The sequence below is a fragment of the Gopherus evgoodei genome, chromosome 1 (genome assembly GCF_007399415.2).
Source record: "Gopherus evgoodei ecotype Sinaloan lineage chromosome 1, rGopEvg1_v1.p, whole genome shotgun sequence".
NCBI lineage: Eukaryota > Metazoa > Chordata > Testudines > Testudinidae > Gopherus > Gopherus evgoodei.
The window spans coordinates 49,322,144-49,466,322 of record NC_044322.1 but is presented as its reverse complement, the minus strand read 5'-3'; the positions used below and the strand labels follow the sequence as shown (position 1 = coordinate 49,466,322).

At 41.1% G+C, this 144,179-nt stretch overlaps 1 protein-coding gene and 1 long non-coding RNA gene across 6 annotated transcripts; both read left to right on the top strand.

Moving 5' to 3' along the window:
* Nucleotides 1-30,402: 30,402 nt before the first annotated feature.
* Nucleotides 30,403-78,519, top strand: POSTN (periostin). Of its 5 annotated transcripts, XM_030563768.1 has the most exons (24): nt 30,404-30,622; nt 32,076-32,174; nt 38,963-39,027; nt 40,358-40,515; nt 41,242-41,406; nt 42,554-42,700; nt 45,744-45,885; nt 50,250-50,462; nt 50,713-50,847; nt 51,809-51,957; nt 52,550-52,686; nt 53,872-54,002; nt 57,743-57,873; nt 58,064-58,166; nt 59,185-59,252; nt 60,953-60,998; nt 64,891-64,953; nt 66,406-66,483; nt 69,538-69,627; nt 70,500-70,580; nt 71,199-71,279; nt 73,510-73,596; nt 76,271-76,312; nt 77,277-78,519. In XM_030563768.1, exons 1-24 carry the CDS (start codon nt 30,501-30,503, stop codon nt 77,312-77,314), a joined length of 2,571 nt encoding a protein of 856 aa, XP_030419628.1. In that variant the 5' UTR covers nt 30,404-30,500; the 3' UTR covers nt 77,315-78,519. The 5 variants fall into 5 exon arrangements, with proteins under 5 accessions (XP_030419639.1, XP_030419628.1, XP_030419647.1 ...); XM_030563779.1 differs by lacking the exons at nt 76,271-76,312; nt 77,277-78,519 and adding an exon at nt 74,520-74,587 and having other exon boundaries at nt 30,403-30,622; XM_030563787.1 differs by lacking the exon at nt 64,891-64,953.
* A 43,959-nt stretch (nt 78,520-122,478) lies between these two features.
* LOC115645887 lies at nt 122,479-134,090 on the top strand. Its single transcript, XR_003998859.1, has 3 exons — nt 122,479-122,560; nt 125,861-125,863; nt 134,077-134,090. It is a non-coding gene; the product is annotated as an uncharacterized LOC115645887 (long non-coding RNA).
* Nucleotides 134,091-144,179: the final 10,089 nt, after the last annotated feature.

The window sequence follows — 144,179 nt, the reverse complement described above, 5'->3', positions numbered from 1 at the left end:
CAGCATTATTTAACTTAGCATTTAAGGAGACAATACAGCACTCATTAAAACTCAGTGACTTCAACAGGGATTGGGTCAGGCCCCAAATACACATAAGCATGAAATAGCATAGTTTAAAAACAATATTGTCTCCTAAAATCCTCAGGCTGAGATTAATTTGTTGGTCACTTGCATAGTTGCACTCCTTACCTTTCATTATATTATTACAAACAGTTTGTTAATAATGCAATGATGTGGCAAATAATTTAAATTTGATTGACATTCAGTAGAATTGGCTGCTGGCTGGCTGACAGAAAGCACACGTGTATTAACATTTACTCTATATTCATTCATGTCTCATATTCATTCTAGCAGTTATAATCAATGTTCCAAGATACCAACCTCCCCTCTGTACATTCCTACAGCTTCCTCCTGCTTTATTCCCAAATCTCAGCATACGTTTCCTATATCAAACAGGGACAGATACACTGTTTGAAATATTGGTCCAAGCAAAGTAAAATCATAGAAATGTAGGGCAGAAAGGGACCTCAAATTCATCAAGTCCACACCCCTGTACTGAGGCAGGATCACGTAAACCTAGACCAGTGGCTCTCAAACTTTTGTACTGGTGACCCCTTTCAGACAGCAAGCCTCTGAGTGTGATCCCCCCTTATACATTAAAAACACTTTAAAATCTATTTAACACCATTATAAATGCTGGAGGCAAAGCAGAGTTTGGAGTGGAGGCTGACACCTCCTGACCTGCCATGTAATAACCTCATGACCCCTGACGAGTTCCAACCCCCAGTTGAGAACCCTCAATTTAGACCACCCCTGACATGTATTTGTCCAACCCGTTTTATACCTAATAGTTTAGTGTGGACATAACCTGAGAAAGATTTTCCTAGTATCTAACCTAGGTCTCCCTTGCTGCAGATTAAGCCCATTACTTCTTGTCATACCTTCTGTGGATATGGAGAACAATTGATCAGTCCTCTTTATAACAGCCCAGAACATATTGGAAGATGGTTATCGAGTCCCCCCTCAGTCATCTTTTGTCAAGTGTAAACATGCCCAGTTTTTTAGGCTTTCCTAGGTGATCTGTTTTTTTAAACTTTTTATCATTTTTGTTTCTTTTGTCTGGATACTCTCTCATTTGTCCGCATTTTTCATAAAGAATTATGCCTAGAATTGGACACAGGACACCAGCTGAGGCCTCACCAGTACTGAGCAGAGTGGGACAATTACCTCCCATGTCATATATATGACACTCCTGTTAATATATCCCAGAATGATATTAGATTTTTTGCAACTGCATCAAATTGTTGATTTTCATTCTATTTATGATCCACTGTAACCCCCAGATCCTTATCAGCAGTACTACCCCCACCTATTAGTCATCACTTTGCAGTTGTGCGTCTGATTTGTCCTTCCTAGGTGTAGTACTTTCACTTGTCTTTAGTGAATTTCATCTTGTTGATATAAGACTAATTACCCAGTTTGTCAAGGACATTTTGAAGTCTAACCCTGTCCTCCAATGCATTTGCAACCCTTCCCAGCTTGGTGTCATCCATACATTTTATAATTGTACTATCTCTTCCATTATCCAAATCATTAATGAACATATTGAGTTTTGTTTATTGAATGTAAAAAGTTACACAACATGTGAGTGGAACAACCGTGTGGCATGGACAGTCACACAACCCAATCTAAATCTTTCACTTAGCACACAACTGCCAGGGCACAAAACAGGCCTCATACCTTCCCCAATTTCAAGCTCAGCCAATCAGAAGGCTCCTTATGATTCCAGGTGTGACAACTACATAACCCAGTACAAAGCTGAACCACAACTTCTTGCCTGCTGCTGAGATATCCCTGGCAAGAGAGTCCTAATGAACTACCAAGCAGGTCTGGGATAGGGAAAACTGCAGCATGCAGATCTAGAAGATACAAATCTAAGAGACTGTAAAGATTTTGGAGGTCAGAAAGAGTGTAAAGATGAATTACAGCATGAAATGTGAAACCTCTACAACATTTGTATTTTTCGTTAGAGGAACCCAAAAAATGCAGAGGAATTCAATCAACATTTTAGAAAGGGAGCATTTTTAAATGGTTGCTGTGCATAGGACTGTGCTGCAAATTCATTTGTTCTTGAAGGGATCTGTTGACTGAATTCAATCATTAAAGAGCAAAACAGAAGGATTTTAGTCCTGCAGTATGACAAAACCTTCACCCAGCCTTAACTGTAGGGTCAATACCCTGTCTCCATAAAAACAAGTCCACAATGTTTGCACCATGGAGACACATTGCTGCTGGAATGTCATTTGCATCACTTAAGGGAAACTGTGCTTATTAGAACTCTCAGAGCTCTCTCTCTCTTTTTTTAACACACCCAAGCTATACATAAATATCAGTTAGCTGTAGGGAAAATTTAGTCATGTAATGTAAATTTGGAACAGACTAAGTTCATAATATCTGTCAGTATTAAGAGTGAATTGTATCTTACTGTCTAAGCGTCACTAAGTCAGTTGGACTTCAAGTTATCAGTCATGCAAAATAACCAAACATGGACACTCTCTTACTTGAAAAAGCCAACGTGTGCCATGCAAATGGCAGCAGTATTTGTCCTGGCCAGCATGTGGTCATCACAAATTTTTAAAAAAATAACAGGTGTTAAGTAACAAAATAAATGTTTTTTTCATTCCCTGCTTTAGAAGACAGCTCATAGACTCTAGGACTGGAAGGGACCTCGAGAGGTCATCGAGTCCAGTCCCCTGAAATAAAGAATCCTTCACATTTACACAGAAAATGCTGACTTGTTGGTCATGACCCAAATAAACTTCCCCTCCAGCCCAGAAAAAATGGCACCATTTGTAACCTCGGTATAGTTATGATACCTACTACCTATAGTCACTATTCATGTTTACCATGGCTGCTCAGCAATATATGCCATTCTCTTGTACCATGTGATATAACATGACCCAATGTGCTTAATTGCCTTCCTTTCCTCAGGAACACAAGTAGGGCTTCAATCGGCAATCAGTCATGCATGTGCTTAGCTTTAAGCAAACAAATAGTCCCATTGAAATCAACTGAATTACACACATTCTTGAAGCTAAGCTTGTGCCTACATCTATGCAAGATTAGGGCCTATGTGATTAGTCATCTTTATTGGCATGTTCTTTATCAATAGGCAGTAGATAATGTTTTATTTATTAGGGCCTTCATAAAAAAGGATTGTGGGTGCTTTACATTAAAAAAATGTCATATTCTGCTCTCAGGTAGGCACACTCAGCTCCTAGTTAAATCACTGAGAGTTTCATTCATGCATCTGATGGAAGAATTTTGCCCCAAATAGGAACAAAGCTAGAAATAAAACTAATGCAAATAAAACTAGAAATAAAACTAATGGCAAACTCCTCTTGAAGTAGAAATATTTTTAAAAGGCTGCTTTTGCAGTGTCTCAAATACCTTCAAAAAATCTGAACAGTAGTTGTGAGTCCTGAGTTCCAAAAAGCTCCCCTCATACCCTGGAGTGTGAAGTTCTGCACACAGGCAGCTAGATGTTCAGAGAGATATCTGGGACTCAGGGTAAAATTTTCAAAGCTGCCTATGAACCAGATTTTTAAAGGTATTTAGGGACATAAACATGCAGCTAGGCTCCTGTGGGATTTTCAAAAGTACCTAGGTGCCTTTCCCCAGGCTTTTGAAAATTGCACAGATGCCTATTGACATCCATAGTCCCCTAAACCCCCTTAAAAATCTTGCTCAAAGTGATTTAGGAGCCACAGTAAAAGGTATTTAGGCACCTAACTCCAACTCAAATAAATGGGAATTAGATATCTAAATACATTTTACATCCGGCTTCTAATACATTTTAGGTATCTAAATACATTTTATATTTGGATGCTAAGTCCCATTTTGAAAATCAATTGGCTTTAGGCTCCTAAATCACTTAGGTGTTTTTTGCAAATTTTACCCTTTGTCTATTTTCAGCCTTAAAAGTTATAAAAATCTTCTTAAACTTAATTCTAACCATATGGGCAGATGCTAGGAGGCATTCCCTTTTTACACCCCATATCATCCCACATCAAAGGCATTGATGCCTTTTAACCAAACTGTCACAAAGACATGGGCCACAGCTGTCAGATCAGCATATGATGATTAAGTCAAAGTCTAGCTGTTAATGCAATTTTCTGGCATCTCTAACCATGGTTTATTAGCAATAATTTGATTAAAGTTCAACATATTCAATAGTATTTAAATTGACTTAATGACCAATCAGATTTGTACCACCTCTAGTATATTTTAAATACTACAATGGCATCATCTGCCCGGTAGAAATTATAGGTATACAAAATAATTCAAGCAATCTGATATCAAGTGTTGTGCATGGCTTGAAAAAGTAAAAACTATCCTTTGCACAGAAAATTCAGCCTCTTTCGCAACAGCCTTCCCTCTGAGAGACTCTAAGAATGAGAACATGTAGTGTATTGTTTGGATCACAAGAATTACACCACATTATTCATTAAAAATGAGAGTACTAGGAACAAGAAATTAGGAAACTCTATTGTTCAGTGTCAGAAATGTTAGATGGGTTTTGTGTCCTTCATAGTAATTACTCTGTATCCTTTTTATACTCAAAAGAGGATTATAAATATCTTTAAGCACAAGCCTTTGTATGTGAGATTAGTTTCACAACGCACACTTTAAAACCTGAAGATCATCATTTAAATTTATTTTACACATCTTCCTCAGAACCAGATAAGACCTGATCCTGCAACACTTACACAAGGTATGGTATTTATTTCCATTAGTAATACCCATATTAGGGGAAAGCTTAGTTGCCTGTTAAGGGAACTTTAATTCTCTCTATTGTGGGAGCAATGTAAAGGGGTAGGACTTAGGCAGGACCATGAATATTATCCTTGAAGTGAAAATTTGCTGCTACAAGATAGGCAGCATTGGTTCATTTCAAAAGATTTACCTTGGATGAATAAGAGTTTGTTTTTTAAATGCAAGGTTAAGTTCTGCTGGAACCACAAATAGGTCAAAAGAAAACTTTGTTGGGCTCTCGGTTGTTTACCACAGCTACAGAAAGAAATTATATCTGTTATTTTGACTATATCTGATTGTGAATAAAATCAAAAACAGTGATTAAGCCAAGCAAGTCTTTCAAAAGCCACAGGGTTGCATTACTATGGCAACTCAATCAACCACTGAAAGAGCAATTGTGCTCCAGGCATTTCACATAAAGATTTCATTTTTCCCTCTGAAAGCCAAAACTAATATATTTAAAATGCCTAGCCGCCAAGAAAAAAACTAAACTACAGTTTCTATAAGCTGGCAATTTGCAAAGAAATGGGACCGTAGCTATAATTATGTCTTGTGGTTTGTCACATTATTATACTAGGAATGGTCAGCACATTGGAAAAAAAGACAAGAGTCACGATTTACTATTAAAACAAAGTAAAAGTTACAATAAACCTCTCCTCCTCCCATGGCAAACCACTACACCTAACAATAATTGAAAATAATTTTGGTCATGATAAATTCAATTTACATCAGTCTAACTGAACACGCCCAGCGAAGCTCTGAAACACAATGGGTGCATGTGCTTATGCCATTTGCTAAATTTGCACTGAAGTCAGAGGCATGATTGCAGCACGTGTAGCTAGGTCGAGTGCAAGAGCAATGAAGCCAGGGCAGCATAGATTTCAGTGTGGGCTAGTTGCTCAGGTAGGTGCCCAGGGTCCCGAGAGGACTTATATAGCCCATCCTACACTGGCTTCACTGCTATTGATACTGCACTAGCTAGATTAAAGCTAGCTCGGGTAGGTCTATACATGCCTTAATCTCAAATCCCAAATCTCCAACCATTGCTCTTCTGACAGGGCCTAACCCAGGTCTCTTGCTTACATTCCATTACCCCAAGGGTGGGATTCACAAAGGGGAATGAGGCATTGCAATGCTCATCATTGCAGAACCTTTTAGGTGCCCTGCCAGCTCGTGGAATTCCCAATCCTGACTTAGGTGCTTAAGTTCCCTACACAATGCAGAAGCCTAAGAATGGGATCCACAAAAGCCAGCAAACTGGGCACAGAGACATCTAACTTAACTAATAGGAAATGCCAAGTAGAGGGGCTCCCACTGGCCGTGGTTCGCTGTCCCAGGCTAATGGTGGTGGCAGGAAGCAGCGGCCAGCACATCCCTCGACCTGCGCCACTTCCTGCTGCCCCCATTGGTCTGGGATGGTGAACCGCGGCCAGTGGGAGCTGCGATCGGCCGAACCTGCGGACACTGCAGGTAAACAAACCGGCCCAGCCCAGCAGGGTGCTTACCCTGGCAGGCCGCATGCCAAAGGTTGCCAATCCCTGGCCAAGACTGTGAGAGGGTTCATGGAGGATAGCTTCATCAATGGCTATTAGCCAGAATGGGCAGGGATGGTGTCCCTAGCTATCTTTGCAAGAAGTTGAGAATGGGCAACTAGGGATGGATCACTTGATGATTATCTATTCTGTTCATTCCCTCTGAGGCACCTGGCTCTGGCCACTGTCGGTAGACAGGATACTGGGCTAGATGGACCTTTGATTTGATATGACCTAGTAAGGCCATTCTTATGTTCACCTAACTCTGGGCTGATGTGGGGCTTCTATCTCCACTCGGGATTCACAGCTATGAACCCTCTCCTGGAGTTAGGCATCTAAACCTGGTCAGCTATTTTTCAGGAAAAACTGAAGCAAAGGAGCTGCTGCTACAGTTTATACATTATAGCCCCATGGTTAGGCTACTTACCCAGGATGTAGGCATCCCTGGTTCAATTCCCCACTATGGGAGGTGGGAGTGCAATCTCAAATCTCTGTTCCACATCAGGCAGAGGGGAGAATTGAACCTAGATCTCCCAGGCCTGGGTGACCATCCTAACCATTAGGCTGAAAGTTATAAGGGGAGGACATCACCTTTGCTGGGTGTTTAGATGTGCTCTGAGCTTGTCAACCAAGCTGGGCCCCAAAGGCAAGAAAGGTGAGGGAGCACCTAATTTGTGAATTGCACTGGGGCTTATGTGTGAGCAAGGTGCTGAGCTTCTGTGCCATGTCATGGAAATTTAGACACCTAAGGGATTTAGGCACCTACAAGGTTAGGTGGCAGCTGAGTAGGGGTTTTATGGCATCTGTTGGACTGAAGCACAGAAATTCTCCTTGTAGATGTGTGGACTCACCCCCGCAGCACCTCCTGCTGGTGACTTCAGGGCATTAGCTCGATCTCAGCCCAGAGCGCCCTCTGCAGGCTGGTGATCCACCTGTCCGCTGCTGGCCCCCGTGTCCCTCCCTGGACCCCAGTGCCACTTTAACTGGGTCTCCCCCCTCCCAGGGGAACCCTCACCGCACTATCCCCTCTTTGCCTCAGTTATGGCTACTACCAGTCTCTGTTTAGCCCCCATGCCCTGGGGCAGACTGCAGTGTATCAGCAGATCATCACAGGCAACAAGGGGTTTGGACTGGCTGCCTTTACCCATCCTCCAGCTGCCCCTCTGCAAGCCCAGTACCTACCTAGGAGGCCTAGAACCAGCTCTGCAGCCTGGGGAGTTGCTGGCCTAGGGCTTCCCAGCTCCTAAGGCCTTTCCCCAGCCCTGCCTTCCTCTAGGTCCCCCGGGTGAATTCCCAAGCAGCCAGGCCTGTCTCCCTCTCCAATCAGAGAGAGACTGACTGCTCTTGGCTTCCCTGGCCTTCTTATTAGGCCTTGTGGCTCAGTTTGGGTCGTAGCCCCAGCTGCAGCTACTTCCCCAATCAGCCCACCCTAAAGGCTGCTTTCTCCAGCTCCAGCCCCTTCCCAGGGCTGTTTTTAATCCCTTCAGGGCAGAAGCAGAGGTCCACCCTGCTACAATCCTACTCTGAATGTATACGGAGCCAAGTTTGTTACTATAGAAAGGAACTTGGCCTCTTTAAAGCAAGTCTAGATGGCCTGTGCCAGAGTGGGAATCCAGAACACAGTTTACCTGGCCTCATAGCAGCTTGCCAGAAGCCATGCCACATATCTTCATTAGGTTCAGATGGTAAGGTGTCCACAGGTTCCAGAATTAATGACCTTTCTGGGAAAAAAACCTAAATATCTTTTACACAATTTTTTACCCCAGTCCTTCAATGAGAGCTGCTAAACTGGCCCACACCCATGCAGTGTCGTTGGCATTATGAGACTCTGTAGCTGTGCAGGATCATTGCCAGCTGATCCTATTACCAGATAGGTGCCATGGAAGTTTAAAGGTAGGAGCCTAATTTCATGTTTATAAAGGCGGCCTGATTTTCAGAAGTGCCAGGCACTCACAACTCTCTCGCAAGTCAGGGGAAACTACTCATGGAATAAGAGTTTGCACAATCGAGCCCTAATTTCTAACAGAATGTTACAATGTTTCCGCATTTCCAATCTATGAGTCTGATTCAGGGTGGTGTTGCGAATCTCCTGAAAGGCAAGAAGTGCCCACCGACTTTGATGGGAGTTGAGAATGCTGGACACTTCATAAGAGATTCTCAGCACTTCACAGAATCCAGCCCTGAATTGCTGAGTTCTGGTTTCCAAAGTTGCTGAGCATGGCCATCTCCCATTGGCTTCTGAGGGAGTTGTGCGTACTCAGCACTTCTGAAAAAATCAGGCTTTTAATCTGCATTTGTAATTTAATTTTAGCTCTGAAATGGAATTATATATCACATTAATTTGTTTGAGAGTGATACATAATCTGTCCTGATAATTATGTGATCCTACATTAAGTATTTATTGCAGCAAATGTCACCTGCTCACACAACAAACTCCAGCCTTTATCCAGAATTATCTGTAATTAATCTTGCATTCCACTTCTGCAGTAACCTCTGATATTAACCCATATCACTAACAATCTGAAAAACTATAGAAATTAGAAATACTTTTAGACCTTGTAGGGAGTATTAATTGGTCTATAGTCCAAAATATTTGAATGGTGTCCAGAAAACAGCATTCAAGGAAGGTCTGAGTGACAAAAGTTGACAGAAATAACTTATTGGAATATCATAGTTTTGATTTGTCTGTGACATAGATGCAACCCTTCTGCTAGATGGAGCCAGCAGCAACCAGGGCCAGGTTCAATATCTAGGGGTTCCTCTTCAACAACACAACACAGAACCGCCTTGAGCCCTCACCCAGTAACCTGGGAAAATTAAACACCTGGGTGCCTCTGGGAGGCAATACTTCCCCACTCCCAAGTACGGAGTCTGAGTGTAGAAAAGAAACTTTTAATGAAAGGAGGGAAGTCACCTGACATTAATTAGGGAAAATGCCGCAAGCAGGATTCATAATGATAAAACTGTGAGCAGGACACCCACCCCAGAGTGGGTGGGGCAGTGCCTTCTGCCTCATGTTCTTGGGTTCTGCAACCAAGAGTTCCTTTTCTGTGCCCCCTCTCTGCTCCATCACCATGCCCCACTCACAGTGGTTGTCCTGGGTCCATGAGGACCCAGTGTTCAGAGGAGCATCTGTGTGAGTTCACCTCCCATCCAGGGAAGAAGAGACCTGGCTTGCTCCACCATCTGAGCACTTGCTCTGGCTGGCCGCCCTGCCAGCCGCGGTTCCTCTCCACTGGCTTGTGCCACTACTATCAGTTACCATCTGCTGCCACCTGCATCTTTGCTGTGATCTCTGCAGGTCAGTCTTTAGTGATTGTCAGCTTTTAGCAGGCTGGGTAGAAATGCTGATTTCAGATCTTAATTTGCTCCAATCCCTCAGACAGAGACAAGATCTTTATCAAGCATTCTGAAAACTACAATACTCACCTGGGGAAGTGAGGAAACAGATTGACAGAGCAAGATGGGTATCCAGATCACCTACTACAGGACAGGCCCAACAAGGAAAATAACAGAACACTACTGGCCATCACGTACAGCCTCCAGCTCAAACCTCTCCAGTGCATTATCAACGATCTACAACCTTTCCTGGAAAATAATCCCTCACTCTCACAGACCTTGGGAGACAGGCCAGTCCTCGCATATAGACATCCCCCCAACTTGAAACAAATACTCACCAGCAACTACACACCACACCACAGAAACACCAACACAGGAACCAATCCCTGTAGCAAACCTCATCGCCTACTCTGTCCTCATATCTACTCTAGCGACACCATCAGAGGACGCAATCACATCAGCCACACCAAGAGCTCATTCACCTGCACATCTACTAATGTTAATATGCCATCATCTGCAAGCAATGCCCCTCTGCCATGTACATAGAAGTCCCTACGTAAAAGAATAAATGGACACAAATCGCACATCAGGAATGGTAACATACAAAAGCCAGTAGGTGAACTCTTCAACCTCCCTGGACATTCTATAACAGATTTAAAAGTAACTATTCTTGAACAAAAAAAACTTCAGAAACAGACTTCAAAGAGAAACAGCAGAACTAAAATTCATTTGCAAATTTAACACCATTAATTTGGGCTTGAATAGGAACTGGAAGTGTCAGGCTCATTTCAAAAGCAGCTTTGCCTCTCCTGGAATTGATACCTCCTCATCTATTATTGGGATTGGACTACATCCACCCCGATTGAATTGGCCCTGTCAGCACTGGTTCTCTACTTGTGAGGTAACTCCCTTCTCTTCATGTGTCATTATATAATCCCTGCATCTGTAACTTTCACTCCATGCCTCTGAAGAAGTGAAGTTTTTTACCCACAAAAGCTTATGCCCAATAATGTTAGTCTTTAAGGTGCTACTGGACTCCTTGTTGTTTTTGTGGATACAGACTAACACAGCTACCCCGATACAGATCTCATTTAAGCACTTAAAATAACAAATTTCAGAGCAGCAGCCGTGTTAGTCTATATCCACAAAAATGCCAGGAGTACTTAATGGAGCTTATTTAGCTCTACCTTTGAACAGTAGGGAGGAACAGGTTAAATGAAACTGGGGCCCTGTAGGGAATGTCCACACCACCTGGGTAAGACACCTGTCTCTTCCCCTCTCACTGTCACAGGACTCTGACATTTAAGCCCCTAGCTTAACATGGTCTTTTCACCTGAGGATGACCCCTCATTTTAGCACATTTCTGCTCTCCTTTGTTCATACAATAAAGGCAACAATACTGATAACAACATTTCACTACCCCTACATTCTGTAACCCAACACCAGCCAAAGTTGATCACTTCGAGCAACACAGCTCCATCTGCTGGCTATCTAAGCAGAGTAGGTGTGTTCATGTAAATACGGTTTGCTCCTGAAGTCTCTCCCTTCCCAGCTAATTGTCAGGTGAAAGTTCATTCACACCCTGCTTACATAGACATTAATATGCCCTCATCAAAGGAATTGGGGGGATTCTTAACTGATCTTCCCCAGGGAGTGGGGAGGGGAAAGGATGTCCTTCTTTCCCTTTCCCATGAAGCCAGGAGAGGAGCAAAAGGGCAGAATCATGAAGCAGAAATTGGGGAGAGGGAAAAAGGAATAAAAGCAGCAGAAAAAGGTGCACTATGGTAACGGATAAAGGATGAGGCCCTGCTCAAAGCATTGAAGAACATTAAGACCCTCCAAGGAAGTGAAGTGATATAGTGCAAAAGCCTTGAAGGGACATGACAGACAGTGTCTGTAACAGAGGCAGAGCTGTTTAACTGCAAAGATGTAGGAAGATGCATTAACAGTGCTAAAAGTAGAGCTGGGTGATTTTGGGGGGGAGCAAATAGTTTAGTCACTGAAAAATGCAATTTTGGGTTAACTGTTTGTGAATTCGCATCAAATACAATTCCAAGAGTCTAAAATTTTTCATAGCTTCATTGATTCTAGGGCCAGTCTGATGTTCTGTCAAAACACAGACCACTGAACTTCCCCAAAATTATTCTTAAAGTATAGCTTTTAGAATAACATCCAATCTTCATTTAAAAATTATCATGATGCCAAATCCATCACAAATCTTAGTAAATTGCTCCAGTGTTTAATTATCTTCTGTTAAAAATTTATGCCTTATTTCCAAGTCCGAAGTCATCTAGCTTCAGCTTCCAGACATTGGATCATGTTACACCTTTCTCAGCTAGACTGCAGAGTCCATTATTAAATATTTATTTCCCATGTAGATACCTATGGACTGAAATCAAGTCACTCCTTAACCTTCTCTTTGCTAAGCTAAATAGATTGAACATCTTGGGTCTATCACTCTAAGGCAGGTTTTCTTATCCTTTAATCATTCTCATGGCTTTTCTCTGAACTCTCTCCAATTTATCAACATCCTTCTCAATTGTGGGTACCAGAACAGGACACAGCATTCCAGCAGCAGTCACACCAGTGACAAATATTGAGGTAAAATAACCTCTCTACTCCTACATGAGATTCCTGTATGTATGCATCCCATGATCGCATTTTGTCTTTTGGCCACAGCATCACACTTGGAGTTCATGTTCAGCTGATTAGCTATCACAACCTCCATAATTTTTTCATTTTTTTATCAAATGTTTTGTTGCCAGGGTAAAGTCCCCCAACCTGTAAGTATGTCATACGTTCTATGTTACTAGATGTATATATTTACATTTAGCCATATCAAAACATATATTGTTTGCTTGTGCCCAATCTGCATCAAGAGATCCAGATCACTCTGACTTGTCCTCAACATTATTTACCATTCCCCCAATTTTTGTGTAATTTGCATACTTTATTAGTGATGATTTTATGTTTTCTTCAGGTCATTGATAAAAATGTTAACTAGTTTAAGGCCAAGAACTGATCCCTGCAGGATTCTACTGGAAACAGACCTGCTCAGTGATGATTCCCCATTTACAATTACATTTTGAAACCTATCAGGTAACCATTCTTTAATCCATGTAATGTGTACCATGTTAATTTGATATGATTCTAGATTTTTAATCAAAATGTTGTGTGATACCAAGTCAAATGCCTTACTGATGTATAAGTATATTATTTCAACACTGCATGCATCTGAGGAAGTGAGTATTCACCCACGAAAGCTCATGCTCCAAAACGTCTGTTAGTCTATAAGGTGCCACAGGATTCTTTGCTGCTATTTCAACAGTTATCTTTATCAACCTAATTTGCAATCTCATCAAAAATTATATCAAGTTAGTTTAAATCAAGTCCCATATCAGCTGCTCCATTATATAGCCCAAGATTAATGTCAGGCCTAGAGGCCTATAATTATCCAGGTCATCCCATTTACCCTTTTTAAAACTGGCACAATGTTAGCTTTCTTCCAGTCTTTTGGAACTTTCACAGGACTCCAAGATTTACTGAAAATCAACATTAATGGTCCAGCAAGTTTCTCAGTAACCTTTTACAAAACTCTTTGATGCAAGTTATATAGATCTGTTGAATTAAAGGTGTCTTACTTCTGTTTAGTATCAGAGGGGTAGCTGTGTTAGTCTGGATCTGTAAAAGCAGCAAAGAATCCTGTGGCATCTTATAGACTAACAGACATTTTGGAGTATGAGTTTTCCTGGGTGAATACCCACTTCTGTTTAACATCCTCCAGAGATACTAGTAGAAAGGAAAGAGTTTATCACCACCATGTGGTGAGACTGCATCATCTGTTTGTTGCCAAATAGAGAACAGAAATATTTATTGAGCACTTCTGCATTTTCTCCATTATTATTGATAAATGTTCTATTTCCATCTAGTAATGGATTGTCAGGATGCTTTTTGTTCCTCATATTTTTTTTTTAAACTCTGTTTTTATTGTCCTTAACTCTGCTGGCCATAGATTTCTCCTTGTGCCTGTTGGCTTCCCTTATCAGTTGTCTACAATTCCTAACTTCTGATTTGTTACCAGCAATTTCCCCTTTCTTCCATTTGTGTGCCTGTGTGTGTATAGACAGATATGAATATATTATTTTTTACAGTTGCCTTCACTTCCCCTCTAAACTAGGTTGTTTTTTTAACCAGCACATCCTTCTTCCTCAGTTGTGGGATTGTGACTTTTGGGGCATCTAGTAAAGTGGTTAAATGATTCCCGATTATCATTCACATTTTTCTGATTAAATTCTTCTTCCCAGCTGATTTGGCTCATAATTTTTTTTCAGTTTTGTGAAATTGGCCCTATTATGGCACCAACTATATATATATGTTACTAGTCTGGACTTTATTCTGCTTGCGCGTTGTAAATGTGATCAAGTCATGATCACTTGTACCCAGGATACCATTATTTTTTAGTTCTGTGATTATTTCCTCCTCATCTGTTAGCCTGATCTAATGCTTACTGAAATTAGTGGAAACTTTTCCACTGAAGTTAATGAACATAGAAATCTGGCATCAGTTTATCATAAGAGTTCTCTGATGCATTTAAATCTTGATACCTTAACCAGATACAAGGGTATATATTAGGGAAAAGAATACTTTCACATTTAAAAACTACATATTATTTGTTTGCTTGTTTTTTTAACTTTAGGAAAAAAGATATGGGAGATATAGGCACATAATTTAGACTGCCTAGGGCACTGTCTAATGTCAGGCCAGCCCAGAAATATTCCTGGGAGAAAAAACTTGATTGCTGACTCATACCCCTGCTGCTTCCTGAGCATCACTGTGTTGACTGAATCACTTATTAACTCCTATTGATTGGTTCAATCTACATTTATCACACGGTTACACTGGTACTTACAATGTGCTATATTGACAAAAGAAGTCAATAATATTATAGATTGTCTTTAAAGTACTAATTCTAAGAGATAGAATTACTGCAAGAGCATCACCTACTGTCAGATTAAGAATCAACATTAGTATTTGCTGATGATGCTGATATGTGTCTGTTTTATTCTTCTTAGGTCTATTTTAGCTGAAACAAAGGAAGCCAAGTTTGGGATAGAAGGAAGGATTATTGGTGCTCTGTAGATATATAGATAGATGATAGATAGATAGATATGTGCTGGGTTTTCACATAACATTGTCAGTAAGATGACAGCTCATGTGAAAGGTATACAGAAACCCTAGAGTGGAGAAAACTGTAATTTTGATGCTGTACTCTTTTTGATATTTTGCACTACAAAATAGAGAAGACACTGTCTCACCAGAAAGGATAAATAATGAGTGAATTCTTGTTTTTGTAAATCAGTTTTAATATCAGGCTCCTGCAGAATTCTACAATTAGGAATAATTTATTGGAACATTGGATTACTGTACCTCTTGGTTTAGAATTATAAATATTTAAGAGTATTGTCTACTTAAATCACGGAGTACATTCCACTTAAATAAATAAGGATTATTTTGTAAAAATCAAGGACTATCATATGCATCTTGAGTTTTTAAATATAACTCTTCTCCTATCAAAATAAGACTATGGTAAAATTTTCAAAAGTGGCTGAGTGATTTAGGAGCCATTGACTTTTCAGTGGAGTTCAGCACCTAAGTAATTTAAGCACTTTTGAAAAATATACCCATGGAGCCTCTGGGTTCAACCGAACCTTCAAAACTCTGAGTGTACATCACAGTGCACATTGTAAAACCAGTTATAGACCTCAGACACACAAGTGCAGAAGCTGTTTCTACAAGATTTATGGTTATACATGAATCCATACTGGAGGGAAGAGAGTCTGAATATTCTCAAGATTTTTGTGTCAAATCTCCCATTAAAACATAATATATTCTTGCATCTAACCCGGTCTCAGCTTTATCCCCCTTGAATCCAGCACTTCCATAGAAATATACCCCCCCCCAAGGTATATGTTATACCTCCTGTTACGTGCCTGGATGCTCTGCAAGGACGAGGCCCACACACCACAGGTGAATTAATTGGCTTAATGAAGGTTAAGTGACATACCCGCACGGGAACTTCAGCGTTGCTGCCACTGGCTGGGGAGTCCAACGTCCGAACAGCTCGGTCAGGTTCGAAGTTCAATGCGCAAGCTCTAGCCCTTAGCAATTATAGCATCATGCTAATAGCTGCAAACTAGCCTTATACATATGCAATAAGGGACTTTCCAGCAGCAATGGCCGCCTCTCTGGCATTGGGCCAGGGACTTTCTGCAAACTTTTCTGCAGTTCCTCAAAACACCGGGGCTTCCCACACCGGGCGGTTTTAACTGGTTAAAAGCAGCAGCTGCAAGCAACTTCTGTCCGCTCATAACCTCTCCTTGAGACAGCGCAAGCCCTAGCTCAAACCGTGACAATATCTTCCGGGGTCCCTTACACCTCCTTTCTTATACATGTAACCCTTCTGCCCCTCTGAGTTGGCAGCAACTAGGGCCGGGTTCAGTATCCAGGGGTTCCGTTTCAGTAACACAATGCATAACCGGCTCGAGTCCCCACCCAGTGACCTGGGACACTCACATACCACACCCCCCTGGGCGCCTCTAGGAGGCAATACTTCCCCTCTCGCAAGCACGGAGTCTGAGTGTAGCAAAATCTTTTTAATAAAGGAAGGAATCAATGCGGCATCCCATTCCAGAAACACCACAAACAGGGTTATAACACAAACCATAAACAAAAACCCACTTCCAAGTACGTTTGGCACTGTCCTTTTTCCCCTTAGGGTTTTAAGTCCAATCACCCCAAAGTCCAACAACCCAAAAGTCTCTGGTCAATGCCACCCCAGAGTTCAAGGGTTATCTGTAGAGGTCCCTCCCCCCAGCCTGGGTAGAAAGGGGCACCTTACGTGGTCCGGAGCCAACTGCCCTGCCTCTCCGTGGGTTCTGCTTCCGCCTTCTCCACGAACTGCTCCGCTTTACCAGCTGCTCCACCAGCCGTCCTCAGGAACTGCTCCGTTCCACCAGCTGCTCTGCTCCATGAGCCGCTCTGCAAAACTGCTCAGCTCCACTCGCTCTGTGGGCTATTCCACTCGTCCCACAGCTACTCCGCTCTGCCAGCCGCTCTGCTGCCACCAGCTGTCCCGTGATCCACGCCAGCCGTCCCCACAACTGCTCCACTCTGCTAGCTGCTCTGTTCCACAGTATATCTTCAGGCTCCCCCACTAGTTAGCACAGTACTCAGTGCTCTCAGCTCAGTCATTTCAGCTCTTTTGTGATTTCAACTCTTAGTGATCTCAGGTCTTAGTGGGGGAGCCCCAGTACTAGTGCACTATTAGGCCAAAGTGCATTCAGCTCAGTAACCTGTATCTAGATTCTTGAGGGAATAAAAAAAAATCAACTCTGACATTCCACAGTGGAGAGAGAGAGAGAGGAGGCGGTGTAACTGGTGCTTTTGGCTCCACAAGGCACCTGCACCACCAGGTACAGACACCTGTCCCCAGCCTCTCTCCACTCACTGGATCTTGGAACCCATGTCCCTTGTCTAGCAAGTACCACCCAACTGAGGGTGAGTCATTTGTCACCAAGCAGTCCCACCGCTCAGCAGTCTGGGATAGGGTAGGCGTGCCTATGCAAATACACTCTCTGACATTCTTTCCACCAGATGTCAGGGTAGAGCTTATCCTGACTCTGCTTGCATACAGTTCCATTACCTTCTTCTTTTACAGTTCTTTTATTTTCAGTCTCCTGCTCTATGGTCTGTTAACTCAATCCAGTAAAGCACAAAAGCATCTATGGTACATTAAACACACCAGTAGTCCCATTGAAGCCAAGGGGGCTATTCATGTGCTTAAAGTTACAGACATGCTTAAGTATTAGATCATGGCCTCATGTAATGTTAGTCTTCTGATCGCTTATCAACTTCAGGTCCATCCCATTTTGACATCTAATGTTATCTAGTTATCGAAATATACTCTCTCTCTCTCTCTCTCTCTCTCTCTCTCTCTCTCTCTCTCTCTCTGTCTTCATATTCAGAATATGTTTTATCATAGTTTTAATGTGCATAGCTTATTTACAACACAAGTAATCAAATGGTATCATATGCTTTTTCTTGAAAAAATAGTACTAAATTCAACGCTTGAAAAGAAAACAAGGAAGCAGAAAACATGAGATGTAGAAACCAGTAAGAAAACTGGTGAAGGTTCCACCACTTTAGACTTTTTCAAAACTAGACTAGATTTGAATAAATGTACACCAGTGAACAATTCTGCATTGGCAGGATGATGTTAGGCTGGACTACCTAACAGATGTTAATTCTTTTCCATTGTAATTTGTATTGGAGGGTTTATCTCTGCAACCCCAATAACCCCCTCTGTGGTCCTACATTTCACTCTTCCAAGGACTGACATAAAAGGCAAGACAAGGTGGAGTTGGGGAGGTGAGAAGGGGCAGTGCCATAAGGATGCTGCTACAGCCATTGTGGCTTGCCCCGTAAATAATAGGCAGTACCAGTGTGTCATAACTTTTCTACTCAGATCTGAACCTTAGAGTTCAGAACATGAGAAGCTAGCATGAAACCTCCAAACTTAATTACTAGCTTGGATCTGATATCGCTGCCACTAGCCAGAAAATTCCAGTGTCTGGCTCACTCTGGTCTCCCCAAAACCTTCCCTGGGGGACCCCAAGACTCAGATGCCCTGAGTCTCACCACAAAGGGATATAACCCACTTCCCTTCCCCCTCTTTACCTCCTCCCAGATTTCCCCGCCCTGGGTACTCTAGGATATTCCCTGCTTCAAGTCCTTGAAACACAAGTACCAAGAGATCAAATCTCTCTCTCCTCTCACCCAGAGAGTATGCAAAGTCAGGCTTAGTAAATCTAACACAAAGAGATTTTCCCCCTCCTTTTGTTTCTTAGCATTAACCAGTGAAAAAAACTCAAACAGGTCTTAAAAAGAAAGCTTTATATAAAAAGAAAGAAAAAGACATAAAAATGGTCTCTGTATCAAGGTGACAATATACAGGGTCAATTGCTTAAAAGAAAAAATGAATAAACAGCCTTATCCAAAAAGAATACAATTTAAAACATTCCAGCAACTACACACATGTAAATACAAAAAAAACAATATAAACCTATTATCTTACTATCCTTGTACTTACAACTTGGAAACAGAAGATTAGAAAGCCTGGAGATAGAGAGATCACTCTCAGAGCCGAGAGGGTCACCGAACCAAGACAAAGAACACCCACCCAAAAACTTCCCTCCCTGGACATTTGAAAAATCTTGTTTTCTGATTGGTCCTCTGGTCAGGTGTTTAGTTCCCTTTGTTAACCCTTTACAGGTAAAAGAACATTAACCCTTAGCTATCTGTTTGTGATACAGTGATGCTGTCATAGCAAAGGCTTCCTTCCAGGCTGCCTAAGTTATGTCTGGGGCTTTTTCAGCTCCTAGATCAGCCCAGAATTGGATGGTTTAAAACCACCTTTGTTCTCCTCCCTCTAGGCTGGATCTTCTGTGCTGCATCTCCTAGAAGGACCTCATAGAATCTGGGCTTGTGAATGAATCAATGGAATACCGCAGAGATGTTTTAGGACTGGCCACATTTAATATCTTGATTAATGACCTTGAAGAGGGAGTAAACAGTATTGATGGGATTCAAAAAGGTACTTGAATGCCTACACTCCAGACTTTGGGGTCTAAGTCTGGGTTTAGTAGCCTAACTCCTAGTTTTAGGCGCCACTGCAATTCACAAAACTCCTGCTGAATTCTGTAGGTGCCTAAACTCACTCAGCACCTAAATTTTTAGGGTAAAAGTTCTCTGGGTGCCTACATTCCTGCCTCTGGGTGTGCATAGGGCCAGATTAAGGCAAGGGCTTTAGGGCTGCAGCCCTGGGCCCCGCAAAGGGGGCCCCTCAAAAATAAATCACAGGCAGCAATCTCCGGGATGCTAAAAGGGGTGTTCAGGCAGGCTGCCTGAATGCCGTAGCCCCATGCTGCTCCCAGAAGCGCTGGCAGCTGACGTGTCTCTGCAGTCCCTGGCGAGGGGGCTGGAGGTGGCTCTGCATTCTGCCCCCACCCCCAGAACTGTCCCTACAGCTCCCATTTTCTGGTTCCCAGCCAATGGGAGCTACGTGGGCCATGCTTGCAGGCATGGGCAGTGCATGTAGACCACTGCCACTGTCCCCCAAGGGGCCCGCAGAGACGTTCTAGCAGCCAGCTGCTTCCGGGAGCAGCATGGGGCCAGTGCATGCAGGCAGGCAGCCTGAGCCCTGCTGCGCTGCTGGCCAGGAGCTGCCTGTGGTAAGCTCATCCTGGCCGGAGCCTGCACCTTGCACCCCCTCCTCCACCCCAACCCCCTGTCCCAGATCAGAATCCCTTCCTGCACCAAACTCCCTCCCATATCCCACACCCCCTCCTGAAACCCAATCCCCTGCCCCAGCCCCCTCCTGCAGTAAACGTCCTCCCAGGAAAAGGACTTATATACAGGGACCCCACAAAATCTAATAGCCCCAGGCCCAAAGGAGAGTTAATCCGGCCCTGCTATCTCACTCTAGGCATCCAATTGCCTATCTCCCACCTCAGCCCTCAGTATGATTCACACACTGGGGAACGAAAGACGCCCCTCCACTTATCTCAAGTGCAGGACCCAATGTGATAGGCATGCTCAGAGGCCACTTACTGGATTGGGTCTCATTTAAAATCTGGACAGAGAAGCAGAGGGAGGTGGTAGTGTTTACCTTATAACCTTTATCCCATTGGTTGGATAATTGGGACATGGGAGACCCAGGCTGAATTGTCCACAATGAGGGGGGAAGAGTAATTTGAGCTGTGGGATACTCTGATGTGGGATTCCTTCAGTCTCTGCTTGAGGCTACTCCATTGTGGATAAAAACATAGAGTCATTGGGATAGAAAAAGTGAGCAAGAGAGTGCCTCTGAAGTCTGGTAGTTAGGGTACCCATCTGGAAGGTGAGAGACCCAAGGCCCCCTCCTCCAATAAACTGGATTTCTAACTCATTCTCACAAGAAGTGCCTTAGGTATCTAAGCCATGTGATTTCAGGAGAAAGGTGACCACTTGTGAATCCCTAGTGGAGATAGGTACTTATCTCCAAGAGGGCCAGGGATTAAGACACATCCCCGTTGTTGGCATCTTCTATTAACTATTTTAGGCAGCTCCCTGCCTAGTGTGGTGACTTTTGCAGATCACAGTCTAAGGCGCCTGTCTTTCTCCGATCATTGTATAGGGAGCCTAGTGCCAAAGTCAGGCTTTGTGATTTGCAGTTTTGTTCCTGTGATTTCCAAGATGTCTAAAAATTAGGCATTGCAACACTCAGAATCACAATGCCTAAGCCTCCTTGTGAAAGTAGCCCCACAACAAGAACATATGAAAGAAATATCAAATACCCAATGAGAGCAGAGAAATAACCCAAATTAATAAAGAACAGGAGTATGTTTGGCACCTCAGAGACTAACAAATTTATTTATATATGTATGGATATATATCTCCTTACTATATGTTCCATTCTATGCATCCGAAGGATTGGGCTGTAGCCCATGAAAGCTTATGCTCAAATAAATTTGTTAGTCTCTAAGGTGCCACAAGTACTCCTGTTCTTTTTGTGGATACAGACTAACATGGCTGCTGCTCTGAAACAAATGAATAAGAAACGTGGAGAGAAAATTAGCAGCTGAGATTAATTTCAAGTCAATGCATCCAGAAAAAAAATAAACAGGAACACAGATATACAATAGGCTGTATAAGCAATGACATTGCATTGTGGCAGAGCAGACCAATAGTCTATGGAGCTGATTATGCAGCCACTTTATATGATTAGCTCCCATTGAAATCAACAGTGGCTCCTCAAACAACGGTGCAATGACATAGAAATGTTGTTTTCATGTCTGGGCGTTCCATTGCTAGAGAGGTATTGATGAATCTGAGAAAGTTCAGAGGAGAGCAAAATAAACAAATAGGGGGCTGGGGCAGTTGAATAATGAGGAATGGTTGTAAGATCTATATTTGTGCAGCTAGGCTAGAAGACAGCTAATGAGATTTCTGAGAGCAGTCTGCAAGTATCTGAACATGTATAGACTAAGATGGAAGCAAATTAAGTTTATTTGTGCAGGTGTGGTATAGCTAGGATTAATGGAATGAAATTAATAAACAGGAAAATGTAGGCAGAATGCCAGGAAAGCATCTTGAGGGCCAGATCCATTAGGCTGTGAAAGAAATGCCTTAGGAAAGAAGTAGAGGCCCCGTTGCTCACTGGAACACGTATTGCCAAGAACAATCCTGCGTTGACATAACATGATAGGTTTTCTCCATCTCTAACATCTGTGAGTCTAACTCTCACCCCCACTCCCAGCATCAAAACCTGTAGCAATATTTTCTTGAGTAGTGATCGTACTGGAAATCATAAACTAAACAATGTCAAGATGGGAGACCAATGAAAAACCCCAGTGTTGTTGAAAGATGTGTTGGTAATTTAGTAGGTGGTGTTTTTCTCAATGAATTATTACTGAACCAGTAAACCAACCTTGTGCTAATGGGTGTTGTGCTGGTGAAAAACAGCCTCCTTACAATTTATTGTTATTAAAGGTTTTATGGGATTTTTGCAAGAGTTAGAATATTAACTCTGGAGTCCTAGCCAAATTCCAGTTTGGGCAATGTTCTGCTCACTGAAAACTTCCTCTTTCTTTCAGCTGGTATTCCTCACGTGATTTGTGAAATAAGTAGAGTAATTCAAAGAATAACATGCACTTACCTGGTGGGCTAACTCAGTGGCCCCTGCACACAAGAATTTCTTCAAGATTCCAGGCTTCAGGGCTTCTGTTTTATTTCTTCAAAAATAACATAAGTACAACATATCCATCACATCTTTTCCCCCAACCCAGGGTCTTCTGCAGCAGCCCATCTACACCTGCAGGATTATACTTTGCAGGCCATCTGCCTGAGGCTCATGCATCAGCTAGGATCTTGTTGCCGACACAGGGACAGATATATGTCTGCGTCTCTGTCTAACTAAGGTACTTGCTGGCTTTGATGAGGACCAGGATATCATCCAGCTGTAGGGTGACCAGATGTCCTGATTTTATAGGCACAGTCCCAATTTTGAGGTCCTTTTCTTATATAGGCTCCTATTATCCCCCATCGCCTGTGCCGATTATTCACACTTGCTGTCTGGTCACCCTATCCAGCTGTCACCTGATCCCTGTGAGTCAGCTGATTAGTCACAGGTGTGACTGGGTCCCAGCTCCCCTTTAGGGACCAGCCAACTGTGCCAATGCATCAAAATGTATTAAACATATTTAATTTGGATCTAAACAAGATGCCAAGAAATATGAGTTTAATTGTATTTATATTAACTAGTTCAGATATGGGAGGGGGATAGTTGGCTGATGGTAACAAAGTTGCCATCAGTAGCCTTTGCAAGATATTTCAAAGGAGAGTGCAAGAAACCCTGTGGTGGTGAGTTACGGGACAACCTGTCCCCAGGGAAACCATCCCTCTAACCCCCAGTTGTTAGAGATTAGCTTAATCTTGAAGCCTGAAGGTTCATATTCCTCTCCGCACTCTTGTTTAATTTTTCTTTAGTATTTCTTGTCATGACTCTGGATATTTGTGTTATCCATATAAATGTGCAGTCCCTTTTTGAATCCTCAAAACCCATTGGAGCCTTAGACTTTCTGTGGAAGCCAGGCTCCATTCCTGGGTCTAGGCCTTTCTGTGTGCCTCTGCATTGCTCTCATGGATCACCCTTCCCATGGCAGTACAGCTCTCTCGGCCTGATTCTCCACTGCCTCAAGTAATCATTTTCAGCTGTAGAATGTGAATATAAAGTAGGTGCAAATCATGACTGTGTAAATCTGGTCATGTTCAACACCTACTTTGCACAGATATTCTCTTTTTGGTGGTTTCTTCTTAGAGCCCCATAGGAGACACCTCCAGGAGACATACCCATACTAACTGTGGCTGCATCTCAGGCTCTGAAGCCTAGGGCAGTGGGGTGGGCTTCAAAGCCTGAGCTCCACACTGAGCTTCAACTTCAAAGCACTGTCTATACAGCTATTTTTAGAGGTGTGAGCCCCTCAAGGTTGACAAGGGCTGAGAGGCTTGCAGACATGCCCTAAATGTTTGCTTAGCCAAAAGCTTAAATATTTTAATTCAAGAATTTTTGTGTCAGGGAATAAAATTAAACCTTTGAAGAAATAATTAAACTAATTGTTTTCAGTTAAACATTTTTTATTCAATCAACAAATTATTTAGCATGAACATTCAAAGTGTTTAGGGGAAAATAAATTTTACTGGGTTTTCTCCACTAGAGGTCTCCAGAGAAATACAAGTAGCACTAGTCAGAATTACTACAGATGCATTACAATTTTTATCTTGACACTGTTCAAATGACTTTAAAGACAGAAATCAATCTCTACATTTTGTTAAAAGAATGAATTTAGTGATCTATCCCTGTATTTGTTCTGATACTTTTCTCTTACTATAGATAGGATGTAATCTTCGCAATCATCACTAAAACAAAGGATCTTCATTCCTTATTTATTTTAAAGTATTTTTAATATACTTTTAATTAGATTTTCAGGACCATATACCCTGGGAAGTACAATACTCCAAAACGTAATAAGGCCAAGCAAAATAAACAAAGGGATCAGGCAATAACATTGTTTAAAAAATAAATAATAGATTAAAATAAATATAATGCTAATAATTACAGGTGAATAAACCCAGGATTGGTTAACCAGCATAGTAGTTTGGTTTATAAATTACAAACTGAACATATAATTGTTTCCTTTAGTACTTTGGTACATCTCATTTTTTGTGATATCTAATGGTATGTATATGGGCCCGAGGGTGTAGGTAGGTTATTTATTTTAATCATATAATTCTCTGTATTTTATAGGGCACAATTATTCACCTGGAATTTGATTCATGAAGGCTATTTCCTTTGTTCTTCTTTAGATTCCTGGCCATTTATGTTTTTTAACATAGGTTTGCTAACTAGTAAGATTGCACAACTTCTGTCAGTTTGTTTGATTAATTATAAAATGACAATTTCCAGGATTTACAAAATTTCTTTAGCCATAGAGTCATAGATAATAAGGCCAGAAGGGACCATTGTGGTCATCTAGTTGGACCTCCTGTTTAAAACAGTTCATAGAACTCCCTTAATTAATTTCTGTTTTAACTAGAGCAAATCCTCTAGACAAAAACATCTCATCTTGACTTTAAAATTACCAGTGATGGTGAATCCACAACAACCCTTGGGGCACATCTATACTGCAGTTAAAAACCTGCAGCAGACCCATGTCAGCTGACTCAGGCTCACAGGGTCCAGGACAAGGGCCTGTTTATCTGTGGTGTAGATGTTCGGGCTCAAGCAATAGCCCAGGATCTGGGGCCCTGCAAGCGGGGAGAGTCATAGAACTCAGGCTCCAGTCCAAGCCCAAATTTCTATGCAGCAATTAAACAGCCCCTTAGCCCTGAATGCTGTGAGCCTGAATCAGCTGACACGGGCCAGCCTCTGGTATTTAACTGCAATGCAGACCTACCCTTGGAGACCATGTGTATCTGTAGTCACAGTTTCCTGACAATACTTAATGCAGGCAATGTTTAGCCAATGGCTTATGAACATGATAGGAATACTAGGGTTGGAGGACAAAGATATTCATTCCTTTCAATTATGTTTTCATTTGGCTCACAAAGGCCTCAATCCTGCACACACATACACGTCAATCACAGCCATACTATTTCTGTAATGTTCCTAACTGTTCTCCTAATGTTGCCTGAGGTAAGCTTTGTCAGGAAAGAGTGACTATCTAAAACAAACAAACAAACACATGGATACTCTGCCATGGGATTATTCATGTGCTTACAGTTAAGTGTATGTATAAATCTTTCCGGGATTGCACAAAACCTTTATTAGACATGGCTAAATCCGTGTCTGTCACCATGTCAACAGCTTCCTTGAACAGCGTTTGTGGAAACTCATGCAGCCACACAAAATATGAAATTCAGTATTCCACACTTGACTCCCGTGGAGAGATGAACAGAATGCTGACCTGCATTATTGCGATTTTTACAGGAGTCTAAGATTTTCTCCCAAAACTTTGCATCTGTGTTGCTTTATTTGTAATATAACCGTTGTCCATATTACCTATCCAGCAAATGAACAGTATAATAACATGTCACTAGGGATGCTACAAATTAAGGTTGATTTTCTTCTAAATGAGACTGATTAATCTGACTCAGTTAATATTTATATTTTTCACCAGCATTTGCTGTGCTGTTTTACCACCTCTGAGAGCCCCCTCTGATATTAAAGCAGCTATATATTAAAAGTGAGGCATGTGATATTCATTTTAAATTCTCTTTGGATGCATTTGAAATGGAAATGAGAGTTACTTAACACTCATCTTTACTCTTAACATATGCATGGAAAGCAAAAAAAGTTTTGGGATTGCTGTGATTTAATGCTTAATATGGGATCTGCACTCCCATTGGGACATTTGTGCAGCTCCCATTAGCATCAGTGAGAACTGCAAACAAGCAAGAGATGTTAGAAAGGGATTTCTGCCTGAGTCAAGGCCCAATACTTTCCCTGCAAGCCAGTAGAAAGCCAGCCGTACAAAGTCCATTCAGCTGCAGTTCTATGGGAAGGGGTGGGGGGAGAGAGTCTGTCTAGCCAAAGATTAAGAAGAGCCTGAAAATAGTTGCCCTGTCCAGTATGTTCCTCCTCCAAACCTGGAGGATGTTCCTCTATGTGCATGGAACTCAATGTTTCTTGTTGCAGCATTGACTTCCACCTCATGCTTAGTGAGCCCCACTGAAGTTGCCACAGTATAAGCATAGGAGAGGGAACAAGGAGAAAATGACTTCTAAGTTGGGCCCTGTTACCAAATGGGAGGGGAAGCTGGAGAACAACTCTTATGAGCTTGCTGCAGAGATGGAACTAGATTTGCCTGAAGTCCTTAGTGCCCTTGAACTCGTTAAATCTGCATCTCTTTTAAATCAAGGTTGAATCTCATTTCCATTTACCGTAATATTTAAGGGTTTCGGTTCGTTTTTATTTTCAATGAGACTCGAAAGGTACACATTTGTGTGATCATGATACCTACTGTAGTCTAAAAGTACAGCCTACTGTGGAACAGGCAATGCATAAGAAGTTAAAAACCAAATTCTAAGTGCAAATCCAGCCCAATTCAATAATGAACAAAAGGCACTGGCACTTTATGGCTGTTCTGTGGTAAATTAATTTGGTGAACTCACTTTAGTTCTGAGTCACAAAAACGTCATATGTGGCACTAGTTGGCAATCTTTTTGGAAGTCTAGAAAGCCAAGGCAGGAATGGATATCGAAGAGCCAGGAATTTCTGAATTCTAATTCTGGCTCCGTTGCATAGTTACCTTATGACCTTAGGTAAGTCACTTAACCTTCGTATCTCACAGTTTGCCCATCTGTAAAATCATAGAATTGTAGGACTTAAAGGGACCTTGACAGATCATCTAGTCCATTCCCTTACACTGAGGCAGGATTAAGTATGATCTAGACCATCCCTGACAGGTGGGAGCATGAATATTACTTACCTACACAGGTTCATTAATTAAAGTTTTATATATAGTGGCTCTGGTAGGCACAGCCAGAGTTGTGTATTGCAATGGAGATCGCAACTGTAACTTTTCCCAGAGGCAAGCTGTCTGTAGAGACGAGAGGGTGATAGAAGGTTTCAAAGGCACTGGAGGGAACATGCCAAGAAGTTCCTATATTTTCTATTTTAGAGTTGTACCATATGCTTGCTCCATCACTGTCCCTGGGCCACCAGCTGGTCTGGAAGAGGTGAGTTCATGGCCTTCACTCTTCCGCCTTTGGAGGGACTAGGGATACTGATAGTACTATGACACCTGCAGGTAGGACAAGCATAGGAATTCTATCTGCAATAGAGGAGGGCTCTGTATACTTTCTTCCTGCTCTTTATGTACCTGCACTGTGTCATCCAGAATCTGGTCCTCTGAAGACATAAAGTGCTATATTGGTTCAATGTATTATTATAATCCTGAACTATCTTCTTCTCCTTAGATATGGTCCCTCCTTGTACTTATGCCTGGGGAAAGTCCCACTGTCTCTGCCTTAGCTGTACCTGTTCTGTAGTGAAAGAGAGAGCTTCAGTCCCAGAAATGTCAATTCAACATTTTTCATGAGCACTGCACTCTCCTGCACCACAATTATACACACCTGTTTGTTTAATTTCAAAATGTGATAATTACCTATTTTTATTTCACTTTAACTGCAGTATGGTAGGTCTTATAAACTTAGGGTTAAAACATTTCCCATTTTCATAAATGATGGATTATACATTAAAACTGTAGGCATATATTTGTTTAAAATATTCTAAAAACATTTCTGTGTTGAAATGGAGAAATTTGCACTGATCTGGGGGTCAGGAACTCCTGTATTCCAGTCCAGACCTCTGACACTGACTCACAATGTGCCCTCAATCATGTCACTTCACCTCTGTCCCTCAGTTCCTTCATTTATCAAATAAAATTGACACTTATGAACATAAAAATGGCATACAGGGTAAGACCAATGATCCATCTAGCCCAATATCCTGTCTTCCAACAGTGTTTCAGAGGGAATGGGCAAACAGAACAGGGTGATTATTGAGTGATCTATCTCCTGTCATTGAGTCCCAGCTTCTGGGACACCCAGTGCATGGTATTGTGTCCATGACTATCTTGACTAATAACCGTTGACAGATCTATTAACTTACTTACCTAATTCTTAAATCTGAAGCCCAATAATTTCATTGAGTGACTCCTTGGTTCTTGTGTTATGTGAAGGGGTAAATAATACTTCTCTATTCACTATCTCCACACTATTCATGATTTCATAGACCTCTGTCATACCTCCCCCTGCCCCTTAGTCATCTCTTTTCTAAACTGAACAGTCTCATTCTTAATAGTTTCTCATAATACGAAAGCTGTTTCATACCCCTAATTATTTTTGTTGCCCTTCTCTGTACTTTGTCCAATTCTAATATTTCTTTTTTGTGATGGGGCAACTAGAAGTGCATGCAGTATTGAAGGAGTCATATAGTGGCATTATGATATTTTTCTGTCTTATTATCTATCCCTTTTCTAATGGTTCCTAACATTCTGGTTTTTTTGACTGCCACTGCACATTGAGCAGATGTTTTCAGAGAGCTATCCATGATGAGTGGTAACAGCTAATTTAGACCCCATCATTTTCTATGTATAGTTGGCATTATATTCTCCAATGTGCATTACTTTGCATTTATCAACACTGAATTTCATCTGCCATTTTGTTGCCCAGTCACTCAGTTTTGTGTGATCTCTTTGTAACTCATCCCAGTCACCTTTGGACTTAACTATCTTAAGTAACTTTTTGTATCAACTGGAAACTTTGCTACCTCAATGTTTAACCCCTTTTTTCCAGATCATTTTTTTGTGAATATGTTGAACAGCACTAATTCCAGTACAGATCCTGAGGCACCCTGCTATTTACCTCTCTCCACTGTGAAAACTGGCCATTTATTTCTACCTTTGTTTCCTGTCTTTTAACCACTTACTGATCCATAAGTGGACTTCTCCTCTTATCCCATAACTGCCTACTTTGCTTAAGAACCTTTGGTGAGGGATCGTGTCAAAAGCTTCCTGAAAGTCCAAGTACACTATCTCAGCTGGATCACCCTTGTCCACATGCTTGCTAGCACCCTCAAAGAATCCTAATAGATTGGTATGGCCTGCCCCACCTTCCTCATAGGAGGCTTATGAGGACTACGAAGGCCATTTTTACACTATGGATGCTATAGCACCATAGATATGGGACTGTAACTGTACTACTGTAACCTCATAGTGTAGATGCAGACTAAAGCGATGCAAAGTGCGTATTTCTTCTCATGGTAGGAAGTCCATCTCCCTGAGCAACAGAAGCTAAGTCGATGGAAGCATTCTGCCATTGACCCCACAGTATCTGCACTGGGGGTGGGGGTCAGCATGATAATGGCACTCTAGGGTGTGTGTGGATTTTTCACACCCAGAGCACTGTAGCTATATCAGCCTAAGTTTTAAGTGTAGACCAGGCCTTAATTAATGTCAATGTAAATATAATTATACAATGCTCAATGTAAATACTAAGTATTATTATTATTATTAAATTAATTCACTAGTTAAGCTATCATTAAATGATATTACTAATTAATAAGGGTATTAATATAACTTTTTCTGATCACACAAACGCTATCTCACATTAGTGTTATTGACAAGTATTGATAGTGACATTAATCAGTTTCACTAATAAGATGACAACTCAGGTTACAATAGTGAACACACAAAAACACAGTAGAAAAAGCAAAGTATAGCTCTGTGAGGCAGAGACAGTGTCTCCCTCTGTGTTTGTGCCACACCTAACACAGTGCAACTCTGATCCCATCTGGGGCAGCTGGATGCTTCTGTATTCTAAATATCAAATCACAAATCATGGTCTAAAATTATTTTAACTACTCTGCTGTTTTAAGTGTCAGCTGAACAAAATGATAAACATCTGCTCTTTACAGAATAAAGAAAATTAGTCACAATGGTGGGAGAGGGGGATGACACATGCTTTGCATTTTTGATGAATGGTATTAATTCAACTAATTGAAGCTGACAGTCTGAAGTTGCTGTTCCTGGAAGGGTCTCAGGTTGATACAATGTTCCCTCCCACAACCCTGTAGCATGTATATAAACTGTGAGCTCTTCAAAACTTTTTGCCAGTTCTCTCATTAGACTAGGCAGGAGGAACAGGGGATTAAGGATGAAGATCCTTTTTTTAGCCACCTTCACCATTTTTTTGCTGTCTGCTTTTCATCCAGCAGACTCTTCTGCTCATTATGACAAGATTTTGTCCCATAGTCGAATCAGGGCACGTGAGCAGGGGTAAGTACATGTTTTCTCTTTTATAATACCTTAAGAGGAGTGTTTTAAAGTTCTCTCCCCTACACGAAGCTCAAGATTAAGCATAATATTAAAATGAGATTTGTGCACTGTAAATTCTTATTGAGTGTGAGTCAAATATGTTAGTTCTAAAATGCAAATGTTATAAAATATATTTCCAAATTATTTTTTGTAGAAAAACCATACAAAATAAGATTAAATATTGTTAAACTTTGTGAACTGTTTGAAAGCTAAAAATTATATCTGAAGCTAAGTAAAATACATATGTTTCAGTATCATTGAAAGCAATTATAGTTTACAACAGATATAATGTGTGATCAGAAATGTTTAACATGGCCCATCAAATATTTTACCAGCATTAGTATATATTCCACAACCAGTACTTTTTTTTTTTCTCGTGGTGAGGAGTATGAACTCTACACAGTTCTCTGGTGATTTGTAAATGCACAATTAGAGTATTTCAAAAGTTCAGTTCCCACTTAAGCTTAATAATAATGTTGCACAGTAAGACACTGAAATGCAGTGATTAGAAGTTATTTATTTTAACAAATTGTCTCTGAATAAATATTAAAGAGTCTAAACATATCTGTTTTAAGGTTTTTTAGTAAAATATAGTTTAGCTCTGTGGTTTTTTTTTTTAAATAATCAAAAGGATTTTTGCATCCCTGCTTACAAGATGAACTGGGCTTTGTAAAATAAGAGTTTAATGGTTTCCTCTTTTGAAAAGTGTTATGTTCTAACACTCCAACAGAAAAATTATGTAATATATAAATTAGAGACAAAATGGAAATTTGCTTTTGAGGAAATTTCTCTTTTGCACACAACAACATTACAAAGTTTTCCTTGTTTGAATTTTCTAAATTTTTTTTATATAGCAGTTTACCCTTTGGTCCTGTGTAATTACTAGACTGTTTATTTAGGTGCTCTTGACATTCCAGACAGTGGCAATCCAAATAGCTGATTGAGTTACTGAAGATGGGGTTCCTTACTGGATAAAGAAAAAGTCAGCTTTCTGCCCTTCCCCCTCCCCAGGACATGCAGCCACACAGCTGTGCACAAGATGAACTTTGATGAAAAGAGCTCGGCAATAGTCACAGTTCAGTCCCTAGCGGATGGTAATTCACTTCAGGAAAAAAAACGCAATGCATAATAAAGCTTGATTAGGCACAGCTGGAAGTGACTGTTCCCTGGAGATACAGCGCTGGTCTGGTAGACGGGAATCACCTCTTGCTTCTAGGGAGTGTGGTCTTTCCAAAGAAGTCAGCAGGGTGGTGTCAGGAGCTTGGACAGTGGTTGACTGAAATCACACCTGCTCTGGAAATCAGGACCAGATGTTCGGTTCTGGCTCTTGTCCATTGAATACTATATTCAAAACTATTTTTAATCACACTTTTTCAAATATGTACAATGACTTAATGTTTTTTTTTTCCTCCAGTCCAAATGTCTGTGCTCTTCAGCAAGTTATGGGCACCAAAAAGAAATATTTCAGCACCTGCAGAAACTGGTATCAGGGAACTATCTGTGGGAAGAAAGCGTAAGTGCTGTTTGTTTCCTGACTATCCAATATTTACAGAAATGTTATAATATTATTACAGAACTCTTCTTCTTTAGAGGCGTATTACATACTTGCTTCAAATGCAGATCTCCCATAGCTAGCAATGGCAATTTGGAAAATGACAACACAGTGCAAAGCATTTAAATTCCAAGTGCTTTCCAAATAATCCTCACAACACACATTTAAAGATGATAGAACTGAGACAGAGGGCTGAAGTGACTTGTCCAGTGATACAAAGGGAGCAACTATCCAAGCAGGGGACAGAATTCAGTATTTCGTGGCTCCAGTCTTGTGCCCAGACCACAACTTTATCTATGTACATGGAACAAGAACAGAATATTCCTAAGGATTTGGGGAAGTTATTTTGTCTGTTGTTTACTAAGTCTAAGTGATGTTGGTGTCTTTTTAGTACCTTAGAGAATTTTTTTTCTTTACGTTTATTGTAATCGTGACCTCACATTTCATTATCCCATGATGGTGATGAGAAATTTCACTTGAGGGCCATAGTATCAGAGTCATTAATGACTCCACTTCTGGCCATGCACTATCTTTGGCGCATACTCACCCAAGCACCTAAAAGCCAATGCAGAACTCTTCCTGCACCGCTTTTCTTGGTGCTGCTGCCATAAGTGACTAGTACAGCTGGTTAAATCAGTATCCTTAGAAAAAGCTATTTAATGCATTCTGACATTATAATGCCACTAAACCATCCAATCAGTATTTTACAACATTCCACCTTTTCTTTAGCTGCTGAACTACTATTGGTTGGATAATTTATTCAGCAACTATGGCAAAAATCATTAAATACATTATTTGACTACCAATCTTTGTCAGGCAGATCTAAGATAAAATTTTCAAATGTGCCTAAGTGACTTAGGCAACCCAAGTTCCATTTTTCAAAAGTGATTTGGGCACTTAGGCATCTACATCTTATGAAAGTCCATGGGATGGTCTTCTAATGCCTAGAATACTTTTCAAAATGGGATTCATGCAGTAAGTCACTTAGATGCTGTTGAAAATTTTAGCCATTGCATTAAAAAAAATATCAATAGCAAACACCAAGAACAGGAAGTGACTGACATTTTCCAAGCCATTTAAAGGAACATTGTCACTTTCCTTTACTTCATGGCTATTTTCAAAACCAATTAAACATTAGAATCCATTTTAAGCCTTTGCTTTCAGCTTAAACCAGAATTCCTAGTAAGCCCTCAAAGCCTCAAACATCCATAATTGATTTATTTGGACTTCAGTAAGTACTCACAACCTACACTGTTGCTACTGGACATTGTGCACACATTAAGAGAAGTGTAACCCATCAGAAGCTTAGATATCATGGTGACGGGCATGATATAAATGCCTACACAAAGTTCTTCACATTGTTACAAATTAGATTTGTGAATTCACAGTAGCTCAGCAGAGACCTGAAGCAACCTGATGTACTGTGGTTGCTACTGGTACTGGTCAGTGTTAGAGTTCATGAGACTGTTTTGCATTTCTTGAGCTTCCTGACAGACATCCCATCTTATGACACAACGCTGGAATGGCCCCTGAGGAAAAACGAGTGGAAAGAGATGGAGGAGGAGGATATGGCTTCCAGTTTTTTATTTATCACAAAATATTTTCAGCAGTGTGTCAGCATAGCATAGAATTATGGGCCCAATTGTGTTTTTGATACATTGATCAAGCAAAGTTTACAACATCTAGTCTTGTGGTGCAAATATTCCAATAATTCTGAACTCTAAGGTCAGCTGAGCTATCAGGGCTAAAATCTGGGCCTCACTGAAGTTCAAGGAAAAACTCCCATTGACTTTAATGGGGCTAGAATTTCACCCTAGGCTTTCTGTTATTATAAACTTCATATTTCCTCCAAGAGCCACGGATTAACAGCTGTATTATATTAAAATTATCACAAAGCATACAATGACATTCTCACCAGAATAAGCACAGATGCCTCTTTGAATCTCCAGAAGCTTCTCTGGAATATAATTTAGCATCTATAATTCTAACCCTCCCATTTTGAGTGAGACTGATGTTTTCGCAAGGTTTTTTATTTCTGCAGCTGATTCAGGATCTGTTCTCCCCTTTATGCATTTGATCAGCTCAGTTATGCATAAAATGTGGAGGTTCTGTGGACACAATGTAGTTTAATTTCCAGGATTCAGATTGGTGCTATAGAAGTAGTGTTTGATTATCCTTCCAACATCTAGCTTGGGTTTCCCAGGCACTTTGGTTTGTTTTGTGGTCTTTCTCCCTTCCAGTCTTTCCTTCTCCTCCTGATGACATTTCAATGCAATACATCCATTTTCTTCAGAGCACATGGTGTAAATTGTCCAAGATATTTAGTCACCATTTATGTAAAGCCTGCCTTACCACTGTCTTCTTGGCACAGCACTTTCTTCACTAGTGACACATTAGGGAGAAAGATGCTTCCTGAAAATGCTTTAGATTGAACTTCTTTGGACATTTTCAAAGCTGATTTTGGAACGTTAGCTGCCTCTGCAGACTAACTGCTTCATTTATGTCATGTCTTGCCAATACTCTCTAAGTGAAAGACTGCTGAGTGCTTTAAGATGACATAAAGAATCATTACTCAGCTGAGCCACAGTGGTAGCATGAGTTATTTTTTTGTGGCCGGAGACATCATGATGTGTCAGAAGAAATATTTTGAGGCCATGAAGAGATTTTACAGTACTCAAAATAATAGTCCTTAAGTGTAGTATGGACTCATTGACAGTGAGGTTACACAAAGGTATCGCATACATTCTGAGCTCTGCTTTGGGACTTTTGGGGTTGTGCAAATACTAGAAGAGTAGATTTGAGGAAAACTGGGATTGATTGGATTAAATAATAGGCATACTGGTACCTTTTGTGTGATAACAGTAGAACATCTGGTATAGTTTAGATGGTGCCTAAAGTAATGTAATTATCAACAGGAGATTTTGAACAATGCCAAAAACAGAACTACCACCATTCCTAAACAGATTAATTTGCTTCCTTCTCATTTAAAAAAAAACAATGTTATTTCTTACAGTTATAACAGTTCCCTGGTAACTCCCTTCAGCTTGTATATTCTGATCCAGAAAATGTACAAAAGATACCAAAAGGATCTACATTCTATCATTTCCCATTTCCAACCATATTTACAAATTCCCCAGCTGAACTACTGACCTGAGGACTCTGTAGAAACAGGGGCCCTATGGATCATAGAGGTGTTGTAGTTTTAATAGTATATTATGCCTGCTAACAAGACAGATAATTTGCAAACAAGCCTCAGGGCCGCTCTGAGCTATGCCAGCCACCAACAGCCCCAAGAGGATGCTTGACTACCACAGAGATGCTATGGCCATGCCACCTCTTTCTTGGGAATGCCCCTTATACCTGGGGCTGAGATGGGAGTGGCATAGAGTTGGTTTTCTTTACTTAGGAACACAGCATTACGTCATTATCTGAAGAGTCACTTCTCTTCAGTAACATCACACCATGTGCTGAATTTGCAGAATTACATAGCTGAAAGTTTTTTGGAGTGTGGTATTAGTGTACAGGCAACTTTGCTTTGGATTTTATACAATGCCTTTCTATGGCGGGGGGCGGACGGATGGGGGACTGTGTTCTTTTTTTCCTCTAAATTGTCCTTCATCCTGAAAGGTGTGGGGAGCAAGTGCATCTGACATTGATTTCAATAGAAACTGCACATTCCAGTTACCTCAGGATCAGGCTTATTGACAACCCTCACTCCATCACATCTATCCACATCTACCCATGTCACATACATTTGACACATCAGCTTTCTAGTTCCAATCAACCATGAAGGAACATATGGCTTTGGATACTAAAAGGAAGAACTGGCCAGACTTTAATTACTAGAAGTCCTCAGAGGAAGCATGCTGTATGTTAAAAGGAATATGATAACCCAAAGGTACTAGCATTGTAACTCTTGGCCAGAGAAGCATTTCCTTTGTCCATTGTACTCTTCAGCCAGTTTTCTGTCTCACATAAATTGTACTCATATCAGACTCAGTCTTTTCTCTGCTGAATATGGTGAAGAAGAGTAAACATGCAATGTCTGGTGCTTAGTTCCCCTTTTCCTGTTATCAAAACCTAAATGAGATGTCAAAACACATAGGATATTTTCCTGTTTCCTTTTGGAATATTTTCTCTCTGAAGAAAATATATTTTCTTATAAAAAAGCAATTTCCTGGATGCATGCTAATTGCTGGTTTGTGGCAGAGATTCCTCAAGAGCCAGGTTTTGTCTGACTCTAGCATGGGTGAGCAGGAGGCATGGGAGGAATGGTGCAAGGAGCCCTCTTCCCACTTGTGTGCCTTGTGGAAGAGCCAGGAATCACTACAAAAGTATATCTTTGGGTGCACAGGGTGGGAGGAAGCAGGACAATTGATTCATCTGCTGTGATAGAGCGGGCTTCACTACTGCTGCTTGCTCGGGAGTCAGGGGAAGGCACAATCCTTCTCCAAACGAAATCTAGTCCTACCATGCCAAGTTTGCATGCTCACCCACCTGGTGGAATATGAAGCCCACAATGTATAGTTCTAGGGCATGGGCATAGAGTGAATTGTCATCATCCACAGAGAAGTATATTACAGATTGTTGCACAAAACTTTTTTGAAACTCAGTTAGAATTGTCTTGTGTAAGGTTTCGCCAGCTGAAAAATAAATAGATTCATTTTAAAATCAGATTAAAAAGAGAAAATAGAGGGTCAGACAACCTACATTCATAGCAGAAACAAATCTAACATGGAAGAGAAAATTTTCTGTAATGAAAAGCTCTTTGTTCTTTACCGGCTATCACTTTGCAATAAATTAATAAGCTCAGAGTCTCCATTTAAACTCATGCTTTGTAATGTTGTTTTTATTCCAGTCTGCTTTCATTTTGAAGTTTTATTTTTAAGATTTAAGATTTATTTAATCTTCAAATAGATTTTTATCCCAGAGTTCTGAAAATTCCAATTTGAGCAAGCCATTTAGTTTAGTGTATTTGTTGCTGATACTTTGTCATCTATCAGAGGGGTAGCCGTGTTATTCTGGATATGTAAAAAGCGACAAAGAGTCCTGTGGCACCTTATAGACCAGCAGATATATTGGAGCATAAGCTTTCGTGGGTGAATACTCACTTTGTCAGATGCATGTCACCTCTAACTCATTACAAAAACCTACAAGATCCCACAGAGCTGCCTCTAGGGAGCTTCCAGCTTCAAAACTGAGATCCTTGAGCCACATGCATTAAAAAAAAATCATGTAGAGCTCTGATTGCATGTTTTTCTAGTAATCCCGTCTGCAGTAATTACGTTGAAAAGCAATAACTGCAGAAGAAGGAGTTTAGAGATTTATGTTACTTTTCATGTTTCAGTAAGCCCATATAATTTCCCGGGTTTCTTTGTCCTCCAGCAACCACATTCATCCTTGCCATAACTCCATTGACTTCAGTAGAGTTGTGCTTATTTACAGCAAGGCTGAATTTAGTTAAAAATGTCTATTTTAAGGCTGTTACTTCCTTCAAATCAACAAGGTACAATAAAAAGCAATCCATAATGCTGAATGAAACATTACATAGCACCAACTCACTTCTGAGTACAATTTATACATTCAAAGGTGAGGCGATTTCCTTGAACAACTATCATCAGCACTATTCAATTTCCAGCTCAACTCCATCCTCCTCTTCATGGCTAATCTCTCACTCCTTCACTTCCTCTCTACTAGCTCTTTCCTTCATTGTTGCAATCTGGCTTTCATCCTCTATACTCTAACTAATGAGACTAGGGTGACTAGATGTCTCAATTTTATAGGGACAGTCCTATTTTGCGGGCTTTTTCTTATATAGGCACCTATTACCTCCCACCCCCTGTCCTGACTTTTTACACTTGCTATCTGGTCACCCTGAAGGAGACTGCTCTCACAAAAGTTACCAATGATCTTTCCCTTGTCTTCTCCATATTCCTTGATTTTTCCCCTGCTTTCAACTTAACCAGTCAATCTTTATTGATTCTCTCCTCTATTGGCTTTTACAACACTGTTCTTGAACAGTTTTCCTTTTTACCTTTTGCATTTCTCTTTCAGTGTTGTCCTCAGTGGCTCCACCTCCTCCCACTTTCTGTCAGCATCCCACAGGGCCTATTCCTAACCCGCTGCCTTCATTCCTTCACATTATCCTTGGGTGGTCTTATTTGCTTTCATGACTCTAATTACCATCAATTTACCCTTCACATGTAGACTATTGCCAAAGCTTGGCACTTTTTTTCTTTACATCCACACTGTCAAAGCTTGTCCATGCTTTGATAATCCTCCCCATCCCTTCCAACCTTTATTCTGTTGATCCCTCCTGTAATCTTCTCTTTGGTTTTCCAATCCCTTCTCTCCTAGCCAAAATGTCACCATCAGATTCATTTTCTTCACCTGCTACTGCAATCACATCATTCCTCTTTACGAGTCCCTTCACTAGCTCCACTTTCCCTCTCACATCCATTCCAAGCTCCTTGTCAACCTTCATGACTGCGGATGTGTTGTGTATTTAAAATGCTACGTAGCTACAGAACACAGTACAGTAGAGCCAGTTAATAGGGTCTGATTTGACACCAACAGAAAATAGGCTGCTGAATGTTAAAAAAAAAATAAGATGATTAGGTAACTCTAGCCAAGGAAACTGAATAGAAATAGATAATTTGTAAAAAAAAGTAAAACTGAGATAATTAACTGTAATTGGTGTCATTTTATTTGTACTTTATTCAATCTAGTTTTTATTTTATACCCTACAGAACTGTCTTGTATGAATGTTGCCCTGGCTACATGAAGATGGATGGAATGAGAGGTTGTCCGGCAGGTACAGTCTTAGATGTGCATGATTTTTACATATGGGACCCATTCTAACACAGGAGATTTTTCAGAAGTGGTCTGTAATTTTGGGTGCCCAACCTGAGATATCTAGAGTTTCTCAGAGGGGATGACTGAGGATCTACAACTTCATTTGATGTCCCTGAGTGTGGGCAACACCACTGGAAATCATCCCCACGGTGTTTGATGTTGGACACCGAACACTGAGGCATTCATAATTAGAGGCCACTTTTGAAAATTTAAGCCAAAACCCTTAAAATATGAACCTGCCCACTATGAATAATCCTGGCAAGTCTTGGTCCTGCTGATTTGATGGGTTCCCCAGCAGCAGAAATACCACAGTCCCACTTTGTAAGGAGACGGGATCTGGGGGACCTGTACAGTCAGCTTATATGTTGGGGGTGGGCTCGCTCAGTGGTTTGAGTATTGGCCTGCTAAACCCAGGGCTGTGAGTTCAATCCTTGAAGGAGCCAGTTGGGGATTGGTCCCTTTTTGAGTAGGGGGTTGGACTAGATGACTTCCTGAGGTCCCTTCCAGTTGTGATATTCTATGATTCTTGTGAAGTTCCTTTCTGTATCACTTATGTAGCTGCTTGCAGTGGACCAAGCAGCACTGGGTAGGGGGAGGGATGGTGCAAAACCAGCTACTGGAGGTGAGATGGCACCAGAGTCAGGGGGAGGGATGGGTATTAGGGGTGTATAAGAAGATACCAAGGGCTACTCAGTAGAATTGGCTGGTACAATTTCTAAGGGAATATTTTTTCATGGGAAAATGCTGGTGTCAAAATGAAAACTTTCGCAGGCACTTTTCAATTTTGTCCAGTTTTCCTATAGAAACCAAACAGATTTTCAAAGGGAAAACAACCTGGTTTTCTGCCAGCTCATCTGTCACATGGGATGCCCTAACTCAAGCCAGAGTTTTCAAGACTTCTAGGCTTCTCAATAATCTATCAGATCGGTAGCTGGGACTCCAGACAGCTTGGGGATTTCATTTAGGAAAAATAAAATCAGAATGCCATTTAATTTTTTTCTAAACAAAAGTTTCAGACCCTCCCTCGCCACAACTTGGGGTGGAGAATTCCTTCCCTCTGGATATTTGTTGAGTTATTTTTTCTGGGCACTGTCTGCAATGACGATTTGGCATTTATTGCAAATTCTACTTAACTTGACCCCAAATTATGGAATTTTTAAAGCAATGTTTAGTTAAAGGGGTTTTGTTAAGATGATTCTCTCCTCCAGTTAAAACATTGGTAATAGGCAATGATTTTGAGAGACTGACTTGTCAAAGAATTTACAGTACTCTTGTCTTGTATATTTTAGTTGCTCCTATTGATCATGTTTATGGTACCCTGGGCATTGTGGGAGCAACCTCTACTCAACGGTATTCTGACATGTCAAAGCTGAGAGAAGAGATTGAAGGACGGGGATCATTCACATTCTTTTCACCAAGCAATGAAGCTTGGGAGCTGTTGGACCGAGTAACTATATATCTATATATCTCTATACACACATACACGTATATTAATGTTATGAGTGCTTTCTTTTGTATCTACAGTAGCTGTGTTTTAAACCACATTAGAAACAATGATGATTTTTTTAATATATATCAGAGATAAATATTGAAACTCAATTACTATATTATTCTGAACTAAACTATGCTTAAAGAACACAGGTATTTTACATTAAAAAAAAAAATTCTAGAAACAATGAACACCTGCAAAGGATATCTGTTTGAGCACCATCAAAGGGAAATTGGCTTTATGATTGTTGCTCAGCACCCTGAGTACTTTTGTGATTGGATGCTTTATAAATACAGTTATCATTATTAGTCTTGTCAGCATAGCTTTGGGAATAGTTTTGAAAACTGAAGCAATTCCAATAAGGGAGGGTGACAGACATTTTTGTGCGTAACTGTAGGGTACTTTTCCTAAAACTACAATGTTAACAAAATCCAGTACAGAACCAAAACAAAAAGTTTGAATGCCTTGCTTATGTAATGAGGCCTGCTATCTTTGATACTTAATCAGTCTGAAGAATCCTCTAGACAACTGCCTACCAGTAAGGTATGTAACTGAAGTAATTTACCTAGTCAAATGAAATATACATTCAAAAATATGTTGAAAGCATATTTTGTGGCAAAGAAATCTGTATAACTAGCTGATTGAAATTGTCCAGGAAATGTCTAACTGAATCTTCTTCCTCAGGAAATTCATAGTAATTTAATTGACAATGTAAATATTGAACTATACAATGCCCTCCACAACCATATGGTAAACAAGCGTATGTTGACAAAGGATCTTAAGAATGGCCTGACTCTTGTATCCATGTACAATGATCAGCAGCTGCTTATTAATCATTATCCTAATGGGGTAAGTTTATTTCCATAAGCTTCTTTTATACCGTATTTCATTAACTCTGTTCATTTTTTTAATTTATCTAATGAAGAATCCATAAAGTCATAACAAGATTATCACTTGGCATGTCAGTTATACATCTTACCTTACAAATGCTAGGAATACAGAATAAATTTATCAATTAAAGGACTCTTTCATAGACCGAAGGCTAATTGCTAAGAAACAAGAGCTAATTTTTATTTTAAGAAAGTTGTAAAAACACAGAATGAACTTTCCTCTAAAGAGGTAGCCTTTTGTAGATAGGACAGATTATTATCCTTCTAAATATCAGAAGTTAGATTTATTACACACTTTTTTCATATATTACTAAATACATTTTAATTAGATTTTTATTCCAATTGCAGCATGTGACAGAAATATTTAGTCGTAGAAGAAACGCTTATATTATCTTCCTACATGGGATTTAATTTTTATAAACCAGGATTCCCAAAGTAAAGTCATTAGTATTTATTTTCTTAAATTCATAGAAACTACATGTTAGGTTGGCACTGAAATTAGTGTAAACCAAAAGCAAGAACCATTTTAATCATTCAGGGAAATGGAACGCTAAACAATTGTAATATGGTTGGAAATCAAGATGACCTGCACAAGTTGATCTATTGGTAAATCTAGGTGCGCAGGCACTGACTTTTGGTTTTGCCAGTTTGCGTTCCTCTCGCCCTCTCCTCCTTTGCGAGCGGTGGGCGGGTCATCGGAGGAAAGATGTTGAGCGGGGGTGGAGCCATGGGGCAGAACATGGGCTGGCCCTTAGGGGGAAGAGGCCAAGCAGGGATGGGGCCTGAGGGGGGACAAGGCTGAGTAGTGGCAGGGCCTCAGGATTCAGCAGGGGCAGGGCCTTGGGGCAAAGAGGCCAAGTGGGGGCAGGGCCTCAGGCAGAGCTTGGGCAGAGCAGTGGGTGGGTGGGTGCATGGTCTGGATGCTGGGGCCTACAGAAGATTCCAGCCCTGCAAGTGCTGAGCACCCCCAATTTTTTTTTCAGCGGGTGCTTGAGCTCCAGAACACCCACAGAGTTGGCATCTCTGGCTAGGTGGATGTTCTCCTTAAAAATAAATCATAAGAGATAGCATGCTTAATATTCTGCTGTTCAATTCTTTAAACATAGGTTGTTACTGTTAACTGTGCCAGAATCATCCATGGCAACCAGATTGCTACAAATGGTGTCGTTCATGTCATTGACCGTGTCCTGACCCCTGTTGGAAATACCATTCAAGAATTTCTTGAAGCTGAGGATGATGTCTCATCTCTAAGAGTGAGTGGGGGAAAATAAAATGCTAACAAGCTTCTTTGGCCTTGTAATTTTCCTTTCTTTTTCTGTAGTCTTAGGTGTATGAAAAGATTATTAACACGTTGTTAGGGGAGTGAAATGAACCAAATCAAGGACCAGTCCACCAAATGATACAAGGTAAAAGAGCTATATATTTTTACATAAGTGCCAAGTCCTGCTTTTGTGATAGTCGTGGAATTGACTTCACTAAGCCAGATTCTGGCACCCTTATTTGCAGTGAGTAGTCTTTACTCCTTGAGTCCTGGAGCTATTTGGAGAGTAAGGTATCACTCAATGTGAGTACAGATGACAGAATCTGGCCCTGTCTGATCAGAATTAGATCCAAAATGGGGAAAATAATTAAAAGTAATGGAAGTAATAGAGATATCATCATGGAAGCTTAAGTGATCCAGTTGGTTTCAGAAAGTTGGTCAGAGAGTGATGACAAGGATATTTACTCGCTGGCTTGGGCTGGGGCACCAGGATATTATAGAATCTTTCCAAGCCTCTCCCTCACTCTCTTCCAGAACTGAAAGACTCTCTCATTTGCCTTCCTTTCCTCTGATTTCTCTCATCTTTTTTTCCTTCTGTGGAAGAAAGAGAAAAGTTAGAAGCAGCGGAGAACAGAGAGGGCCCAGCAGGCCCCCCCTTTGTAGCATGAGGAGGTGAGAAAAACTATGGAAGGTGTGTGAAGTCAACCATTGAATAGGGCTGCTTTTCTTATTTCCCGGTCGGTGGAGTCATATACGATGTCGAAATATAATTGTGCGATTATGCTCAAATGACAAAGGGGAGACATCTTAATATTAAAGAGGTTTTTTTTTTACTAAATTGGCTTAGAGATGTTCCCATCTGTTCTCAACGTATTTCAAGTACACTTACACTGTTCTGTAAATAACTATATTAATCTAGATAACTTATTTCAATGTTTTATGTTGTGACACTGGAATTAGTAGGTTCTCTATGAATGGGCTTATTTAGTCTGCAGAAGAGAAGAGTGGGGGGGGGATTTGATAGCTGTTTTCAACTACCTGAAAGAGGGGTTCCAAAGAGGATGGAGCCAGGCTGTTTTCAGTGGTGGCTCATGACAGAACAAAGAGCAATGGTCTCAAGATGCAGTTGGGGGAAGGAGTCTAGGTTGGATATTGGGAAAAAATAATTAATCAGGAGGGTGGTGAAGCACTGGAATGGGTTACCTAGGGAGGTGGTGGAATCTCCATCCTTAGAGTTTTTAAGGCCTGACTTGACAAAGCCCTGGCTGAGATGATTTAGTTGGGGTTGGTCCTGCTTTGAGTAGGGGGTTAAACTAGATGACCCTTTGAGGTCTCTTCCAACTCTAATCTTCTATGACTCGATGAACTCAAAACATGATAATCCCATTGGTCTGATGAGTTCCAACTTAGAGCAGGTTTCCAACAGGGCAAATCAAACATCAAAAATGTTCTGTGGCACCTTATAGACTAACAGACATTATGGAGCATGAGTATTCACCCACGAAAGCTCATGCTCCAAAATGTCTGTTAGTCTATAAGGTGCCACAGGATTCTTTGCTGCTTTTACAGATCCAGACTAACACGGCTACCCTCTGATACTTGACATCAAAAATGTTAGCAGCTCAATTCAGCTATGCCTCCAAAAGTTCTGAAGTAAATCTCGAACTCACTGAAGTCTAATGGCACATCCCCTATCAACTTCAATACAGCAAGGATTTCACCCTGGTGTTTATCTGCACTTGTCTGGATGTAGCCAAACCTTTGTATCTGAACAAATGGAGTGAAAATCTTAGGCTTTCTTAAAAGACTCCTAATTCTTTCTGGTATCAGCTGGACCAAAGCTACCTATAAAATAGCCTCTCAATATATTTTTTTCAGTATACCTATTTATCTGAGCATGGACAAGTATATGGGCAGGGGAAGAACTTAAAATAAGCAAATTAAGAAAACTTTTTTCTTTAATCAGAAAAGGGTTGGCTTAATTATGCTTTTAGGACAGCGATTGAGTTAGTTCATATTTCATTCAGGCTGATTCCCGCATACCTAGTTTCCAGGAAGTAAAGATGAACCCCTAATGAGGTTAGATATTTCAATCTTAGTTCGTATCTACTGTGTTTAGATAACTTTCATCATTATTGTCCATTAGCCAATCTGAACAAAATTGAAGAAATTAAACCATGTAAACATTATGGCTAAATGCATTCTTATGCCTTAGAAAGGGTTAGGAAACTACTACTGTACAACAACACATAATTTACTAGCTGTATTATGAAAGATTTTTCACCTTCTTCAGAAGTATCAGGTCTTGGCTTCTATTCCAAAGGTAAAACAGTGGATTAGATAGACTGCTGGTTTCATATGCTATGGCAAAACCTATGTGCGTATGTTCTTCATTGCAACAAACTTTTTCAGGATTCTTTGTATTCATTTAATCTAAAGGTTTGTGTATAGAATTTCACTTATTCAGCTTTATTTAAATTTACTATTGAGCATTTGCATGTGGTGGATGAATCTAATGAACTACATTCAGAACTACATTCTGATTTGGACTGGAGTAAATCCAATCTATCTCAACTGAAATCAACAGAGTTATGCTACATTTGAATCATTATAAATTGTATCAGAATTGGGCTTTCTTAATATCTGCTAAAATATCAAAGAAACTCAGAAGACTGAGCCAAAATGTTTCCCTAGAACATTTAGTTTTCTACATTTTGTTTCTGTAATTTTACTTATGTAAACAGTCTTTTCTATGAAGAATATTATAATTCATTTCAACATACCACTAAGATATCTGGATACAAATCCTAAAGTGCTAAATCATAATATAGTATCAAGTGCACAGAAACTATGTGCCAAATTCTACCTACAGATTCATATACAACTTCCATTGTTCTCAATGAGCGATGAACGTGAACATTTGAGTGCAGGATTTGACCCTCTGAGATTTCAAAATTAAGGTTTTTGTTTTTCTGCACCCATGAGTTTAATGTATTTGAACAACGCTCTCAGTAAGTAATAAATTTCTTTTCTAGGCTGCTGCCATCACATCTGGTGTATTGGACACACTTGGAAAGCCTGGCCATTACACACTCTTTGCTCCTACTAATGAAGCTTTTGAGAAACTTCCACGAGGAATCTTGGAAAGGATCATGGGTGACAAGGTGGCCTCTGAAGGTACATCAGTGATTTTGTCTATGGGAATACATGAAAATATATCAAACATAATCAAATCAGGAATTAACAATAAAGGGATTATAAAACTATATCCATCTCTCAAAAGAGTGATCAGAAAATTATACTGCCTGTATTTATTTAATGGAAATGGACATCAGCTTTATATTCCGGGGCATCCGAATCTGGGCTTTTGCCTCAAACGCATCTCAGCTATAGTTCTTTCAGGGTATATGTATTCTATAAGCCAAATTCTACAGTGTAAACTTTTCAAGGGATTGTCTTATTTTTCTACAGCCACAGTGAAACTGCAATCCTAATTCAGCCGGCTGGGTGCTACTGTAACACAAAGAAATAAAAAGCATACACAATTTTGTCTGTGAAATGCTATGCACATCTATGTGCTGTGTTAAAAAATAGTAATAATTACCAATAAAATAACCTTCAGTTCATATGAGAAGGGTACTCAAGACAATTTGATTTTAATTACACAAAAAATGTACATTGGTTCCCAATCCCACAGGGATCCAACATGTTGTTTATGGGTAAAATTTTCCAATGCACCTAAGTGACTCTAGAAACCTGCTTCCCATGGACTTTCATGGAGACCTAGCTGAGCCACAGAGGTGCTTTTAAAATGTTTGCCCTACATGCTTTAAACTGGATATTCTTATTCTCATGCAGGCAGAATTGCCATTGAAGTTTATGGAAGCTATGCCTGCAGGCCCTTTACTGACAAGCATCAACTGGAAAATAGAGCAGAATGTACTTGCCAGATCTACAGATGGTGTAAAGTGGTGTAGCTAAATTGACTTACACCAGTGGAGGATAATATATGGAGATATACCTGTCTCATAGAACTGGAAGGGACCCCAAAAAGGTCATCAAGTCCAGCCCTCTGCCTTCATTAGCAGGACTAAGTACTGATTTTGCCCCAGATCCATAAGTGGCCCCCTTGAGAATTGAGCTCACAACCCTGGGTTTAACAGCCTAATGCTCAAACCATTGAGCCACCATCTATTAATGAAGATGTATCTGACCCATCATTTATTAATGAAGAAGAATCATTTAATGATGGCTTTACTGTGTATTTTAAATAATGGGGCAGATGCCAGTTTTCTTGTCCTTCCTATGTCTGTGGTGTGTAAGTGAAGGTCAAGAAGGAAGATTGTCTTCAGTTTGTCTGTGCAACTAAGGTTTCAAGACAATCTAATTTTAATCCTTTAAAAAGATGTTACCAGTCACTGAACCCCAGTCCTTAAGCGGATTGGATGGCTGTTACATCACTTTCCAGCACATTTATCTGCAGTGGTCTGATACTTTGGGATAAGAATCCTTTAACAACCAAGCTGTCAAATGAAAGACTATGCATCTAATGCAATCAACATTGGTTAAATGCATGTATAGCTCATAAAATTTACTTTCCACAGAAAGGAAAAGGAAATCCCATTAGAATCATTATAGTTGTAAGTTACAGCTCACATCTGTCCTTCTCATTAAGAAAGGGCAATTGCTACATACTGTACTGTGGAAGTCAGAGTTTCTGTCGTGTTTTAAACTACCAAAAAAAAAAAAACCACCAAGGGATTCAGAACGAGCATTATGAGCAGGATGTCTGAAAGAAATCTATGGAAACTATGTCGTAAAGACTGAGACTGCAGTTTCTGCATGCACTATGCTGTATATTTAAGGCATTTAAAAGGTGAACTGTGAAGGACACTTTTATGCCTTTTGGTAAGTTCTCCTTTACAAAGATTAAAGATGGTTCAAAGTGTTCTTCCCAAACTAAAAAAAAAAAAAAAAGTGAGGGGGAAGGGAGTTTTGATTCTTCTTTTCTTCTGGAGCATTCCTTGAAGGAGTGGAATCTATGGGATGTTTCCTAACAATTTATTGAAGCGTGTGTGTGTGTGTGTGTGTGTGTGTGAGCACAATCTTTCAAAAACACAGGTTTTCTGCCAACTGTTTGTCAGGAGTAAGATATTAAAGCAGTAAGTTAGTTTATTTATCCAATTCTCCAAGAAGTCCTCCAGCAAAAAAGAAAGAACTCAGGACCTGATGAGCATGAGGGAGGCAGTCTGGGGACTGTAACAGTCACCTTATTCTCAGAACATAAGAACATGAGAATGGCCATACGGGGTCATACCAAAGGCCCATCTAGCCCAGTATCCTATCTTCTGACACTGGACAATTCCAGGTGCCCCAGAGGGGAAGAACAGAACAGGTAATCATCAAGTGATCCATCCCTTATTACCCATTCCCAGCTTCTGGCAAACAGAGGCTAGGGACATCATCCCTGCCCATCCTGGCTAATAGCCATGGATGGACCTATCCTCCATGTATTTATCTAGTTCTTTTTTGAACACTCTTATAGTCTTAGACTTCGCAACATCCTCAGGCAAAGAGTTCCACAGACTGACTGTGCGTTGTGTGAAGAAATATTTTCTTTTGTTTGTTTTAAACCTGCTACTTATTAATTTCATTTGGTGGCCCCTAGTTCTTGTGTTATGAGAAGGAGTAAATAACACTCTCTTATTTACTTTCTCCACAACAGTCATGATTATATAGATCTCTATCATACCCACCCTCAGACATCTCTTCTCCAAGCTGAAATGTCCCAGTCTTATTAATCTCTCCTCCTGTGGAAGCCGTTCCATACCCCTAATCATTTTTGTTGCCCTTTTCTGAACCTTTTCCAATTCCAATATATCTTTTTTGAGATGGGGTGACCACATCTGCACGCAGCATTCAAGATATGGGTGTAGCATGGATTTTTATAGCAGCAATATATTTTCTGTCTTATTATCTATCCCTTTCTTAATGATTCCCAACATTCTCTTCACTTTTTTGACTGCCGCTGCATACTGAGTGGATCAGGGCAGATTTGTTCTGGTCCTGGACCCACATAAATTATAGTAGCCTAAGGATTGCTCTATCTTGTGCTAGCTAGCTATGGTCTCTAAGGGAACAAATGCCAGTTATGAATTGGCAGAGCATCAGCTGACCCTTGTTATGACCCCAACAGAGTTTGTGCACTCTGCTGGGGGTGAGGCATTGGGAATACTCTGTGTCATGTTACACAATCTGCAACCTCCCCTACTCCAGGAGAGTTCTCATTAGGGCCAGATCAAGCAACTTGCCATCATCTGAGTGGCATAAAGTGGCAAACGCTGGTGGGAGGGAATCTGGGCTGATACTCGGAATGTAAAAAAATAACCAAGAAAAGAAAATTTTTTGAAATCTCATAGAACTTCTTTATGCATCCCAAAAAAGTAAAATGTGATTTTTTTTTTAAATTGCTTTTGAGTTCACCTACAAGAATTTCATCTTGTCTTCTGGGCACCACATCCAGAAGACTAGACTCTGAATCTCAGTTCTCCAATATAGTCAAATGTACCAGAACTCCCTCTTGTATATTTGACAACAAAAAACTCTGCTGGGGCTACACACCTGTGAGCTCAATTCTATCCTTCATTGTACAATGAAGGCAGCAGAGTTGCCCTTGGACAGAATATGGCCCACAGTGTTTTCAGTATCTGCAAAAAGTAAAGAACTGAAAGCAACAGACAGTTCTGTAACACCTTCTTTAAATTCCTCCACAAAGTTTAGACCACTCAGATTATCCTCAGCTCCACATGTCTAACAGACTCTCCCCTCTGCCAGCAAGTAACCACATTTCACACTTCCCTCATATTACAGGGAAGAGTAAACATCTGTGTCTACTACCAGCCTCTCCACAGACTGGTTGCAGATGTTTTATGATGGACAACTAATGACACTGGTGTATCTGAAGGGGTAAGGCCACTAGCTGGAACCTCTCACTGGATCACTAGCAGGAGGATATTTCTTGGAGGTGCCCTTTTTCCCATTATAAAAAAACAAAATAAAACAAAACAAAACAAACCCTGTGGGAGCTACTAGAAACAAATAATGAACAGTAATAATAAAAGCTGAGGCTTGGTTCTGAACACCCAATACAGAATATGTTGAGTTCCACTGGCAACCTAATTTTACCCATGGACATTAAACTATATCCTCTGGAGATCTAATTAACAGACTAGGATGTATTTAATGATATTGTGGGAATCACTACAAAAAATTCTTAACCATAATGTGCTATAGTAGTTTATGAGTTCTTATAGAAATAACCCAATTTTCAGTGACCAGAAAAAAGAGTTATCTGTACAGCCATTAAGAGAATATTATATTTTGTATTTTTCAAACTTGGCATGAGAAATTATGGGAAATAAAGGTAGTTATTCAAAGTTATATTGTAACAACACTAATTCAGTCAATGCATTAAACTGTTTTAAGCAATCCTTTTACGATCAAGTGCCTATACATGGACCTGTCTCTTCTTTCCTCCATAGCTCTCATGAAGTTCCATATTTTAAACACTCTTCAATGCTCTGAAGCCATCATGGGTGGAGCAGTCTATGAGACCTTGGAAGGGAGTACAATTGAAGTAGGTTGTGATGGTGAAAGCCTGACTGTAAATGGAGTCAAGATGACAAACCGCAAAGACATTGTGACAAGCAACGGTGTTATCCACCTCATTGACCATGTGCTGATTCCTAACTCTGGTGAGTGACTGATATAGTTTCATGTCTGTATCACAGAGATAAGGACTGTTAGACTTTAAGACATTCTCCACCTGAGAAATCTATACAAGCTTGTTTATTAAAAGGACTTGTGTGCACGCCTTCTCTGTACCTTATCCAATCCCTCTAAACCGTCTTGTACTGAATTGTAATTAGTAAGGAGGGAGGTGGCTGAAACAAGAAAACTAATTAACAGGCTAAAATTAATTATCTTTTCCTTTATCAATTGCAGCCAAGCAAGTTATTGAGCTAGCAGGTGACCAGCAGACCACCTTCACAGACCTTTTGGCACAGCTAGGATTGACTTCTTCTCTAAGGCCAGAGGGACAATACACTCTGCTGGCTCCTCTGAATGGTGCTTTCTCAGGTAGGTAGCCGTGGAGGGGAATATTCCCTCTGAAGTAGCGTCAAAAGCATCTTTTCTGTCATTATGGTTTTCTGAAACAAACTTTTTCCCCAGTCTATGTTCTGAGACTGCAAAGAATTAGCACAACTGAGAATAAGAGATTCTTTGTCCTTTTCAATATACACAGTGGGTAAAATTTACCACTATGCAGAGAGACTGCAGAAGACCTATGTGCCACTTGAGTCTTACTTAAGCCTACACAATTTATTTTATTCAGTATATTGAGACCTCTTTATTTGATGGGAAAAGTAGAGTTAAAATAAGATGCAAAATGTACCTTAATGGTTAGCAGGAGAGCTGGGTGAATAATGCAATTATATATTACAATAAATTCTCTTAAATTCACTTGAGTTGTCATCAGAACCCCCTTTATTTACTGTTCAAGTAGTTTCACACAAGCACATTTTTATTTACCAGGATGTTTGAGCAAAGAGAAGGTGTCACATATGTATGTGCCAATAAATATTTGAATTAATATTTGCACTAGGAGTGGGCACATGGCCCTTCTGAAAGCTCTTTTTGGATTTGGTAGTTATCCAATCAGAGGTAAGAAACAGTTCCATATGACTTAGATATCACAACACAGAGTGGATTACAAATGGTGAATACTCAAAGCAATAATTACAACAAATATTTTACAAGTAATCTAGATGTTAAAACATGCCCATACATAAATCATCTCCCAAATATCTACTAAAGAATTAGAAGTTTGTTTACAGATCCTTTGTAATCATAAAAAGGAGTTAATTTAATTCTGAATAGTGAATAGTTTTCCAATTTTATTAAGTCTAAAATGATTGATCTAAAATGTAAACAATGCAAAAAGAACAAGTATTTTCATGATACTCAAACATAATGTGTGCAGTGAATCTTACCTGAATGAAGGAATCACTAATACATTATTGTCTAAATGATTTGGTAGATGACACTTTGAGGATGGACCTACGCCTTCTTAAACTGATAATGCAAAACCACATTTTGAAAGTGAAAATTGGCCTCAACGAGCTCTATAACGGACAGAAGGTGGAGACCTTGGGAGGAAAACGACTCAGAATCTTTGTATATCGCACAGTAAGTGAATGAGGATTTCCAAATCCTGGGACAGTGACTAATGAAATTTATCCAAAATCTGAAGCTGGAGAAGGATGGAGCTCACTCGAGAAGACAATACTATTGGTGTTATAAGAGAACTCACCACTGAAAGTCAAAATTACCAACAGTTACCACACCACTGTACAGTAGAAAGGTCTTTGATTTTGACATATTATGCAATTAAATTAAATTAAACTTTGGCTGAAATAGATGAATGAGTGGAAAACTAGAAGATGGTTTCACAATTTAGCTTGAGATTAATAATAAAAATTTCTAGTTTCTGAACAGCTAACAATTTTTTCAAATGACACAAGTAATCAAGATTCAAACTATTTACATATTCATTTACCACATCGTTTGCTTCCTTTTGCACATTTTATTTGAAAAAGGAGGAACGAATGACTAGCCAATGAGAAGTTGGAGAAATTCTATTTTTAAATTGTAGAGGCTACAGAGGAGTTCATGTTTCAGGCTGATTACAAAAAATATGCTTCACTAAAGTTGGCAAGCTTGTGGCATGGATGGTGACTTTAATGTCGAGTGGTTTGTCTTGTTTTTTCTTTTATATCAGGCTGTATGTATTGAAAATTCATGCATGGTAAGAGGAAGCAAAGAGGGAAGGAATGGTATTATTCACATTTTCAGACAGATCATCAAACCAGCCGAAAAGTCACTGCGTGAAGTTTTGAAGAATGATAAACGCTTTAGGTAAGCAAAAGGTTTTCACAGCATAAAAATCTCTCTATAGACTGTGGTTATGTCTACACAAGAAATGCTACAGTGGCACAGCACATTCTTGGGTCACTGTAGTCAATCCACCTCTGTGAGAGGTGGTAGTTAGGTCAATGAAAGAATTCTTCCATTGACCTAGTGGTTTCTATACCAGGGCTTAGGTCAGCTTAATTACATCTTTCAGCACATGGCATTTTTCACAGCCCTGAGCAATGTAGTTAAACTGATCTAACTTTATAGTCTAGAGCAGCCCTCAATCAGTATAGAGTAGAGCTGCTCTGAAAAATTAAATTTTGATAAAAAATGGTAGGGGGGGAAATGGATTTCTTTCTCCATTTTCCATGCAGGTATATTTTATAATACCAGAATGGTACAGTGAAGCTATAGGCTCCCATTCTGGGCAGCAGTCTAGCTCTTTCATGCCATTCCAGTGACAATAAGGTCCAGAACCAGACCTCATTCCCTGCTGGTAAGTCCCCCAGCACCAGGGCAGTGTAGGGCTAGTGTAATAGCTTAACATGGCCACGCACGCTCAGGTACTGGCAAGATGTTCAGAGGGGCTGGGACAGTAGGGGAGCAGAGAGGATGTGTCTAGAGTGTTTTCGATAGGACTATTTCTCATAACTAAATGTGGCTACAGCCTGGGACCTTAATTTTTCCTCAAACCCTAATCCCCATTCACAATTTGCCTGTACACAGGGTAGGCTGAGTACATACTCTAGTATCCCATTTAATGAAGTACTACGCCCTTGAACTCACTTATCTTACTATTCTCTCCCTCTTCCCTTTTATCTCCTGCCCTGGGAGCATACAGTCTTCCTCTCCTCTACTTCTCCACTGGATTCTGTGCAATCTCATTTCTGACTGCTCCACTCCATGAACATTGCTTGTATCAAGGTCACCAACATCCTCCTCTTTCTCTACTCCCTTTCTCTTCAGTCTAGCTCTTGACACATTCAGTGACTCACCACCTCTTCCACTCCCCCTCATCCTTGAAATCATTGAGAATAATTGCAGAATAAGATACTACACAGATGCTTAGAAGTGACAGGAACTAATTAAGCAAACTTTTGTGTGCTGATGTTGCCTTCAGAATTCCTTGTGTAAACAAGTCTTTGGAAACTGGACCATAACTTAATGTGTGCTCTTTTTTCTGATTAGCATATTCCTTAATCTGGTGAAAGATGCCGATTTAGATGATGTTCTATCACAACCTGGAGAATGGACTTTGTTTGTCCCAACTAATGAGGCCTTTAAAGGCTTGACGGATGAGGAAAAGGAAATACTGAGAAGTAAGTAGCACAAGAATATTAGAAATTAACTAGGGGTGAAATCCCATTGAAGTCTATGGCAAAGATCCCAATGACTTTAGTGGGGCAGGATTTCACCCTAAGTGTTTAATGTGCCTGCAATCTGCGTGCTTCTAGAATCCACCTAACACCCCCTCCCTGCAAGGAACTCTGTGTATCCCCCCGCAACGGGATCAGAGTTTATAAGATGGCATCCCTCTTTTCCTTTCCTTTCTCTTCCCCTGTCTCCAGCACAGCCATCTCTGCCCTCACCCTGCTACTAGAAAAGTACATCTTCACTGGATCCTAGCTACTTTTGCTACTTATACCACCATACTTTGCATTTATATAACAACTTTCAAACAAGGCTCTGGTAGCATTTAAAGTAGTTTTTTAAACCACACAACTTCCCTTTGAAATAGACAAGGGATATACACTGCTCACTTCAAACACCACTGCAGTCGGGTGCATTGTGGCAGGGTATAAAGACTTTGCCCACTTTGTACTCCCTGGGCAAAGGCCAGAAACAGATCCAGTCCCCTCACTTTACATACTGGAATTCAGCAGTGATACCAGGGTTAATACTTCATTTCCTATGGAAAGTTCCAGAGGATCTTTAATAAGTGAAAAGAGTAAAGATCAGAGCAATAGTGTAAAGCTGTGTCAATCAATTACACCCCATCCTACATCTCCAATCATTCTGTCACTTACTCATCCAATTGCTTCAGTTAAGAGCTACACCATGACTTATTATTATTTGCCTTGAAGGCCCCCCAATACTGGGGCAGCACAATCTAAAGGGGAGGACAGTGACCACCTCACGTGTCTCCTCTGCCCAGCTACCTCCCTGCCCTGTGCCCAGCCTGGGGCCTCTGCGCTCTCTCCTGCTGCGCTTCCCCTCCCCCATACGTTTGGCCATTCTCCCTGCTGGCAACTGGGCCCAGGTGGGGAGTGGGAGGGAGCCTCCTCTCACGCTAGCTGAAACTGGCCTCTCTGGGTTGCTGATTCTGAGAGAGAGCCTGGCTGGGTGGTGGCCTGCCACGCTCCACTCTCTGCTCTCCACCCTGCCTTGGCTGCTGGGGACAGCAGCAGAGCGAGCCAGAGCCCCACCTCCCCCCGTCCCTGGCAGCTGTGCATGGGTGAGAAGCAAAGGGGCTGGATGGGCCACTGCCATATCCAGACTCTCTCTCAGGCATCTGCCACACTGCACAGAGCAGCAATCCAGAGTTGCCATCATGAGAAGCAGTTTGTCCCACCCCTTCAGCTCCCTGCAGGCCAAATAGAAATCTGCGGGAGGGGGCTCTTGACCCCACATACTCCTCCTACGCGTCGCCTATCTCCAAAGGTGAGATGCTGGTTTTGTCTTTTATCATTTTTCTGTGATAACTACTTATGCCAAATGTAAGCGGGGGAATGGTCCTGCTATTGTGGGGAACTTTCCTGGCTTCTGCACTAGCCCAGTGAAGTGGGCTAGTGAAAGGATCTGAGTCCTCACTCCCACTTCCTTTACCCAGAGGCCTCCCTGCCCTTGAGGACTCCCCTTACACTCTCCCGTCTGGAAGAGTCCTCGTAACCCTGACAAGGCTGGGCCCAGGATTCCTGGGGGGCTTGACCCCAAACCCTGCTGTGGTCATCCAGGACAGGGGTTAGGGTGTCCCCACTCCAGGGTACTCTCTCTGCACTGGGCACCTCCCTGACCCACTGCTCATTACATATGATTTAAAGCAATACAGTTTATTGAATTAACAATTAGTTTAAAAAGGAGTAAGGAAAAATGGGAAAGGTTAAAGGAAACACATCACCCTGCTCTGTGGCAGGGAACATCACAAACAGTGTCTCTGGAATGTCAGGGCAGTTCACAGTCTGCTTTTTGTAGGTCCCAGGCCTCTTTCTCAGGCTCTGGCTGTGCTGAAGGGATGGTGTGGGTTGGACACTTGCTCTGGTCATGGCCACCTGCTCTCAGGCTCTAGGTGACAGGACCCTTCTCCCCAGCATTACCCGCACCCCATCAGGGTTACGATCCCCCTCCAAGTCTGGCCTGCAGAGCCTCTTGGCTGAGATATCTCCCTGTGCTTGGCCCACTGCCCAGGGTCCCCCTCGCTCTCCCCAACTGCTCACCATACCCGGCTCCAGACTGCTCCACTCTGTCTCAGCATGGCTGATGCTTCTGCTCTGCCTCCAGCTCCCTGGGCTGCTTCTCTGGCGCCTCTGTCTCTGATTGCTACAGCTCTGCTCCCAGGACAGGTCTGCTCTGCAGGCTGCTTCTGTGACTCTGCTCCCAGCTCTGACCTTTTCTGGCCCCTCTGGCTCCAATTGCTGCAACTTTGCTCCCAGGGCAGGGGGCTGCTTTCTGGGCTGTGCTCTGGCTTTGGGGCTGCAGCGCCCAGCAACTTAGCTTGGGCCCCTGCTCTCTCTTTAGCTTGGCCTCACTCTGTCTGACCCACGCAATTCCAGCTCACACGGAGGATGGAGGACGGGACAGCCCTGGCCTCCTGACTCCTTGATTAGCCTGCCCATCCTGTCAATCAGGCTGACCTGGAGCGTTGGCCTCTACCTATTGCCCTGGGGACTGTCAGTCTCAGGGTTCTGATTTCCCATCTACCCTTCCCCTTTCGGTACTGGGAGCTAGCCAACCAAAACACCCCCACTGCATGTTAGTAAGGGGATAACAGTCCCCTTACATAAACAATCCATTCCATCTTGTGTTTAGCTTTCACACTCTGAGTACATTTGCCAGATATGAAGAAGAGATCTGCGTAAGGGCTTGTCTACATTTAAAATGCTGCAACAGTGCAGCTTCTCCACTTTAGCACTTCAGTGAAGATGCTACCTATTAACGGGAGCAGCTCGCCTGTCAGTTTAGTTAATCCAGCTCCCCAGGAGGCAGTAGCTAGGTGGAAGGGAGAATTTTCCCAGGGTTTAGGTCGATTTAATTGCACTGCTCAGGGGTGTGGATTTTTCACACTCCTGAGTAATACAGTTATACCAACCTAATTTCCTACAGTAGACCAGGCCTAAGCTCAAAAGCTTGTCTCTCACACCAACAGAAGTTGGTGCAATAAAAGATATTAACTCAACTACCTCTCTCTAATATCCTGGAATCAACATTGCTACAGCAATACTGCATATAATAATATAAGTCCATTGTCATTCTCTTTAATTCACTACTTAACTTTTCACCCAGCATTTACTTCTCTTATCTTCTGCCATTATTTTTACTCTGAGAATTCATATAAAGCCTGGATCCCATTGGATTTTTTAAATGGCTTAGCTTTCTGAATTTGTTTCATATACTGCAGAGTGTTCAATATGATCTCATTCTAGCCATAGTGGGCTTGGCACACCATTACATTGTTGTCTGGTAGATGCCGTTTTATGGGATTTAAGTAAGAGGAGATCAGACAGGTATTTAAGGACTGGAGAATTCATAGCTGTGATTTTTCAAAGCAAGTGAATAGGAGCAAGATGCTGAACACTTTTCTGTTTTATTCTATATACGTTCTAATACCACCCTCATCAGTGTATTTTCTTAGTGCCTTCACATTAAGCAATGTGACTAACATTTGGTCACATCTGGTTCATGCTCTCGCTCATCCTCTTCCTAGGGGAAGAATGGTATGTGCTTTTGGATATGCCAAGCTGTGTGTCTGTCTAAGCAGTGATCTTATTCAAGCATCATTCCATGAATCCTTGGTATCTTTACAAACGAACTAAGCAGCACCATTTAATGGCTATTTTTATAGGCGACAAAAACGCTCTCAGGACTATTCTTCTGTATCACCTAACAAAAGGAATTTACATTGGAAGCGGTTTTGAACCTGGTGTGACAAACATTCTCAAAACTATCCAAGGAAGCAAACTGTTCTTGAAAACAGTAAGTACTAAAAGAAAAATATTATGATACTCACTCTAATATGGAATTGGCATATCAGGTCCATATATTAAATAGTGTATATTACAGAAAGATGTGTATTTGAACAGTAATAAACCACCATAGTAAGACTCAACATTTTTTGGAAACATACATGTTCAGTATCTTGAGTTCTCTTTTTGTTGTTTGTTAGGTAAATGACACACTTCTGGTGAATGAAGTGAAATCAAAAGAATCTGATCTCATGGCAACTAATGGTGTTATTCACGTTATAGATAAACTCTTGTATCCAGTAGGTGAGTATTGGCTTAATGCAGGGAATAAATATATAGAAAACCTTTATGTACCTCTTCTAAGCATATGCAAAGACTTAGCAGTACTCTGTGTTTTATGTCTTCTCAAAAAATCACTACTTTTATAATTACACAATGCAGAAAAGCAAATAAGAATCGGTTCTTGGACAACTTTTGCCTGGTGCTGTGGTAGTTTCTTAAGTGTGAGAATACCTGAGGCTCAGTGCTTAATTTGTAATGAAAGAGGTGCCAGGGCTCAGGCAATTAGGTACTAGGGTTCAAGCAAGTTTTTTTACATTCATAACTCATGCAGCAAGTCCAGAGTTGCTGGGGCTATGAACTGCCAAGCCTAGCGGTGCCGGGGCTCAGCTTTGGCAAGCCCTGGCACAAATTAAACACTGCTCAGGCTTATAGTAGGATACAAGATGATACAGACTATGTACCCAACAGGAGAGAGATTTGGATTCCACGTCCATGGTAATCACAATCCCTTCTGATCGCTAAGGACAATGGCAGAAGGAAATAATTTCAGTTAAAGATGTCAGATGTACATGAATACTCTTCACAGGGTTTCTAGTCTTACTAATAGCAAGCTGCCTTTACTGTTATTTAAATTGACTTATTTAATATTGACATACACCTTCACCCCAATATAACACTCTCCTCGGGAGCCAAAAAATCTTACTGTGTTATAGGTGAAACCGCATTATATCAAACTTGCTTTGATCTGCTTGAGTGCGCAGCCTCCCCACCTCCCAGAGCACCACTTTACCACGTTACATCCGAATTTGTGTTATATCAGGTTGCGTTATATCAGGGTAGAGGTATATTTAAATTGACATATTTTTATTCATTATTAGATTTCAGATTGTATCATTTAATTATAAATTCAAATATGAATGCTTATTATGAACCTTAAGAAATGCCTTCAGTTCGGAACACGGCAGCCCTTGGCAGCTGATCAACAGAAGATCTTTACAACTGTTTCCTTTTCCCAAAATATTTGCATTCCTTTTTGCAGATGTACCTGTTGGAAATGATCAGTTGCTCACCATCCTTAATAAGATGATTAAATACATTCAGATTAAGGTACTTTTTTAAATAAAGGTTTGATTGTTTATGCTTTTAGCCATATATATGCAAACAGAAGAATACTTCACCAGTATTTCTTCAATGAACAACACTTTAATCTGACTGATAGAGCCCTTTTTGTCCTAGAACAAGGATCCACTTTCCATAGAGTCATCACATGAGCCATTATATTCACTGTCCAATGAAACTCATAAATACCAGATTAAAAAATATCCTGCCAAGTATCTTTGGTTACAGTACATTTGAACACACTGAAGTCTCAGACACACTCTGGACCAGATTCAGATTCCTGCCGTGGTTATATTCCACTCCTCCAGCAGCATAAACCAGTTCTAAAGCCAGGTGGCTCTAAATCCTCTCTGCAAAAGTGGATTAATGCCTGGGCCCATGCGCTCATGCCCAGGGACCCTTGCCAAGATGGGGGTCCCCACAGGAGCTCCAGAACCTGGGTAGAAGTGAGGGGGTCTCCTCCAGTACTGGAACTATGGCCCCGCCCCCTGCTTCTCCTCTTCCCCCCAGAGCCCCACCCTCTGGCCAGGATAGAAGCCAAAGCTGGGCCATGGTAGGAGCCTCCCAGGGAGCCAGGGCTGCCATGGGGAGTCCCGGACCCTCCACCTGCCTAGACAGGGGCCAGGGTGCCCAAGAGCAGTCCCTGAGCTGTGTTCCCATTCTCCAGGTGGAACCCAGGGACAGGGGCTCTGGTTGGGCATCCTGCCCTCTCCCTGGGACCTGCAGACACACTCTAAAGGGAAAGAAAGCCCTGCCCTGGCTGAGAGACACTGTGAGGAGCCCCGGGAAGGTCACAGGCAGTGAGGATCCAGAGAGGGAGGGCTCCTCTGGCACAGCTCCCATTGCTACTGGCCTGCCAGGCTGCCCCTGCTGGGTCCCTCCTGTTCCTGGTGACAGGTTGCCCCATCTGCTGGCTGAGCTTTGTGCCCAAAGCAGCAGCCACCTGTGGCAACGCTCCTTCTGTCACCTCTGGCCCAAGGCTAGCTGTTTGGGGAGGGGCAATGCCCCCCTGCCACCCTCAAAAACTACCGCCACCTTGTGCCTGCTCAAAGCCACTACACCCATATTAAAAAGTGGACAGGCATGCCCCTCCCATTTTTAAAAGTATGGAGGGGCCATGGCACACCTGGCCTGCCCAGTTCTGGCACCTGGGGACCCCTAGAGTGTAGCAGGGCCAGATGTTCTTTTTGCCCAGGACTCCAGTAAATCTTAATCAGCCTTTGCCTTACTGGGAGAAACCTTGAGTGGCAAAGGAACTGTTGTTGCCTCTGCCACCATACACACCAGCCTCAGCATGAATCAGGGGGCAAAAGGAGCCATGGTCGAGGCACCACTAGAAGGGAGCTGAGAGGTTTGGCCCTTCCACCAAGGCGGGCAAAAATGGGCAGACCATTATGGTGCACTAAGCTGTAGAATTTTTAGAGGGTGTAGCAATTGTCACTCTTGTGTGTCCTCTGCCAACATCCCTCATGGTCTGTACAGCCAGGGGCTAGAGTTTTGCACACCCTCATGTCTCCAATACTACTGAGGCATAGGGTCTGATCCAATGCCTAACGAAATTCAATGTGGATCTTGCACATGAGCTCAGTGGGCTTTGGATCTGGTACATATAGTATTTAATGCATTAAAAAGTGAGTTTTTATTGTAAAAGTCTTTATATGTTTGCTGGATTTGTTCTTTATTTATAGTTTGTTCATGGAAGCCACTTCCAAGAGATCCCCTTGACATTTTTCAGTAAGTTAATTTGGAATATTTCCAGACACATTTGGTGATATTGCTTTTAAAAACTGTTGCCATTGCAGCTTGAAAAGCATCATTCAATTAAAAAGAAAGTCATCACTATGAAATTAGGCCATTCTCATGGTGTATGGATGAAGAGTAGTACAAAGACACAGATTTGCCTTTATCATGATACCCAGTGCAGTATTTTCATATTTCACATTTGTGACGGGGAAGCATCGCTGAAGGAAGCAGTTTAAATTCCTCGGGCTAGAGTGGTGGGAAAAAATGTCCTCGTATAGCTTTCAGCCATAGCCCAGTGTTAGGGGCAGTGCAGAGCAATATTGCTTCAAAAAAGTGGCAGAAGACAGCATTGACCTGTGAGCTCTCTAATGTAGCTATAGCCCAAGGCTCTGGTGCCACAAAGGCTTATGCGTGATAGACTTGGGCACATGCCTACGTCTTTGCAGGACTGGAGCCTAAGGGTTGGTCTACAGTACACGAATCTTAGTTCGAGTTACCTGGCCATCCTCACGGCGGCGAGTCAACTGCCACAGCTCCCCTGTCGATGCTGCTTACTCCTCCTGACGAGGTGGAGTATGGGTGTCAATTCGCGGATCAATTTATCGTGTCTAGATGAGATGCGATAAATTGATCCCCAATAGATCGATTCCTACCTGCTGATCCGGAAGATAGTATAGATGTACCCTAAGACTCTAGCTAGATCTAGAGAACACTGCATTGGGCTTTAGAGAATTCAGAACTGATAAGCTGATGTTGAGATTCAGTTCTCAGAATGACATGAGTCGATGCTGTTTGTTTTTTATCTCCCTATCACCTGTGCTGTCTCCTGAAAAAAAATATAAAATTCAAATTTAAAAAAAAAGTTAGAGAATTGTAGGAGTCTCTGCTTTCCTTTGTTTTCTTCTGTTGCCATGGAGCTGATATTTTCAGGAGATACAAACAAAGGTAAAAGGCATATTTGTGTAGTCCAACAGTATAATCCTCAATTCTAGAACATTACTGGTGCTATACAAACAATAAAACCTATTAATATATTTGGTTGATTTTTCTGTTGAATAGTTTCCTTCTGTGCATAAGATGTATAATGTCACAGCTTAATCACTAGAATTTCGTAGGTTCTTACTCTGGATCTCTAAAAAAGTCCTTTTTTTGCATACAGTACTTCACACTGATTTTACCTGATTCCTTATAGCCACACCAAGTCTGAAAAAGCCATCCTATAAAGAGATCATAAGAAAGGAACAACTTTGTTTGGAAGTTTTTATGTAACTGTGCTTCATGTTCCACTTTCTGTGCTTTCAGCACCTAAATTTAAAGTGAAGCCAAATATTAAAGTGATTGAAGGCAGCCTCTAGCCCATCACCAGAAAAGAGGGTAAAACTGGCTCCTTTTCACCTTGAAATGCATTGACGTAATAGGATTAATTTTGGAACAGAACAAATCCAGGTTTCCACATGTTGCTTGAAAAGCAGAGATAACAACTAGAAGTGGCCAAACTTTTCTGAACAAAAAGATCTTTCTTAAAAGGCCTGTTTTCTAAAGTAATTTTTGTCATGGGAAACAGCTTGCATTTTAATTTAAAAAACAAACAAACAAACAAACAAATTGTGCCATGTTTCAAAGATTTTTTGGGTTATTTTAAGTACCAAAAACGTTATTAGGTTTTCAGTAAATGAAAAAAAAAGACGTTTTCGATAGTGTTTTGTTTAACATTTTTAAAAATGGGACATTGAACAAAAAATGGTAATTAGCACCCATCGGCAGCCAAGCTCCCCTTCTCCCCCCCCCAGCACTTTCTGCCTGCCGGTGGCCCCACTGATCAACTCGCCCCCTCCCTCCCAGTGCCTCCTGCACACCATGGAACATCTGCGGGGAGGGAGAGGAGCGGGGACAGGGAGCACTCTGGGGAAGTGGTAGAAAGAGGTGGGGCAAGGACGGGAAGAGACATGGTGAGCGTGGACGCTTGGGGGAAGGGCGAGCCTGGGTGGAGGGGCAGTCAAGTACCCCCAGGTAGAGAGGAAGTCAGCACTTCTGGATGTTGGGACCAAAGAAAGTGGAATAAAAATCTTGGAAGGAATTTTCAAAAGCATTCAATATTGACCTAACTCTGCTACTATTAAACTCTAAGGTAAAACTCTCATTGAGTTCACTGGAAGCAGAATAAAGCTAACACTGAGCACTCTTGAAAGTCTCATGACTCTCATCCCTACTGGATAAATTCTATGTGTCACGGAGTCTCTGGGTGATACTCTGGAACTGCTCTCCACAAAGCCAGTCAGGACTTTGGGGAGCCTCCTCTCCCTCGGAGCAGACAGTCTTCAGGGCAAGAAGCTTACACGGCTTCACCTCCTGAGTCTCTTCTAGGAGCATTCAGCATATGCCCCTCCGTGTGCTTCCCACAGCGAGTCCACGCAGGCGGGGTCCGGGGGAAGCCACTGGGTCCTGCACCCCCATTTCGCAGTCAGACTTGACTCTTAGCCAGCCAGTAAAACAGAGGTTTATTTAGATGACAGGAACACAGTCCAAAACAGGTCTAGCTGGTACAGACAACAGAACCCCCTTTAGTTAGGTTCGTCTGGGGCCCCAGGGAGGCCCCAGCCCCGTTGGGAGGCCCGAGCGCCATTGGGGCTCCCCTCCATTTCCCAGCCAGCTTCCAAAACTGCCAAACCCACTCCAGCCCCTCCTCTCTGGGCTTTGTCTCTTTCCCGGGCCAGGAGGTCACCTGATCTCTTTGTTTTTCCACACCTTTAGCATCCCCTTGCAGGGTGGGAAGGGCCCAGGCCATAGTTGCCAGGCGACAGAGAGTCGGCCGTAACTGAAGCACCCATACACTATTCAGAGGAAACACTAAAAACAGCCCCACTTCGTCACACTATGAAAGAATAAAAAATCATCAGTCATTTAAATGCTGCCTCATGAACTTGGTACATAAGGCAGAACACAGCTCTGCTGCTTCCTTAGGCACTCAGCACATCACTTAGAAGTCCTCATGTCCCACTGGAATGTTCTGAAGGGAATTTGCAGAAGTCAAACCCAGCAAAGACGGGATTAAATAAATGCTTGTAAAGTTGTTGCTGAGGGGGTTTCTTCCCAACATGGAGGTCATGATCTTGCTTATTCCACAGTTAATGACAATGTGAAATGGTGTGAGTTGGTACTTTCTGATGTACAGGTCAGAACTATTCACCAAAGCAAGATGAAATAACAGTACAAATAGTGAGCATTGACTAGTCACTTCATCCAGCCAACTATCACTGGGTGGCAAATCAGTAATCCTACCTCTGGCTATACCCCAGTGCATGCTTTTTGTTTGCCAGTATTCTGACTCCGCCTATATTCTCACCATTGAGTCTCATTCCTGGTAACGCCAGTTTTGGCTCTCATGGCTTGCCAGCAGCAGCTGCAGCAATCCCCAAAAGACACAAATGCCTGCAACTGCCACTAAAAAAATCTCCCAAAGTTGCCAAAATGTTATTTTTTCTAGCTATGGCAGGAAGTCATAGACAGATCATAGTGCTAGAGGAAGATTTAGTAAAAATAAATACTCTTCCAAAGTCTCTTCAGAGGGTAGGGTGGGCAACCCATCCTGAACTAAGCAAAAAAGTACTGCTTTATGCAACCCTCTATGTGCCACATATTTCGATTGCACTAGTCTGACAAAAAAACAAAGCAGATTAAGGTTAAAAGGAGCAAGGTTTTAAAAATATCATTTTATGAATAATTGTATTGAGATGTGTGATTAAATTCTATTACATTGTGTTACTATGTACTTGTATAATATGCCCGCAATTAAAATGCAAAAATTCCTCTAAATTTAAAGCAGCAACAACTGAGTATAGCTGTTATTGATGCAGTCACTAAAATATATATGTATGTTTGTCAGAAAAACCAGGTAGAAAAATCACGAAAGTAGTTGGTGGTGCAACAATTCGAAAAGTTACTCAAGGTAGGATTTATAAATAGAGTTATATGTTTTGTGATGCACCAGTGTGCTCTAGATTGAGGTTCATTTAGCTAGTTATTTAACTAGCTAAAAGCTAATCTAGGACCCTGTGCATCGCCTCCTATTGCAACATATAGGAGGTCCAGCAAGTCTGGACTTTATTGTTTTAACCACTTGACAATAAACCAACCTGTATGAAAACACAATGTCAGGTTAATCCTGATTAATAATAAAAAAAAAGCCTTCTTATGGAGTCAACTTCTATGGAAGGTCAACTTTTTAAAAAAAGAGGGTGACTATCCATTATAAAAACAACAAGGAGTCCGATGGCACCTTAAAGACTAAAAGATTTATTTGGGCATAAGCTTGTTAGTCGTTAAGGTGACACTGGACTCCTTGTTGTTTTTGTGGATACAGACTAACGCGGCTACCCCTCTGATACCTGTAACAAAGAGAGGAATTGTACAATAAATGTCCGCTAATAAGGTTACAGACTATATCATGCTATTAGCACCGAAAACAGAGTAAGGGGAGGTGCAAAACCACATCTCTCTCTTGGGAACATTCTAATACTCTGTAAAGAACTGATGTTGTGTTTTAAACTTAGTCATACATTACTCAACTGCTGCCTTACAATTGGAGATGAGTCTGAGCCAGACACTCAAACTCTGCCTCCCTTAATCAGAATTTGGGGCCTAGTTCTTTGCTGTTTTAAATAATGCGTAGGTATTGTCGTCAGTATAAAATGGCTTTAAAATACTAACTGATTGGGATGAGGATCTATGGGCACCTCACCCCTTGAGCTGCAAAGACAATAGTCAACAGGTGTTCCTACCACACCAGTCCCTACAGGCTGCTCCATTGGCCTCCACTATGGCTCTGCTTGAGATATGCTACCATTGGCTGCACAGTGGCAGCTGTACAGAGGTCCTACAAGGAGGTAAGATTGATTGAAATGGAACTAACTGGGTATCTGAGTGATTAGCAGGAGACAGTGCCATGAAGAGTGTCAGGTGTCCACCTCCCAAATCTTCACAGAGCTTGTTCCATGCAGAGATCTGGTGGAGAAGCATCTGTAGGGTTCTAAGGAGTGGGGACAATGTCAAAGAGGAGATGTGTCCCAACTTATACCCAGGAAGGCAGATCCTGAGGAGATGATTTTGCCATAGACAGGACATAGACTAGTCAACAAATCTTTAAATTCCTGTTATTCAGCAGGCTGAGGGATATTATAACTCCAACTGGTGTGAGAGAGAAAATGCAAGATTATTCAGTTGTTCTCATGAATGGATACACTTAGCTTTATTTTCTCATATAAATCTCTGGCATTATACAAATGTAATATTATAACAATAAATAATCAGAATGGAATATTATATGTTATGGTTTTTATGTGGAGAATGTTAATGCCTTTTCTACCTTAGCTGTTTTGCATATTATATATGTTTTTTCCAGGCACGAGAGTGATCGAAGGGGAACCAGAATCAAAATTGTTTAGAGAAGGCGAGACAATAACTAAAGTGATTCATGGAGGTGAATAAACTTTCAGTGGCTAGACTTTATTAGCCAAAGTACTTATGGAAGATATATAGTTCCAAGTCAGGTTTTATTTCAGTGAAGAGCCATGTGGATTTTTATGAGTCATCAGATTTGCTTTTATTATTTCATTAAGAAAATATAGTAGCATTTCATTCCTACCTGTTACAGAGTTTTCCTAACTCTTCAACACTGTATCTGATGTTATAATTCCAGCACTTTACATGCTGGGTTGCCATCTGTCTCAATTTAATTGTGTTTGGTAGCTGTTGTCCTGCCTTCTAAAGTGCAGTGGATAGACGTGATAGAAAGTGAACATGTATTGACATAGACGTGAATCTTAGACGTGTAGGACTGGAAAGGACCTCAATAGGTCATCTAGTCCAGTCCCCTGTACTCAAAGCAGAAGTAATAACTAGACTGTTCCTGATGGGTGTTCATCTAACTTGGTCTTAAAAACCTCCAAATGATGGTGATTCCCCAATCTCCCTAGGCAATTTCTTCCAGTGCTAAATTACTCAGACTGTTAGGAAGTTTTTCCTAATGTTCAACCTGACTGCCCTTGCTGCAATTAAAGTCCATTGCTTCTTCTCCTATTGTCAGAGGTTAAGAAGAACAATTTTTCACACTCCTCCTTGTAACAAACTTTTATGTACTTGAAAACTGTTATCATGTACCCCTCAGTCATCTCTTCTCCAGCCAAACAAACTCCATTTTTTAAATCTTTCCTTATAGGTCATGTTTTCTAGACCTTTAACCATTTTTGTTGCTTTCCTCTGGACTTACTCCAATTTGTCCACATCTTTCCCGATGGTGCACAAAACTGTATACAATACTCTAGCTGAGGTCTTATCAGCATGGAATAGAGTAGAAGAATTACTTCTCATGTCTTGCTTACAACATTCTTGCTAATACATCCCAGAATGATGTTGGTTCTTTTTGCAACAGCGTTACACTGTTGACTCATATTTATCCTGAAGTCCACTACAATTCTCAAATCCCTTTCCGCAGTACTCTTTTCTAAGCAGTCATTTCCCATTTTGTATGTGTTCCTTCCTAAGTGGAGTACTGTGCATTTGTCTTTATTGAATTTCATCCTATTTATTTCAGACCATTTCTCCAGTTCACCCAGATTTTATAATCTTATCCTCCAAAGCACCTGCAACCCCTCCCAGCTTGGTATCATCTGCAAACTTTATAAGTATACTCTCTAAGCAATTATCTTAATAATTTATGAAGATATTTAACATAACCAGAACCAGGACTGATCCCTGCGGGACCCCACTCTATATGCCCTTCCATCTTGACTATGAACCACTGATAAATATTCTCTGGGAATGGTTTTCCAACCAGTTATGCACCCACCTTACAGTAGCTCCATCTTGGCTGTATTTCCCTAGTTCTTTTATGGGAAGGTCATGTGAGACAGTATCAAAAGCCTTACTAAAGTTAAGATATACCACATCTTCCCTATCCACAAGGCTTATTACTCCGTCAAAGAAAGCTATTAGGTTGGTTTGACACAACTTGTTCTTGACATATCCATGTACTTGTCACCTTATTATCTTCTAGAGATGTTTTCAAATTGATTGCTTAATTATTTGCTCCATTATCTTTCCAGGGACTAAAGTTAAGCTGACTGGTCTATAATTCCCCAGGTTGTCTTTATTCCCCTTTTTAATAGATTGGCACTATATTCGCCCTCTTCCCGTCCTCCGGAATCTCTCCTGTCCTCCATGATTTTTTGAAGATAATCGCTGAGATCTCCTCAGTCAGTTCCTTGAATACTGTAGGGTGTATTTCATCAGGCCATGCCAACTTGAAGACATCTAGCTTGTCTAAGTAATTTTTAACTTGTTCTTTCCCTATTTTACCCTCAGATCCTACCTCATTTTCACTATGTTTGACATCTGATTGCCACTAATCTTTTTGGTGAAAACTGAAACAAAAAAAGTCATTTAGCACTTCTTCCATTTCCACATTTTCTGTTATTGTTTCCCACCCTCATCATTAAGTAACAGGCCTATCCTGTCCTTGGTCTTCCTCTTGCTTCTAATGTGTTTGTAGAATGTTTTCTTGTTACCCTTTATGTCTCTAGCTAGTTTAATCTAGTTTTGTGCCTTGACCTTTCTAATTTTGTCCTTACATGTTTATGTTGTTTGTTTATATTCATACTTCATAATTAGACCTAATTTCCACTTTTTGTAGGACTTTTTTTTTAAATTTAAGGTAATTGAAAATCTCCTGGTTAAGCTAGGGTCATCTCTTGCCATATTTCCTATCTTTCCTATGCTGTGGGATAGTTTGCTCTTGTGTCCTTACTAATGTCTCTTTGAAAAACAGCCAACTCTCTCAAACTGGTTTCCTCCTTACACTGGCTTCCTGTGGGAGCTTATCTACCATCTGTTTGAGTTTGCTAAAGTCTGTTTTCTTGAAATCCATTATCTTTATGCTGCTGTTTTACCTCCTAACATTCTTTAGAATCATGAATTCTATCATTTCAAGATCACTTTCATCCACTTCCACTTTCCACGTGGACACTGGCATTTCCTCCCACTTCCTCAGGTCCTTGAAGTGTTTCTAACAAATATGATCCTCAACCAAAACTTTGGATATGACCATCCCTGGACTTGAGGGAAGCTTAGGTCCTGATCCAGATCCAAGCACTGAGGCCAGTTCCATATGGCCATTCTTCTTATTATTATTAATTTGTACTGCAGTAGCACTGAGGAGTCCCAATCAAGATCATGATCCCATGGTGCTAGGTGCTGTACAAACACATAGTGAGAAACAGTTTCTGCCTGAAGAGTTTATTATTTAAATAGAAAAGACAAATAAAGGGTAGAAGAGAGGAAATATAGGCACAGAGAGGTAAAGTGACTTGCTGTAGATAAAAAAGCAGGTCATTGTCAAAGCTCTTGAGTCCCAGTCTGGTGCCCTATCTACCAGTTTATTTACTTTCCAATGTGAAAGCAGGATCATCAAAATTTCATATCCAGTATATTCCTGACCACTTTATTAAGATCTTTAATTTTTAAAATATCATTATAGAGCCTATTATTGAAACATACACCAAAATAATCGATGGCCATCCTGTCGAGGTGACTGAAAAAAAAATGACAGAAGAGAGAATTATTCAAGGTAAACTATGTAAAGCACCTTTCTGTTCCCACTGGCTGAAATTTACCTTTCTGCACCAGGTTAATCTGTGCATTTCTGAAGTCCCGCTCTGGCTCTTGTGGTGCACTCTGCAGAAACGTGAATGCCATCCAAAATTCTTAAGCCTTTCCCACTACTCCTAGGGAAGGCCAGCTCCTGGCTGTGGGTTGTACATAGATGTGCACAGAAGTGTCTGCAATATTTTAAACACAAAGTAGAACTATCAAAAGTCAGCATGTTTCTATATCTCAAAAAGAAGTCCCTTCTGCAAACATTTCAGGAATGTATGCCATGGTGGGTTTTTATGATTAATTATTAGTAGTATTAGTATTATTTTTTAGTTTTAAAAAAATAGGCCCATTTTCAAGATAAGAAGATTTCTGAGGAAAACGGATTAAAAAAAATTCACATTGCTGCTATGGAAAGGACAATTTTATCAGTATTTCAAATAAAGAAAAATTTGGGAAGGTGGCAACATCTCCAAGATTAAATTTAAAATTTTAGTACTAACAAGTAATGCCTTACTAGCATTTAAAATAAATCAATACATAATAAATCATTAATTAATAAAAAAATTATAGGCATGGTGGGTAAAATTTTCAAAAGCACTTAAGTGAATTAGGATTCTAATTCCCATTTTGAAAATGGTACTTTGACTCTTAGGAATCTAAGTACCTTGTGAGGGGCTGGGGGAGAGATCTATATAGCATTCTGGGGTCATCTTTAATTATAATTTTGAACATGATGATTCTGTTGAAGACAGAAACATACTAGATGTTTCATAGGAGAAAATACAATAAAATGCAATAGTGTAGTCTTTGTTTCAATGCTGCCCCTTTTAAACTTTGTTTCAGGTCCTGAAATTCAATATACCCGAATGACTGCAGGTGGTAGAGGAGATACAGAGGAAAATTTGAAGAAATTGCTTGAAGAAGGTTAGTATTTTTCTTTTCAAAGAAAAATGTAGGTGCCATGAGGTATTTAATTATTGAAAATTATGCATCTTATAATTTTAATAAACATACATATATAAGGTGGGCCAAAGCCACAATTTCAGAGCTAGAAATTAAACACTGCAAGGTTTAGGAGTGCTCAGATCTGAGGATTTGATTTGATCTATTATAGAGATGTATAGTTCCTTGAAATCTGAACCTCATAGTGGAGGCTTGTTTGGATCTATATAAACATGTGCTTGAAATGCAGTAGAGAACTTTATTTTTCAACATGTCAAGTCCCACATCAAAACAAGAAAAGAAGTCCCAGAAGGAGGTGTGAAAGGCATACTACAAATGACCCATCATTGGTATCTGTCTCAATATGTACTTCATTAGCAATTCATTTTAAGTGAAACTGCTCATGTATACAGTATACTGAGAACTGATCAAAATGATTGCTTTTCTGTCGTGATGATAACCACATGTTTGGCATGGAACTTATTATAATAAATGGATTTTGTAGTTACTCAGCTTGTTCGTTAATGTAATATAATGTAATTTAGAATTCTGAATGTCTTATGTAAATCAACTTTATGCCATAAACATGTATCCTCTCAGAGGTTACCAAGGTGACCAAATTCATTGAAGGGGATGGTCATTTACTTGAAGATGAAGAAATCAAAAGGCTCCTGCAGGGAGGTTAGTGAGTGTGTGACAACTAACCTTTACATAACAGGTTCTGGCGATTGAAACCTCTCTAAGACAATTTGATCTCTTAACATTTTAAAGATTGACCTAGCTGATCTAGTTTAAATACCAAAAAAAAATAAAAATAAAAAAAAAGCCCCTGAACTATAAAATGGCAAACTTTGAACAGCCAATTTTCATACTCTCATTGATCATGAACAAATGGAAGCTTGTTTGTTTTTTAGTCTTTAAAATGTTACCTAATCCAAATCTAGGGGAGCAATGAAGATTTATTCTATTAGTTGCAAACTTTTTTCCAGGAAATCATTAACTCTGAGAAACACTAATGAAATGGAAAGTGCTACAAGAGGACAAATCCATTATGCTTTTCTGTTATCCAGAAATGAATATTCATTGCCCTCAAGTTAACAATCAAAGGCATGTTTAGCATCTCTCTTTAAATACTGACAGGTAATGTGGGTCAAAATATTAACTTATTTCTCTTCAAGTACAGCATTCCTGGTAATGATTCTCTCTCTCTCCCTCTCTCTCTCTTTTCTAACAGTTTTAGCAATATATAACCAGTGGATGTAGAAAAAAAGTAGAAAAATGTGTGCATATGAAATTAATTCTTTATCTATAAATATGGAATGTCTTCTGCTTATTGCATAGATTAGAACAACTACCTGTAATAGCAAAGATGACAGTGAAAAAGAATTCAAGTATTCTGGGGAAATGTAGTATTGACCTGACTAATAAACACGAAAGGCTATTTGTCTGTTTCTTGAGTCATATAGTAAAACTTCTGATTTAGCTGAATTGAATCCATTTCTTCTTGTCATCTTTTCATTAAAGACAAGTTTGGAAGTCAATGAAGTAGGTCACAAACAACCCTGGACCTAATCCTACAGACAAATTCAACTAGGCTCAGATTCTCAAAGGCATTTAGTTGCCTAACTTCCCATTGGAATTAGGCACCTAAATACCTTTGAAGTCTGGGCCTTAGAGATTTGCCTAAGGAAGGATTTAGTAAAGGCTGCAGGATATAGCCCTTAACTCTTTTACAAAGCAAAATCATCACAGTTAACACTCATTGGTCCTCCTTAACTGGTAATCTCAGCAGACAAGCAAGGACTGGTCATGGAGACTGAACTGCTGCATTATCTTTACTCATAAACTTCTCTAGGTTAGGATTTAAGGCACTGGGATTAGGGCAGTGTGGGAAAGCTTACATTACTGCTGAATATAATGTACACATACTAGCAGTAAAGTCTCCAGGGCTACCCATCTTGTACCTTTTATCGGCACTAAATTTAGTTAGAGCTATTTTAAAATTAAGTTGAAAAATTACAAAAGATATAGCAGACAAATTTGAAGCACTGGGCTAAATTCCATTGTCTGCAGTGGGGGTGCAGAAGTCAAAAATGCAGAATTTGCCCCCTATGGGTCTGCAAAGCTCTACTGTTGTGAATTAGACTGTCATGGCACTGTGGATCTCTTCAGTATCCAGCTATTGCCCTAAATTATCAAGATCTGCAATTAAATACAATTAATCTACAAAGATATATGACTCTACAGATTTATATAATGGCGATACATTGAGTATTAGTAATAAATTGGGTAACTCAACATAGTCTCTTGAATTCTTTCCTTCTCCTTGCTATCATAAGGTGGTTAGCAAAAGCCTCTTGCTTTATGTAATGGATCAAATGAGCAGATTATCTGTTTTTCTTCAGTCTTCTCTGTACTTTTCCTTGTTTTAATCCAGTCTTTTACACCACAGTACAGTACTTCTAGCCAAGAAGAGCAGCTACACATGCTGCATTGTGGCTGCTGTAATAATGGTGGTGATGGCTCCCTGCTCCTTCCAACTGCATCAGAGCATTTCTGTTTTACAACAGAGCATTCCCCAAGCACTTGAACAAACCTGAGTCCAGGCACAAATGTATGTCTTGCCTTTGTGCAAAGCAACACACTCTCCAATGGGCTGTTATAAAATTATATATAATCCAGCAGAACTTGCTGCACTTGGCAGTCTTTGCTGAAGAGCCCCAGTTCAGCCCTAAAGAAGGAGACTCCCCAGTATCAGGGCTGAGAAAATTGGCAGGATTGTACGATGCTTATAACATGGCATCCTGCTCACCAGTATGCCCCCAGAATGAAATGTGTCCAGCCCAGGCACCCTTCATATTGAAAAATGCTATCCCAGATTTAACTCATTTGTTTTTAATGCTTATCATAGCTGGAACTGAGTACACCAAGGTTACTAAAGTAATTGAGGGAGAGCCACAGATTATCGAGAGAGAAATCAAGGAAGTCCATCTGGAAGGTTAGTTTGTCTAATAATGCAATAGCACTGAGACCATCTTCATCTGCAGTGATCATCCCTGGTGGGGTTTTATAGTGTCTGTACACATACGTTGTTTAGCTCTGAAACTACAGTTTTAGCTGGAAGAGTTTTGTCAATTTTTTTTTAAAGAATTTGATCGTATGCTGACATTGCAGAGAATCATTTCAAAGTTTGTTTTGAGGCTCATCCTAAATAAATTAATTGTCATGTGTAGTAGGCAAAAAATGTCTACTGCAAAATCTAGGCAAGAATACTGAAAAATGTGCACAATAAACTTACTGCCTTTTCTGTGAGCAGCACTACAGGAAGAGTATGTAAGTTCTCAATAACTTTAGTTTGTTTCCTGTTTCAATGTTCATCCATTATGCTAGGGGTTCTTGACTGCGGGGTCACAGTCCCTGAGGGCGCGGGGGGAAACCTAGACAGGTGTCGGTGGGTTGCGACCATTCTTCCCTTCTCATATTGTTAAATGGGAAGGAGGTTCCAGTTGGGGGTTCTGGAACAATTTGCATAGTGGGGGTGCTGAAAGCCATTGAACTAAACTATAAACCCTGGATATGATGGAAACCACTGCAACCCAGGGGATGCAGCAGCACTCCTAGTTCCAGCACTTGTGGTTACAGTGGGATCTGAGATCCAGTGAGATCCCAGTATTAAAAAGATTGAGAATCACTGGACTAGGCAATGAAATTTCTTAGGGACAAATTCATTCCTGACTTATGCCTGGGCTGAATTTAGATGTTCTAGTTTAACTTGCAGTTACTTGCAAGTTGCTTATCTAACAGGACCCACTTGAGTTAAAATAAAGCAGTGATTTCTTGTGGTATTTGTGTGTGTTCTCTTTGAAATAGCATTTCTAATCATTCAAAATCGGTCACTAAAGTTTATCTATTTCTTAACAGTTCACATTCCAGATATAGGATACATAGAAACAAATAGAGCTTCTGGTGAATGAAGTTTCTCATGTTATCTGAAGTACCAAGAAATTAATTTGTTTCAACTGTATTTTCAACTTATGTTAACTCAATGGATTTTACAAATGTGAAAGAAATGTACATAAATAGTCACATTCTAATTGTTCAAAATGAAGTGCCCAGTATTTGTGTTTACAGGACTCATGATATAACTCTATAGATAAGGGGTGGCTAAACCATGGCTCGCAAGTTGCATGTTTTTACAGTTAAAGAGCGGCTCGCAAAGCTCCCCATACTCGTCCCCCCATTCTCTGCCTACCAAACTTGGGGCTGGAGGAGCTCAGGGCTTCTGCCCAGCAGGGAGAAGGGGCTCAGGGCTTCATCAGAAGCAGGGTTGAAGCCTCAAACCACAGCCGGGAGCCCCAAGCCCCAGCAGGTGCCTCCCGTGGGGCGGGAGTCCCAAGACCCCCCTTCCCTCAGCCCTGAGCACACCTGGAGCCCCGGCAGGCATGTCCCAGCTCTTGACCATCTGAAGATTGTCATCCGCAGCTCAGCGGGTCAGTAAGTCTGGCCACCTCTGGTATAGATACTTACAGGACATATACTGCATAATGGTATGTGATAAACTCTGGGTTTGATCACACACAAAGAAGAAGTGGAGCATTGTGTGTATAACTTCAGTGATAAGTACGACAGGGAAGGTGGATAAGTCTGATCTTCCATGAGTGAGAGAGATGCCCAGTAGCTATGAGCCAAATAGCTAATGTAACTTTGAGCAACCTCAGCTGGGAGGAACCTGATTGTGAAAGGACTTGCAAAATCAAAGTGTTGATGTAAACAAAGTAAAGTGCAAGGCTAGTTAACTGCATGTGTTAGTAAATACCGCCTTAGTTGTCTTATGAATTCTAAGGGGAAAATTCTACACTCAGATCAATTGATCTTGACTCTATTATTTTGGTCTCCCTTACATGTTCAGAACTCTGTTGACATTAACAGGCATTCCAAGCATGTAATATCAGTGGCAAAATATGCTGTGAGGAGTCACAGAAGATCTGTTTTTCTTCCTCTGGAATATTTCTCATATTTATGTTTTCTTGCACTAATCTACAGATGTGGGTCACAACATTTAGCAAATACCTGTAGAGTCACAGATCAAATGGATATTTTGGAAAACACCTACATGTCTATTAATCAAGGGTGCCTCTCCAACATATTACTTGCATCATTCCTATAAGCCTCTCAACTCAAAAGAAGGGAATTCTGGGAATCTGAATTGTATATAGAATGGTGCTGCGACATCACAATACTGACTGTACTGTACATGGTTATTTGGAATTTCCAACTAGCATCTCCGAGATGGTTCACCTTCAAGAACTATAAAAAACAGTACAAGTCTTATGTTTATCTTCTGAGATCAGTAAGTTATAAATTTGCTACCATTTCCAGGAAAAAATAGCTTGTCAGCAGCACAATCCATCCTAACATTAAGGATAGTTCTGTATTTTTAAAGGATGATTTTTGTTACGATTTGTAGAATGAACAAAATGAAAATGTTTTATTATTTTTTCTTAGTACAAGCCTTTGTGTTGCAGGTCATTAATAATCCCAAGCTTATTAAATACTTACAACAGTGTTGACTTCATTTTTTAAGTTATGAGTTTCAAATCAGCTGTTGAATGAACTCTAATTAAAATACTTGTTCATAAATCACTCCTGACTGCAATATTTCTATTTTGTAGATACAGCAGTGAGGAGACCAAAACCACCCAAAAAGGCACAAGGTACAAGAAAGCAAGCATTTTCATATTATACTTTTTCTAAAGATATTTTTAAGACAATAATCCTTTCCTGAGACTAAAATACATTCCAGTAAAAAGAACAGTAGTCATTTTTCACTGTGTTCTTTTACAAGAGTTGGTAATGTTAATTTTTTTTACAACACTAATATGCCAGAAAACTACTCGTAGGGACTATATGCTCTGTATAAACTGGGTTGCACATTTCATTTATTGAAACAAAAGTTGAATATTGAAAAGGTATTAAGCAGTATTTCCACTCTGAATACAGGCTTTATAAAAATGGCATTGTGGGGTTCCATCTCTATTGTGTTCACAAATTTGGTATCAATCCTGGTTGCTTGACAAGGAAGAGATGCTTTTTACTTTGCTAACTGCCAGGTCTGCAACTCAATGTGAGATCTGAAAGTCAAGCTAGATACTTTGTTTCTCATGAATTGGCAGCCGCAGCAAAGATAAGCCAGTAATACCCTTGGTTACACTAGTGGAAGCCCATTGTCTCTAAATGATGATCTCAGCTGGGTTTGTGTAACCTCATTAGTTTCCACTGGAATTGCAGATGGGCATCACTGGAAGACAGTTCGGTTGCATTTGGCCTGCAGCACTGATACGGTGAAGTCATTAAGAATTTTGCTGGTATAAAGAATAAATAATAACTGTGTAAGGGCCTCAGGATTTGTCCCATTAAGACTAGATATGGGATTGAGAGGGGTCTAGATTCCAAGTATTCTCAAAGTGTGGGGGTATTTGGATCTAGGGTTTTAGTGCAGCCTATTATCAAATGAGTGGTAATCCATGAAGTTCAAAGCCAGATCTGTTAACTTCCACTGGGCTATTTGCAGGAGCAAGGAAGGATTTAGGACAAATTAATTTTTTTGGATACTTTACTGACCTATTGACTATCCATTATATTTGCAAATAACTTTCTTCTTTTATGTTTTGCTACTAGGAACACCACGGAGAAGGACAAGGCTAGTTCATCCTTAGAGATTTCCAGTGAGATAGAGTCCATAGAACTAAAAATGAAAAGACTGATCTTTGAGAGGAAAAGAAGTTGTTTTAAAATAAAATCAAAAGGAACGTGTCATTTGCTAATCGAGTATAAACTGAACCATGAGCCCACACAAAGGGTCTGATTGTGTAAACATTCACTACTGGGCTTAGTGCCCACTAGCGTGAGTAGTCTATTAAAGTAAGTGAGACCTCTCTTGGTAGTAAGCCTTATTTAGGATGAATTGCTGGCTGCACGGAAGTCAATAGCAAAACTCCCATTGACTTCCGTGGAGCTGAGATTTCACCCTGTGCCTGGTAATAAGTGTTTACAGGATTGGGCTCAAACTGAGCAGGGAACATTTCAGAATGTAAATTTTATTATTTCTTATAAATGAGAAATATACATGAAATTAGATCATTTCTAGAAATATATAGTTTAGGTGACTTGATGTTGGGTAATCTAGGGAGAGCTCCATAAACCTAGCACTTTTGGTTCAGTAATATCATGCATTTTGATGTCGACTTTTGTCATGTTTTTAATGTCATTATGACATAACAACATTACCTTTTTTAAATTAACAATTATACCATATATTAAATGTATCATTTAGTTCTGCATTACATATTCAAACATTTCCTGGTAATATGGCTAAAGGATGTTCTAAAAAAAATCACAAATAAGTTTACTAAACTTATTTGGTGTAAGATGGTGCTGGCTACATTTTCATCTATTAATAAAAATAATTCCTATTATAAGACTCCTATGGAAAACACAAAACTTAAGATACTAAAGGGAAAACATTTTAAATAAGAATGAGCCCTTGAATCATTAAATTATAAGAGATAAATAAAATGCATGCAAACTGTTACCTCTGCATGAAAACAAGCATAACAATAATTGGGGCTTGATATGAAAGCTTTTATATCAAAACATGCTTTGCTAATGTCTGGTACTAATGTGGATTTGTTTGTAAATTATGTCATTTTTATAACTCTAGTTTTGTACTCATAAAATGTTTAATTCATTTGCCTTTTGCAATATTTTAATGTCAAATGTTGGAATGCAACTATTTGAGAGGAAAGAAAAAATATTTCTTCAAGGTGCCTTAATTCTGCAGAACCAAGGTTGAAGAGGAGTCATTAGATGTGCTATTATTCTTCTGTTTTGAAACAAATACTCATTAAAAAAAGTCGCTGAATTATGCTTCTTTTTCTTTGTAAGCAAACTCTTTTGTGATAGGGCAATTCTAAATATTCTTACAATCCCTAAGATAACTTTTAAATAAACACATGCATTCATAGAAACAGGTAGATTTTTTTCTTTTTCCCACTGAGCATATGGAGTTTATCCTAAACTTAATGTGTAGGGTTTTAGCAGCACAACTCATAGCCCCTTGAAGTCAACAGAAAGTCTCCCACTGAATTCAAGGGGCTATGAATCAGGCCCTAAAACACTCCATAACAGTCCTTTGTCAATTGAGTGATAAGTGACAAGATTAGTTATGTTGTCAGCACCAGATAGACCACTTAGTCTTACTGGACTAATATAGTATCTTTATCTAGGAATTTATATGGTGACTTAATAGGCTGGGTGCCCTTTAAAACTGGGGACCAGATCCTCAGTGGCTGTCAATCAGCATACTCCACTGACTTTATGCCTTGGCAGGAGGTCAGCTTTAAACTGTAGCCAGGGCTGTATATGAGCTCTACTGGTGGAGACTGCCCAAGAAACGGCCAGAATCAGCACATTTCCCCAAAGCTCTCAACTGTATGTTCCACAGTACAACTGGTTCAGCCTCCCTGTCACACTGATCTGCATAGTCCAGTGTGTTTTGCAAGATAGGAGCTCATGGCCTGCAACTTTGAGACCTCTGCTCTTCTGTCTGCCTCCAAGAAGCCGCGAGAGACCTGTGAGGGAAAGAGGGGATCTGGACAGGAGCTTAGAGAAGATTCCAGATAGGGGAGTTGATGAAGAGGGACTGATACCTTTTTCACAAGAGGGGCGGGGGAGAAGGAGCAAAGCTAGACCACGGCTGCCCCCCACTTTCTGCTTCGACGACTCACACCCCAATTTACCTAATTCTTAAAATGGTAACAATTAGTCTTACTTTGGAGATGTGCTTGTTTTTTGTATTTCTTTGTGTCTCACAATTTTTTTGATGCCTTCAAGCAAATACCTTCACTATTCACTAAAGTATGTAGTTTTATTTAATTCAACTTTAGGTAATACATCAACATATGATCGTATGAATTATATTGAGGGGGACTCATTAATCAACATTTTTATTTCCTTAAATGGAGCTAAAATGTGCCATTCATTTTGAATGCTTCGTTTAGTACAGAATGTATATATCCAAATATACTATATACATCCTTTTGTTGGAATTTTTTTTCCAGCTGTCAGAGCAAGATTCTGTCTTCTTCTCAACACTTCTACATTAAGAAAAATAAAACTCTATTTGATCTGTGTGTGCACACATGCACCTACTTGCCCAAAACATTAGCCACTACAACTCACATTTCCAATAACCCTCTACATCTCCTATAACATTTTCACTTATTACAAATGTTGCTGGGGTCTACAGAGGAACTACCTCAGAGACAAAAAGAATGTAGATAAAGATCATTTATACTATCACAACCTTACAGCACTCTGTGGGAGAAGGTATGGGGAATCTTCTTTTCAAGACTCATTCTAAACATGTGGGAGAGAAACAGTTGCAACGGCAAGAGTACTTGAGACTGACAGTAAGTCTATACCTAATATAGCTTGTGAAAGAGTTCACTCATGTGCAACCCACGTCTCCTCCCACCTCCAATTGAAAAACACAAAAAAACAATGCTACTGAAGACCTCATTGTCTCAAGCGGTCAGGCTCAGAACAAAATCTCTGCCACCAGTACTCTACCCATCTCAGCTCTCGGTTCACCCATACCGTGTCATCTATAGAGCAAGGTAACCTGTGAGTATGAGAAAAGGGAACTGGAATTTAGGGGGAACTCTACTGATAGTCATAAGGGAAAAAATGATGTCCTACCAGCCACCAATGAGTCCATTCCCTCAGACGGTCGGTAACTTTGCCTCTGTAGATGAATCAACAAAACAGTTCAGCAGGCATGCCCCAGCCTCAAACTGTAGCAGATAATGGTGCATGAAACAGGTGTCATCATAGTAACATAGCCACAGGAGTCAATGGACAGTGACCTCTGACACGTCAAGCCAGAAGAAACAACTTCTGTGTCAGTCCAAACACAGAAATAAGCAAAAATATAGTTTCAGCTGTACACAGTGTGAAAATGTTTTTAGAGTTGAGATCAGTGTAGGAAAGCTTCAAGAAGTGGTTTCTTCAGAGAAGAATTTGAAAGAAAAGGAGGACAATTGGTACACAGGAATTGTGGGGAAGCATGGAGGATATTCTTCTGAACATATAGAGTCGCATGAAAGAAAACACAAAGCTGAAAATGTGGAAAGAAGAAGGAACTTAGGACTGAAATCAGGTCCTGGAACAGACCTGACAGATCATCAGATACATCCTCCTGCAAGGCTAGGATATAAAGTGTGATTGTTGGCTCACTTAAGTCAGTAGGAAGATGTGTTTTCAGTGAAAGGAAAAAAGGATAATTATACTAAAATAAAATTGTCATGGTTCCTGGGCAAGCTGCAATTTAGGTCCTCTGGGGTACTCTGGCTACCTTTACCCTCTTTAAGTGCACTAACCACACTTAGACTGGGTCTCTGGGCTGCAGCCTTCCTGTTTCCCAACATAATAATGAAACAGGCCCAGATAAATTTGGCACCTGCTAGCCCTCTGAGAGCCTAGGACCAACTAGCTGATTAAAGTGACTCAAAAACAGCATCACAACAATGGTACGCCTCATACAGAGCAGAGGCATAAAACAAAAAAGGCCTATCTGCATATTTTCATTACCTAATATTTCCTTGCAAGCTTTAGTGAGCTTCATTCAGCCCAGTTACCACCATCTTAGGATGAGGCCACAGCAGGCTTTCTGTGTCTTGTTCAATAGGTGTGCCAGCCTTGGTCTGTGGACAACCATTTCTCTCACCCTTCCTGCCTAGGCTAACATGGTTAAGGTGTTAGCAATTAGTATACCTACCCTTAGATCCCAGGTTAGGCCTGAGAAGAGTAAACTTTGACAGTCTACTGGCCCTCATGCTGGGAGAGTGGGGGATGGGAAGAGATTTTCCCCCAGGTCAGATTGGTAGTGGCCATGGGCTTTTACTTTATTTTGACTTCCTCTGCGGCATAGGGCTCAGGACGCTTGCTAGGATCATCTAGGTATTTGTCACTTAATTAATAGGCTATGTCTACACTATGAGATAAGGGTGTGACTCCCCTACTTGTGAAAACATATTTGCACAAGCTCTCATTGAGCTAGCATGGAGGCATGGCTGAGCTGTGCTGAATACAAGCCCTCCTCAAATTGGATGGCATGCACTTGGCCCAGCTCAGCTCCGTTCCTCTGCTGTTACCCATGCTACAATACTACTTCTGTTCTCACTAGCTTAAAGAGAGCTAGCACAAGTGTGTACACACAAGCAGAGGAATCAGAGCCCTACCGTGCAGTGTAGACCTCACCATGCAGAATGATGTGGTGGTCCCCTCTGGCCTTAAAAAATCTATGCTATGAACTTTCCATTTGGGCGTTTTATAAAGACTAACACAATAGCTCATCAAAAATGTTCCATAAGTTATTCTCTATGGACTTTTTTTGAAAGTATTCTATAGTATAATATTATTTTAAAGAGATTAGGCCTCTGGTTTATGAAGAAATACAGTTTGCATTATTTCTTGGATTTTCATTCCATTTCATTGAAATCCCATTTGTGTAATGGGAATTACAGAGACTTTCGCAAGATTGCCAGCATGCCAAAGTATTACTGCAGTTCTTAGGATGACATTATATAGAGTCCTTTCAAAAACTACCTTTTTTTTTTATAAAATGAGACAGCAAACAACGAAAATGTATAGCATCATAATTTAATTAAGATTAGTACGATGTGTGTTATTCTGCTTACAATTTTTTTCAAAGCTGTTTACAGTTAGCACTGGATAATACTCAAAAATATTTAGCAAATGAATTATTCAATAAATGTTGCTATTATTTGCTAGATGATGTCTATGACTAGCTATAAAGCTGGTGAACTACTACAAAATATATTGTCTAATAAATTATCTGATGAAAATGGCAAAAATTCACCATACAAAACATTCACAAAATGTCTTCTATTTCTACTTACCGAAAATATTTAGTTAGATGAAAATGTTTAATAATAAATATTGTAACAATAGCTAGATATTATCATGAGCAGATCTCAAAGTACTTCACATAGGAGACTGGTAATGTTATCCCTATATTCAGATGAGGAAACAGGAACAGAAAGATGAAATTGTTTGCCTAGATCACCGAGCAAGCAAGAGGCAAAACTAGAAGTAGAACTTAAGTCCTATTCCAGTGCTATCCATTAGGCCACTCTATCTCTTTCTCACTTGTGGTGGACATTTGACCAGTACATAATCATTATCATAAAATTTAAACAAAAGTTGCAAATCCTCCAGGGCTGAAGCGCAAAAGGAGTTATTTCAGCTTGTAACTCCCAAATGGAAGTTAGGAGCCGAACTCCTTTTGAGCATTCTTCCCCCAGCTACTTTCCATTCAGAAGGCCAAATTCTGTGTTTGGAACCTGATCCTAAATAGCTTTAAGCACGTGACTAGTTCCACTGAAGTATATGTATTGGGGAGTGGGGAGGCAGGGAGGACTCCATTAATCTGTCCATCCAGCTAGAGATTTCATTCTGGATATGAAAAACTTATTCAATAAAAGTTTCTTTGAAACAAATACACACCTGATCTGCCCTAATCATGGCCTTTTGTCACTGATTTCCTGCATACCCATTTGTAGAGGTTGGCCTAAGTGACTTCCATGATCTCACGGCAAATTAATAATGGAAAGGAAAAAATACTTGATCCTCATTCCTCCACTCCAATCACTAGAGCACCTTGACTCATAAGCTTTCTTCCTTCCTCACATTTTATTTATTTTACTTCAATATTTTCACATAGTTGAAGTGAAATCAAAGTTATAAAGCAGTAGAGTCATAGGGTAATGATAGATTAAATGTTGTATGATAGTAATGGCTCATCACAGAACTGTGGTGTACCCATATGGCCCATCCCAGGGTGGTTAAACACTGGAATAAATTGCCTAGAGAGGTTGTGGAATCTCCATCTGGAGATATTTAAGAGTAGGTTAGATAAATGTCTATCAGGGATGGTCTAGACAGTATTTGGTCCTGCCATGAGGGCAGGGGACTGGACTCGATGACCTTCCAGTCCTAGAGTCTATGAATCCTCACTGGCATATTTAAATAAGCCAGACCCTCCACATACTCTTACAGGCTGAAATTCACCTTGATAAAGGGCTAGCTCTAGACCTATAGATCACTTATACATAAACTAAGTCTGGAAAACTGGTTGAGTACTGGTCAGAAACCCCTTATCTCCTCTCCACACAAACCAACAGTAAAAAGTTTCACTGGAAACTTTCAAAATCTTCTACTGTTTTTTTCAAATTTCTGAAATTTTTTTAAAAGTCAAAATGTTAACGAACTTCTCAATTGTCAAAAAACATGAAAAATGTGGATGAAATTTGTAAAAAAAAGAAAGAGAGAGAGAGTTTTTGGCAAAAAGTTGAATATTTGACAAAAAAATTGGTTGAAATGTCATCTTTTTGAGCATTTTAGGTCTAAATCCGATTTCAATTGTACATAGACCTTGTGCTTCCACTCTTTATATGAGTAAGTTTCGCATACAAGTTCTAAAGGAGAGTAAAAAGCATAATTTGTCATGACAAACATGGACAAAAATGCTGTGGGAGAGCCCATCAAGATGAGATAGTACCGCCAAGGACTCAGTACACTAATTAAACAAACTCAGTGATATGTTCTTTGGTTCATTATACTGAATCCCTACCAGTCTCCTTTACAGCCACATAGTTTATTCCTAATGCTATAAAATACTTCGATATTTCTTTTCTGTTTGCTTTATCTGGCATCCACTAAATACCACAGAGCTGATTTTATGGATCTGTGACTCATTAAACAAAAATAACCTTTACAAAAGAATGTATAACTCCAAAGAAGAGCATCTGCACTCACACTATAATCTATAATTGCCATAAATTCTTGGGCTTTCTTGCGTGGACTTTCCCGAGCAGGTTGAGCTCTCGCTCCTCCCTCACTTCTCTTCCCTCTCCCCCAGAACCTCCTGATGCCTCAAAACATTTGATCCGCGCCAGGCGGTAAGCTCTGGGAGAGGGGGAAGTGGTGATTGGTGGGGCCCACCAGTGGGCAGGAGGTGCTGGGGGGAGGGAGAGGTTCTGGTATGGGGCTCCTCCTCACCCCCCACCTGACTGCTGCTAGCTGTTCACCTCCCCATTCATCTCCTCACCCCTCCCAACTCACCTTCCTGCCCCGCTTCCTCATGAATGTATAGAAGCGCAGGGGCCCCCAGAGTATGGGGCACGGGCAGTTGCCCTGATTCACCATACCCAAGGAATGTGCCTGAGTGATAGGCAGGATCTGATGTTATCCACAGTGAGACATGTGCTTGAGGCAGTGAGGAGAGCTTGGGGGTGAAGGGAAGGTGTGAAGAGCTGAGCAATCTTTTAGCCATGTTGAACTTAAATTGACTGCTAGACATCCACAAGGAGATGTCAGAGAGACCGGCCAAGATTTCAGTCCAAAGAGATAGTTGTTGGATTTCTGTTTGTGGGTGAGATTTACCCAGAGACAAGGTCCTTGTGCCAGATCAGGAGAAGAGAAGGGGACTAAGGATAGAGCCCTGTGGAACCACCACTGAAAGTTGAAGGGGAAAGAGGAAGATCTTCCAAAGGACACTCAGAAGGATTAATTAAAGGGGTAGGAGGAGAACCAGGAGAGCACAGACTCATGGAAGTCAAGGGAAGAGACAATTTCAAGAAGAGCATGATGATGGCTATTACCATGTCAAGGAGAACGAGGATGGAGTATTAGTTCTGAGCTTTGGCTGGGAAGAGATCATTAGACACTTTGGTAAGAGTGGTTTCAGTGGACTGTGAAGGTTAGAACCCAGATTGGGGAGGGTTTAAGATGGAATTAGAGAAGAGGAGTTACAGACAGTAATTGTAGACAGTGTGACCAAGGAGTTTAGAGTTAAAGAGAGAAGGAAGATGAGGAGGTCGTTGGAGAGGTAAGTGGAGTCAAAGGTATTTTTTTATTAATTGAGAAGACTAAAGCCTGTTTGTATTTTGAGGGGAAAGAGTCAGAGGAGAGTGAGAAGTTAAGGAGAAGAATACAGGCGTGGGATGAGAGATGGATGGGATAGGTAGCTGGGGCAAGTGGAGGGGTTAGAGGAGGAGAGGAGATGAGAAATGTAAGCATTTGTGATGAGGAGGAGGAGAGAGTTGTAGGAGGGGAAGGGGAAGGTCACATTATAGTCTGTTAAATTTTCCCATGTAAGAAATTGGAGAGATCCTGTGTGGAGAGAGAATTGGAGGCAGGAAGAATGGAAGGTTTAAGCGTTGAATCAAACGTGGCAAAAAAGCAGCTAGGATTGCACAGTGGATTGAATTAAGATGGAGAAGTACAATTGTTTAACTGGGAAAATGGCAGAACTGAAGGAGGAAGAATGACTTTTAGTGTATGAAGATGGCCTGGTCATGGGATTACATTGAGGGATGCTGCTCCACAACGTGAGAGGAGGAGCAGAGGAAGCAGATTTTGGGGGTAAGCCAGGGCTGGGGGTTGTCAGGGTGGCCCCTGTGATAGGAAAGAGGGACAATAGAACAAAGCATGGAGGAGAATGAAGCATGGAAAGAACCAACAGCCATTTCAATGGAAGAAAGGGCAGGGAGGAGATGTCTGAAAGAAAATAAGAAATCATCAATGCTGATAGATTGGAAGTCATAGAACAGCCAAGTGACAGGGCATGAGATGTGTGGGGGGCAATGCTGGAAGAAAATGGGTGATGATTGGAGAAGAGGAACTCAGCAACAGAGAGATCAGAACTTGGTGAAGACCTAGTCAAGTGAATGGCCATTTTGGTGAGTGGTAGAGATGAACCTGGGCTGCTGGTCAAATAAAGAGGTGAGGCTGAAGAAACATGCAGGTACCATGGACGAGCCAACTTTTCTCCCAGCTCTCTTCACCTGTGCTGAGTACAAGTCTCAGGGCAGCTGAGCCTCTGTATAATGCTATTGCATCATATATAGAAAATTGGTTTGCTATTATGGTATTCCATTGTTTGATTTTGACTTTGATGTATTCTTTATTTAGATTTTAACTATTAATGTTTCTCTGGGCATATGCACAGTTGACAAATGGAAACAATCAGACAAAAGACATTAAAAGAGACTCCCAAAAATGATCTGCCCTAGCTAAATGCAAATTTCACCTCATCACCATCAGTCATGACCAGGACATACCTAGCGGTCACAGTAGGAGTTAGAATTCAGGCCAAGTCTAATACCAGGAGGTCAGAGTCCAAGAGAGGCCAGTGGGCAGATCAAGAATCAGACATCAGGATCAAGCTGTGTCAAGCTTCTAGGAGATTGGGGTCAGGCACCTGATTACACCTGGTTACGGACAGGGATGGAATAGTAAAGTTGAGGACAAACCAGGGTCAGAAGATGGAGTCTAGGGTCTAATGACAAGCAGTGTCTGGAGCAGACAGGCAGGCAGTCTGTGTTGTTGCTCAGACAGCTCCCCTTCATGGCTTCCAGGTTTAAGTACTGGTACTGGCCAATCAGTGGGCTGTGAGGGGCCACCACTCAGGTTCTGCTAGGTGGTACTTCCTGTCAAGGTGAGTTTCATGGGGTCCTCCCATGGGCTTCCAGCCTAAGACCTCCCATAGGAGCACAACCTAAGACTCCCATGGTAATGCAGAGGTATCAGTGGCCCAGAACCCCATGGTCTCAGGTTCCAGCCCTGAGGTTCTTACATCACCCCCACCTTCAGGGTGGTCCTGGTCCAGACTTGCCTGGGTGAGCCTTGTGGAATTCCTCCTGCAGGCCAAGAGCTTGGACATGGGAGGCAGGCTCCCAAGTGTACTCTTTGGAGTCATAACCTTCCCAGTCCACTAGATGTTACAGGCTGCTGCATGTCCATTGAGAATTGAGGATGGCATGCACTTTGTATATCTTGTGACCCTGGATTTCAACTGCTGGTGGTGGTAGTATGGTTTGGTCAAGAAAGGGGTTCTCAGTGTAGGGCTTTAGAAGGGAAACATGGAAAATTGGGTGCTTCTTGAGAGATGAGGGAAGCTGGAGTTTGAAGGTAACCAGGTTAAACTGCTGGCATATTGTGAAGGGTTCCATGAACGGGCGATTCAATTTGCAGGAGGTCGCCTGGGCTAGAGGTATGTGGCAGCAAGCCACATCTTCTGGCCTACCATAACTACTGAAGTTCCTTGAGGCCTTCTTCACCTCTTCTAGTTGGTTCCTGAGCTCTTCTTGAATGAGATGGATCTGTTGGACCCTGTCAGTGGCAGCAGGGCTTGGAGAGGCTGCTGGTAACACAAGGTGGAAATAGAGATGGAACCCATAATTGCCAAAGAAAGGGCTCCAACTCATGGAGGCATGGTCGGCAAAACTCTGAATATGGCAGGAGTGTGAACCAGTTATCTTGATGATTAGTTATGAAGCACCTCAAGTATAGCTCCAATACTTGGTTCACTTGTTCAATCTTCCCATCTGTTTGGGAGTGGTGTGTAGTGCAGGTGGATACATGGATGACCAATAACCTGAATACGTTGCACCAGAAGCAAGAGATGAACTGTGGGCCCTGGTCGGAAGCTATGTGGTCCAGGAGTCTCTGGAACTAGACCATGTTGTGCAGAAAGAGTTGGACAGTAGTGTCAGCAGAAGGCAGTTGGCTGCAGAGGATAAAGTAGGTCATTTTGGTCAGGTGGTCCACAACTGTTAAGACTACAGTGTCAATAAAGTCTAGCCTGATGGTAGACCAAGGCCTAGCCAAAGTCTGCAGGGGTACTAAGGTGCCAAGAGGTGTGGCTCAAGGTGTCTTGCAGGAGTCCATATATGCTTGGACGTCAGCCCACATGCAGCGCCACCAGAGAAAACAGGCAACCATATAGGAGGTCTTTCAGTGGACCGCCAATGGAATGCCATGGCACAGCCACAACCCCTCCAGTAGGGGGCACCCTTGGGTCAATATATGTGCTCAACAATGTATGTTATCCTATCCCACATGGAATAGTGCATCCTAGCCTCCATTGGCATGGGCTGAATCCCTTGGGCAAGTGGGTCACCTTTCAAGACAGACCAGATGAGGGAGAGCAGGTCTCGCTGAATTGTGGCATTGGCAAAGTTACCAGGCTTGGGGAAATCAGGGGGATTGGAATTCAGTTCTTTGCTTCCCCAAGAGTATTCCCCCTTCTTCTATAGTGCACTGCCTTTCCCATTTCACTTTGGTGGGATGTAGGTAATTACATTTGGACCGAGAAAAGAACAATGCCCTTTAACTGCCTCTGGTTCAACGTTTGAGCCTTGGGGAGGTACTTAAGGTTTTAATGGTCGGTGAAGACCTGTATAAGGTGCCAAGCTCTCATCATGTGGTGACACCATTCTTCAAATGCAGTTTTTATGGTGAGCAGCTCTTTGTCCAGTATTTCACAGCTCATCTCTGCAGGATGCAGAATGTGAACTTTTTTTTAAAATCCCTAACTTTTTGTCAGACAGGAAGACAATTTCCTACCCAGTTCTACTTTATAGATTTCCTCTTCTCTGTTGTGATATTGCAGCAGTTATGATTGATTGGCTAATCTTGGCTCTCTCTCTCTCTCTCTCATTTCCATCCAGGACCTGAGGAAAGCCTAATCAAAACTGATTTTTTTTTTCCCATGGAAACATTTTGTGTTTTGACAAATCAACATTTCCCAACAACAAAAAATGTAGTCAAAACATTTCTAACCAGCTCTTCTCTCAAGTAGCCACAACAGGAACAATTCAAGGATTTATAGATCAGAATTAACACCTGAAACTTCATGTGGAAATCAAATGGATCACAAAGGATAGCACATGTATTCTGTGAGAAATACTGCTTAATAGGTGGGTAGCCACATTCCACATATACATTCAATGATTACTTCTGGGGTTTATTTTCTAAGCATTATCTCAGTCTTATCTGGGTTGAGTCTCGTCAGATAGTCCTCTAATTGCTAATCCAATATTTGTTTTCTTACTTAAAAATTTTGACAGCTTTTTTAACAGCTCAGCTTGCAAACTGTGATATGAACTCTGAATTAGGATGATATTGCAGCCATATTGAGTAGACTTAGTAAAACACAGATTTTTAAAAATCATTTTAATTTGAAGTAGGTACAAGATATTAATACAAAAACTACAGAATACGAGTGAGATTTTCAAAGGCACAGCTGGCAATTAAGTCCTAACTCCCATTGATTTTACATGGGAGTTTAGCATCTTTCTGCTATTTGTGCTTTTGAAAGTCTCCCAGTAGAATGTACTATGCAGAATGTATATTTTAGGTGTTGGGACAGGTGAAAAAATGCCTGCTTGTCTGGCTTTAAACTAGGTTCGATGGGGACAGGTGAGCAAAGCCCACAGGTAAGTGGGGAACAAGACCTGGGAGATGGGTTGGAAACAGGAGGGAGCACGGGCTATAATGGCAGAGAGAAAGGAGGGGCAGGGCAAAGCTGGGAGGCAAGATCAAACCAGTATCTTAGATGCCTATATACAAATGCAAGAAGTATGGGTAATAAGCAGGAAGAACTGGAAGTGCTAATAAATAAATACAACTATGACATTGTTGGCATTACTGAAACTTGGTGGGATAATACACACGACTGGAATGTTGGTGTGGATGGGTATAGTTTGCTCAGGAAGAATAGACAGGGGAAAAAAGGAGGAGGTGTTGCCTTATATATTAAAAATGTACACACTTGGACTGAGGTAGAGATGGACATAGGAGATGGGAGTGTTGAGCGTCTCTGGGTTAGGCTAAAAGGGGTAAAAAAACACTGGTGATGTCGTGCTGGGAGTCTACTACAGGCCATCTAATCAGGTGGAAGAGGTGGATGAGGCTTTTTTCAAACAACTAACAAAATCATCCAAAGCCCAAGATTTGGTGGTGATGGGGGACTTCAACTATCCAGATATATGTTGGGAAAATAACACCGCGGGGCACAGACTATCCAATAAGTTCCTGGACTGCATTGCAGACAACTTTTTATTTCAGAAAGTTGAAAAAGCTACTGGGGGGGAAGCTGTTCTAGACTTGATTTTAACAAATAGGGAGGAACTCGTTGAGAATTTGAAAGTAGAAGGAAGCTTGAGTGAAAGTGATCATGAAATCATAGAGTTTATAATTCTAAGGAGGGGTAGAAGGGAGTACAGCAAAATAGAGACAACGGATTTCAGGAAGGCGCATTTTGGTAAGCTCAGAGAGCTGATAGGTAAGGTCCCATGGGAATCAAGACTGAGGAGAAAAACAACTGAGGAGAGTTGGCAGTTTTTCAAAGGGACGCTATTAAGGGCTCAAAAGTAAGTTATTCCAATGGTTAGGAAAGATAGAAAATGTGGCAAAAGACCACCTTGGCTTAACCACGAGATCTTGCGTGACCTACAAAATAAAAAGGCATCATATAAAAAATGGAAACTAGGTCAGATTACAAAGGACGAATATAGGCAAATAACAGGAATGCAAAGGCAAGATTAGAAAGGCAAAGGCACAAAATGAGCTCAAACTAGCTATGGGAATAAAGGGAAACAAGAAGACTTTTTATCAATACATTAGAAGCAAGAGGAAGACCAAGGACAGGGTAGGCCCACTGCTCAGTGAGGAGGGGGAAACAGTAACGAGAGACTTGGAAATGGCAGAGATGCTTAATGACTTCTTTGTTTCGATCTCCACTGAGAAGTCTGAAGGAATGTCTAATATAGTGAATGCTTACAGGAAGAGGGTAGGTTTAGAAGATAAAATAAAAAAAGAGCAAGTAAAAAATCACTTAGAAAAGTTAGATGCCTGCAAGTCACCAGGGCCTGATGAAAAGCATCCTAGAATACTCAAGGAGTTAATAGAGGAGGTATCTGAGCCTCTAGCTATTATCTTTGGGAAATCATGGGAGACGGGGGAGATTCCAGAAGACTGGAAGGGGGCAAATATAGTGCCCATCTATAAAAAGGGAAATAAAAACAACCCAGGAAACTACAGACCAGTTAGTTTAACTTCTGTGCCAGGGAAGATAATGGAGCAGATAATTAAAGAAATAATCTGCAAACACTTGGAAGGTGGTAAGGTGATAGGGAATAGCCAGCATGGATTTGTAAAGAACAAATCGTGTCAAACTAATCTGATAGCATTCTTTGATAGGATAACGAGCCTTGTGGATAAGGGAGAAGCGGTGGATGTGATATACCTAGACTTTAGTAAGGCATTTGATACTGTCTCACATGATATTCTTATAGATAAACTAGGAAAGTACAATTTAGATGGGGCTACTATAAAGTGGGTGCATAACTGGCTGGATAACCGTACTCAGAGAGTAGTTGTTAATGGCTCCCAATCCTGCTGGAAAGGTATAACAAGTGGGGTTCCGCAGGGGTCTATTTTGGGACCAGCTCTGTTCAATATCTTCATCAACGATTTAGATGTTGGCATAGAAAGTACGCTTATTAAGTTTGCGGACGATACCAAACTGAGAGGGATTGCAACTGCTTTGGAGGACAGGGTCAAAATTCAAAACGATCTGGACAAATTGGAGAAATGGTCTGAGGTAAACAGGATGAAGTTCAATAAAGATAAATGTAAAGTGCTCCACTTAGGAAGGAACAATCAGTTTCACACATACAGAATGGGAGGAGACTGTCTAGGAAGGAGTATGGCAGAAAGAGATCTAGGGGTCATAGTGGACCATAAGCTTAATATGAGTCAACAGTGTGATACTGTTGTGAAAAAAGCAAATGTGATTCTGGGATGCATTAACAGGTGTGTTGTAAACAAGACACGAGAAGTCATTCTTCCGCTTTACTCTGCACTGGTTAGGCCTCAACTGGAGTATTGTGTCCAGTTCTGGGCACCGCATTTCAAGAAAGATGTGGAGAAATTGGAGAGGATCCAGAGAAGAGCAACGAGAATGATTAAAGGTCTTGAGAACATGACCTATGAAGGAAGGCTGAAGGAAATGGGTTTGTTTAGTTTGGAAAAGAGAAGACTGAGAGGGGACATGATAGCAGTTTTCAGGTATCTAAAAGGGTGTCATCAGGAGGAGGGAGAAAACTTGTTCACCTTAGCCTCCAATGATAGAACAAGAAGCAATGGGCTTAAACTGCAGCAAGGGAGATTTAGGTTGGACATTAGGAAAAAGTTCCTAACTGTCAGGGTAGTTAAACACTGGAATAGATTGCCTAGGGAAGTTGTGGAATCTCCATCGCTGGAGATATTTAAGAGTAGGTTAGATAAATGTCTATTAGGGATGGTCTAAACAGTATTTGGTCCTGCCATGAGGGCAGGGGACTGGACTCGATGACCTCTCGAGGTCCCTTCCAGTCCTAGAGTCTATGGGCTTGTCTACATCAGAAAGTTGCAGCGCTGGTGAGGGAGTTACAGCGCTGCAACTTTGAAGGTGTACACATCTGCAGGGCACCACCAGCGCTGCAACTCCCTGTTTGCAGCGCTGGCCGTACTCCCGTTTTGTCTCGGGTGTAGAGGATCCAGCGCTGGTGATCCAGCGCTGGTAATCCAATGTAGACAGTTACCAGCGCTTTTCTTGACCTCCGTGGAAGGAGGAAGCCTCTGGTAATCAAGCTGGTTTCCTTTCCCGGTTTGCTCTCTCGGTCCCGGAGCCACCCAGCAAACCGCAGGGAAGGAGACCTGCTTGCTCGGGGTTCCGGGACCGAGAGAGCAAACCGGGAACGCCGCGGTTTGCTCTCTCTGTCCCGGAGCCACCCAGCAAACCGCAGGGAAGGAGACCTGCTTGCTCGGGGTTCCGGGACCGAGAGAGCAAACCGGGAAAGGAAATCAGCTTCGCCGCGGTTTGCTCTCTCGGTCCCGGAACCCCGAGCAAGCAGGTCTCCTTCCCTGCGGTTTGCTGGGTGGCTCCGGGACCGAGAGAGCAAACCGCGGCGTTCCCGGTTTGCTCTCTCGGTCCCGGAACCCCGAGCAAGCAGGTCTCCTTCCCTGCGGTTTGCTGGCTGGCTCCGGGACCGAGACAGCAAACCGCGGCGTTCCCGGTTTGCTCTCTCGGTCCCGGAACCCCGAGCAAGCAGGTCTCCTTCCCTGCGGTTTGCTGGCTGGCTCCGGGACCGAGAGAGCAAACCGCGGCGTTCCCGGTTTGCTCTCTCGGTCCCGGAACCCCGAGCAAGCAGGTCTCCTTCCCTGCGGTTTGCTGGCTGGCTCCGGGACCGAGAGAGCAAACCGCGGCGTTCCCGGTTTGCTCTCTCGGTCCCGGAACCCCGAGCAAGCAGGTCTCCTTCCCTGCGGTTTGCTGGGTGGCTCCTGGACCGAGAGAGCAAACCGCGGCGAAGCTGGTTTCCTTTCCCGGTTTGCTCTCTCGTCCCGGAACCCCCCTTGAAGCCGCCCAACAGCGCTGCAGTGTGGCCACATCTAACACCACTTGCAGCGCTGGTTGCTGTAAGTGTGGCCACTCTGCAGCGCTGGCCCTATACAGCTGTACTAATACAGCTGTAACAACCAGCGCTGCAAAATTTTAGATGTAGACATGGCCTATGACTCTATGAGTCAGGGAAAGAGAATGGCCGGTAAAAAGCTGAGCCAGCAAATCTGATCAGGTAAACAACTGAGTTAGCAAACTAATCTTAGTGCTAGGCAGAAAAAGGGCTTATATAATATATAATGAATAACTTTGTAACAGTTTATTTAAGACGAGCAGCTGAATGTGGGGGCGTGTTTGCATTTAACACTATGCTGTACCCTGTTTCGGTGGACTGATCACACACTGAAGCAGCAAATAAATGACATACTTCATCAGCTCAAGAGTCTGTCTGTGAATCTGTGCATTCTGGGTGGTGGAAAAGAACCAGTCAACACTCCCCACATATTTTTCTACTTATAGGCTGATAGGCAACCAAATTCCATTGAATTTCAATAGTAGTTGGATACCTAATTCCCTTTAGCTCCTTTGAAAATCCTAGCCATAGTTAACACTTCTACAGTTATATTGAAGTAGTATAAGTATGTTATTCTGTAGTATTTTAGGAATTTTAATTATTGCAGTAACAGTAATCCAAAACATTAATTAGACAACAATGTCCCACTACCCTCACCCCTCAGAAAACTGTTAACTATCCTGGGTGTACCTCTTTCCCTTCTTCACTATGTGACATGAGTCAGAGTAATTTTAAATTTAGGGAGGAGGGAGCTGTGCCTTTTCTGTGGAAGAAATTTAACAGATTTTACAACTTGGCAAGAGCTGAATTATCTCTCTGCACAGGTGTTGAAAGCAGTCAGACAGACATATAATCAGGGTATTTATTATTTCTGCAGCTGTGAATCAAAGCATCAGAGGTGTTACAGATAGAAAAATCCTTCAAGATGATCTAGTCCATCTGCCTGCCAATGCAGGATGATTCCCTATTGTACCTCTACTAATTCTTTGGCCAGTCTAGTGAAGTCTTTCCATCCTACTCTGCCTGGACCACTTCCTCAGAGCTTTCTTCCCTTTGCTGGCCAGTAATTCCTGAACGGCATCAATATATGCAAGCATAAATCCATACAGCAAGCTTTCTGGTCAGATAGATGGAAATGCCAGAAAGATGTTTTAAGGATTACTGGGATGGAGAGACTTGTTAAATTCCTTAATGCCCTTACTTATATTCTCCCAAAGCATCCTCATATCTGGGCTTCATCATCATACATGGGTAAGGTTCCCGCCCCTCTGCACAGTTTTCAGTATGTAGGGATGTTTGGAGAGTAGTGGCATCTAGCTGTTTGGTAGAACTGATAGATTTTGATTTGGTTTGTGTCTGACTGAGCTAGATTAGGATCCTCTTTTTTTTTTAAAACAATGCCACATTATCAGTGTATCTGCTTTTGTGACCTTAGTACCAAGATTCCTTCCTCATGCTTCAAAGTAGTAAGTATTATAGTGGAGAGCAGGAAAAAAAACAAAACAAAACAAAAAAACACCCCCCCAAAACAACAACCACCAGACCTTGGAAAGAAAATTATTTTTGTCAAATTCACCTAGTGACACACTCTTGGTGACTGCCTTAGCTTGGGTTTACAAGACGTCATTTAGGAGCAGATACAGTGATGCATTTATGCATTTCTTAATACATTCTCTTGTCACCTATACTGGGAAAAGTCTGTGTAACATAAAGTTGCTAGAGGTGCTCAATAATTTGTCCTTCCAGAGCACTAAGCCCATCCTTAGTGCAGTTATCTTTGAGGCACTTGTGACAGCCCGAACTACATGCCAAAAACAAAAACAAAACAACCACTCACAAAGGGGCATCTGTGATTGCACATGTGATTAATACAATTTATCCACAAACCAGGAAAAGAGATCCATAAATCGCTTGTTACGCATCTTCTGTGTGTCTTTTACTCATCTGTGTGAGCAGATAATGCGCACAAACACAGTTGAACAAGTTCATGAACATTTATATGTACCTGACCTCTACCTCTTGAATATTTAATCCTGAATGTCTAAAATTATAGCCCAACTATAGCAAATGTGATTCACACAAGCCTAAGAGAGTAATCTTCAAATTTGCTGTGCTGTATACACAGAATTCCTCAACCTCTGTACGGGTTGTGTTAGATACTGTGTGCAGGTCTGCCTAATATTTGGAATTGCTGGGCCACCCTAATACTGCAGTCTGCCTCAGGGCCTGAGAGAGAACTGTATGTTTGTAAGCCAGAAAAACCACTTTATTTGCATATGTATTGTGCTGGGTACTTGACTGTCAATCGGAGTGCTATGTTTAACAAAAGACCCTTAATAGTTCCTTGTTTAATATGCAAGCTACTGCCAAGAGAGAACAGAAAAAAAAATGTCTCTCTGGTTCCTTTTAAAACCAAACCCTCTCTGCTTAAAAGCCCCTAGCAGAGAAAAGAAAAATATAATATTTGTACTGGATTCTGGATTCTATCTTTCCCACAACGCTGCACACCATGTCATAACATTTCTTCCCAGATCTGGACCTTAGCGTCCAAAATATGGGTGTTAGCATGAAAACCTCCAAGCTTAGTTACCAGCTTGGACCTGGTAATTGCTGCCACCAGCCAGGAATTATACAGTGCCTAGCTCACTGTGGTCTCCCCAAAACCTTTCCTGGGGGACCCCAAGACTCAGATTCCTTGAGTCTCACAACAAAGGGGAATAAACCATTTCCCTTCCCCCTCCTCCCCTCTAGGTGTTCCCTCCCTGGGTTCCTGGAGAGATATACAGAAGCAAGCTCCGTGAATCTAAACAAAGGGATTCTACCCTCCCTGTTTCAAGTCCTGGAAACACAAGTACCGAGAGAGCTAATCTCTCTTCCCCCTCACCCAGAGGGTATGCAAAGTCAGGCTTAGTAAATCTAACACAAAGAGATTTTCCCCCTGACTTCTTCCTCCCACCAATTCCCTGGTGAGCTGCAGACTCAATTCCCTGGAGTCCCCACTAAAGAAAAGCTCCAACAGGTCTTAAAAAGAAAGCTTTATATAAAAAGAATGAAAAAGGACATAAAATATAGTCTCTGTATTAAGGTGACAATATACAGGATCAATTGCTTAAAGGAAAAAAAAATGAATAAACAGCCTTATCCAAAAAGAATACAATTTAACACATTCCAGAAACTACACACATGTAAATACAAAAGAAAACAATATAAACCTATTGTCTTACTATCCTTGTACTTACAACTTGGAAACAGAAGATTAGAAAGCCAGGAGATAGAAAGATCACTCTCAGAGACGAGAAAAGGAACAGACCCAAGACAAAAAACAAAGAACTCACACCCAAAACTTCCCTCCACCCAGATTTGAAAAAGTCTTGTTTCCTGATTGGTCCTCTGGTCAGGTGTTTTTTGTTACCCCTTTCCAGGTGAAAGAGACATTAACCCTTAGCTATCTGTTTATGACAATGCAGGCCTGCCTAATATTTGGAATTGCTGGGCAACCCTAATACTGCAGTCTGCCTCAGGGCCTGAGAGAGAACTGTATGTTTCTTTCTCCCAAATTCCACCCTTCTTGTCTCGGTCCAGAACAGCAAGATTGAATTTTGTAGGGGTAATTTTAATATTTTAGTTTCATTTTGAAATTTGATAAGGATGCAGATCATCCATCATTGAGGTCTTAGACCTGCTGCTAAGAAACATGATAACATGTGACTAGTTCAGAGTACGGTGGTGTGAATTGCAGTGCACCCTAGCGCACTGTGCTGTAACTCACCTGCTGCGGTAAGGTACTTTTCAACATGAACTAAGGGACTTGTTGACATAGTCCTCTTTAGCCAGCACTACATAATGCAAAGTAAGTACCTTTCTGTTCACGCCAGCAGCATCCACTGTGCAATGTACTAGTGCATGCAACAATCCATGCCCCTGTAGTCTGAAACTGTGGGGCCCTGTAAACAAGCCCTAAGATGTAATATTGACAAACTGCTTCCATCTACCCAGCACCCATAAACAGCAAAGAGGATTGCAACACATAGCTAATCATATAAGATATTTGTCTTTCCCTCTTGCAGTGGTGCAGCTACACACTGGTTCAGAGCAGGCTTTAAAGCAACAATCTAACCCTTTGTGGCTACTGACTAGATTGGCTATATAGAAATAAAAAAAAAAATGAGTTGTAAAATTACCATTCAAAGAATAACAAATGCAGCAGGATGGCAAAATGTACATCTGCTCCTTTATTCAACTGTTCTGAGATTTTTACTTCTGAAATTATATATTATACTAACTTAGTTGCCCCGCTTTAAATGCATTTATAGCTGCAGCACCCACTTTTAACTGCCAGTTTCATCCAAGAATCTTTCATCATTTTCCAGATGTTAATTAGTTAAGCCCCATATGTGTCAGATCGGTCACTAAGCAATATACTGTAATATAGGAGAAATAAAGGTGTTAGTAGGTATGAGATTTTATCAGCTGTTAGTATATTTGATAGCAGACAGTAAGTGACCAAAAGTACTGGGTGAAATCTTGGCCCCAGGGAAGCCAGTGGGAGCTTTGTCATTGGCTTTAATGGGGTTGTGATTTTACCTGAACTGTTTGCTTTTCAGCTTCTCTAGGATCCATTTTAAATCTATTTTTAAAATAAGATTTTTTTTCCTCTCTGCCCAGTCTTTGATACTTGTTTCACTCTTCTCCTAAGCAAAAAGAAAACTTCATTAGATTAGAGTTTGAATCGGAGTTGAACTTTTACATACATGGTATTACAGGAGGGGTGAAGTGTTTGGTATTCCTCAATCCCAACATTTGATTGTTAAAGGCACACATTCTCTTTTCGATGGTAGTTGTACAGCTCAGTTTGATTTGCGATCTAAGGTGAGGGCATGTCTGAACTATCACTGAAATTATGGTGAATTTTCATGAGAATTAAGTCTGGGAGTATCTGAAAATCAGTGACTGGTGCTAAATTGCAATTGGAAAACAGATTATGATATATTACTAAGTGTGTTGCGTATCAAAATTACTAGTGTTCTCTAGCATATATCAAATGTATAGGCATTTAAAACAGGACAGGTCTCCACTGGAGGTATTCTGCTGCTGCAAATATCCTGTTGGCATACTATTATTAGACATTACTGTAATAAAAAAGAGGCCTTAACAAAGATCACCTCCTACAGGTGCAAATACACCAAGTGAGATGTTCCTGGACAATAAGGGCTTATAGTTTTCCATCAAAAAGTTAAAATTTTCCAGCTCTACCCCCATCACTGAAATTTTCCGTAGGGGAAAGAAAAGCCCATTAGCTCTAATTAGATGGTATTGTGCCTCTTAAGGATCAGCTGCTGTGCCACAGCCTAGGAAGGCTGAGCATGCTCTTGTCCTCCAAGCCTGGACAGTGCAGGAGTATGGGAACATGACCCTAGCTTCTTTATGTTTCTTCCCATTCTTTTTGGGGTTGCTATATTCATGAGGTCACTAGCAGGGAAAAATTACTATATTCAGGAGAGCACAGGGACTGTTGTTATGACCATCACTTACATGAGGGTCTTCAGGATCAGTGTAAGAACAAAGACATTTGGGATGTGTTCCATTATTAACAGTAATTGTATACTGTTGGACAGATCATCTCTGGATGTAAATCACTATTGTTCAATTGACTTGAATGGGACTACTCACTGGAATAGTGGCATAACCAATGTTACTCTTTTGGGGGATTAGTAATGGAGAAAAAATTGTCCCAGGTCTCCAACTTTTGACAGCTGCCTTCTAGAATTCTTTTAAACCGGTCAAGGTAATTCACCCTTACAGTTCTGTTTATTTCTGAGTTGTCATTTTCATCACGGCAGACATCCTTGACACCAGGTCTTGGCACTATATCAGCTATATGTTTTTGAATTTTTTTTAAAGGTTAAGATGACAGTGATACTCCAGTACATTTCAGGTGTGTGTCAGATGTGGATCTACTCTGTAATAATTTATGAATGTTGCATGTAATCTGGTTATTGGGCAGTTTACTGTATGTTTGAAATAAATCAGCAGTGTTACTGGGAAAAAGCAGGAAGGCAAACAATGATTCAAGACAAGACGCCCCTCAGTGAACACATTGGGGTTAATACAGAACAATGGGAGAACCACTGGCCCTGGGTAGGTAGACAGACTTGTAAGGTGGCCACTCATACTTTCCCAGAATACCAGATATTCCTGTATTTTGGGAAACAACACAGGCATACCTCTGCTGGCATGACTCCACACTACCAGCGTGACTTCATATGTACCAGTACCAGACAGAGGACAAACCTCTCAAAAAGACGACTGCCAGATTTAATACCAGACAATGGCTTGCCCTCCATCTGAGCTCAACAAACTGATTTTGGAAGTCAGGCTGAAAAGCCTGGGATCTGAGAAGAAAGAGAAATTCAGTTATTGATCAGAAGTAACCCTCTCACTCCCCGCGAAGCAGTTGTTGCTGCAAAGTTGTGCAGACTGACTCCCGGGACCAGCTGGGGTGTTTGAAGCAGCTCAAGCTGCATGGCCCACACAGGGTTTAGACAGGATTGACATGCATACGGACAGTTTGCTATTTTAAAATCCTGTTTTCTCTTCAATCTTGCTTTATTTCTACAATTACATTTAAACAATTTTTTGGTTTAAGAAGGCTGTCTCATCTTTATATTCACCATTGGCCACAGATTCCCAAAGGGAAGAACCGCAGGTGCTGAACCCCATTGGACCTGGGTTGATATACATGTAAGAGTGGGAGAAGCACATGATTCCACCCAAGGAGAGGTAAAGGCAAGAGTCCTGACTCCTGAGGCCCATGCTCAGAGGATACGTGTACACTGCAATAAAAGACCTGCAGCATGGCCAAGGCTGACTCAGGTCTGTTGATGCGGGCCCGGAGCTCTGTGTGGTTATAAAATTGCAGTGTAGATGTTTGGGATCTGTTGGAACCCACTCTCTGAGACCTATCCCTCTCACTGGTTTTCTTATCCCAGGCTCCAGCCTAAGCCCTATTGTCTACATTGCAATTTTATAGTGCCTTGAGCCTGAGTCAACTGACTCAAGCTCTGAGACTTGGTGCTGAGGCTTTTTACTGCTGTCTAGACACACCCTAAAGAGATCAGAGACGGGACAGAGGTAGTCCTGCAACTGTGACATGTTCACAAGGTGATGGGGATTATATCTGTCATTATTTTTGCTAACGCCCTGATAAATTCAGTGCACATTTTATATTTGTTTAGAACTGGAGAGCTGTGGGAAGTAACTGTATGAGCTATTTACCTCAGCTGTAAATATGTCATAATAGGTGTCCTGGCTGAGAATGACCCTTTTAAAGTGAAAAAGATTAGAAATAAGCAGGCAAAGATGGGTTCAGCTCATTTATACGTTCTTCCTCATTTCCTAGCTACTTCTTTCCCAAATGCAGATGCTAATGCAATCACACTGAGCATGTTGTATTCAGACTATGGCCCCAGACAGGCAGGCCAGAAAGAAACCCCTTGCTGTTTTAACTCTTATCTGTGAGGCTATTGCAGTCTGAAACTAGAGTGGGTGTGAGGCTCCTTTAAAGACAGTTCAGCCTTCTCTTCAACAAACATGGAAAACACTTGACTTATCCAGAAGGTATTTCGTGTTTCTAAATCGGGAGACTACATGGTCTCACTGAGCCTTGGTGTTTCTGCTTCATCCAAAAAAGGAAGAATGCAATGAACATCAGCCAGTTGCACAGAGTGTTCACTAGCCAGCTATTTTCATTAGCATCTTTTAAGGTATCCAATGTCAGAATCAATCTTCGGTATTTAGATTTCGCTTCCAGTACACTTAGGCTTACCTCAGTTTTAAACTAGCAGAGATGAAAATGTTTGAAAGAGTGTTCAGAATCTGAAGAGACTTGCATGAGGGGACCCAGAGAATAAGATGTACAGGATTAGTAAACTAAGAGTAAACAGAGTTTCTAAGCAAAACTATTTCATTCAGAATAATCAAAAGCCATTCATCATTTCATCAAAGATCACTCTTTCGTCAAAGAAGGAGGGTCTGTACATGCTGTCCACTTTACACACACAGATGATGAATATCTGCTTCACTCATCTGCATACTTTGTAAGGAGTAGAAGCTGAAAAAGGTATTACTTGTGAACTTATTAAAATGAAAGGATGAATAACGGTCTACATGTATGGAACATGTTATCAAGTGAGACCATGTATACTGCAGGCAAGTAGCATAAAAGAAATCTAGATGTTATTAATGGAAAGAAAGAGAGGACTGAAAGACACTAGCTTATGCCCAGAGTATATTTGTGAAGTAGAAACGGGTATTTTATACATTGATGAAAACAATGAAACTGTGTAGTTGAGGGGAGGAAAAAAACAACAACAATGAAACAATAAAAGTTGAGGTTAAGGTTGTAATGCTCATCCCAATGCAAGAAAGTCATGGACTCATTGGCATCTGCCAGCGAGTTTCAACTGGCCCGACCAATTGAGAGATTCAACTGTACCCCAATTCCCTAATGTTATAACCTGTATCTAAAAGGTGTCATGTAAGATATCAGAAGAAAACTAATAACATACTCATCATTAATATTATCAGGTGGTGCATTTATGGAGGACAAATTCTAAGTTACAACTATATTGGAAAGTATGGTCTAAATTTATTAGTCTATAAGGTGCCACAAGGACTCCCCGTTGTTTATGTTCTTAAAGTGTGTCTGCCAGGTAAGATTGAAGTTACATCACTTTAGACAAAGGAATGTGGTTCTGCAAGGTGCATGGGAATGTTTTACAGAGAAGGTAAACGAAACCATTAAGTTAACAAGGGGAGGAGATAACCACTGAGCATCACGGCATGAGAAGGAGATTGCAGGGGCAGATCATTTTAGCAAACACCAGAGGGGGAAGAAACCTGCATGGAAATTCCTTCACCATCAGATTCCATGTCTCCTTCCTCACAGCTTGAGAGAACTTTACTTTAGTGGGTAACCTTCAGAAGAACCCATTTCAGAGATGGATTGGGCTGCAAAAGAGAGGGCAAAGAACCCCAAGTTATCTTTCACCTAAGAAGACAAAGGAGCCAAGCACTTTGTCTTTGGGGAGAGATCCTGACCAAGGGATGGGTGGATGTCAGCCATATTGAAGGGAAGGGTGGTGAGACTCTTACCTTGAACTGAGACTACAGTTTTGTTAAGTTTTAGTCTCTGGAAAGCATTTTTCCTTTTATTCACTTATAACCATTTCTAACTCTACCCTTTATCCTTAAACTCACTTAAAGTCCTATCTCCTTTTGTTATTAAACTTGTTTTACTTATAATCTAAACCATTCCAGTGCTGTGTGTGAACTGAAGTGACTTTATTCCAGATAAAGTGATAAACTGCATTTGTCTCTTTAGAGGAGCAAACCAACCATATTATTCTTCTGAATGGTCCAGGAAAGGACTGGACATTGCAGAGCACACAGTTTCAGTAAAATTTGGGACTGGGCATGTGTGTGGTGTTGAGGTCAGCTTCCCAAAGTTGGTGGATACCAGAGTATACCCATGTCATAAACAGATAGTTAAGGGTTAATGTCTCTTTTACCTGTAAAGGGTTACAAGTAGGGAACCTGGACCACCTGACCAGAGGACCAATCAGAAGACAAGATACTTTCAAATCTCGGTGGAGGGAAGTCTTTGTTTGTGTGTTTTCTTCGTCTGTTGTTCTCTCTGGATTCTGAGAGGGTAACCAGACGTACCTACAGGCTCTCTAAGTTTCTATTCAAATAGTAAGTAACAGTAGAAGGCGGTTTAGTCTTTTTGATTGTTTTCTTTATTTGTAAATGTGTATTTTGCTAGAATGATTTTAATGTGTATTTGTGCTGGGGGGAAGGCTCCTCTCTAGTGTCTATAAGCTGAAAGACCCTATATATTTACCATCTAAATTACAGAGACAACTTTTACTTTTTTTTTCCCTTTCTTTTTATTAAAAGTTTTTCTCTTGAAGACCTGTTTAATTTTTTCCCCTTGCTGAGTCTCAAAGGAACTGAGTCTGTATTCACCAGGGAATTGGTGGGAGAAGGGAAGGAGGAGTGGGTGAGGAAAGGTGAATTTCCTCTGTGTTTTAGATTCACGGAGCTTAAATCTGTCTATCTCTCCAGGATAGCCCAGGGAGGGAAAGCCTGGGAGGGGGAGAGAAGGGGGGAAAAAAACCTGATTTCTCTGTGTTGTGATTCAAGGAGTTTGAATCACTGTAATCTCCTAGTGTACTCAAGGCGGGAAAGATCTGGGAGGAAGAAAGGAGGGGGAAGGGAAATGGTTTATTTCCTTTTGTTGTGAGACACAAGGAATTTGGGTCTTGGGGTCCCCAGGGAAGGTTTTTGGGGGGACCAGAATGCCCCAAAACACTATATTTTTGGGTGGTGGCAGCTTATCAGATCTAAGCTGGTAATTAAGCTTAGAGGAATTCATGCTGGTACCCCATCTTTAGGACTCTAAAGTTCAGACTTGGGAATTATACCATGACAACCCGGCATGTAACAAGTAGTACCAAAGTGCTGAGCCAGAACTGCTTAATACGCAGACGCTTCAAAATACAGGCCTATTGGGTTGGTCATGCTGTCTGTTAAAATACTCTGTAGACAGCAGTATGGAATTTTATTTTTTATTGCTCTCATTTACATTACTTTATCTTATCTGTTCTGAGAACACAGCTTTTAAAATTTCCCTGGCTTCTGTGAGATTTTGCAATGCATCATGTGGTGTCTGGTTAAATTAACCACAAAACAGGACATTCCTTTAAACCCTCAAGATAGTGATTCATCATATCATGAAAACCACACATCATTTTATGCATTTTATGCAGAGTATGTTATTTAAACATTTACATTTTTAAGGTGAAATGAGGTCAATTAATTTGAATTACAAATTAATTGTTACTATAAACTTCCAGTGCTTTATTTCTAATGGGCAAACTTTGACAAGATCACATGAAGAAACTGAGTGAAAATAAACCCGTAAATGCAATGGTGTATTTCAGGAGCTACATGTGGCCTGTGGGCAAGTTTTATTGAAATGGAGGACTGATAGGGATCTCAAGAGGTCATCCAACCCATCCCTGCTACTGAAGCAAGATTAAGTAATTGTGCAGCCTGAAGCAGTTTCAATCCTATGGTCTGCCACCCTCACACAATTTCTTGTCCTTCAGTGTGACCATGAAGCAAAATCACAGAATCACAGAAACAATAGCTGGGAAAAGCAGGATTGCGCCACACTGTTAATCTGTATTGAGTTCTTTAATCATGCAGGGTGCTGTACAAAACATTTTCCCTGGTCTGAGAAACTTACAGCTTAATTAAACAAAATAGTACTTAAGTGTTTCATAGCCAGTACATTGGTTTGCTACACAGACGTGAATTTCTTTCCAAAATGATTATATGATAGTCAGGTCTCCAAGTGGTATAGATTTGAGCCTGGCTTCTCCACTCTGAGCTGTGCTCAGAAGGAATGGATATAGGGAACCACAAGAAGCCCATCATAACTCCATGATTCAGTGCCATCTTACCTGGGAGAGAACTGGGCATAGTGGAGCTCTGCTCCTTCATGTCTCCTCTTAACCTCATCCCACACAGGCTCCACATCAGATCCATGCCTTCTTCCACTTACCCCGTGAGGGGTAGGGACTGCTAGTACAGCAAGCAACAAGGACATTTCTGCAGAAGAAGAGGTCCCTAACATGGGGAATTTTCCATTGACTATCCCAAACGGCAGCACAAAGTGGTCTTAAAGCAGAGAACTAGTAGTAGTAGTTGTAGCAGCATAATAATAACTCCTAAAGTCCAAGGACCCATTCCACGAGCCACTGTACAAACATAATAAAGATTGTTCCTGCCCCAAAGAGCTTACCATTTAAGTACACATCAAGAGAAAAAAAAAACAAATATTACAGATTTTACTGTCATGGACCACCCTACACAACTTTTTCCTTCCTGCGGGTATACCTGACAAATCATACTTCCATTATGACACCAGAACAATTTTTCCTCCCCTTTTTTCATAGGTCTAAAGAAGCTTACTACTCCTGCCACAGTTCGTTAACTATATGAACCAGATCCTCATCAACCACTCACAGTGTGTTGCAAGTTAATCTTTTAACCCAGTGACACTTACTGAGTGTGGTCACCACAGATACAGGTGAGGTTGCTCTTTGGTCTAGTGCTGGTGAAGGGGCCCTTCCTCTCTTGTTATAGTGTTGAAAGTTCTAAGAGATTAGGAACACCTCCCACATGCATGTCCACAATGTCCAATAACAGAAGGGTATAGTCAGAAGCCTTCCTTTCCTACCCACTAAATGAAGCTGCAATCACTATAGCTGGAATAGGTGGAAGAGCTTTAGGATTGGACCAGTATCTCTCATCCTCCGAGGTGGAAGCATGTGCAGTGAAATGTCTTCTTGTGGTAGAGTGTTTGTTATAAACACATATAGCTGTTGTTATTTATTTATTAGAGATGGCTTCTTGCATTTCAAGGGGAAAGTGGTAAGGCTCCAGATAGTTTTTAGTTTCTGGGAGAGTTCATTCCAGTGTCTCAGACTACCCACAGAGAAAGTTGTGTATCTACTCTTATTGTTGAGAGTTCTGTTGTGCCAGAGGAAAAAAGTTGTTAACCATAGTCTACATTCCAGAATTGTAAATGGTATGTTAGGTACCCTGGACCCAGTCCATGGAGTCCTTTGAAGATAAGCACCAAGACTTTGAACTTGACTCAAAACTCTAAGCCAGTGTAGAGGGTGGAGGCCAGGTATGATGTGCTCACAGAATCCTGTGTGGCTGGAGAGATGAGCTGCAGCATTTTGTACTAGTCAGAGTTTCCAAAGTGCTGAAGGTTTCATGCCCAGATATAGTGCCTTGTTGTAGTCCAGCTGAGAGGTGATAAATGCTTGAGTAGGCCTTCATCTGGCCTTCATCTGTCAGGATGGGATGGAGTCTCCTAGCCACCCAGAGATGGTAGAAAGAATTATTCATGGTCATTGCAATTTTGAGAGCTCAGTGTCAACAAGAACACCAAGAGTACTCCTAGCCTATGGACTGATCTGACCAACTGTGACTGTCAACTTTCAGTCAAAGGAGTCTATACCATGAAAACCCTCAAAATATTTTCCACTGTTCACCAGCATCACCTACATTTTGCTCAGGTTCTGCTTCAGTCAGCTATATTTCATCCGTGAAATGATCTCATCCTAGCACTAGGCCATTTTAATGGTAGTGGCCATATGTGGTGAAGGACAAGCAGAGCTGTGTGTCATCTGCATATTGCAGGCACTTGAGTCCATGTTGTCTAAGCAACATTTACATGCAGCCGTCAGGTGAACTAAAAAGGACTGGAGAAAGAACCCTACAAGAGAGGGAGCTAGTACTGGAGATGCAGTGTCTCATGATGATACCAAACTGGGAGGGATTGCAACTGCTTTGGAGGACAGGATCATAATTCAAAATGATCTGGACAAATTGGAGAAATGGTCTGGGGTAAACCAGATGAAGTTTAATAAAGACAAATGCAAAGTGCTCCACTTAGGAAGGAACAATCAGTTTCACACATACAGAATGGGAAGAGACTGTATAAGAAGGAGTACGGCAGAAAGGGATCTAGGGGTTATAGTGGACCACAAGCTAAATATGAGTCAACAGTGTGATGCTGTTGTAAAAAAAGCAAACGTGCTTCTGGGATGCATTAACAGGTGTGTTGTGAGCAAGACATGAGAAGTCATTCTTCCGCTCTACTCTGCGCTGGTTAGGCCTCAACTGGTGTCCAGTTCTGGGCACTGCATTTCAAGAAAGATGTGGAGAAATTGAAGAGGGTCCAGAGAAGAGCAACAAGAATGATTAAAGGTCTTGAGAACATGACCTATGAAGGAAGGCTGAAAGAATTGGGTTTGTTTAGTTTGGAAATGAGAAGATTAAGAAGGGACATGATAGCAGTTTTCAGGTATCTAAAAAGGGTGTCATCAGGAGGAGGGAGAAAACTTGTTCACCTTAGCCTCTAATGATAGAACAAGAAGCAATGGCCTTAAACTGTAGCAAGGGAGATTTAGGTTGGACATTAGGAAAAAGTTCCTAACTATCAGAGTAATTAAACACTGGAATAAATTGCCTAGGGAGGTTGTGGAATCTCAGTCTCTGGAGATATTTAAGAGTAGGTTAGATAAATGTCTATCAGGGCTGGCCTAGATAGTATTTGGTCCTGCCATGAGAGCAGGGGACTGGACTCGATGACCTCTCGAGGTCCCTTCCAGTCCTAGAGTCTATGAATCTATGAATCTATGAATCACTTGTCTTGGGTGTCCCAACACTAGTCCCTACTAGAAGGACTCAAACCATTTATTTCCCAATTCCACACAGCCCCATCAACAAATGACATTCCTCAAAGGCATGGGAGACTCTTGCAGTGGAGGAATGCTACAAATGTAGGAACATTAAATATCCAAAGTGCATTATCTCATCTTCTAATGTGGTTGAGACCCGAATGCATGATGGTACAAAAACATTACAACTTCCTCTTGACCAAATCAACACAATGAACAACATCTTCCACATGTAGTTCAGCTCCAAATAACTTCTCCCCTCACCACTAGCTGCCTTTCTCCTCAGAAACCTGCCTTCAGGGGCACATTATGAATCCTTTACTGTTACTGGCAAACTATAACTAGCACTATAACTAGCACAATTAGTCCTACTAAAGTCAATTAGTAGGACTCCACCAATGAGAATGAAGGGCTCACAAGCTAGATTTTAACCAGCAGTGATTTAGTTAATAGTGATTTATACCTGGTTTATTTTTCTCTGAATCTTCAGTTCTGCCACAGAAATGGAAATGACTTGGACATAAACTCAATGGGCCTAATTCTCTTGTCAGGTATACTAACTTTATTCTGTTGTTACTTCACTGACCTCAGAGGAGTTTCACCTGATTTTCCCACAATACATGTAGGGAGAGGGGAAATACGACCCTCCATTCTCTTTTCACGTTTAAGGTTATCAATACAACACCTTTACTGTGTTTGCTAATCTGGTGTGTCTCATTAGAAAATTGAGCACCATTTTATCTTTGCATTGCCTTCATTTCAGTACATTTTGGGAAGCAATATCCAAGCTGCCAAACTCTACCCAGGATTCTGGTTATTCCTGAGGTCTGTCATGTCCCTGCTGGGAAAGAGACAGTATCATCCAAGGAATTGCAAAGTGTAGGAGAAATAACTGGGAGTTTTGGGCTTGAAGTAATTAGAGAAACACATGAATAACTGGAAATGTACAACTCTGGTATGCACATGAATGTTTGATCTGAGAACTGTGTCAAAACAAATTCTTTTGGTTTAGGATCTCTAAATTAGTATTTTCCCCAAAATATAAAGTCAGTTAGTTTTTATTCCCTCCCCCAACTAGAAAGAGAAAAATGAATGAAATAAAGACATGACAATATTAAAATCTTACATCAGTGGCTCTCACTGTTTTGTAAAACCATTTAAATGCTGTAGATAAAAGACTAAGAAAAACAACTGAGATTAAATATTGGGTAAGAGACAGGTGGATGAGTGGAACTACTATTACTAGATATAGGTAAATATAGCACACAGTCTCATTATTGAAATACAGTTATTCAGAAAAAAAAAAAACCCTGTCTCTGTCACCTTAGGGCCATCAGCAGGATATCAAAATGTCATTCTTGTATTTACTTTCCATGCTTTAAGACTCTCTTATTCCACCTTTTGAAACTCACAAGTAGAGCTGAAATAATAACAGATACAAACTGTTAAAAAAATTGTTTGGAATCATACATTTTATTTTTGAGCTTTTTTAGTGTTTTTAATTAATAAATTGGAGGTTCAAATTAAGTCATTCAAATAAATAAAACAACATGTTTTGTTTAAAAAAATGTTGAAATGAAGCTTTTGGAAAAAGCAATGTAGGTGTTTGAGTGACACAATTTGGCAAAGTCAACATGAATTTTCAAAATGTTTGGTTGATCCAATTTTTTTTTCAATCAAAAAAGATTCAGCCAAACACATTTTACCCAGGTCTATACACAGGCCTAGAGAGACTAAGGCCTGGTCTACACTACATGTTTAAACCGATTTTAGAAGCATTAAACTGATTTAACGCTGCACCTGTCCACACAACGAGGCCCTTTATATCGATATAAAGGACTCTTTAAACCAGTTTCTGTACTCCTCCCTGACGAGAGGAGTAATGCTGAAATCGGTATTATCATATCGGATTAGGGTTAGTGTGGCTGCAAATAGATGGTATTGGCCTCCGGGCGGTATCCCACAGTGCACCACTGTGACCACTCTGGACAGCAATCTGAACTCGGATGCAGTGGCCAGGTAGACAGGAAAAGCCCCGCGATCTTTCGAATTTCATTTCCTGTTTGCCCAGCATGGAGCTCTGATCAGCACGGGTAGCGATGCAGTCCCAAATCCAAAAAGAGCTCTAGCATGGACCGTACAGGAGATATTGGATCTGACCACTGTATGGGGAAACAAATCTGTTCTATCAGAGCTCCGTTACAGAAGACGAAATGCCAAAGAGTTTGAAAAAAATCTCCAGGCTATGATATAGAGTCCACAGCACAGTGTGCATGACAAGCGTAACGGAAAGCCAAAGAATCAAATGGAAGCTCATGGAGGGAGGGAGGGGGTACTGAGGACTCCAGCTATCCCACAGTCCCCAGCAGTCTCCGAAAAGTATTTGCATTCTTGGCTGAGCTCCCAATGCCTGTAGGGTCAAACACATTGTCCGGCGTGGTTCAGGGTATAGCTAGTTAATTTACCCCCCTCCCCCCTCCATGAAAGAAAAAGGAAAAAAATCGTTTCTTGACTTTTTTCAATGTCACCCTATGTCTACTGCGTGCTGCTGGTAGACGCGATGCTGTGGCAGTGAACAGCTGTATTCTCTCCCCTCCCCTCCCCAGTGGCAGACGGTACAATATGACTGCTATCCGCCATCATCATCAGCCCGTGAGTGCTCCTGGCTGGCCTCAGGTGAGGTCGGCCGGGGGCGCTTGGGTAAAAATAGGAGTGACTCCCGGTCATTCCCAGTCGATGGTACAGAACGGCTGGTAACCATCTTCATCATAGCAACTGGGGGCTGAGCTCTATCAGCCCCCTCTCTTTCATGTGTAAAGAAAAGATTCTGTACTGCCTGGACTATCATAGCAGCGGGATGCTCGGCTCCTCTCCCCCGCACCGTTTAATGTCCTGCCTGGACTATCATAGCAGCTGGAGGCTGCCTCCCCCTCATTTTATCTCACTAACAAGTCCGTGTTTCTTATTCCTGAATTCTTTATTACTTCATCACACACATGGGAGGACACTGCAACGGTAGCCTAGGAGGGTTGGGGGAGTAGGGAAGCACCCCCTAGAATGGCGTGTAGCTCATCATTTCTGCGGGATCTGACACGGAGCGACTGTGCTCTCTGGTACACTGGTTCTCTAGTACACTTGCACCATATTCTTGGCAGGACTGACTCTATTTTAAGATACCATAAAGGAGAGATTGACTTGGGGAGTCATTCCCATTTTTGTCTTTGCTCCCCCGGCCGACCTCAGCCAGGGGCACCTATGACAGCAGCAGACGGTACAGAATGACTGATAACCGTCATCTCATTGCCAATTTACAATGGCATGGCAGACGGTACAAAACAACTGATAACCATCTCTGCTATCTTGCAAAGGCAAATGAATGCTGCTGTGTAGCACTGCAGTACTACCTCTGTTAGCAACATCCAGTAGACATATGGTGACAGTAAAAAAAAAGCTGAACGGGCTCCATGGTTGCCGTGCTATGGCGTCTGCCAGGGCAATCCAGGGAAAAAAGGCTTGAAATGATTGTCTGCCATTGCTTTCACGAAGGAAGGAATGAGTGACAACATTTACCCAGAATCACCCGCGACACTGTTTTTGCACCATCATGCATTCGGGTCTCAACCCAGAATTCCAATGGGCGGGGGAGACTGCGGGAACTATGAGATAGCTACGGGATAGCTACCCACAGTGCAACGCTCCAGAAATCAACCCTAGCCTCGGACCATGGACACACACCACCAAATTAATGTGCTTAGTGTGGCCGCGTACACTCGACTTTATACAATCTGTTTTACAAAACCGGTTTATGTAAAATCGGAATAATCCCATAGTGTAGACATACCCTAACTATGGTTTAAGACATCCAGTAGGCTTTAGTGATTAAGGGGAAAATTCCAACCCCTTCTCTGCAGTCACAAAGGACACCCTGGAATCAGAAAGGGTGCAGTCCTGCTTCACACAGAAGGGGATGGGTTAGGGAAGTGCTGCACAGATGCATAGACACCGTGCATAGCACTGAGCTTCACATGGTACCAGATCTCTGCTGGTGGCTCAGAGGAAGAGGAAGGAGCTGGAGCACTGGAGAGCATGGACTAGTCAAGGATTGGCCCAGGAGCCCTTCAACAAAATTGTAACTAATAATTTAATACTGACACAAGGTGGGCTAGATAGTATCTTTTAGTGGACCAACTTCTTTTGGTGAACGAGACAAACTTTCACACTCAGACAGAGCTCTTCTACAGATCTGGGAAAGGTGCTCAGAGTGTCGCAGCTAAAAACAAGGTGGAACAGATATCCTATGACCAGTGGCATAGCCAGGTTCTAACATCGGGGGAGCAAACACATAAAAAAAGGCACCACCCAACATATCAAATTACTAATTACATGTTTTTAAATTTGTTATACATATTTATTTTGTACTTAAAATAAAAACCTAAGAATTATATTGTTTTACAAGTATGTGTGTTATTTTGCATTTAAAATATAAAAACAGTTTAACAGTATGACATCTATTTACATTGTATATAAAATCAGGAGTGATGTGTAAGTTGTTTGTACCTGTGTATAAGAATGCATCCCTGGGGCAGTGTCTTTGTCCAGCTGAGGGGGCAGTGGAAAGTCCCACCAGTGACTGAGCTGAGTCCATTGCCAGGGGGCACTTTCTCATAGTATGCCCTGAATTAGACTAAGAAATCTACAGAGAACTATCACTGTGCTTCGTTTGACAATAAACCTGGCCATCATGCCTTCATACCTTACTAGACTCTGTGGTCATTGGGGGTTCTCTTCGGGTCTGCTGTGTCAGCTATCTTCGGATAGCTGGGACAGCACACAGAGGGAACACATGCACGCAGCCGAGTGATATCAACATTGAACAGAGCAGAGCACCAAACCGGTAGCATCGACAACACCACCTTGTATTTAATCAACGCTCTGAGTACCTTTTCCAGACCTGGAGAAGAAGAGCTCTGTGTAAGCTCAAAAGCTTGTCTCTCACCAACAGAAGTTGTTCCAATAACAGATATTACCTCACTCACATTCTCTCTCTAATATCCTGGGACCAACATGGCAAACAACAATAAAAATGTAATAGGATATGGAAAATCCCTGTGTGTACTTCAACTTATGCCTCCTCTTATTTCCTTGTCTACTAAATACTTTTGACCGATTTCCATTCCCCTGGCACACAAATTAAACTAAATTGCACTGGTTTATGCACATGGAATTTATCTCTATTTACATCTCCTCTGAATTTGGCTCAGTGATTAAAGGACAGATCTCTTTTTTTTCCCCAAAAAAACATTGCTGGGATCTCCAAATCTTAAAGATGCATCCAGCTGTGAGCCTGAATAAGATTGATAATACCCAGTGTAAACATTTATTTAATTCAAAAATATGATTTTACTTGCCCTTAATTATATCATGTGGAAACTAGAACCTCTTTGGAATTCCATATCCTTGTTCTTTGATGTGCTGTACTACAACAATTTGTTTCAAATTAGTGATTTTGTTCTGTCTTGCAAAGTATCCAAAATATGGAATTGTTTATATAAGAGAAGTTACATCTGTTTTAATAAACAATTAATCTGACCAGATTCATTTCTCCTCCACAAATTGGGATTCACGAGGTCATCATAGAATCACAGGACTGGAAGTGATCTTGAGAGGTCATCTAGTCGAGTTCCCTGCACTCCTGGCAGGACTAAGTATTATTAGAACAACCCTGACAGGTGTTTGTCTAACCTGATCTTAAAAATCTCCAGTAATGGAAATTCCACAGTCTTCCTAGGAAATTTATTTCGGTGCTTAAGTACTCTGACAGTTTGGAAGTATTTCCTGATGTTCAATCTAAACCACCCCTGCTGCTCATCGCTTCTGGTCCCTATCCTCAGAGGTTAAGAACATTTTTTCTCCCTCCTCCTTGAAACAACTTTTTATGTACTTGAAAACTGCTATGTCCCCTCTCAGTCTTCTCTTCTCCACCGAGTTTTTTCAATCTTCCCTCATAGATAACGTTTTCTAGACTTTTAATCATTTTTATTGCTCTTCTCCGGACTTTCTCCAATTTGTCCACATCTTTCCTGAAAAATGGGACCCAGACCTAGACACAATACTCCAGCTGAGGCCTAATCAGAGTGGAGTAGAGCAGAAGAATTACTTTTCATGTCTTGCTTACAACACTCTTGCTAATACATCCCCTAATTATGTTTGCTTTTTTTTTGCAACAGTGTTATACTGTTGATGCATATTTAGCTGGTGATCCACTAAAACCGCCAGATCCCATTCTGAAGTACTCCTTCATAGGCAGTCATTTCCCATTTTGTATGTGTGCACCTGATTGTTCCTTCCTGAGTGGAGTACTTTGCATTTGTCCTTATTGAATTTCATTCTATTTACTTCAGATCATTTCTCCAGTTTGTCCAGATCATTTTGAATTTTAATCCTATTCTCCAAAATACTTGCAACCCCCCCCCAGCTATGTTTGTGTTGGCCCCTCAATTGTAAAAGGGATACTGTAATAATGTGAATGTGTTTGCATGGGTTTTGATGCCTGAAATTGAACCTTAGTATTATTGGAAGACAGTGTGATTATGAAAAATCCTAAATGATGCTCAGTTCTTAAAATATTTCCTTTGCCCATCAATACTTACTCTTATTCAATCACTTTTTCTGAGCTGTGGGATCTGTACAAAACAAGTCCAAATAATCTTAACCACATACTGTATGATAAAAAAGGCCTAATTCTCTTCCCAGACCAGGTTAACACCAGTGTAACTCTCTTGATTTCAATGGAATTATTTCTTATCCACAACACTGTAATTGATAGGAGAATAAAATCCCAGATTTATATAAAGGGACATAGTCTACCTTCAGTTAGACCACAAAAGCCATGTTGTTTTCAGTAAAGTTTATGCAAGAGATGAAACAGAAATCTGGTATAAGTTCCATAACTAATCACAAAGTAATTATCTACCAATATTAAGATATTATAAGCATGCAGAAATAAATAATAATAATAAAACCTGCAGAAAAAGGCTTCAAGTTTTAAACTATTAAAAAATTATTTTGCCAATTTTCTATTTTGATAACTTTCTCAGAATATCTATCACCAATGCAGATGAGGTGTAGAACTTCCTCTGTCAACCAAGATATTTCTCCTACATTTTTCCTAAACTCCCTCCACATCACAACTGCAGTTGACTCACAGGGTTGCAGGTAGGGTTGTCAACCCTCCCAGTTTCACCGGGAATCTCCTGGAATCTGGCTTTATCTCCCAAAGGCTACTGAAGCCAAACTGGGAGATTTTAGTCAACACACGGAGTCCCCTAAGCCGCACCTTCCTCTCCCCCCCCCACACCTAAGGGCACACAGGGACGTGCCAGCCGCTTCTGGGAGCAGCGCAAGGCTAGGGCAGACAGGAAGCCTGCCTTAGCCCCGCTGCACTGCCACCTGGGAGCCATCCAAGATAAGCACCGTCTGGTCATAGCCTGCACCCCACACCCCACCCTCCTGCCACAGCACTGAATCCCCTCCTGGAGCCAGCACCCCAACCCCCCTCCTCACCACAATCTCCTGCCCCAGCTCTGAGCCCCCCCACATCCAATTCCCTCTCAGAGCCTGTACCCCACACCTCCTGCTGCACCCCAACTCCCTGCCCCAACCCTGAGCCCCCTCCTGCACCCAAACTCCCTCCCAGAGCCCGCACCCCACACCCGCTCCTGCATCCCAAACCTCTGACCCAGATTCAGCCTGGCACTCCCTACCACACTCTGAACCCCTTAGCCCCAGCCCAGAGCCCATACCCCCTCCCACACCCCAACTCCCTGCCCCAGCACCAGTAAAAGTGAATAAGGGTGTGGGAGAGCGAGCGATGGAGAGAGGGGAGAAGGTGTGCCCGGAGTGGGGCCTCAGAAAAGGGGCGGGGCCTTAGGGAAGGGGTGAGGCAAGAATATTTGGGTTTGTTTGATTAGACATTTGGCAAACCTAGAGGAAGGTCTTGTTCTTTTAAAAAAAACACTACCTCCCACTTCCTCATCAAGCAATGTTTTTCAAAAGGCCGGGGAGTCTCTAGCAGTCGATAAATGCCATGGCTGTAGCAACACTAAATGTCCAGACATTTTCTATTTTCTGAGACAACTTCATGATGACTCAACCAGTACAATGTTTAACTTCTTCCATGTGTACTCCAGACTCAAATAACTGTCCAGTTTGGCCAATGTACATGGCAGAGGGACAATGCTGGCACATGATGGCATATATCACATTGGTAGAAGTGCTCCTGATGGTGAGAAGTGAGGGACATATGCTTTTTTGTTAAAATATTATGTTTGCTGTTGAAGAAAGAAAATCCAGAATACTTAACGTTGTTGTTTTAGTTAAATAAAACAATTTAAATGTCTGTCTGCTGATGTTCTCCTAATACATCCTGGCTAGAAAATCCTCCAAATATTAATAATTAACCTGTTGAATTGGAGACAGTTCACCTCCCAATGGCTTCATAAATGTCTGTTTCAATTACCTTTGGTTAATGAAATAACCAAACAATCATTCATTTTCTGATATAGCTGTAAAACTCATCTGAAAAGTTTTCAAAATAAATCATTGTTTTAAAATGTATAGTGTGTACCTTCTAAAAATGAAAAGTTCATCTATCTCTGAGTTGTGAACAATATGTATTAAGGTTATAACAACCAACAAGAATGCACTTCCATGTAGAAAAACATGATTAAATAGAGTCTTCCTGTCTAGTGGTTAAAATCATGATTTAAATCAAATGTACCCTGCCCGTTGTGCTCTTGCCCCTGGCCCCTTCATTCCCCAGGGGGATGCACAAATATGTTTGGCGCCGGGCCCATAAAAAGTTAATCCGGCCCTGCACACAGTGACCTAGGGCATAGCAGGCTAGTGTGGGGTAGACTTATATCCTGGCTTGCCACATGCTAAGTCTCCACACAGACAAGACTTGTTGATAATCTATTTTTCTTGCATTAATTTATCCAGAACTACATGCAAACATTTACATGGACTAACCATACAAAGGAGAATTATCAGCTCCTTTTTCCATAACATTTTTATATACAGCCCCATCCCACATCACACCCCCAAAAAAATCAGCCAGGATTTTTGCCACTATATTGTATTGCAGATGGGTATTTTTGAATATATGATTGGACTATTTCATAAGATAATTAATAAAAAATGTAAATAAATCCACGTTTAAAAGTGATTCCTGTGAATTCCCTGTGCATAGCTCTCAGAACTCAATACACAGCTTTTTGTCAATACCTTTTCTTAATGATGCTTTAATAAGTTCTCAGACCATCTGACAGTGCTTGTAGCCAATCCAAACTGCATTATCAATTGATCTCCACTTAAAGTCTAAATTTATTACACTAGACTCAGTGCAGTCCATTTATCACTTTCATTTTGTAACTTGATCAAAGTGAGAAATGAAGTTTCTCTGGCACAACTTGTTTTTCGTAAACCTCTGCTGTTGGCTCTGTCATTCTATTTGCTGAAAAATCTTTTCCCTTAGTGTTTAGTTCATTATTTCACTAGGGAGTTGAACAGATTTGCTGGATGGGAATTACTTACAGCATTGTTGTGTCCCCCGCCTCTCCCTTTTTAAAGTTAGGTATCACATCCATTTTCCTCTATACACTCATTACCCTTCCCCGCAACCCCCATCACCATCGCCTTCGAACTCCCACCTCTGCTACTCCTTACTAGAGATGCTACTGGCAGGTGCTCTCCTTTTCAGATTGTCTTATTATATGAACACATCCTTAGAATTCCATAAACATAGCAAGACACCATTACTGTATCACAGAAAAATTCTCAAAAAAATAAAAATAAAGAAAAAAGTATAAATATGCAGTTATACAAAGGAGAAAGATAGGGAGAAATAAAGGTACATGTTCACATTTCTTATAGATTCATACAGTATGACCATTTTAGAATTGAGCTAAAAGCCAATCTATTTGATTCTATTTCATGATAATATCTTGAGAGGTCTGTTTTCTTATATGTACTCTGATGCCACAGTGAGGGTCATGAATTTCATAGATAAACCAGAAGTACTGTAGAAGTAGTATCCATTTTATAAATTGCAGATGTGATACATTGATCATGCACATTTGACCAGTTCACCTGACCTCTGTGTTTCATTTGCAATTGCAAAGAATGAGAATGAATGCAGGTAAAGTTGAACAAGTGGAACTTGATTAAACCCTATTCACTGCTCAGTCCATATGGTTGAGTTGCTTCCAGCCTGACTCCCACATATGCGTTTTTCTTTCCTGTCGCTACCAGTCCCTGGAGGATAGTGAGGCACTCTGGCTCCCACTTCGATTGATCATAGTACACTTTGAGCCTAATTCAAAAAGCAATGAAGTTAATTGAAAGACTCCCATTGATTTATATGGCCTTTGGTTCAGACTTTAATCCATCTCCCCAGGGACTTATTTTAATACTTCACTCTTGGAATCGTCAAACTGCTGCCAATTTTTGTTTTTTCCAGTCAGCCTGAGAAATGTTTCATTCTTCTCCCCATAAATGTGGAATATCCTCTAAAAGAGAAGACTTGCTAAGCAGCAGGACAGGCAAGATTTGGTCCTGCAGTCACAGTTTTGTATAAGTGAAAATCATTTCTTTTCTCTATTATCTTGTGATCCTGCAGAGTTAGAAAAGGCAACTTTATACCGTTGTGAAAGGAAACATTCCCACGTTCCCAGTGGGACCCAGCACTTACTTCTACCTCTGGAAGGGCCCCAGTTATGGGACTTAATTATGTCATTTTTTAATGCAGAGAAAAATTATTTTAGGTAATTTCTGGAGGGATAACCTCATACTTCAAAACCAGCCTTTGCACATACAATTAGGCAAAATATCAAAGGCAGCTTGTGGTGCCTTTGAAAAGCTGACTCTGGATGTCAAAGCACAGACATAGTACACACACAGTGTGCCATACACTCTACCATAGGACAAAATATTTGATTCTTAACATCTGGCTAAATCTCTGGTTATATTTATCCAAATGTCTTGGATTTACATAATTGGGCTGGAAATTTCACCAAATAAGATTCTTTACAGGATTTATGACACTTTTGCTTCAGACCATATCTGGGAAAACTCCAAATAGAGCCTCTGTAATGGTGCTTTGACATTTCCTGTTTGGGTCAACCCAAAAATCCAGAAGAAGGGGAGAAAAATCTTGTTTGAACATTTCAAAGCCTTATGGGCTCAATTCAAGTCACTGCTAGAAAGAGACAGGTTTAGGGAGAGGTCAATTTTTTATATTCTCCAGCACCCTGATGTGCATTTGGTTTTGTAGCATTTCAGCCTACAGTAGGATAATCATGGCTAAGAGTGAAATGTGTTTCATCTTATGAGTGAAAATGTTCTTCCCTAGATAATGTTCTTCCCTAGATAATGATCAAGTTGACATTGCTTATGTTTTCAAGAAATTTGCTATCTTCAGCTTTATTTTTTATTTAATTTTTTTTTTAAACACTAGGGTTTATTTTATTAGAGGTTAAGTCTAGCTCTGGTGCCACTGTTTATACAAATTATGATAGTTGACTCAGAATTGTACACAATTTGTACCTCACAATTCTGTGGTCTAGAAATTTGGCACCATTCCAATCTCCTTGGCAGTTCCTCAATGAGTTTGATAATTTACCATTGACTAGGATGTGGTCAAGCAAGCACTATACTAACAGTTTCCTTGTTCCATTTAGCACTAGAGAAAGATTTACAGTTTCACACAATGCAGCAAATCATTCAGAGAGCCTAAAGCTTCTCAAACACAAGTCTAGGGTTATAGTGACAGCTGTTGAAGAGGTTGACAAGGCTGGGTGGTGGAAGAGGAAGGCCCCAGTGAAGTGAATTATAAAGGTTGCATCAGCATTAGGATTCTCCCTAAACATCAGTATTTTCTGCTTTGAGAAATGAAGAGGCAAGTGCTATATCCCCCACAGAACTGGCAGGAAGGAATTCTCCTACTAAGTCATGGAATAGTGCCTGCCTACAAAGCAGGGACCAGCCAGTAGATCTGTGCTGTGGTAGATCCACCAGCTGAATCCTTCTCCCAGATCTTTGAGTGGCAGTTACCATGGTTTTGTGCCAGAGTTGAGGTCCCTAAATACTGTCTCCACAATGTGCAGCAGCATAGGTGTTGACTTTTACTTTTCCCCAGGATATGTATACATAAAGCATGACATGTAAAGTTTCTACAGAAAGCTTGTAATTTGTCAACATTCATAACCTTAGTGAGATGCATGTACAGGTAAAATTTACAGACTAATGTAATTATATTGTGAGTATGGGTTACAGACTTGGAGTAAAAATTATTCAGAGGATATGTCTCGGTGATGACCCATTCAGGCAGGAGAGAGGTTCATTCCATCCTGGTTAGTCAGCAATGTAATTTAAGGCTCAATTGTCTAGCCTTGCTCCATCACGACTTTCAATGGAAAATCATCAGAGACAACTGCAAGCAATCCAAACCACTTGGAGGTTAAAAAGGAACATTACAAACAAAGAATAATCCTGACTATGCATAAAAACAAGAGACTGTTTTATTATAACATAGGGTGGGGAAAGGCACTCTACAACTGGATGATTTCACTGGGGAGACATCTTGGGGACCAGGAATATTCATTAAAAATTGGATCCTGGTTCCTGTGAAGCCAGCCAGCTCTGCAACAGATTGAGCTTGGGGGTATTCAGGGAGGCGGGGGATCTACTTCAGTAGATAGAAAAGGTAACTATTAATAAATGTAGACCCAGTTTGCATTTTATGATTTTGTTTTGTAATGTGACCATTTGTTTCCATCACTCTAGTGTTCCTATTTAACTCTCCATTCATTCTTATAATAAAACAAAACCAGGTTTATTTAAGTGCTTACCAGTGCTGTGTTTCTATAACACTGGTGATTTAAGTAAAATTTGTAAACTGAGGAACACTGCTCCTTTTAGGGCAGAGGATACAGGATTTTTGTGAATAGCCTGTGACGGGCTGGATATCACAAGGGGACAATTCAGAAGGACTTGGGAACTGGCTGTTGTTAACCTGCCAGGTGAATACAGCTCTGGCATAGCCCAGAGAAGTGTGCTTGAGTGGATGAAAGCCTGGTGGTGTTAGGGAGCTGACATCCTATCACCATGACCAAGGCTAACTTCCTAGAGGCAGGGGATAACAAGGTGACTCAATCACTGAGAAACATCACAACTGCTTATTGAACACTGATATTCAGTTTACCGGTAATTTGCCTTTTTTTAAGTAATCCTATTTATCTGAGTGTGCAATTGCATGTAACTGAATGCTTAATGGATGCTTGGACATTGACCTGGGTTTCCTTATGCACATGTCTCTGAAACTGGCCTTTAACTTAGGACCCAATCTTTTGATCCTTTAACTTTATAGAGAGCTTAGGTCTCTCAGCACCACAGTCAGGAAGGTAAAAGTTAAGATCTAATTTGTGGTCATACAAAGTCAAAACTTGAGATTAATTCTGGGAACTTTTACCAAACCTAGGAACTGTACTGAACTCATGGGTTTTGATTAGTTGATGAGGGGCTAGTTCTGCAAACTCTTAATCACAGGGACGGTACCTCCCATAAGGATTTATGGAAATATGCTTAGAATGGGTTTTATGCTACATATGCCATGTAACATATCTCTGTAAAGGCTATGATCTACTGAATGTATTAATCCTATTTGTATGCATGTATCATTTTTGTATTTTAAATTATGAATATTATGAATGTTGGCTGTGTACTAGGTTGATTTCTAAATAACCTTAGTAGAGCATTTAGTCAGTTCCTAGAGAAAGGAATGTTGAAATTAAGTACCTAATCAAGAAACACTTAAAGGACAATGGATCTTGGAATGTTCCAATCCACATAGAAAGTCTACTTGAGGACCTTCAAGGTAGCAGGTAAGCAATGGATGCTACCTGTAAAAACTGTGAGTCATGCATGGACATGTGACTTGCCTAGGTGACTCCTAAACTCCATCTTGGAGCTGGACTTTGCACAGGAGTGAGGGGGAGTCTCCACCCCCAAGAGAAAATCTATTTAAACCCCTTGGATACCCCTCCATTTTGTCTTCAGCTGGCTAAAGAGAGAGCCTCTCTACTCCCCAGGATGCTTGAAAGAAACTGGAACAAAGGACAATGTGCAAGGGGCGTGAGTGATTACTGGATCCAGGCTAAAAGGAGGTTGGTCGGTAAAAGGGAGCATTCTGGAACTGGTGAGGCTCTTATCTGTATTCAGTTTGATTAGACATCGTTTTGCGCGTTTTATTTTATTTCGCTTGGTGACTTACTTTGTTCTGTCTGTTACTACTTGGAACCACTTAAATCCTACTTTCTGTATTTAATAAAATCACTTTTTACTTATTAGTTAACTCAGAGTATGTACTAATACCTGGAGGAGCAAACAACTGTGCATATCTCTCTATCAGTGTTATAGAGGGTGAACAATTTATGAATTTACCCTGTATAAGCTTTATACAGGCTAAAATGGATTTATTTGAGTTTAGACCCCATTGGGAATTGGGCATCTGAGTGTTAAAGACAGGAACACTTCCGTTAGCTGCTTTCAGGTAAACCTGCTGCTTTGGGGCAAGTAATTCAGACCCTGGGTCCTTGCTGGAGCAGACAGGAGTGTCTGGCTCAGCAAAACAGGGTGCTGGAATCCTGAGCTGGCAGGGAAAGCAGGGGTAGAAGTAGTCTAAGCACATCAGGTGGCAGCTCCCAAGAGGGTTTCTGTGATCTAACCCATCACAACATGAGAAGATCTTACTTTGGCAAGGAATACCATGTAGGCCAATATATAAATGTGTTGGGTTTATAGCAACTTTTCAGAGATTTTCAAAGTGTCTTGCAAATAGAAAAGTTTAGCCTCAACACCTTGGAGAAGCAGATAACTAGTCAATGTGACTACTCGTATCAGTGTGGACTATCGGGGCTAACGCCCAAGTAAGTTGATTGAGTTCTTTTTGATCAGGAAGATACATAATTTGGCTATGTAGAAGAAGTTCTAGCTATTGATATAAGTTCTCATAGCTTTAAAAGCGAACATCCCCCACCCCTCCCAAAAAAACCTTTGGATTTGGTTCTTTTGCTAATTTTTTCCTCAAGAAAATGTACTATCGCTTGACTTAATTACACCCCTGAGAGAAAACATGCACTTACAGCTAAAGCAGCTACCAAAAACTTTGGAACTCCTTTTTCCTATTTTTCATGATTAACTAATTTTGGGGGCAGTTTTAGTATACATTGTACCTCCAACAACTGCTTTGTCAGCAATAGACAATTTCTTTAACCAAGATAGTATGGCTGCTCGGAGAACGTATGTTTGATATTGCTGCTTTCCTTTTTTTTTCCCAAATATGCATTCCAAGATTTAAAGGGTAATCAAGTTTAGTACAAATGCACACTCTATGCATTTGGTAGCATAAGCTGAGAAGGTCCTCTGCAGTACAGAGAAATAAGTCTTTCAAATAATTTGTGGGACATTAGTTCTCGGGCTCATGAGAAACGCATTTCAGAAAGCTGCAGCTAATCAAACCCAAATGTTTAAAAAAATAAATAAGAATACTGGTTTGCGAAACTCAAGGTTATTCTTAGAGAGAAATGTACAGATCTGAGAGTACTTTAAGCAACTGGCCTCTCTAGATGTTACATTTTGCAAAATAATGCACAGCTATATTATCTATACACATTTGGGAAAAATAGAGAACTCGGTTTTCAACTAGCACTTAACTGATTACTAGATAAAAGGGATGAGGGTGTATTTTGACATGCAAATTAGTGAATGCTTAGCTGTCCAGAACACTCAGACAATTGGACTCCAAACAGTGGGTAACTTGCATGCAAGTTTCTGAACAATCAGGTTTTTACATTTATGTTTTTGTTCCGGAAGAGTGAAAACAGAGTAGAAAGTTGAGAAATAAGTTTAGACAGCAAGGAACAATAATCAGAAGTGAAACAACCAATATCTCTTTCAAAAGAACCTGTTTTTCCCAATCAAGGATGAAAATAAAACTATTGACAAGCTTTCTAAACTGATGAAGGGAATAGAAAACAGGGGTTAATATTAATACTAAAATGATGTAGATGAAAACCTCTAGCAGGCCTTGATCCAGTCAGTATAACTATGTATTGAAACCTACCATAATATATTGGAATGAGTATACAGAGAGTACTGAATAGGGCTGATCTAAACTTCATGGGAAACTTTGACCTGTTTTCAATCCAAATTGGAACAAACATTAGAAATTTCAAGATTTCCCATAGAAAGGAAGTTCTGAAAAATTTTAATTTCAGAAAAATGAAAGTGTTTCCATTTGATTTTTCCAAAATGAAACAGAGGAGTCAGCTTCTGCAGCTTCCTGGACTGCTTCCAGGGAGCCAATGGCAGTCTAGGGAGCCCTCCACCATCACATAATGGGGACCCTAGTTGCCCCAAGAGCCCCATCTTAAGTTGGGACTCCCAGCCTCTTCTGCAGAGTCAGAAGCCTAGACTCTGAGAACCCATGCTGGAACCAGGGCTCCCAGCTTGGTGGCAGAGAGCTGGAAGCCCTGGCCTGGGAGGACAGTTTCAATGGCAGGGCTGCCTTAGGCCTGGTCTACACTGGGTGGTGGTGGGGAAAGAGATCGATCTAAGTTCAGCAACTTCAGCTACATAAATAACATAGCTGAAGCCGTTGTACTTAGATCTACTTACTGCACTGTCTTCACTGTGGTAAGTCGATGGCTGACGCTCTCCCATCGACTTTGCCTGAGCGTCTCTCCCCAGTGGAGTACAGGAGTCGTTGGGAGAGCGCTCAGCGGTTGATTTATTAAATCTAGACTAGATGCAATAAATCGATCCCTGTTGGATCGATCACTGCCCGTCGATCCAGCAGGTAATATAGACAAGCCCTTAGAAACATGGATCCTGAAATCCCAGGCTCCCCGGAAGCCTGACAGGGTAAGCTGGAAGTGAGCCAGGCAGGTTTCTGTCAGAACCTTGTCTATGTTTCAGTGGAAGTTCATTGAAACCAGAACATTTCTGCAAAAAACCATGTCCATTTCAACAAATCAGCCTTTTCTGATGAAAAGCCAATCTGCCAGAAGATTCCCATCCAGCACTGCTGCTTTCCAGTGTAGTATTATGTTGGTTCACTATCAAATAACTTTCTTGAAAGTTTCACATTTCCTAAGTTTGTCTAGATTGCCTTTTGCACCTAGAGCTGGTCAGGAATTGAACTGGAGCCTCCCACAAGAGTGTGCTACTCACTAGGCTTCTGGCTAATCCAGCGTGGTAAATGTCACCCTCTCTTGCTCCCCTTTCCCTGCCGCCCACTCCCTGCAAAAAAAGAGATCTGAGTTCTGTTCCACATTAAAGGAAAAATGTGAAATTTTGATTATTTTGCTAAACAGAAATGTTGTTTTCCCTGTCAGCTTTAGTTGTTAATTAGGTTGCAAAGCATGTGGGGAAGAGACTCAAAACATTTAAAAGGACTCTTCCATTCCCCTCCCGCCCCCCATACACTGCTGTAAAGACTGTATTTAGTTGCATTTGAGTTGTTTTTTTTCTTTATTTCTACTGAGCCTGTGGAAAGGGGGGACAATAATATTAAAGGCAGGACTGATCAAGGTCTCATATACCAGACACTTCTCTAGCACCTTACATCTGAGAATCTTGGAAGTGCTTTTCAAATATTACACTTACAATACACCTGTGAGAAGGGGAAAACTGAATGCAAAGCATAGAGAAATATAAGGCCCAATCCAGTTTCCTCCGAAGTCAAAGAAAAGACTCCTATTGACTTCAGTGGAGTGTGGACTAAGCAAGATGCTTAAGGTCATACAAAAAGTATGTAGAAATCTGTGAAGCCAGGACCCTAACTTCAAATCCTGTGTTATAGTTAGAAGACTCTTTTTATTCTCAGCGTCAAAGATGGTCAAGTCAGAATACGTGAGGATTTTTTTTAAAATAGTATGTGTATAGCTATAGTTGCCATACAAAAAGTATGGTAAAAGACTATGACGATTGCAGAGTCAAGCTCTCAAACATTAGGAAATGCTAGATTTAGGACTGATGTGCATTTCCCCCAGCTTCGTTCTCTGAATCATTTGAAGCAGTTTAGCTGAAACATAGTAATAATAAATTATAGTCATTATAATTCAACTTCAGGCAAACAGCAGCATGGAAAATTTCACATGAAACAGTTAAAGTTTAGTAAGGTTAGGTGTAACGGAAAACACTCTTATAATGGAAAAAGTGTTAAGTAGCTACCAACTCTGCCTGTCACATAACAAAACAAGTTCATATAGGACTTGATTGTGACATCTGTCCATAGCCCATTCTCTGGGGTGGTGCAGAGCCTCACTGTCCCAGGGAGAGAACTTCAGGAGACATCGTTCCTCAAAGGGACAGAACACTTCCTAGATCTTCTCATTTGTGCTGGTCAGCACAGAGGAGAGATCATAGCTGTTGCCAAGACAGGAGAGGACCACAGGGAAAATCAGAGTTAGGAGAAACCAGGGACTAATTGTAAGCAGTGATAGGAATGAGAGTAGTGAGGGAAGATGAGAGAAGCTACACATAAGGAGTTTGCCCTCTTTTATTGTTAGGGTGAACATTGGTTGCAGGTCTAATACAAGCTCCATATACTTCAAAGTTTTGCCTTTTCTTAGTCACCATCTGCAGCTTCTTAAATAGTGCTACCCTACCACCTCCATTACTGTCTCTTATACATCCCATAGTAATTATTCCTTGATTCTTATCTGCATTGTGAGGTTTTGGTTATGCCCATATCTGTGTCGTGGAGATCCTTTTTGACTTCATATGCACAGGCTTTATTATTTAAAATTGCCCAATACCAACTATAGTCCCCATTCACATCAGAAGTTAACTGAACAAAAGCTTCTCTACAGTGCTAGGATACAGCCAGCATTAGACTGCTCCATGCTGGGGAATGTGTAACTATATTCCATTATGAAGGTATTTCCTTCACTTGAAATTACTGGTTTACCATAGTTAAATAGAACCATATGTTCATGAAGAAAAAACCCTCTAATAACAAGGCTAAGTGAAACAAAGAAGCTCCCCATAAATTACTTTATGCTGTCATATTTGCCATTAAATAGTTTAACTAAATGTTTCTAAAATAATTCTCTCCTTTAAATCGGTGTAAGTCAGGAGTAGTTTCACGCCTGCCCTGCTTACACTCAGCCCAGCCTAGATAGCCCCCTAACACCTACACTTCTGGAGAAAGAGCAAGGAGGCTCCCGATCCAGCTTTGTCTAGTGTGGAAGCCTCAGCTTCCAGTGATGAATTATTTCCTGGAGAGGACCTAGGACTGCCCTACAAGCTAGACTGGCTGACAGGAGCGATAGTGTCAACCATCTTGTGGCTTTACCTTCAAACTTTCAGCTCCATTTTAAACTCACCAATTTATGCATTTTTTCAAAGCATCAGATCAGTTCTGCACAGACTCCATTCAGCAGCAGTCCATCCCCTCAAACTGCTAGTGTTCAGTGACCTTTCACCTTCCTATGGCTTCCATTTTCAATTTGTCTCATTTCATCCAGACTGGAATAAGACACAGGAAGTAAACTTCACATAGTTCTCCGAGACGTCTTAAAGCTCAGGATACAATAATTAATAGTAAAAAAAAAATCAATAATGATATGTATGTTTGTGTTATTAAATTATGTTTGACTGGCTTGAATGCCTAAAATAAGTAAAGAAACCCCAAATGAGTCAGAATGATTGGATTTACTAGAAACTTTGCACATAACAGAAAAGGGTGTAGGTACCACAATCTCTGTGACAGTCAAACCTGCAGCAATGACAAGTCTGATTGTCTTGGTTCTGTTACCTGCTTGCAGCCTGGTACAGATATACTCCAGGATGTTTACAGTTTCAGTTCCTATTACTTCTCTCCCACACTCCAATATCTTATTTTAGTGCATTTCCAGACTCCATCATATTTCATATGTTTCCAACTGCATCTGGTTCTTACTCATGTTCTTGCTCTTAGTACGTTATATTTATAGATACTTCTGTTTATTGTGATTAAAACATTGCTTACTCAGTCAAAAGAGCTGGGCACTGTGTCAAATATTGTCATATTTTTCTTAACTGTTTTAGCAAGTTGGTAATTTTCACTTTTCACTGCAAAGCCCTCTGGCTCACTTTAAGTCCTGGTAGAGTACTTCTTACATGGTACTAATACTCTGTGAAGTTAAGTTAATAGCTTGGTTTTGCTGACCATTAAATGAAAAAGAACATTTTACTAACAGCAATGCTAAGAGTTTTATACTGATTTAGGGTGCTATCCCATGAGATGCTGAACACCTTCAATTCCTTCCTTCCAAGGTAAATGGAAGCTGAGCATTTTACATGATTAGGGCTCTACAAGGGCTTTGGCTCTAAAGATATTAAGCCCAAGCACAGTAGAGCTGCAGAATGGAATCTTCAGTCACAGAATCAATCTTCAATCAGCCTTTTAATGTATTTAGCTCACCCATGGCTAGGCTCCTGCAGGGAAGAGTTATGGAGAGTTGCTGTTTCTCCTTAGCACGACTTTTGTCCATTGTAGTTTCTCACTGTATGCCGATTAACTGGTGACACCATCATAGGACAGCCCTGCCTTCAGCACATTCATGTCGCAGGCCATAGCATGACATGTGTCTGCCTCAGTTTCTCCTCAGGTAAGCCAAGGATTCCACTTCAACTTCTCTTGCTGCAATTATCAAAGTCACAGCATAAATAGTCCAAATCCTGAGTCCCAAGGCATAGCCCATTTGTCATCCCAGGGCAAGTAGACATTTTAAAAAAACAAACAAAAAATACACGTGTCCTCTCTGCCTTTGACATAACACATACCATATTCTGTTATCTTCCTTCACACCCAGACTCTGTCAGTCCTCCTCCATCCCTCAGCTGGGACAACCACCCCACTCCTTCCTGCTGAAGTGCAACCCTCCTCTTTCCAGCAGAATCCTCCCCCTCCACATTCCCCCAGCATTTCTGCTGAAAGCATTCTCATCAGGGGAGCATCCAACACTCCCCTTTGCCCTTTCACTATTCCTCTGGGTCCAGCTCTGGAGAGGTCAGTGGATAAGGCCCTCTGCTGCTCCCCTGCCCTTGGCTCTAGCTCTCCAGTAGAGAGCCAGCAGGAAACTCTCTCTGCTGCTTCCTGACCTTCAGCTCTCTGACCTCAACTCAGGGATACCAGCCAGCACACCCATCTTGTTGCTCTCCTGCCTTCTCCCAAGTCACAAACACACATACTGGCAGCTCTCATCTCCAGCCCTTCTCCTGCTGCTTCTGTCTCACCAGGTGTCTGACTCAGTCTCTCAACAGGTTCCCACTGCTCCTCCTCCCAGGACACTGTGGCAGTCTCTCCCAGGGAACTTCCTGCTTCTAGCCTCTCTCCCTAATCCCATATTGTACAGTCCCACTGAAGACTGATGATTTATATATGGTCTGTCATAACATGAAACTGACAAAATTGAATCCTCTTAGGTATTTATGAAGCACCTATCATCATGGAATTATGCAATAGCAAAACAGACCCTTCAATAGTTCACAAGCAGAACCCTCAGTGGGTCACTGGACAATCAAAATGCTAAAGGAGCACTCAAAGAAGATCAGGCTGTTGCAGAGAAGCTAAATGAATTCTTTGCATCAGTCTTCACTGAGGAGGATGTGGGGGGAGATCCTTACATCTGAGCCATTCTTTTTAGGTGACAATATCAGAGAGGTAGCCGTGTTAGTCTGGATCTGTAAAAAGCAACAAAGAGTCCTGTGGCACCTTCTAGACTAACAGACGTATTCACAAGCAGAGCATAATAAACGCTCTACAATCATTTAGCTTCTCTGCAACAGCCTGATCTTCTTTGAGTGCTCCTTTAGCATTTTGATAGTCCAGTGACCCACTGATTGTTTGGCAGATTTCCTGCTTCAGATGTTCTCCAAAAAAACAACAACAAAAAAAAAAAGGTTGCTCTTAGTTTGTCTTATGCTAATTCTCCAAATTCTTTTTTTTGCCTGCCTACTTCTACTTTTACACTTGACTTGCCAGGTGTTTGTCTCTGTCTGAGGGGTTGGAACAAATGCAATTGTATCCTAGAGCTTGGCTGCAGACAATGGATCATATGGTGTGGTCTGGATGACAGCTGGAGGCATGTAGGTAAGTATGACAGTCAGTAGGTTTCCAGTATAGGGTGGTGTTTATGTGACCATCGCTTATTAGCACTGTAGTGTCCAGGAAGTGGATTTTTTTTGTGTGGACTTGTCCAGGCTGAGGAAGATGGTGGGGTGGAAATTGTTGAAATCCTGGTGGAATTCCTCAAGGGCTTCTTTTCCATGGGTCCAGATGATGAAGATGTCATCAATGTAGCGCAAGTAGAGCAATTTGCTCCAACCCCTCAGACAGAGACAAACACCTACAAGATCTCTATCAAGCATTCTTACAACTACAATACCCACCTGTTAAAGTGAAGAAACAGATTGACAGAGCCAGGATACCCAGAAGTCACCTACTACAGGACAGGCCCAACAAAGAAAGTAACAGAACGCCGCTAGCCGTCATCTTCAGCCCCCAACTAAAACCTCTCCAGCGCATCATCAAGGATCTACAACCTATCCTGAAGGATGATCCATCACTCTCACAGATCTTGGGAGACAGGCCAGTACTTGCTTACAGACAGCCTCGCAACCTGAAGCAAATACTCACCAGCAACCACACACCACACAACAGAAACACTGACCCAGGAACCTCTCCTTGCAACAAAGCCTGTTGCTAACTCTGTCCATATATCTATTCAGGGGACATCACAGGACCTAATCACATCACCCACACTATCAGAGGCTCGCTCACCTGCACATCTACCAATGTCATATATGCCATCATGTGCCAGCAATGTCCCTCTGCCATGTAAATTGGCCATACTGGACAGTCTCTATGTAAAAGACTAAATGGACACAAATCAGACATCAAGAATTATAACCTTAAAAAACCAGTCGGAGAACACTTCAATCTCTCTGGTCACTCGATTACAGACCTAAAATTCTCAATCGCAATATTCCAACAAAAAACTTCAAAACTAGACTCCAATGAGAGACTGATGATTTGGAATTAATTTGTAAAATGGACACCACTAAATTAGGCTTGAATAAAGAATGGGTCATTACAGAAAGTAAAACTATTTCCTCATGTTTATTTCCCTCCCCATCCCCACTGTTCCTCACAACTTCTTGTCAACTGCTGCAAATGGACCATTTTGATTACCGCTACAAAAAGTTTTTTTCTCTCCTGCTAGTAATAGCTCACCTTAACTGATCACTCTCATTAGAGTGTATATGGCAACACCCATTGTTTCATGTTCTCTGTGTGTATCTAACTTCCAACTGCATTTTCCACTACATTCATCTGATGAAGTGGGCTGTAGCCCACGAAAGCTTATGCTCAAATAAATTTGTTAGTCTCTAAGGTGGCACAAGTACTCGTGTTCTTTTCACTTTTCTTTCTGAGGCTATTCTTTGGGCAGTGCAATTTCTGCACTCTCCCTTTTAGAGGGCTGTCCTCAGAGGCAAAGCACAGCCCTAAGTAAATTGGTGGAATATTGTTGATGTGTATTTCACTTATGAAACCAATCCAAAATAGTTTCTTTCCAGATTATCCACCTCTTAGAAACTGCCCGCAAATGTAGGTTTTAGTTGCTTGTGCAATGACCTTATTCTTTGCTTCATCTTGCACAACAAGCTATTCAATGTATGTATTGTTCCCTCAAGGTATTAGGGGATAATGATTTTTGTTTGTTTGTTTGTTTATAAAGATTTTGATTCTGCTTTTGTTTATAGCCTGTAATTTGTGTCTGCCAAGGAAGCAAATGAACACTATCAACATTTCTTATGGCTTACAGGCACCTTTCCCCTGCTTCTCTCTAAGTATTTATACAATACAGTGAACATTTGCTGAAGCCTTGGTGTATTGAGGAACATTTCAAAAGGGAAGAAAAAAATCAAACTGAATGTGTCATCTGCTGTAGTGAACTGAGACATACATGGTAAATTATTGTAAAGATCATCTGAACAGGGAAAAGTGGTTTTGTAGCTGAAAGATTGCCTCTTTTTTAAGTTTTTTGTTGTTGTTCTCTCTGCTAGTTAGAAGTTTGTGTGTTCTCTATTCTAGAAAAATATGGACAGGTTGATAAGAGTTGGTCCTGCCATCACTGAAGATAATAGCAAAACTTCAATGTTGGGGCGGGGGGGGTTAAGCAGCTGGAGAACTGTTAGGACAAGGGTATCATGACTACCATGGAAGTAAAACCTGATTAATAGAGGGAAATTATTTAAAATGCCTTGGTAGAGCTGATTAGAGATATCTAAGTTCAAAATTCTGACATAAAAAGTAGTAAAGATTTTTTTTTAAATGTATCCCTTTTCCTAAACAGCTCTAGTGTTTTGTTTGAGTAAACTAGAAGTTATTAAATCATAGATTTGGGAGAAAAAACTGTCTGTGTTAAGGAATGAGCAATCCTGTCCATTCAATTAAGCCCTGAGAGCACTCCCAATCCACATCAGAGTCACGCAAGAAAGACTTTGGCAAAGCAGAAAAGCTTAGATTTGACATTCCTGATATAAGGTAGAAAACAAGAAAAATAACTATTTCAGAGAGGCAGACTAGCAAATCAAGAAAGAAGCCCAGGCAGAAGGAAAAACAGTGTGCATGTCACTTTTAACAGACATCACTTAAAGGAGAGCAGTTTTCAGTGTTTTCCCCAGGAATTAAAATGGGAGTAGGAGTTGGAATATTCGGAGGGGGAGAAAGAAGGCCGACGAGGGTTGAGGCTGTGAGGGCAAAGGTGGGCTGTATGGCAGCAGAGCAAAACTTGAAAAATGTCTTATGACCATTTTATTAGATTTAACTCATGTTTTAAAATGAACACAAAAATTAAAGTTGGCTACTCAAGCCCGCTATGAAGCATTATATCTACATCCTTCTTCTTGTAATTTTTCACTCTTTGGTGTCTTCTTGTGTGTCCAGTACTTCCTTCATGATATGCTCATGATGAGGCAGAAGGCAACTTCTTTCAGAACACAAAATTCTATTCAATGAGGAAAAAGAACGCTCAAGTGTAGCTGTTGTGACTGGGAATAGCAAGAGATGAATTCCTACTACTTTCATCCCAGGAAACATAGCACAAAGATTGAATCAAACCACTAGTGATGATAACAAAAGTTAAAATTAAATCTTCATTCATTCATCATATGCTGTTCCATGCTGTCCTGATCACATAGCTCTATTGCTGGTAGTGCCTCACTCCTGTCAGGTGTTTTATAAGACAGACAGACATCTGTAAAAGTTACGTGGAGGTTGAGTAGAATCCAGAAATCACTATTGTAGATTTGTAAGAATAAGTCTGTGTACTTTTTCAGCTGGCTTAACAAACACATCTTGTCCTCTTCACTTAAGGAGTCAATATAAGTATCTTCATTAGTGAACTTCTGGACTGAAGTCTTTGTTTCTTCCAGTACATTTTCAATGGATATCTCTGATAGATCTGTGAATGGCTTGCCAACAACAAAAGCAGTTTCTCCTCCCTTGGTGTTCACACCTCAACTGCTAGAAGAGGGCCTCATCCTCCCTGATTGAACTAACCTTGTTATTTCTAGACTGATTCTTGCATGCATATTTATATCTGCCTCTGGAAATTTCCACCACATGCATCTGACAATGTGGGTATTCACCCATGAAAGCTTATGCTCCAATACATCTGTTAGTCCTGTGGCACCTTATAGACTCTTTGTCAGAAGACAGGATACTGGGATAGATGGACCATTGTCTGACCCAATATGGCCATTTTTACATAAAAATTATTATAATAATAAAAAAGTTTAATACAGAAACTCCCCGAAATAATGACCTCAAGATAGTGATGATGTGATGTAATGACCTTCGCAAATAATGCATTTTAAAAATCTTGGCCCACTAGGAAATTTATATTCATATAAGTTTCCCAGTCACAAATCTAGCATTCTGGAGTGAAGTCACTAAAACATAATCCAATGCTCTTGCATTGTTGTTTGTCATGCCACTGTTCACTCTATTGCTCCGCCCCAATGGCCCTGCACTGTCACCTTCTGCTGCCACCTGCCATTTTGACCTATGCAAGTCCATCTCTCGAGGTTCCACTCAGCTCTCAGTGATTTCAGTTCTCAGTGGGGGAATCTCGTTGCTAGTGCAGGCTGGGCTGTCTCTTCCACAGATATGCTGTCCTGCAGCAGGTCTAAGCACTTAGACCTGATTATCAGTGATTTCATCTCTTGCGCTCATTTAACAAACCAAAAGACTCTTTATGAAGCCTAATCAGCTCTCTCTAAACAGGAGAGGGGGCAGGTCAAATAGTGCCTGTGACTCTTAGGCAAAGCCCACACCACCAAGCAAAACACCTGTGCCCCACCCTCTCTCTCTTACTAGGATATGGCATACAAACCTCCTGCTTAGTGAGTGCAGTTCAGTTGAGGGTGACCAGTGCTTAATTTGTAATGAAAGAGGTGCTGGGGCTCAGGCAAGTTTGATACTTTCATAACTGATGAGACAAGCCCAGAGGTCCCAGAGCTATGAACTGCCTAGCCTAGAGGGGCTGGAGCTCAGCCCTGGCACAAATCAAGCACTGAGGGAGACCAGCAGGCTAAGTACAGTTCTGCTGCTCTTTACTCATACAATAAGGATAACAACATTTCATGACCCTTATATTTAATACTTCAGTGATTTGTAACCCAACACCAGCCAAAACTGATCACTTGGGCAGCACAGCTCTGCCTGCTGGATACCTAGGCAGAGTAGGTGTGTTCATGTAAATACAGTCTGGTCCTAAAGCCTTCTCCATCCCCTGGCTCACCACTAGCTGTCAGGGCAGAGCTCATTCAGACCTTGCTTACAAATTTATCATTTTAAATTATAAGGTAGGCCAACATTGCCGAAATGAATGTGCCGACATTGTCATAAATAACAGCTGTATGAGGAAGCTCGTCTTTGTTCATACTTTTCAAACCAATTATGCTTTCTCAGGTACAAGTATTTTCTCATATACTGGGTATGCTTTTACAATGTGTATTAATGTTTGAATTTCAATTCAAATTTCCAACCAACAACTAAATTGGCATAAAACTGCAGGGCGGGGGGAGAAGTTGGGGAAATTCAGTGGGGCTGTACACCACCCCAGGGAGGGGATTTAGGGAAATCCCTGGCTCTTTCTGATCTCAGCTTAGTAGAAGTATATGGCACTGCAAAAGCCCTTACCGAACAACCACACACAGCTGCATTGAGGCCTGATCCAAACAGGGGCAGCTCTAGGTATTTTGCCACCCCAAGCACGGCAGGCAGGCTGCCTTCAGCGGCTTGCCTGCGGGAGGTCCCCGGTTCTACAGATTTGGTGGCACGCATGTGGGAGGTCCGCCAAAGCCGCGGGATCAGCTGACCCTCCGCAGGCATGTTGCTGAAGGCAACCTGCCTGCCGCCCTCGCGGCGACCGGCAGAGCGCTCTCCATGGCTTGCAGCCCCAGGCACACGCTTGGCATGCTGGTGCCTGGAGCCGCCTCTGGATCCAAAGCCCACTGAAATCAATTGAAAGGCTTATGACCTTTGGAAAAGGCCTTTGATTATTTTGTAATTTTCATTGTTATTAACCCTTGGTTTTCCACTCTTGACAATTACTAATTGTCAGTACCCCAACAAGGGCAGTCAGGGCCAAGGGTCTGAACAGAGACAAACCAGAGTAGCAGAGAAATTCATAGTTGGGTTCTAGGACAGGGCCAATACCCATGGCCAGAGTCCAAATCAGGAGGCAAAGTCTAGATCAAGCCACATTCAGCTCAAGGAGAACTCATATCAGCTGTAAAAGATCCACACTGTTGCCTAAACATGGACTGGAACACCCCTTAGGTTTATATAGGGTAGGGAGCCAATCAGAAACCATGAGGGTGCTGTCTGTCAAATCCCTGAGGCATGGTCTGTGCCGACAGCTGATCATGGGAAGTGGAGCACAAGCTCGTTACAGCTGCTGATAAACCGCAGCCTAGAGGTATCAGCTACTTAGTAACTCTGCAGGCCTGGATTCTAGATTAGTGTGGCCTTATGCTAATGTATAAGTGAGCCCAATGCTCAGCTGACATAAATTGTCACTGATATCAATGATTATGCCAGTTGAATATCCAGCCCATAGATCTTCACAGCTTCAGCCATGTGATATATCAATGTGGTTTACATGCTTGTGTTCTTCATTTAAAGCATCTAACCTACTCTTTGGTTTTCCTCACAATTCAGACTCAGTTGAGCCAAAGGTGCCCTCCACGAATTTGGACCTTCATTCATCACAGAGCAGATTTTAGTTCAGGCTGAGATTTGAACTGATGAGAAAAAAGTTTTGTCTGTTAACTCATTACTTCAGTGAACTGATCTCCTTTCCTTTTACAGTAGAACCTCCAAGTTATGAACACCACAGGAATGGAGGTCGTTTGTAACTCTGAAATATTCGTAACTCTGAACAAAACATTATGGTTGCTCTTTCGAAAGTTTACACCTGAACATTGACTTAATACAGCTTTGAGAAACTTTACTATGCAGAAGAAAAATGCTGCTTTCCCTTTATTATTTTAGTAGTTTACATTTAGCACAGTACTGTACTATATTTGCTTTTGGGGAACGGGGGTAGGTCCCTGCTACCACCTGATTGTATACTTTTGGTTCCAAATACCGTGCGTGGTTGATTGGGCAATTCGTAACTCTGGTGTTCATAACTCAGGTTCTACTGTATTTCAGAAATATATTATGAAAACCTAGAGAAAGTGGAAAGAAACTTGTCTGAAAACTCAGTGTAACTGTCTCAGGAACGTAAAGATGTTTTAGGTGTGCTTTATAAGATATATGGGCCTGTCTTTTCCACTTAGGACAAATAACTAGGGTGTGATACGAGTAGATTCCACTACAGGAAGTAAAAACACCAGTAGGAAACTGCTAGCTTTTTATTATAAGGAACTGACATAATTTTTGGCTTCAGTTTTCCCTTTTATAGAATCTTGCACTTGCCTAGAATACCCACCACCAGCAATGCCTTTATTTCCTCCAGAGAGGAAATCCTGATATTTAATTAAATTAACTAAATAACAAACAAACAGGTCTTTTTATTTGAGTGCTATAATTTTCCTCGGCATGATGGCTGTCTGTGGAGAGATGCAACAGCTGTTCTGTGGTTCCTCAGGATTATAAAGTATTTGAGAACAGTGAAAATCTTTTAAAGTAGAACTGTTTGAATTATGTTTTTAAAAAAATCTTCCCATGAAAAATGGCTTTTTCCCCCAAGCATATTTGTGTTATTCAATGTTTTGATTGTCAAAATGAAAAAATGAATTGAGGTGATCCCACACCTCTCTCCCATTTTCCCTCCTTCTCTCCCCTCACCCAAAAAAAGCAGAGGGTGGGATGAAAATACTCCAAAAATCTGAACATATTTTTGATTCAAATTGAAAAATTTTAAGTCAATGTTTATATTCTGATGCAAAATTGAAAGTGTCCGGATTGGATCCTGCCTGCCGACAGCTGGGTCTGTCAGCATTACGCAAGTTTCCCCAATGCAGGTTTATTAGTGTACTCTCCACCTACCACATTTGTTGTCAACTCGGTTTTAATCTGAGCTGTGTAAATCACATTGGAGCAAGCATCTTTTGTTGACTTCAAACATTGATATGAGAAATTATATGGTAAAAATCTAATAATGGCCAACAGTTTCAAATACAAAAGCCTACTTAGTTCCATAAAGTCAAACTGGTTTGTTTTTAAATCCCACCCTTAGGTGCCTAGATATGGATTTAGGCACTGAACTTTAGGCTCTTTTCTTGTACAATTATAGCCAAAGTACAAATGGCTCTCAGCTCTGATAAGGAACAAGTCTGAAGCTTGTCAATCTAAACAGTCACTTCAGTTTGGGAATTATTAGAGCACATCACATTAACTACCTTGTGGAACATTTCTCTCTGACCCCTGCTTGTAGCACGAGCCTTTCAAAGGGGCAGGGAAAGGAGAGAGAGAAAGAGAGACAGGACAAAGTACTGCACAAGAGGGTAAGAAGCATGGTCTTATCCACCCTCAGGATAACGGCCTGAATGTAAAGCAGAGAGCACACACATTTCTGTACAGATGACTTCAGAAAATTCACTTTCCAGCAAGTCTGAGCAGCACTGTGCCCTTTTGGGGCTTGTCTTCACTGCAACAGTTAGTACACTTGAATTATTCCACTAGAGCTAGCCTAATTTAAGTGGGGGCAGAGTGAGAACTATCACAGGGAGAAAAGAGTGATTTGATTAGCAGCTCAGAGTGACAGGAGTGTTTGGATTAGCATTTGATAAGATGTTGTAACTCAAAGTACTACATCCTCACTGGGAAGATGGAAGGAGATGAATCACTTGATGATTGCCTGTTCTGTGCATTCCGTCTGAAGCATCTGGCATTGGTTATTGTCAGAAGACAGGATACTGGCCTAGAGGTACAGTTTGTCTGATCCAGCATGACCCTTCTTATGTTCTCATAGCATTACTAGCTGAAGCATCAGCAACACTGGAGCTTCAAGCCACCCACCCCTTCTTCTCACAGCTAGCTTGAGGTTAAAGCACCACTTAATTCCAGCTAGAGATTGTTGACTGTGAGCAGGAGCCAGGCTAGAAGGAAAATTCAAGCTAATAATGCAGAGAAAACACATCGTGAGGCACAATGCCTGCCAGAGCTTTCCCTGGGCCAATGCAGCCTGCCACGTGCCCAGAACAGGGCAGTGCTTAAGGCCACACTAGATAGAACAAATCAATGAGACATACCAGATTTGCAGCTGAGTGTGCTACCACTGAAACACTGGCAGAAGCCAAGCACTAAAGCAAGAAAAAGAGTGGGATGATTTTGTTTGGTTTTAGTTATTGTTTGACTGTTTGTTTGGAGAAACTGCTGGCTTGACACTGTTAGAGATTGAAGTTGTCACTTAAAATAGATGCTACAGAAATACAAATTTCCATGGGAAGGAATAACAAATAATTTAGCTATTCTGTGGCACTTTTTGCTCATAGGTCTCTGTGACCCAAGGACCCCACAATGCCAGCTGATTACAGGATTCTGGATCCTGGTATGTGCATTCTAGTTCCCCAGTGTGTTCCTTCCTTGTGCTGCCCGGGTTCTACATAAATCGCTGACACAGCAGACCCCGAGAGAACCCCCAACGAGCACAGACTCTTGTAAGGTACGAAGGCATCTGGGCCAGGTTTATCACTGAAAAGAAGCACAGACTTCCTGAATAAGATATCCAAGGTGCTGCTAGCTAGTACATATATGCTCCCTGACAATGGAAAGGCTCAGTCAGTGGCAGGACTTTCCATTGCCCCCTAGGCCAGACAAAGACACCATCCCAGGGATGCATTCTTATATACAGGTACAAAAAAGTTACACATCACTCCTGACGTATTAAGGTGCAACCCCTCTACGTAGCAAGGTACAACCCCACTATGTAGCAAAGTGCCACCTCTCACCTTGTATATGTTGGTTCAAACAAAACAACTCCATCCATTGTATTACCCTTTTGACCCTGTCTTTAGGATGGGTCAGCCTGTTCCTTGTTATCTGTGTGGAATGTGCAAGTATGCAAACATTCTGATATCTAGTGTCCAGCACCTTTTAGATGTCTCTTTTTGCTGCATCAGCCCTTTCCTTGCCAGCTTCTGTGAGCAGGGCCTGCCTCTGGCTCACAGCTTAACTTTGCTTTATGTTAGCAAAGTCTTGACCATTACTTTAGTTCAGGCCTTAGGCCTCATACCAGGCCTCTGATACCAAGGGTTATATCTCAGGGCCTCCTCTTACTACAGCAAGACATCACCAGACGAGGGCACACTGGTGAACTAAATTAATTTCCAGGACAGCCAGTAAGAGGCACCATAGTAGTGAGTCAGGCCCCATCACACACATATATATACTGAAAATGTGGTTTTAGATACAGTATCACAGCAGAAGTGGAGAAATAGGTTTCCTGTCACACAAAAGAGGTTTATTCACCTGTCTCTGTTGGCATGTAAATTAAGCATTGTAAGCTAACATGGAGGCGTATTTACATACAAAGTGAACAGAGATAAGAGGTCAAGAGGGAAGAGCAAATAGCTGGGAAAGAGACTCTTACCTTGAGATACACTTCAAAGATTTGCTGGACTATATTTGAGGGGAAAAAGATGACATCCCATCATCCTGCATCCAGGAAGTAAATTATTCATGAAAATGGGATTACAGCCAGTCTTGGTTGGAGACATACTGCAAAAAGCTTTGGTCGAGATAAGATCTCTTTGAATAGAAGGATAGCTTGTTCAGTTAAGCCTCTGGAAAGTGTGATGTTTTCATTTTATATCTAACTTTCAAAACAGTTATCCTTATTCTCTAACTTTCAAAACTTTGATAATAAACTTACCCTTGATGTCACTAGAAATATATCTAAGTGCAGTATTAAAGTAGGTGAATAGTCCAAGTTGAATCATACAAAGTGGTTTGTACACTCTTCCCTTGGAAATAGCAGGCCTGGTATTTCTGTGAGTGCTCAATGGAGAAGGGGCTGGACACCACAGGAGAACACTTCAAAGGGTCTCAGGGACTGGGGTACACCTATGGTTAGCCCACCAGGCAAATAAGAGTTGGTATAGCCCAGAGGAGAGTGCTAGGGTGACTAACAGATTGGCAGTGTCAGGGAGCTGACAGCCAAACAAGCAAGTATCCCTGTTGGGACTATTAGGCCTACAAAGTGTACCCCTATTCTGACAGTTTCACAGGTCCACTCACTGCACATGGCACCTCCTGCCAGCCATGTTAAGAATTAGCTCCGTCAGTCTTACACTCACCCTCCAGTGGTGTCTTCTCCAGTCTTGTCTCACTTTGCTGCCCTGCTCACTCCTGGGTCTGCAGCTTCCTCTCTGGGGTTTGGCCCTCCCACGTGGTCACTAAACTCCTCCCCTTTCAGGGTATTCGGTCTTTCCAGACCAGCTGTCTGGCACTTCCAATGCCCTTGCCACTCCCCAGTGGGTGGTGGGCCTGGGTCCTCCTACCCTCTACATTGGGTTCCAGCCCAGGGACCCCATAAAAAGCAACCACAGTCCTACTTCTGGCTGCTGTTTCTCTGGGCTTCTTCCTACCTACATGGATGCCAGGTTTTTATATTTTTTGGTGGTACCCATAATGGGCCAAAGCAGAGCCATCCCATCCCATCCCATCCATGGGATGGACAGGGAAAAAAACCCCAGACCTCACACTTCTGGGGGATGCAGAGTTTAGGGCTACCTGGTTTTATATAGGTCCTGCCTGTTTAAGGACAGGCTCACCTGTGAAGAATTAACTGCCTCCAGCCTAAAGCCCCCTGTGTGCCTCCTCATTAGTTGATTAGGCCCACCAAGCTTAATTCACTCTTGCAGGGAGCACACCCCATCACAGAGCTCAAATGTAAAAAGTATGTTACAGTTGATAAGACGTTACAATAACCATAAAAGAGAAGTCAAGTTGTTTACAATGTTAACTGCTAAAACAAGGGCAAAAGAACCAGAAAAAGGAGCTGGATTCATCTGAACAAAACAAGCCATGTTGATATAATTCCAGGACTGTTGAAATTAAACTTAGTAAAAACAGAAGATATGGAACCAGAGGTTAATAGAGCAAAATTGGTGTGATGGAAATTAGGCCTAACTGGTGGACACAACATCTAGGGAGATAAATTATGACATCCACTGTTTCCTTTTTTGGGTTCCTTAAACAGAGACTTTAAAAAATATTCAGTTCAGATCAAGTTTGTCTCTCATCCCACTCTTTCATTTTTGATCAAAGAGGTTATTCTGGAAAAAAAAATACTGATATTTTGCCTCCAAAAGGAGACAAGCTTTAAAGGTTTTGACTAAGTTTGTTTTGCATAATCACTCATGCACCTCTTCCAATATAAATGCCTGTTTTGATTTCTTGTTCTTTCTTGTGATTTATCAGTAAAGTGTTAATTTGAAGAAATGCTTTTGCGTGTTTACCAAGTAACTGAGTAAAACCAAGGCCTTTATTTAAAATAACACTGACCCTACCTAGTACTGTTTACTGTGGGACAATGAAAGCATTTAATAAAATCTTTAACTTTTTTGGCCTTTGAAATCAATATCCACACAACATTTTCAGTCTTGAGGCAAGGGAATAACAAGGTGATGGAGGGTGATGGGCCCCAAGAACTATCACAGCCTCCAAGCACTTTACAAATGAAGATAAGTATCATTATGCCACTTAACTGATGGGGAACTGGAGGAAGAGAGGTGAATTGATGTGAAGTAACCAAGGTAACAGAAGGAACTCAAATTGATTATTGAACATTAATTTGTCAAGCATAAGAAAGTAAAACTCAACTTTAAGTATGTGACTAGTGTCTTTGTCTTCAGGGGGACTAATCTTCTTAAACATTCAAAATGAAAATCACCTTTAAGGACATCAGAAGCTAAGCACATCTACAGGATTAGAATGAGAGCATTCAGCACTTTTCAGGACTGAACCCAAAGGACCTATCCAAAGCTCATTGAAATCAATGGGAGTCTTTCAAATGGACTTTGATTGAGACCCTAATCTCTGAATAATCACACATGGAAACTGAACCTTCTGAAACTAAGCTCATGCATATAGAATAACCAAGAAAAGATCTTTGATTGCATGTGCATTTTGCAGTATATACGGCAGACTATCACCCACACATGGAACCCTCTGCCCACATCACCTTGAAGCTGTATTTTATAGGGCTAAGTCTAATGTAAGAGGAATTTGTTCTGGTTACTACACCTTTGTGAAATCCAACATTTCTAACACACAACAATGAAACAGTTTCCGAGGCAATTGTTAAAAGCATCCGAACAAATTGTACATAGAAGAACAAAAACAAGGAATGCAAACAGATCAGATTAATCTGCCTTCTGGGAAAGCATACAATATCCAGACAGAGCTGCCATCATCAGCCAGTGGGTTCTTTACAGCCATTTCTCTGATATACCATCAGCACCTGCAATTCGTGCAGGGAAGCAGCTTGTTCAACATTGTTCATATTTATACTTTCCACCTGGTCTTCATCCCCCCAGTGATAGTATTTGCTGATTAGTATGTTTCTCTTGTTATTTCTTGCTGTTTTCAGTACCCAGAAGCTGAGTTTGTAAAAACTCCTCAGTTACTGACAAGATTAGTATGTGCACATTTTGACAATGTGAGTTACACCCTCCCTGTAACATGTTAAACAAAGTAAAGCTGCAGTGAGGTATGTGAGAAACCCACAGAGGCTTGGCTCATTTCTAGACCTGAGATGCTCACTAAAGTAAAAAGCAAACCTCCTGTAAAGCACATTATGCTGAGGAATAATCTACTAAACATGATCAGTGCTCTGCACTGTAATGTGCTAAAAGACACCATTGGCTTTTTAAAAATTCCATCCGCCCATCATCTCTTGGAACGTTCAGATACTAATAAAATTTATTTGATGTGCAGATGGTGCTTTTACACACAATTTGCACTAAAACAAACCACTGAATTAGAAATGTATAGTAAACACCACTCTCACCACAACTGGCATTATTTGCCTTTGGGAATCTCAGTGGGCAGGTGAGGGACTGAATGGCTGTGAAAGATCCAAGGCTTAGGCACAATAGTGGAGCAGTGTAGGGGGATTCATATATTATCATTCCCTTGCATGGTATCAGTTTATAGACCTAACCCTTTAGTCTTTATACATGTTAATCCAGAACCTTTCATAAATACAAAATTCATGAAGAAAAACATGTTTCCTCAAAAT

Coding starts and splice junctions, on each gene's coding strand:
- POSTN (XM_030563768.1), top strand. CDS start 30,501: ATGAAGATCCTTTTTTTAGCCACCTTCACCATTTTTTTGCTGTCTGCT. Junction 41,407..42,553: donor TTAATCATTATCCTAATGGG/GTAAGTTTATTT, acceptor CTTTAAACATAG/GTTGTTACTGTTAACTGTGC. Junction 60,999..64,890: donor GATCCCCTTGACATTTTTCA/GTAAGTTAATTT, acceptor TATGTTTGTCAG/AAAAACCAGGTAGAAAAATC.